The sequence below is a fragment of the Beta vulgaris genome, chromosome 3, assembly GCF_026745355.1.
Source record: "Beta vulgaris subsp. vulgaris cultivar EL10 chromosome 3, EL10.2, whole genome shotgun sequence".
In the NCBI taxonomy this organism is placed as follows: Eukaryota; Viridiplantae; Streptophyta; class Magnoliopsida; order Caryophyllales; family Amaranthaceae; genus Beta; species Beta vulgaris.
Window position 1 is genome coordinate 12,170,655 of NC_079204.1, and position 142,210 is coordinate 12,312,864.

General features: G+C 35.9%; 11 protein-coding genes, 1 long non-coding RNA gene and 1 other non-coding gene across 29 annotated transcripts; 6 read left to right on the forward strand and 7 right to left on the reverse strand.

The window, feature by feature from the left end:
- The first annotated feature begins 15,153 nt into the window (after nucleotides 1-15,153).
- LOC104906627 (leucine-rich repeat receptor-like protein kinase TDR) lies at nucleotides 15,154-19,711 on the forward strand. Its single transcript, XM_010695405.3, has 2 exons — nucleotides 15,154-18,049; nucleotides 19,098-19,711. The coding sequence occupies exons 1-2, from the start codon at nucleotides 15,358-15,360 to the stop codon at nucleotides 19,529-19,531; spliced, it is 3,126 nt and encodes a 1,041-aa protein (XP_010693707.1). The 5' UTR covers nucleotides 15,154-15,357; the 3' UTR covers nucleotides 19,532-19,711.
- A 2,531-nt stretch (nucleotides 19,712-22,242) lies between these two features.
- Nucleotides 22,243-26,846, reverse strand: LOC104906628 (QWRF motif-containing protein 7). Its single transcript, XM_010695406.3, has 5 exons — nucleotides 25,522-26,846; nucleotides 23,669-23,905; nucleotides 23,101-23,190; nucleotides 22,892-22,999; nucleotides 22,243-22,541 (listed from the first exon to the last, which is right to left on the reverse strand). Exons 1-5 carry the CDS (start codon nucleotides 26,437-26,439, stop codon nucleotides 22,398-22,400), a joined length of 1,497 nt encoding a protein of 498 aa, XP_010693708.2. The 5' UTR covers nucleotides 26,440-26,846; the 3' UTR covers nucleotides 22,243-22,397.
- A 107-nt stretch (nucleotides 26,847-26,953) lies between these two features.
- On the reverse strand, nucleotides 26,954-31,806 carry LOC104906629 (proteasome subunit beta type-4). The gene is made up of 6 exons (XM_010695407.4): nucleotides 31,632-31,806; nucleotides 31,276-31,352; nucleotides 28,761-28,890; nucleotides 28,357-28,516; nucleotides 28,043-28,228; nucleotides 26,954-27,293 (listed from the first exon to the last, which is right to left on the reverse strand). Exons 1-6 carry the CDS (start codon nucleotides 31,682-31,684, stop codon nucleotides 27,180-27,182), a joined length of 720 nt encoding a protein of 239 aa, XP_010693709.1. The 5' UTR covers nucleotides 31,685-31,806; the 3' UTR covers nucleotides 26,954-27,179.
- Nucleotides 31,807-33,421: 1,615 nt separating this feature from the next.
- LOC104906631 (protein APEM9) lies at nucleotides 33,422-38,336 on the forward strand. Of its 2 annotated transcripts, XM_010695408.4 has the most exons (6): nucleotides 33,424-33,716; nucleotides 34,642-34,806; nucleotides 34,982-35,059; nucleotides 36,373-36,655; nucleotides 37,357-37,679; nucleotides 37,784-38,336. In XM_010695408.4, the coding sequence occupies exons 1-6, from the start codon at nucleotides 33,634-33,636 to the stop codon at nucleotides 37,911-37,913; spliced, it is 1,062 nt and encodes a 353-aa protein (XP_010693710.1). In that variant the 5' UTR covers nucleotides 33,424-33,633; the 3' UTR covers nucleotides 37,914-38,336. The 2 variants fall into 2 exon arrangements, with proteins under 2 accessions (XP_010693711.1, XP_010693710.1); XM_010695409.4 differs by lacking the exon at nucleotides 34,982-35,059 and having other exon boundaries at nucleotides 33,422-33,716.
- Nucleotides 38,337-47,459: 9,123 nt separating this feature from the next.
- Nucleotides 47,460-47,533, forward strand: TRNAI-AAU (transfer RNA isoleucine (anticodon AAU)). The gene has a single exon. It is a non-coding gene; the product is annotated as a tRNA-Ile (tRNA).
- A 917-nt stretch (nucleotides 47,534-48,450) lies between these two features.
- On the reverse strand, nucleotides 48,451-54,871 carry LOC104906632 (chloroplast envelope membrane protein). The gene is made up of 7 exons (XM_010695412.3): nucleotides 53,943-54,871; nucleotides 53,651-53,736; nucleotides 51,654-51,827; nucleotides 51,095-51,209; nucleotides 49,459-49,556; nucleotides 49,222-49,357; nucleotides 48,451-48,809 (listed from the first exon to the last, which is right to left on the reverse strand). The coding sequence occupies exons 1-7, from the start codon at nucleotides 54,588-54,590 to the stop codon at nucleotides 48,741-48,743; spliced, it is 1,326 nt and encodes a 441-aa protein (XP_010693714.1). The 5' UTR covers nucleotides 54,591-54,871; the 3' UTR covers nucleotides 48,451-48,740.
- A 5,926-nt stretch (nucleotides 54,872-60,797) lies between these two features.
- Nucleotides 60,798-65,564, reverse strand: LOC104906633 (hypothetical protein). Of its 2 annotated transcripts, XM_048641069.2 has the most exons (5): nucleotides 64,921-65,564; nucleotides 62,354-62,600; nucleotides 62,132-62,182; nucleotides 61,416-61,509; nucleotides 60,798-61,227 (listed from the first exon to the last, which is right to left on the reverse strand). In XM_048641069.2, exons 1-5 carry the CDS (start codon nucleotides 65,346-65,348, stop codon nucleotides 60,962-60,964), a joined length of 1,086 nt encoding a protein of 361 aa, XP_048497026.1. In that variant the 5' UTR covers nucleotides 65,349-65,564; the 3' UTR covers nucleotides 60,798-60,961. The 2 variants fall into 2 exon arrangements, with proteins under 2 accessions (XP_048497026.1, XP_010693715.1); XM_010695413.4 differs by lacking the exon at nucleotides 62,132-62,182 and having other exon boundaries at nucleotides 64,921-65,561.
- Nucleotides 65,565-69,795: 4,231 nt separating this feature from the next.
- LOC104906634 (uncharacterized) lies at nucleotides 69,796-78,458 on the forward strand. Of its 4 annotated transcripts, none has more exons than XM_057393587.1 (17): nucleotides 69,796-70,101; nucleotides 70,308-70,344; nucleotides 70,612-70,742; nucleotides 70,891-71,046; nucleotides 71,155-71,236; nucleotides 71,483-71,616; nucleotides 72,438-72,577; nucleotides 73,175-73,225; nucleotides 73,327-73,412; nucleotides 73,501-73,555; nucleotides 73,646-73,760; nucleotides 75,229-75,715; nucleotides 75,807-76,020; nucleotides 76,164-76,234; nucleotides 76,991-77,159; nucleotides 77,414-77,537; nucleotides 77,636-78,458. In XM_057393587.1, the coding sequence occupies exons 1-17, from the start codon at nucleotides 69,942-69,944 to the stop codon at nucleotides 78,295-78,297; spliced, it is 2,874 nt and encodes a 957-aa protein (XP_057249570.1). In that variant the 5' UTR covers nucleotides 69,796-69,941; the 3' UTR covers nucleotides 78,298-78,458. The 4 variants fall into 4 exon arrangements, with proteins under 4 accessions (XP_057249570.1, XP_010693716.1, XP_057249572.1 ...); XM_010695414.4 differs by having other exon boundaries at nucleotides 69,797-70,101; nucleotides 73,330-73,412; XM_057393589.1 differs by having other exon boundaries at nucleotides 69,797-70,101; nucleotides 70,894-71,046.
- Nucleotides 78,459-78,653: 195 nt separating this feature from the next.
- On the reverse strand, nucleotides 78,654-82,713 carry LOC104906635 (uncharacterized). 2 transcript variants are annotated; one of them, XR_008968744.1, is made up of 7 exons: nucleotides 82,460-82,705; nucleotides 82,279-82,340; nucleotides 82,103-82,172; nucleotides 80,943-81,003; nucleotides 80,457-80,542; nucleotides 80,162-80,368; nucleotides 78,688-79,370 (listed from the first exon to the last, which is right to left on the reverse strand). It is a non-coding gene; the product is annotated as an uncharacterized LOC104906635 (long non-coding RNA). The 2 variants fall into 2 exon arrangements; XR_008968745.1 differs by lacking the exon at nucleotides 80,162-80,368 and having other exon boundaries at nucleotides 78,654-79,370; nucleotides 82,460-82,713.
- Nucleotides 82,714-87,481: 4,768 nt separating this feature from the next.
- Nucleotides 87,482-92,189, reverse strand: LOC104906636 (uncharacterized). Of its 5 annotated transcripts, none has more exons than XM_057393590.1 (9): nucleotides 91,905-92,189; nucleotides 91,732-91,793; nucleotides 91,555-91,624; nucleotides 90,496-90,529; nucleotides 89,394-89,608; nucleotides 89,245-89,305; nucleotides 88,897-88,982; nucleotides 88,602-88,808; nucleotides 87,482-87,808 (listed from the first exon to the last, which is right to left on the reverse strand). In XM_057393590.1, the coding sequence occupies exons 1-9, from the start codon at nucleotides 91,938-91,940 to the stop codon at nucleotides 87,659-87,661; spliced, it is 921 nt and encodes a 306-aa protein (XP_057249573.1). In that variant the 5' UTR covers nucleotides 91,941-92,189; the 3' UTR covers nucleotides 87,482-87,658. The 5 variants fall into 5 exon arrangements, with proteins under 5 accessions (XP_057249573.1, XP_057249575.1, XP_057249574.1 ...); XM_057393592.1 differs by having other exon boundaries at nucleotides 91,579-91,624; nucleotides 91,905-92,186; XM_057393591.1 differs by having other exon boundaries at nucleotides 89,394-89,614; nucleotides 91,579-91,624; nucleotides 91,905-92,182.
- A 19,556-nt stretch (nucleotides 92,190-111,745) lies between these two features.
- LOC104906637 (hypothetical protein) lies at nucleotides 111,746-114,885 on the forward strand. Of its 2 annotated transcripts, XM_010695419.4 has the most exons (5): nucleotides 111,746-111,971; nucleotides 112,087-112,164; nucleotides 112,655-112,840; nucleotides 112,972-113,011; nucleotides 114,568-114,885. In XM_010695419.4, exons 2-5 carry the CDS (start codon nucleotides 112,162-112,164, stop codon nucleotides 114,651-114,653), a joined length of 315 nt encoding a protein of 104 aa, XP_010693721.1. In that variant the 5' UTR covers nucleotides 111,746-111,971; nucleotides 112,087-112,161; the 3' UTR covers nucleotides 114,654-114,885. The 2 variants fall into 2 exon arrangements, with proteins under 2 accessions (XP_010693721.1, XP_057249577.1); XM_057393594.1 differs by lacking the exons at nucleotides 111,746-111,971; nucleotides 112,087-112,164 and adding an exon at nucleotides 112,396-112,511.
- A 946-nt stretch (nucleotides 114,886-115,831) lies between these two features.
- Nucleotides 115,832-123,885, forward strand: LOC104906639 (uncharacterized). 6 transcript variants are annotated; one of them, XR_002041306.3, is made up of 4 exons: nucleotides 115,850-116,072; nucleotides 117,099-120,522; nucleotides 123,276-123,349; nucleotides 123,476-123,885. XR_002041306.3 is itself a non-coding variant. In XM_010695420.4 (4 exons), the coding sequence occupies exon 2, from the start codon at nucleotides 117,110-117,112 to the stop codon at nucleotides 120,506-120,508; it is 3,399 nt and encodes a 1,132-aa protein (XP_010693722.1). In that variant the 5' UTR covers nucleotides 115,850-116,072; nucleotides 117,099-117,109; the 3' UTR covers nucleotides 120,509-120,517; nucleotides 123,313-123,349; nucleotides 123,476-123,885. The 6 variants fall into 6 exon arrangements, 2 of the variants coding, with proteins under 2 accessions (XP_010693722.1, XP_048497032.1); XR_791929.4 differs by having other exon boundaries at nucleotides 123,313-123,349; XR_791928.4 differs by having other exon boundaries at nucleotides 117,099-120,517.
- Nucleotides 123,886-124,906: 1,021 nt separating this feature from the next.
- LOC104906640 (uncharacterized) lies at nucleotides 124,907-128,904 on the reverse strand. Its single transcript, XM_010695421.4, has 5 exons — nucleotides 128,546-128,904; nucleotides 127,894-128,035; nucleotides 126,786-127,012; nucleotides 125,971-126,228; nucleotides 124,907-125,373 (listed from the first exon to the last, which is right to left on the reverse strand). Exons 1-5 carry the CDS (start codon nucleotides 128,819-128,821, stop codon nucleotides 125,056-125,058), a joined length of 1,221 nt encoding a protein of 406 aa, XP_010693723.1. The 5' UTR covers nucleotides 128,822-128,904; the 3' UTR covers nucleotides 124,907-125,055.
- Between the last annotated feature and the right edge of the window lie 13,306 nt (nucleotides 128,905-142,210).

The window sequence follows — 142,210 nt, forward strand, 5'->3', positions numbered from 1 at the left end:
CATCCTTGTGGCAGCAGCCATCAATAATGTACCTGCGCTATCTCTGAAGACAGCCCCCAACCCCACTACTCTATTGGGTCCAACATATGCATCCACATTCACCTTGACCCAGCCCACATCCGGCTTGTGCCAACCCACGCTCGATGGAATGCCGGACTGCAGCCGGCCCGGACAGCTTGTGTTCGCAGCATGCTCGCACCAGTCCCTAACCATTTTACAATAACCAGTCGCCACATGTGATGGGGAAGGTGGAGTGAGTTCAAAGATCTCGTGGTTACGGCACGTCCATGCTGCCCACGCTAGAGTAGAGAAAATGCGTAGGTCTTCCTTACTCAGCATAGTTATCATCCATCGAAACAACTCCGCAAACGAATCATGGGGGGCAGCTTGTATCTCATCCCTAAACCGGCTATGTCTCCACATCTCAACCGCATGTTTACAATAGAATAGGGAGTGAATAATAGTTTCTATCCCACCACAAATTTGACACAAGTTATCAGGAGTTATATGTCTGTAGAAAAGACGTTCCTTCACTGCAAGGCTACCTTTGCACGCTCTCCACACAAAATGTTTCAACTTATTCGGGCCCTCAATCGCCCAAACGTGCTTCCAGAGATCCATTTCAATCAACCCCGCCCCCCACTGCCATGCCCGTGTTTTACCCAGCCTGCCCATCCAATAACCTGACTTCACCTCGTATACTCCAGTTTTACTCGGCCACCAAAATTTATCGTCACGAGGCCAGAACTTTGAGAGTGGAATATTGAGTACTCGGTCTGCATCAGCCTCCACCATTTGTTCACGCACCTTCGCCTCATTCCACCACCCCAACTCGTGGTCTATGAGCTCACTCACGAGGATATGCGGCTCAGCAGCAGCCGTGGGTGTGGGCACTTTATTCGCATCATCATCAGCCAGCCACGCCTCATCCCAAACTTTAATACTCACACCATTGCCCACCCGCCATCGTAGCCCTTCTAGCAACAATGATTTCGCACCCCAAATGCTTCTCCATGAGTAACTAGGATCAAAACCTCTATGAGCCGTCAAAAATTCATCATGTTTAAAATAACGAGCTTTAAAAACTTTGTATAATAACGAATGAGGATTCTCAAATAATCTCCAGCATTGTTTTGCAAGCATAGCTTGGTTAAAACATTTAAGATCCCGAAATCCCATTCCTCCCATTGCCTTAGGCAAACATAGTGATTCCCAGTTATGCCAGTGCATTTTCTTTTCAACATCATTAGAGCCCCACCAAAATTTCGCAAACAAAGCATGAATTTCATCAATTAGACCATCAGGGAGACGGAATATACTCATCATGTACGTTGGGATAGCTTGAGCCACAGCTTTGATTAACACTTCTTTCCCGGGCCGGGACAACAACTTTTCCTTCCACCCAGTCAATTTCTTCCATATTCGCTCTTTAAGGCATGCAAAAACCGCTTTTTTAGACCGGCCTATAATTGTCGGCAACCCCAGATATTTTTCATGACGATCAACTTCTCTAACCCCCAATGTATCGACAATCTCTTCCCGTCGCGCCACTGAGACTTTCTTACTAAAAGCCACGTCCGTCTTACTTAAATTTACTTTCTGTCCTGAGGCTCTCTCATATAACTTGATAATATCTGCAATCTGAGAACATTCCCGCAAATTAGCTCGAGCAAATAAAATGCTGTCGTCTGCAAAAAATAGTGAGATATTCTCGGGGCTCCACGACAAATGCGCACTCCATGGATAGCTCGTTCCCTTGCTGCCTTATCAAGTAACATAGAAAAAGCATCTGCACACAGTAGAAATAAGTATGGGGAAATAGGGTCACCCTGCCGTAAACCTCTGCCCGGAACAACATGGCCACACACTGTATTATTAAGTTTGAAAGAAAATGAGACACTTTGCAGGCACCACATTATTTTCTGAATCCATCCAACATCAAAGCCAAATTTTAACATCACCTTCTCCAGAAAACTCCACTCTACCCGATCATAAGCCTTACTCATGTCCAACTTCAAAGCCACCGTACCATCTTTGCCCTCACCCTTCCGTTTCATATAGTGAAATATCTCAAAAGCAATAAGAGCATTATCCGTAATCAAACGCTTAGGGACAAAAGCACTCTGATTAATAGATATCAACGACTCCAGACACTTTTTCAATTTGTTTGCCATGGTTTTCGACACAATTTTATAAATAACATTACACAAACTTATCGGGCGGAATTCCGTCATGTACTTCGGGTTAGCACACTTAGGAATAAGAACAATGCACGTTTGGTTTACCCCAGCTAACTCCAACTCGCCTCGCCACCATTTTTGCACAAAATTTATAACATCAATACCAACCACATGCCAAAATTTCTGAAAAAAAAGCGTGCATACCATCAACTCCAGGGGCCTTGTTTGGATGCATCTCAAATAGTGCAGCTTTAATTTCCTCCCCATTCGGCTCATTTAACAAATCTTGGTTCATCCTCGACGTAACCTTAGGCTCAATTCCCGCCACAGCAGCCTCCATCTCACACGGGTTACCTGCAGCAAATAATTCATCAAAGTATTGAGTGATGATACCCTCTAACTCCTCCTTAGAGGTACGCCACACACCATCCCGATCGAAAAGGCCTTTTATTGAGTTCCTCTTTCTCCGCTGGCTCGCCTTATGGTGGAAGTAAGATGTATTTCTGTCACCATCACGGAGCTCATTAGCCCGAGCTCGCGCATGCCAATACGATTCTTTTAGATTATACAGTTCGTCCAGCTCACTAGCAATAGCACGACATTGTTGTAGAATGAAACCATCTGGTGGTTTAGCTTGAAGGTTATGGAGTCTACGCTCCGCATCTTTTATTCGTTTTTGCACGTCCCCAAAAGTAGTTTTGGCCCAGGTGGCCAACGATCCCGCAACATGTTCTACTCTCGCCATAATATCCTCCGTAACCTGCGCCTTCCACGCCCTCGACACCACCTGCTCGCACTCCACTTTCGAGAGCCAAAGAGACTCAAAGCGGAATAATTTACCCTTCGCATATCTCGTTTTATCCTTCCCAAACTTCAACAATATTGGTGCATGGTCCGACTTAAAAATCGGATAGTGAAGCACCTCCCTATATGGAAACATAGTACACCATTCATTGTTTGCTAGATATCTATCAAGCCGTTCCTTCACAAGGGTGTCCATCGAAATACCACGCTGCCATGTATAAATACTGCCCTTATATCCCAAATCAAGTAACCGACAATCATCGATCGTAGTTCGGAAGGCATCCATTTGTCTCTCTCCACGAACAGCCCCCCAAATTTCTCCGTTAAGCTTACAATCTCGTTGAAATCGCCAAATACAACCGTAGGTGTATGATTACCCACACATATTTGGCGCATCAACTCCCAAGTATAATGTTTATTGGACGCTTCCGGCCATCCATAAATCCCCACAGCACGCCATACCAAAGCATCATTTTCATCGCAAATATCCACTACAAAGTGATGAGCAGAGAAGGAGCGAATGATAGCATTGACATACAGCTTGATTGTGGAGGATAGCTAAAACATCATGATTTTAAAATAAAGAAAAGAAAAAAAAAAAAGACATTACGTTATGAGTGATGGGAATGAGGGAGACAAAGTGATTTCTTCTCTATAATTATTTGTGGCCCCATATCATCTTCATGGCTTTTTGAGAGAGGTCTTCAACAAATTTAACTTACTCACTTCTTCTTCAACAATATTCTTCTTTTTTTAATATTTGGTTCTTATGGACTATAAACTATGTAAAGGATAACATTGTCATTTGTCAAAATATATACTTCCTCCGTTTCTAAATAAGTGCAACATTTGCATAGTGTTTACTATTCACAGTTTAAACTTTAATTAGCTTTGGTGATTTACATTTTAGGAAAAACATAGTCATGTGGGATCTTGTTAGATTCGTCTGAATGTGAATTTTTTTAATATCAACTTTTTATAATTTTTAGTTATTGATAATTGAAGATATTAATGGTTAAAATAATGCATTGGCAAACGTGAAAACAAGAAGTGTTGCACTTATTTAGAAACAGAGGAAGTATAACGAATTTATTTGTAAGAAAATTCAATGTAGGAACATGTATACTACTTTCAATGTTTGTTTTTACTTGTAACGGTTTGACTTTTATACTATTTACAAATTTCACTTAGTTTATTTTTGGTGATTTATAGTTTAGGAAAAACATATTCGTGTGGGATCTTGTCAGATTCGTCCCAATGCGAATTTTTCAAATATCTATTTTTTATAACTCTTTGATTATTGTTAAGTAAAGATATTTATCGTTGAGGTTATGCATTGACAAGTATGAAAACCAAACAATTGCAAATAAAAAGAAACAAATAAAATATTTTTTTTGGATAGGAACATACTAGGGTATAAGTTATTTGGTTAAAAATCGAAAACCGAACCAAACTAAACCAAATTAATAATTTGGTGTGGTTATTTCAAAATTTGGTTTGGTTTGGTTTGGATTGGAAAATTTTCATTTTTTCGGTTTTCGATTTGGTTCAATTTTTATTTTTAAAAAAAGAAAAAACCAAACCACACCGAAGTTTGTCTATCCTATATGAGTTCTGATGTTTTTATCAATTATCTTTAGTTCTCGTACTTCAATTTTAAGCTTTAGTTGTGATTTGAAGTAATTCTTCTATGTTTGATTATTTGAAACTTCATAATTTTCGTTTTATTTGTAAGATTTGGAAAATAATTTTTCGCATCATAAAAGAATTTCGATGTCTTTGGTTTGGTTTGGTTTTACCCCCAAAACCAAACCGAAAATCGAACTTACACCTCTAGAATATACTATGTTTTGAAATACAGGAATAACAAATTAAAGAAAATGAAGGGAGAATTTTCTAAAGGTTACCACATTTTTCACCAATAGTAAATACAAAAAAATATTATCATATGAATTAAGTTTATGCTGTTTATGATTTATTTACAGGATATACGTTTTAAGATATTAATTTTCAAAGTTTTAATAGTATATATCTAGATATATCTTTTTATCAATGCAATACTTTTAAAAATGAAGGTCAGTGAGCGTCAGCTAGGGGTGATAATGAGCCTGACAAACTCGTGAGCAGCTCGGGCTCGGCTCGGTCAAAGCTCGACTCGTTGAACCTCGGCTCGAGACTTAAATGAGCCGAGCCGAGCTGGGCAAAGCTCGGCTCGTAAAGCTCATGAACAGCTCGATTATTATTTTATACTAAAACAAAGATTTTATATTAAAAAATTGTTTATACATTAAAAAAATTATTTATATATATTAAAAAATTTATTAAATATTTCTTTTAAGATGTTAACTAAGGTATTTAATAGAAAAAAGATAAAAATAAAAGGTAAAAACAATTAAAAAGAAAAAGAAAACAAAAAAATTATATTAAGCCTAAACGAGCTCACGAGCCGAGCTTAAACGAGCTCACGAGCCTTGCCTAAACGAGCTCACGAGCCGAGCTCGAGCCGCAAATTCTAATCACGAGCTCGAGGCGAGCTCAACTCCCCCATGCTCGGCGAGCTTGCGAGCCGAGTACTATTCGGGCTCGACTCGCTCGATAAGGCACCATTAGCGTCAGCTATTAACATATCCAAGGAAGTTATGTACTCCTTATTAGAGTATCAAAGTATGTGGTTGGTGTTTTGCCATACTTAACTATGACTCGTCTAGATATTGTTTATGCTATTAATATGGTGTCTTAGTTTATGCATGTTATTCATACTACTCACCTACATGTTGTGAAAAGAATTTTCAGGTATATGCAAGGCACCTTGACTTTTGGTCTCTTTTTGCATAACAGCAGTTCTCCTACTATTGTTATTGCCTATTATGATGCAGATTGGCGGGTTGTCTAGATACTCATCGTTCTACTATGCTGTATTTCTTGGGAAAGAATTTGATTTCCTGGCGCTCGAAAAAGCAACCCTCTGTTTCCAAATCCTCCACTGAAGCTGAATATAAGGTAGTTGCATATACTGCTGCAGAAACTATTTGGGTTCGACAACTTCTTACCGATCTTAGTTACTTCCTTCGAAAACCTATCATATTATATTGTGATAATGTCTCTGCTACATATCTCACTGTTAATCTGGTTCATCATGATCGAAACAAGCACATTGATGTTGACTACCATTTTGTTTGTGAGATGGTTGCAAAAGGAAGTCTTATGATTCGTCATGTTCCTACTCAGCCGCAGGTTGTTGATATCTTTACCAAAGGCCTATGTACTGATTTGTTTACTAACCATAGTTCCAATCTATCTGTTATTTCACCTCGTAAAGATTGAGACGCTGTATTAAAATTATGTTGTATGTAAAAGTAGGGTTGGCAAAAGTTGACCCATTTGATGAAATAAGCGGGGTTAGGGTTTGGATTTTTGACCCATTTAATTAAATGGCTTGACACGATTAACCCATTTAATTAAACGGGTTAGGATTATGTTGACATTTCCGACCTGAAAATAACATGCTTTGACTTGATCAACTTAAACATATAGAAAATTCTCGAAAAATATATTGATAAATCTAAAATTTAGTTAAAATATAGTAAAATATCTCTAAAATATGTCAATATTACTCCAATAAACTCTAAACATACATGCTTTTAGTAGTGAACTTGCTCATTTTGTACTTTAAGAAAATAAATATTTTTCAATACAATGTATTAAATGGGTTAAACGGATTACCTATCCGTTTATTTAATGGCTCGAGCTAGAGTTAAGTTTTTCAACTTGTTTATTAAATGGGTTAAGTTTGGATTGAATGATTTTTGATCCATTATTATCGACTGGAACACGAACCATAAAGGTAAGGATATAGTCAAGTTAACCACATCATCTACTAATCAAGGTCCAAGTGTTATAGATCAACTAAGTTTATTCCTAGCTTTCCAAACTTAGGAATAAACTTAGTTGATCTATAACACTTGGACCTTGATTAGCTAAAGAATTTAGTGCATCTCAGAACCTTAATGTATCAACAACTAGTGTTGCTCATGTGTGTGAAAGTTTTCCCCCCTTATGGGTCCATGTGAATATTGATGCATCCTTTATTGACATTGAAACCAAAATATGCATAGCAGGTGTTATTCGGGATAAACAAGGGCAATGGTGTAGTGAGTTTTATTGGTTGTCATATGCTTCTAATGCTTTACATGCAGAGTTGTTAGCAATTCGCCAGGGTTTACATGTTGCAAGTGAAGAAAATATACACAATTGTCATCTGCACCGATTGCAAGCAAGCGTGGACCTGATTAATAACATTTGGATCATGACGATTTTTATAGTGATATTGTTATGGATTGCAGGGAGCTGTTGCGGTATTTCCACGAGACGAGGTTATTGTTCGTTAGAAGGAAAGATAATCAGGTTGCAGATGCATTATCACATAGATGTAGGAGTGGAGGAAGTGATCTTAATGTAATTCATCATATATCGCCCACCTGACTATTGTATGGAGCTTTTAGACTCGGATTGTAATAGGCTATTTGCCATGACTTCTTAATCTAATGCTATCGCTTGTTCACCAAAAAAAAAAGATTAACTAAGTTCAAGTTTGTCCCCGCTGAATCAAATATCATTGAAACATGAAGTAATGATCTAATATCTACAATGGATGAAGATGTCAAGCTTAGTGACACGACAAGTTCTCTTACGGTCCGTTTGGTAGTTGGTCATAAATGGTGTTAATGGGAATAAATTTGTGTGTAAATTTGTGAAAAATAATTGACATCTCCATCAGGTAATCTAATTTATCCTAAAGTGTCCCTTTCTTTCTTAAATTTTATTCATTCAATCCAAATACTTGTAGGTGGTAATGAGTGGTAATGAAATTTGCTTCCCCTTGGAGACAAAAACAAAAGTTTAGGGGTGAGATTGCTTGCTTATGGAAAAAAAATGCCTCCCCATGGAGATTTTGAGGGTACTTCCCTAATAAAATTACATTTGAAATTCATTTCCATTACCACAATTTATTACTAACTACCAAACGGGCCGTTAATATAAGCATGATCTGATCTGATCTGATCTGATATGATCTGAACTTATTTTTTCCAATCTGATATGATCTGATCTGATCTGATTAGATCTGAAATAAGCAAAAATAAGGTGAACTAAACATAACCATATTCATGGCCAAAAGTTTCATTAAGAAATGACCATCATTGATCATACCACATGTATGATTATCTTAGATTATTTCTTTCTGTTACCATGTCATCTTCTGCAACAAATTAGTAGATATACCAAAATAGTAAGACCATACGCTACTTAGACATGAAGTATAAACTAATTAAAGTACATAACCATGGGATAATGATTGTTTTTGTCTTTACTTAACAACAGCAAGAATACAAACAGGTACGTAAATGGTAATTGCCTATCATGACAAAGTAACCTTTTTACTGAAGTCAAAACATAGAGGAGAAAAAAAAAAAAACAGCATATTCAATTTATGTAAATAATTGTTTACCTAATTACCTCAATAATTATTAATTAGTACACCTTCTTCTAGGGTCATGATCTCAAAGCAATTCACCTGAGAGGTGGGACTTGGGAGGTGCATGGGGGACAAAAAACGCACCTTGTTCATTTCAAATTTCTCGCGCCATTTGATAATCGTGGATTTTTTTATCATTAATGATTAATCCATGTTATACTTCTACACTATAAGCTTAAGATAATTAATGTCTTGAGGTTAGGTAGTGGTATGTCCCTTATAAGTCTAGACTCTAGAGAATGACATGAAAAACCTTTTAGAAGATTGAATTAGACTGATTTAATCATATGGATCAACTTATAAAATCTATTCTATTTAATTATGTGATTTCTTCTTTTTGTTTTTTTCTAAAATGAATTTTTTCTTTCATTTCTGTAATACATATAGATTTAGTATGTCTTCCAAGTTCCAACCTCCAGTCCTACACTTTAGATTGGCCCTATTTTATTCGGCTTATTTTTTTACCTACATAAACTTAGCTAAACTTAAGTTATTTTTTTACCTACATAAACTTAGCTAAACTTAATTAAACTTATTTGACCTTATTTTGCGAGAGTGTCTCAGATCTTATATTTGCTTATTTTTGATAAATAAATTTATCTAAACTTATTAGACCTTATTAGAGCTTATCTAAACTTATCAACTTATTTTTATTTTCAGATAAGAACTGAGAATAAGGTGAATTGAACAGATCTATGATTACTTTTTCTTCTTCTCATATTTCAATTCATAACTCTTGCAGTTGCATGAAGCAACTTTTTTTTGAGGGGAAAAGATCGAATAGTGCATTAAGGTAGGGACATAAAATTCATGAGTACATACGGAGCAACTTCATAGGGAACATGATTCTCCCATCTTTGTTCAACACCAAAAGGCACAAGTCTAGCAAGGTGATGTGCAACACAATTGTCGTCCCTACGCACATGAGACCATTTAACAAAATTAAATATTCTACACAAAGACAAGATATCCTCAAGAATAAAATCAAGGTCGAAAAAGAAGATTGCACCCTTCAAGAGCTTGGAAATAAGAGACTTACAATCCGTCTCAAAAACAACATTCTGATGAGAGTAAGAACGAGCGAACTTGATCGCGAGGCACAATGCTTTTTCCTCCGCGACTTCAATAGGCCACCATGCTCGAACCCTTCTACTAGCCGCCCATAACACTCGCCCTTCTTTGTTCCTTGCCATTACACCCAAACCGACCCACCCATCTTCGCCCTCGGATGCATCCGAATTCACTTTCACCACACCAGCCATGGGAGGCACCCACACCCTTGGAGTGCTGCCCTCAAAAATTACGGCAGCAATACGCTAGGCATAATTCACGTGGTCTGCCAGGGTAGCGAGTTCGACATCCCCTCACTCCCAAACACAACTTGGTTCCTACGAAACCAAACCATCCAAGCCAACACACCTACAACAACGAGCTTCTCGTCACTCACTTCCTTCCAAGCTTCGAAGATTTTCCGCCACTCTCCTCCCCTAAAATCTTGAAGTAATTTAATTTCTTTAAAAAGTAATAATAAGAAGGGTTTCTTCTTTTCAACTTATATACTTCCTCCATTCAATAATAAGTGAAACACTTACTATTTTAGAACATTTCAAAATAAGTGAAACATACCTCAAATGGAAAAAAAAAGTGACAAAATGGCAAGAGTAACCATCATAAACTTGGGTGGTTTGCTTTTCTCTCTCCTCCTTCTGATAATGTAAAGGGTGTTTATGACTTTATAACTTTTGAAAGTGATGTTTATTGAATTTTGTGCCCAATTCTTATGTTTCACTTATTATGGAACGAAGGAAGTATGTTTTCTTTAGAAAAAATAAGATAAGTTCAAAAAGAATTCATGAAAAATAAGTGAAAGTAAATAAAAAGTCACAAGTTCTATATACAGCAAAAAAAGAGGCTAAATACAACACCTAAAATTATGCCTAACTTAATCATGGTTAATTTTATTTTCTTTATTATAATTGGGCTTCAACTATGGAAATTGCTTTAATAAATAATAATAATAACAGCAGTTCGGTGAGTACTCAACTGTTTAATTTCAAATTTATTGTCATATTATTCAAAGTGGTAGGTCACATTTTATATTTTCCGGATTGCGATTATATATACTACAATGGAGAATGGGGTCATTTATCATAGATGACAGGGACGAAGCCACCTTAATCATAGAGGGGTCTATTGACCCCACTTGATTTTAAAATTCTTTGGGTTTTCTCTAACAAAATTTGAGATATTTCATGATTTGTTAGTAATATAAACAAGTTGAACCCACTAGATATACAATATCATTGTGACTTTGACCCCATTAAATATGTTTTTTAGATCCGCCACTTGTCATAGATGACCCTCCAAAGTGGGGTCATTTGTCATAGATGACCCCCCAAAGGGTAAGTTAGTCTTTTAATACATTTTGCTGTATTTAGCCTTTTTTTGCTGTATATAGTACACCCCAATAAAAAAATAGAGAGTGGTTTTGACATCAGGAAAAAAATCCTAAAAAAAAAGACATGTTCAAATTATATTAAAGAAAATTCACCAAATTAAAATTACATAGTTCAGAAAAAAGAAGACGATAAGTTTAGGAAAATAAATTTAAAAATACCAACGGTACATAAGTATGTTTTTTATTAAGCAGGAGGTTTACTCTTACATGTACATTCGCATGTATTTAGAAATATGTTGTTCCTTCTCGAAAGTACTCCATCTAGGTATATATAGTATATTAAGGTGTTTAATATAGATATGTTACCTTTATATTGGGATTTGCTAGAGATTTAATTGTGGAAGGCCATCCTAATTTCACATAAAAACTTGCGACGATTATATTGCAAAACATTGAAAGAGCTATACTACATTATATCTAAAGAGCACTCCTTTTATTTTTGACTATGAACATATAAATTTGCAAAATATTTGAAAACATAGAATAAATGTTGCTGAAGATATTATTCCATAATAAGTTAGCGACAACTTATTTATCCAAAAAGAAAATAAAATTAGTCACTTTATTTACGTTTAACAAACTTCTCTTTTCATTGATTTATGTGTAGGAGTATGTAGCAAACCAAAAGTTGTCTTAGGGCCTGTTCTCTTCGGCATAAAAGAGCTGGACTGAACTGATCTGAACTGAACTGAACTGAAATGAATAGTGATATGTGAGAGTAAAAGTCTTGTCAAGAGCTGAACTGAACTGAACTGAACTGAACTGAATTGAACTGAACTGAAAATAAACTGGGGAGAACAAACCCTTAATTCTTTTTCCTAAATTTTGTTTAATTCTAAATTGAGTGCAAATGACACTTATGGTAATATACTAATCAACAAAACATAAACAAAACATGTCTTAGAACTTTATAATATATGTACTACAATATTTATTCTTTGGGATTAGAGAGGAGGTGATGATGATTTGTCAATGAGATGAGTAAGATTAGGAGATTCCAATTTCCTTAAATAGTAATAATCCCTAAATCCAATGGAGTTATTCCCTAATGTATAGTTCTGACACACCCTGAAGAGATTACTATTTAAATGATGTGGTCCATTTAATTTTCTCTTTTATGTCTATTAATTTCCATCTTAATTAAGGTATATTTTAGTGGAGAAGGAAAAGAATGAAGAAAGAAAAAGAGGAAGATAAATTACTTAAAAGAGAAGTAGAGGAATAATGGGTGGGAACTTGAAATTTGCTTTCTCGGATCCTGCGTGAAACAATTGTCACAATTACATACCCATCAAAATTGATGGCCAAAGATAAAGGAAACCAAGGAATGATGAAAAGAGAAGAGCAAAAGAAAAGGGGGACAGATTGACAAGAAAGAAATAAATCCAATACTCACTGTTGATGCACATCAAACAAAAACTCAATTACTCTCTACAAAGATAGATACAGGTAAGAAGCAAAACCAAAAAGAAAAAAGAAAAATCTATATTAATATATTAAAAGGTATTTCTAAGCAAGAAATCACATTACTTGGCGTTATCCCTTAGAGTTTTTACATAAAGTAAACACGCATACAATAATAAAAAAAATACAAATAAAAAATGCATTTTATAAGATTTGATCCTATAATTTCAAGGTTATATACTAAAATCTTAACCACCAGACCAAGTAAATTTTGGTGTTATATTTTTAAAGTAATTAAAATGTTAATGAATGAAAATTATAATTACCTGGGGGAATCATCCGGGCCTGAAAACTAGTTTTTCCTTAAAATCTGAGTAGGGTATGAGTCTGAATCCTCTATAGTTTTAATAAAACTCCACAAAGTAGAGTTGTATCTAAACTACACATTTAAAATCAAGGGTTCATATTGGTGGGAAGGGAAATAAGGGGGTAAACTTTGATGGTGGGTTTTGGATATATAATATATGAATCATTGATTTTTTTTTTATATTCAATGGTTGACATTTGTTCAAACTCTACCTTGTGGCCTGTGGGGTTCTTTATCAACTCTAGAAGATCCAAACACATAGAGTATCATCTTCTAGGAACTTAATTGCCTGAGAAAAGCTAGATACCTAAATTAGAGATTTAGATCTGCATATTTGTTTACATTTATGCGTTTAAATACAATTTGCTCTACATTACTTAAATTTCAGGAAATTTTTTTGGTTAAGATGGTCATTAACTTACTTCTAGAAATCAATATTTTAGATGACAATACCTTGTCTAGATAAGTTATTTTTGGGCAACTATTCTTTTCTAAAATATCGACATTATAATCGATTTGTACTTTATGACCAATCTAAATACTACTAATTGATATACACAATTGTGAAATATGTACAACCAATGAACAAGGTGTTGTATTGTGTTTTCTTTGAATCACACCCAAAATCAGTGATCCGTCCGCCTATCAGTATGAAAATATATGAATTGATATATACGGTTTATAGTATCAACGATTCTTTGACATATTTTACATACTTAAATTAGTTGGCTAACTCTCCGACTTGTAAGCGAGTCGTTAAAGTTTCTATCTTTTCAAAACTAAAAATAAAAAGTGACATTAATCATGTAAACTAATATTGAAAGATCTTTTGACATCCTTATAGATAACCCACCAAACAAGTAAATTTCTTTTACCACAAGATAATTTTTTCCATGCCAATCAAAAACAGGTAGTGTGTAAACAGTAAATTCATTGTTCACTATTGAGGATAGCTACTGTAACTAGGTAAGTAAGGCTATGTTCAGTTCACCTTATTTTTGCTTATTTCAGATCTAATCAGATCAGATCAGATCAGATCAGATCAGATCAGAAAAAATAAGTTCAGATCAGATCAGATCAGAAAAATAAGTTCAGATCAGATCAGATCAGATCAGATCAGACCAGATCAGATCAGATCAGATCAGATAGTTAGATCATATCATGCTTATATTTAAAAACTTATTATTATTAAATATCTTTCACTACATATTAATAAAAATTATAATAATTGAATATTAATAAAGTACTCATTGAGACGAATCAAACAAGACCCCACATGACTATATTTTTTCATATATTGAGAAAAATCTAAAAAATTATCTCTTATTGTGAATAGTGTCAAGATTCTAAGTGACAAAGATAAAAAAATACAAAGGGGGTATTATTATTTACTAGTACATTTGTTCAAAAGAATTATTATTATTGTTTGTTGTACTTATTAATTATTAATATTGGTAATTATTATTAATCTATTGTTACCATTATAAATGTCATTTGTTATATATATTAAGTTATTTTGTTGTTATTAAATAATAGAAAATTAAAAGCCACGTGTTAAGAACATAAGATTGACGCAAAAATAAGAAATATAAAATATGATATCTCAAATTCATGATAACGAAACTACTATGTTCGGATTACATTTCAAAATAAGCTAAGTGTGAGATACAAATTATAAATTTAGATTCGGTATACCTCTTCCTACCGAATTTCAAATCTCTCAGCTATTTGAAGTTGCACGATATTTTATTTATTTTTTTGCTCAAGTCATAGTTGTTTGTATATCTTGTTATATTTTATACGGAAAAAAAAGAGTTCAGTTTGCCGACATCTCAAGTGTGAAACTTTTTTTTAAGGGAAAGTGTGAAATTGTATAAGTGCTCTTATAAATAATGACTTGAGTTATATAATTATTTTTAGTAATAATAATAATTATGATTAATAATTATTGTTGTTCTTATAATAATGATAATAATAATTATTATTAATAATAAAAGTTGTATAAAAGTTGTAATAGAAATAAAATGATAATAATAGTAACACTATAAAGAATATCTTATAATGTATTGCATAATTATGATTTACAAAGTAATAATATAATAGTAATATATATATTTTAAAAGATAAGATCTTGTTGAAAAAATAAGTTCAGATCAGATCAGATCAGATCAGATCAGATCAGATCAGATCAGATCAGAAAAAATAAGTTCAGATCAGATCAGATCAGAAAAAATAAGTTCAGATCAGATCAGATCAGAAAAAATAAGTTCAGATCAGATCAGATCAGATCAGATAAGTTCAGATCAGAAAATTTCAGGTGAACTGAACATAGCCTAAGTCCTAGAAAGTTGAAGAAGAATAAAATGCAAAAAATTTCCTTCTTTTTGTCAATCTATATCACTCTCTTCAGTCTTCTCTAACCCACAGACCCACTCAAACCAAAAATCATCATGAAACACCCTCTGCACCCAGCACTCCAAAAAAGCATTTCTTCTCATACAACTATTTCTATTTCTCATCATCATCATCATAATCAAATTTTTTCATCCCTTAAATTTACCATCTTTCACATCTCTTCTTCCTCATCCAAATTTCCCATAACCCAAAAACCATGAAACTCTCTTTTTCTCTTCTTCTTCTTCTTCTTCTCCCTTCTTTCAAAAAATCCCCTGTTTTCCTCTGTTTTTTCTTCACCATTTCTCCATTACTTGTTCAAGCATCACCACCTCCATTAATCCCAATTCAAGTTTTCTCTCTCCTCTCTCTAAAATCATCACTAAATGACCCACAAAATTCCCTCCAATCTTGGAATCCTACCCAAATTTTATCCAATTCTTCCCCTCTTTGGTGTTCTTGGTCTGGCATAAAATGTGCCCAAAACACCTCCTTAATCATCTCTCTTGACCTCTCTTCCCGCAATCTCTCCGGTGAAATTCCGCCGGAAATCCGCCATTTATCATCTCTTAAAAACTTAAACTTAAGCAAAAATTCATTTGAGGGTAATTTACCCACCTCCATTTTTGAATTATCTGAGCTCAGAATCCTTGATATTAGTCATAACAATTATAATTCCACTTTCCCAGATGGAATTTCCAAGCTTAAGTTTCTTAGACATCTCAACTGTTATAGTAACAGCTTCATTGGCTCTTTACCATTAGACTTGACCGGAAACCAGAATCTTGAGTACTTAAACCTTGGTGGGAGCTACTTTATTGGCAGTATTCCGGCAGAATATGGCGGTTTTCCGAGGCTTAATTTCCTGTATTTAGCAGGAAATATGCTAAATGGTTCAATTCCATCAGAATTTGGTTTATTGACCCAACTTCAGCATGTTGAGATGGGGTATAACAATTTTGATGGATATATCCCAAAAGAGTTGGGTATGTTGTCCAATCTTGAATATTTGGACATCTCAAATTGTAGCTTATCTGGGATTGTACCCCAAGAAATTGGGAACTTAACAAGCTTAGCTACATTGTTGTTGTTTTCCAATAATATTTCTGGTGTGATTCCTTCTAGTTTTTCTAACTTGAAAGGATTACAAGTTTTTGATTTATCAAATAACAAGCTTTCTGGTTCAATTCCAGAGGGAATTTCAGAGCTAAAGAAGCTGAGTTTTTTGAGTTTGTTATGTAATGAGCTAAGTGGGAATGTTCCAGAAGGTGTTGGTGATCTTCCTTTGCTTGAGTTTCTTCTTCTTTGGAACAATGCACTTAATGGGTCATTGCCTTCTAGGCTTGGAACCAATGGGAGGCTTCAGAAACTCGACGTTTCGTCGAATCGCTTGACGGGTTTTTTGCCTGAACAACTTTGCTCCGGCAACACCTTGGAGAAGCTGATTCTGTTCAATAATGGATTCAGTGGTGAGTTACCAAGATCACTTGTGAATTGCTCTTCATTGCTGAGGGTAAGAATTGAGAATAATATGTTTAATGGGAGTATCCCATTTGGGTTTGGTCAATTGCCTAATCTTACTTTTATGGATGTTAGTAAAAATAATTTTAGTGGGAAGATTCCTAGTGATCTTGGGATTGCACCCAAATTGAGTAATTTGAATGTTTCTGAGAATTTTTTTGGGAGTGAATTGCCTGATGGGATTTGGGGAGGTCCTAGTTTGCAAATATTTTCTGCATCTTTTAGTGGGATTTCTGGGAAAATCCCAGATTTTAAAGGGTGCAAAAGTGTATACCAAATTGAAATGGAAGGGAATTCTTTGAATGGTCCAATACCTTGGGATATAGGACATTGTGAGAAGTTAATTGCATTGAATTTGAAGAAGAATATGTTAACAGGAATTATTCCTTGGGAAATTTCTACTCTTCCTTCTATTAATGTGGTTGATCTCTCTTATAATAATCTTAGTGGTAGTATTCCTTCAAACTTTGATAATTGTGGCACTTTGGAGATTTTTAATGTCTCATTTAACCGTTTGACTGGGGCAATTCCCTCTTCTGGGTCCATATTCCCTAATTTACACCCATCATCATTTATGGGTAATGAGGGTTTGTGTGGTAATATGCTCGGAAAACCGTGTGTGCCGGGTTCTCCGGTGGCCGGAGCAGCGGATGCCTCGGATAAGGAGCCTAGGAAGACAGCAGGGGCCATTGTTTGGATCATGGCTGCAGCATTTGGTGTTGGCCTATTTGTTTTGATTGCTGGTAGTAGGTGCTTCCATGCAAATTATAGCCGTAAGTTTTCAGAGGGAAAGGAAATTGGTCCTTGGAAGTTGACTGCCTTCCAACGGTTGAACTTCACGGCTGATGATGTGTTAGAGTGCTTGGCGATGAGCGACAAGATCATCGGAATGGGGGCCACCGGGACTGTGTATAGGGCGGAGATGCCTAGTGGCGACATCATAGCGATCAAGAAGTTGTGGGGGAAGCAAAAGGAGACGTTGAGGAGGAGAAAAGGGGTGCTTGCGGAGGTGGAAGTGTTGGGCAATGTAAGGCATAGGAATATTGTAAGGTTGTTAGGGTGTTGTAGTAATAAAGAAAGCACATTGTTACTCTATGAATACATGCCTAATGGGAGCTTAGATGATTTGTTGCATGGCAAGAATAAAGGAGAGAATTTGGTAGCAGATTGGCTTACTAGGTACAAGATCGCCTTTGGTGTGGCTCAAGGCATCTCTTACCTACACCACGATTGCGATCCAGTTATTGTTCATCGTGATCTTAAACCTAGTAATATCCTCTTGGATGCCGAAATGGAGGCAAGAGTTGCGGATTTTGGGGTGGCTAAGCTCATAGAAAGCGATGAGTCTATGTCCGTCATTGCTGGATCATACGGTTACATTGCGCCTGGTATATTTTTCCTCCTCCACACTTTAACACAAATTCTGAATTTTTTTTATCGTATATGGATTACATGAACTAAAACTCTCTAGGGAAAGCGCCACGTGGCACAATTTCTTGCTTATGAACGCCTTTTAATATATTTGTATAGATATAATCCTAATAATGATCTGACTACTAAGATTTAGAATCTATTTAACAATATTATTGAACTAATAACATATTTGAAAATGACTTATACCAACATTAATTCTACGTGTATGCATGTGGTCCTGCATATTGTACTATATGTGCTATATTTATTCAAACATTTGGAAGCATGCTTCTTTTGTTCAATCTTTAGTGAAAGACGAAAATTGAAGCTATCCATATAATTGGAATTTTGGAATATACTTCGTGTGTACGTTGAGTCCAAATGATGTTGATTTATGAAACAAGTAAAGGTGTAGTGTGAACATCAAAAATACCTTAGTGTCAGTGAACTCAGTAGCTCAGTAAGAGAGTGTTATTAAGCTTCAGTGGTTCACCCATCTTTTAGTGCCATTCCATATTTAGCAGTACTAGTGTTTCTTTCTACTGTTACGCGTGATGCTACTTTTTCTCCCTTTTTTTGTTTCAAAATCATTTATATTTGGACCCACTAACAAATTTGTCAAACACTTGGTTTGTAATGTTCTTTGGTGCATTATATTCATTGACTCATTTTAAGTACTTTTTTTTCTTTCTTAATAGAAGTATGTTAATGTCATGGTTAAGGTTGAAAAAAGCTGTCTTCTTGTTTGTATTCACTTAGCTAAAGAAACCCCACCTCAACTAAAAGTATTAAGGTGAATTAAATTAACATTAAGTAAAAGTTTTGTTACCCCTTTTTTCTCTCTTTTAAGGATAGTTCGATAATAGTGATATAGATTGTATGATGAATTTGAAATTACTGATATTAATTACGTCTATTTTGAACGTTAGTTGACAACAAATCATATTTTTATATTTAGCTTCTAGTGAAACTAAAGGCAAATCTATAACGAACAAGCTCTTATGTTTAACATTTTGGTTACAGAGTATGCTTATACATTACAAGTCGATGAGAAGAGCGACATCTACAGTTACGGGGTGTTGCTACTAGAGATTTTGTGTGGAAAAAGATCAGTAGACTCAGAATTTGGTGAAGGAAATAGCGTGGTAGATTGGGTGCGCACGAAAATAAAGATGAAGAATGGAATCCATGATATCTTAGACAAAAATGCAGGGTCATCTTGTACATCAGTAAGGGAAGAAATGATGCTAGTGCTTAAAGTGGCATTACTTTGTACTAGTCGCAACCCTGCAGACAGGCCATCCATGAGAGATGTTATAACAATGTTGCAAGAAGCTAAGCCTAAGAGAAAATCTCCTACTTTAGCAAGAGGTGAAAGTGGTGATCATGTTATAGAAATCAATGGTTGTGATGATCATGACAAGAGTGATGTAGCTACTTTAGGAGAAAAAAAGTAGGGAAAATTATGTTAATAGTAGTACTAATCTTTTCTCTATTTGAGATTTTCCTCTTCTTTTTTTTTTCGTGTTTTTGTTTTTTATGATTCAAATTGTGGGGGTGGGTATAGAAATAGTTTTATGAAGTGAAATTTGATGGAAATTAGAAGCAATGATTTCATCACTACTAATTATTAGAAAGTATTGTTTCATGTGGCCAAAAATAATGTGCTTTTTTTTGGAGATGATAATTATATTGCAGAATTTTCAAAAAGCAAGCATGCATCAAATATCAATTCATTGCAACTATAGAATTAGTCAAAAGAAATAATGAGGAGTTAGATAAAAAGGGTATTTCCTTTCGGTTCGAAAGATATGAAATCAAGTGCATGCTAGATATCTAGTCGTCGATAAGTCCGTGACCTTTGTCCTCTGGCTCAAAAGGCCGTGCGCGGAATCTACTACGACACTTGATGAAGGATTCGAGTCTTCGACGGGAGCTATAGCCAAAACTAGCTGGAAGTCATGAGAAATTGAGTAAGAGTTAAGGGTCCCAGCTATCCAAACAACCTTCGAGGGTCATCCAGGGCCTATGAAAGGCACATAGACTGTAAAATATAGGCGAGTAAGCCAAATTTGAAAGTTATAATTCAAGTCACTGTGTCGTTCTCTAGGTTTAGTGCCGGAATCAGACGAGGTTATATGGGAATATGGTTTGAGTTACTAGAGACGGTCTGCCATCATATGTGATATAAGAGTTGGTATAGTGACGTTTGGTGATACTGTTAAGGTACAAATGCTTCATCATGTACTAAAAATAACAATTTATGGAGATACTTTGCATCTAATGTATTAAACACCCGAATGACATTGTAGAGGAATATCAGTCGGCTGCCAAAATGTCCTTTCACAAGAATGGACATTGGATGATGCTGAAGAAAATTGAAAAACAAATGTTTGTTTAGGAGTCGTATCTATTAATTGATAAGTCGGTTTTTAGTTGCATATAGGTAGGTATTAAGTCTCATTTTCATGAAGTTTTTAGTGCATCTTAGATCTAATTGCATGATTTCAGCATTCTTTTGAACCATTGTGTTTTTTTGAGATACTTTCGGCTCTTTTATGTGATTTTTAGGTTCTTGAGGCCGATTGTGACTAAGAGAAGCAAATATGGTTCATAGATGGTCTACTTTTGACGATTTCCGGATGCGGGAAGATTGAGTGCTTTGGGGTTGAAGGAATGATGATATTGAAGAATACTTTATTTGCGGGACCAAGCAGAATTTCACTTGCAGACGCACCAAGGCGCACACCCAAGCAGAATCTCGCTTGGCACGCACCAAGGCGCACGTCCAAGTGAGATTCCGCTTGCCCGTGCACTATTGCAAACTAAAGCATCAAAAACCGTCCATTTTGCGTGCACGCCCAAGCAGAATTATGCTTGCCCGTGTATTGTGTTGCACGCCCGTGCAACTTCTCGCTTGCCCGTGCACACTGCTACCCGACTATTTTCGCGACTTCTAATTACTTCCTCCATTCCAAATTAGATGTTACACTTTCTATTTTAAGAAGTTTCAAATTAGATGTTACACTTTCATTTTGGGTAATAATTTATCTCTATCTCTCTCCTATCACTTGGGAGCCTTTTGTTTTCTTTCTCTATCTCTCTCCTCTCCAAAAATTGTCTAGGAGTCTGTAATTTTAAAAGTGTAACATCTAAAAAGAAACGGAGGAAGTATTTTCTTTTCTAGTTTATGTAAGCAATATTAGGTTTTATCAAACATACTTTTGGGCAGTTTTTCATTATGAAAAAATAGAGTATTACCTTTTATAGAGCTTTTGAGACGAAACTCCATTATTGAACCTTGAATTCTACAAGTTTGATCCATTCAAGTAAAGACTAAGTTTTTCTAATCTCCTCTTTTCCTTTATTATTATTATGTCTTTCAATTTATTTATTAATTGTTTTGTTATTTCAATTATGAGTGAGTAGTTTTATAATCTAGGGTTAAGTTGAACCCTAGTAATGATTAATACATGAATCTCTCCTATAATCCCAATTTGATGTGATTAATTATTCTTGTTTGATTGAATTGTGCTTATTTTCATTATCATACTAGGGATAGATGATTTTGAATTGATTTCTTATGTCTTGTTTTCAATGGGAATTGAATCTAGATGGATTTGTTGATTCAATCAAGAGTATGAATATTTCTATGGGAATAAGTAGATAGGATTACTAGGAATTTATTTGCGATGCCATGTTTAATGTCTCTTTCTTGCATGATTCCATGGGAATAAGTTTGATTGCTTGTTTAGAGTAGCCATAGGTACTCGGGAGAGATCTTTGGTAGTTATACTCCTTTTGAATCATTGATTATGTTTGTTGGGATGAGAATTATTCATGTATTATTCGTGCTAGTGGGGATACTTAATTCTAAATGTATTTATTGATTGGTTATACCTTGTGTGTTCTTAGTAGTTGTCATAATTTAGCATTGTTATTAGTTTAACACCTTTTTCATCATTGTTGTCACTTGTTTAGTTAAATTGAGTCGAAATATATACCTAGTGTTTGATACCGTTTGTCTCTGTGGATTCGACCTTGACTTGCCCTGCTACATAGTTAGGAGGTTAGTTAGGAAATTATTTTTGTTAGGTGCGCGACACGCCTATCAATAATATCACACGATGATAACAAAAAAGGTGTAACATCATAAATCACACTTCATCTGACATTGGTACATATCATTCTTTATAGAAATTGACATCATTCTTCCAAAACTTGGCCTTTCAAGACCCATGATACAAAAAATTTCAGCCTCGCCACTTTGGGGGCTGATGTATGTATATGTAACATGCAAGAGAAGACAACCTCTTGATATAATTAAGAGACGTTCAACATGGGAAACATTAAAGTTGTCTCCTTGTTTTTGAAGAATTTCATAAGATGTTGTTTACAGTTCTTCTGGTCTTCCTCTGGCTCCTTAGTTGCTTGTAAAATATGTACTACCAGGCTTTTCTCATAAGCCTGTACAGAGAAAAATTTGAATTATTGGACGAAATTTTGCACTCTAATTAGAGCATGAAACTAATATATATTTGCTTTTACAATAAAATTCTCAATATTGCAAATAACAGTACATTAATGTTATCATGCCATATAGTTTAAAACTATGTTATTCAAACTCTTCGTTTTAACTCGTGTCCACTTTAATATCACTAAAGACAACTTGACACTTCATGATCATGATACCCACGTCCAACCTGAATACACATATCCGAGTAACATAGGTGCAAAGACAACTGCTAAAAGTTTCAGTGGCTAAATGTGATGTAATTAAAACTGTTACTCCATAATCCAATTTAACTAGACCATACCTCTAGGGACATAACAGTTGAAATCTCCTTATCCAATTCTTGCAAGCATTCCATGTTTTGTTTAACAGTTTGCGTAAGTTCCCTTAGCATTTCACTTGCGCTTTCAGCCTGCAGTCATGCACATATTTAACCAACAAAAAGATATTCAGCCCAAAAAATGATGTGCACATAACAGGAAACTGAGGTGATTAATTTAGATGAAAGTTAACCTGTAATTGGAGATTTATGATGGTTTCCTCGATATTTTCCGTGAGTTCCAAGGCTACTTTCATGGCATTATATACAGGTACTGTATCTGCCTGTATACAAGAAGACAAATGATATGATTTTTTCTAATTGAAAAAGAAATAAACAAAAAATGGTCCTTTATTCGTTCTTGATGGGAAAAAAAGGCTATTTACATAAGGCAAAAGCTAACAAGCACTCTTGGAGCGTTAAATAAGATAACTAAAAATGTAAATATTAAATTAATCTAAACATTAATTATACCGATGGACACGTGATTTTGTATTTCAAGATTTATACTCTGGAATATATTTAGTTCTTATCCAAATGCTCCGAGAAGTCCGTTATTTGTAAAAGTTGGGTCGAACAAATAACAAGTTACTCCTAAATATTTAATTAGAGGTTTAAATTTTGTGAAGTCACATTGTTTTAGAGCTCCAATACATTATTTTGAAAAATATAATTATAAAAAAGATTGTAAAGCTTATTAGGAAAAGTTAATTATAATTGCAACCAAAGGAGATGTAGTTGTTTATATTGATTCAAACTCACCATTGCACCATCAACTAATGGAAGTTTTGTAGAGTAAGCAGAGAGCTTCCTAGTAACTCTACCAACAGCTTCACAATTTTTTTTCTCCAACTTCTCCCACTCATTGAGAAGCTCAATTTGTGGGCTTACAATTTGAAGAAACTTTACTTTTTGCTTTAGCCTTTCCACTTTCATCCTCTTTTCTGCAATTGCATATCTCATTTTGTATAATTTTAACCACACACCAAACACTTTCTCCTGTCAAATGTAACATGAAAAACAACGTAAATATAAATTTTAAATTTTGAACAAAAAAATTAGTTTAGAAAAGTAACAAACGATGATAACACCCTGTTTCTTTCACTATTGAAGTGGTTTTATGATGTAATTTAGATCCCCATCTCATTTGCACCTCATCTTGTGTCTCAAAAAATCTCGTTTTTGCTCAGTATAACATAATTCGCTATATAATTTATTTTTTTCAATTCGTAATTCGTCCAAGATGGGTCAAAAATAGGCGAACATCGACCCTAATTCGCTTTTTACGAATCGCAGTTCGCGAGTAGATTAGGAAATTATGTTACATTGATTTTGCCTCATCACAATGTTTTGAGTCGCTTCGTACTCCCTCTGCTTTTTTTTTTCTACTTAGCTACATTTTTGTTTTCACTAGTTTTTAGAAGATGTTACTTTCAATCTCTTTTGGTGTACCTTTTACCGCTTTATCATCAAATGAGATGGGGAAACATTACTTTTTGAAGGGAAAAGTACAAAGCATAATAAAAAAAGTGATCTCGTGATAAAGAAATTTAAAACGATGTAGCAAGTAAAAAAAACAACTTTAAAGAAAATGTAGCAAGTAAAAAAAAGCTAGGAAGTATTTTGTCAATATATAGGACCTCTTTTTTCAATTCCTTTTTTTGTCTCCAAATTGATTGTCCTTTTCTTTTCTTTGATTCACACTCTTTCCGTCCCTATCCTCTACTGGTCTTTTATTCCGGATTTTGTAAGAAGCGGATTACATTTAAGTCGAAATCAAAGAGCTAAATCCTTAAAAAGAAGTGTAAAATTAACTATCACAAAAAGCTTTATATACCTCTCTGCAGAAAATGGGAAGATATAATTAGTTGAAAACTCCTGTAATGCAGTTACATAAACTTGATTAGTTTGTTAATTTGTATATTCGAGGATCCAAATTTAGACTATATACTATGAATTATATTGTTTTTTGTTTTAATACAAACTAAGACAATATGACCATTATTGTATATAGTTAAGCTAATTTGCTTAAGTTGGTCAAGCTATATCTAGAAAAGAAGATATGTTTTTGTTATCCTTCTTGGATTGGGTTAGTTTGTGGCCCATGTTTGAACTGGTTCAGCAACCATATTGGGTCCGTCGCGAGCCTTATGTTGGTTCAGCAACCATATTGGGTCCATCGCGAGCCTTAAGTTCGTCAAGCTATATCTAGTTAATTTTCTAGTTTTAAAATTTTCACTTAGAAAGATCAAGCTAATCGATTTGGGCCTTATATAGGTTAGTTTCTAAGAAGATAGAAGCGGAAACATCAATTACTATCTTAGTTATAGATGATAAGTCTCTAAGGCCTAAACTAATGGACATTGCTACATCTACCCACCGGGTAGACTACCCGCTACTAATAGATAAAGTCTAGTTGAATTCTACTATCGTAATTACCACAACCTTATATTATGGGGTGGGTAGTCTACCCGGTGGGTTAACCAAGTTTTTCCTAAACTAATACTCTATACCTATTTAAGAAATACGTTCATGCTTAGCCTCCAAGGTGGCCTACATCAAAACCTTCATACATATATAGATGATAATGTAATAGCAAAAAAGAACCAACTGACCTCTGCTTTCCTCTTAACTTTAGCCATAGCAACCTCAGCTTTAGCATTAACAAACCTCCATTGAAGCAACCTATTATGCATAATCTTGTATTGATGAAACTCTTCCTCCTGCACTGTAGATACCTTCTTTTGCTTATTGAAGTACTTCAAAACCCCACTAACACCTTTCACCTTCGGAGAATCTGGTGCCAAGGGTGGAACGGAATATGGGCGGCGGGGTGACCGTGCCCATGCAGACGGTGAACTGATCGATGACCTTCCAACCACCTTCGCCAACGTGTTATGAGAACTCGACCTAATAAGCTTAGTGACACTACTCTGGCTCAAAGTGTGAACATCTTCATTGCTATCTAAGCTTTTTCTCTGCGGACTGCACAATATTTTGGATATGGGGATGTTGTAGCTTTCCTCTTCTTTATCCTCCTTAGAAGTGCTCCTAGACTTGGTTGTTGACCTCGACCGATGAAAAGAGGGTCGAGGGGATGTGGTGGCGGACCTTGAGACACGACTTAACGACTGTTGAGGAGAGGTGGATACAAGAGAACGGATTTCTTGAAGAGAAACAGATGAGACCCGACTAGAAGAACGATGAGGGGATATCCCACGAGACTCTGAGAGAGAACTGGTTGATGTACCACTACTACTACGACTCAAGCGCGGCGAGCGAGGGATGGCAGCAGATTGAGGACGACGAGCTTTGGAGTTAGTAGTGATGGGAGTGCTGGTATCCATCTTGAGGTGTCTCTGGAGATTATTAAGATGTTTTGTAGAACATGAAGCCTTTATATGATATGCAATGACACCAAAAAACCATAGTGGTAGGAGTGTTGCATGCAAAAGAGGAGTTGCGAACACGTTCAGGCAACAATTAAACGAGACGGCAGAGTCCATAAGCTTCAAAACTGTCACTTTCATCATTTGTGTCAAGGTTACCACTACGACAGAATTGTCAATTTATACTTCAAGTACAACTGGCAGTTAACCTGTCACACTTCACCAGCAAGATGACTACTTCCTTCGAAAGACCAGGAAATTTTTTTCAAGAGGAAAGACAAAACTATTAAGAAAGTACTCAGAAGTTAATTTGACAAAGGCCTAAGACCAACCAACAAATACACTCAGTTTACGTTGATTTTCACATACAGACACAGTTAACTTTCACAGTCTATAAGACACTTTAGAGCATCATATGGACTATGGAGTATTCATCAATGTATTGCTAAAAATTGTAAAATTGAGATTTTGAAAACAAAGATGAATCTTGCAAAATCTCACTTGTTAAATTTTACCTGAAAACTCATCTGTGTAAATTAATGCAGGACAGAGGAAGTGACATCTAAACAAAGACTTGTCAAGCAATCGACCAACTCGCTTCCATACAGGTGCTAAATCAGTATTGCATACCCACCTGGCTTAGATTATAGATGAGAGATGAAGTGAAAACTAGGTTCTTAATATCCAAACTCAACATGGGCAAATTACAATGTTACTGCAATTACTTAAAAACAGTATCTTTTATAGCTTCTGCAGGGGGCTAACAACAAAGATAAAATCTACTTCCCATGCAACATTTGCAAATGAAAGAAGCTGAAAATACAAACAAAAGCTCAAGTCATGTTTTACTGCATCCAACTTCTAATCACTACAAGGCAAATCATCTACCACGAACCCTGAGCACCAGCAGTAGGATTTTTGAAAGCAGCAAACTCCCAGTATGTCTTCAACGAGTAGGGTGGGGAGATTGCCACACCACTTTCAGTGATCTTCGCAATCTGATAATCACAAATAAGAATTAGATAACGGACATACTCTGCAAAGGGTTAGAAACAGAAAATTTCAATTATGCAGCGTTTAGAAACAGTTCCTTTAGGAGGACGACAAAGATAAGGTATAACCAGGTCTGTTGCAATCATATATATAAACCGTCACACATTGCTCACCATGATATCACACACATAAAGAGCACAATCCAACTCTTTTAAATCCTATTACTTCAGATCTCTGATCATCCATATATTTTCCAAAGCTTTCATTGACTTATATATCTTATATATTTTACTCGAAACCGTAAGGCTAGGTGAAAGACTTCAAGAAAAACCGCTCTCCTCAAACAAGGAAAGCGATTATCTCACCCACAAAATAGGCCTCATAAAAAAGATTTGAATTTCATATATCAGGGATCCTGAAGGATCTCATTAGTCTGCAGCACAGAGTTCTCATGTCACTAATACTAAGTGAACATGGAGCAGTTAGCTCCAGCACCTTCCAGGCGTAATGCAACAATGAGGCACCAGCAAAGACAATCAAACAAAACGTGCTCAGTTTGTTCCCAAAATAATAAAGAACCTTAAGAGAGCACGGTGTAGATAATGAACCTTTAACCACCCACAAGATTATCCTAAGCTAGTAAAAGGAAGTACATTCCCAGACTTCAGCTGCTCATGAAATAGAAGAGCAGATTTTGTACATGCTAAAGAAGGAATTACTCATCAAGTTAAATCATGACAGAGATAAAAGAGACCTGAAGTTTATTGACTGCAGAACGATCACGGTACAGAAGGACGCGCATGCACTTCTCTAGTAGCTTAACACCCTCTTCAAAGCTCATGTCCTCCCTCCATTCATCTCGAAGAATTGGCACCGCAAGGTGATTCCCAAATCCTGTAGCAACATGGTTGTCTTGGTAATGTACACCAATCATATTAACCTACACAACGCGCATACTTAACATCACGCTCTTCCAAAAATTCATATCAAGAAAAAGAAACTTATGTCCAACCAAAACTATTCTAACAGCAATTCAGTGTGCATGTAACTAAAGATAGAAGGACTCACCGTTCCAAGGTATTTCTGTCCATTTTTAACTCCACCAAGGACAAGAGAGTTCCACAGTGGGTTGAACTTGTTACGTCTATTATACATCACACGAGTTAGGTAGTTATGTACCTCCTTAGGGCCAAAGGAATTTCCATCATCCCACATGTTGTCATAAAGACTGCAAACATCAAGGACAAAGAAAAAGTAAGCAAATAGGAAAGAATAAAGCAAGTACAGTGCATCAACAACAGAAGAAACAAAAAGAGATTGGAGCAGACTTTTCGTCCAGCAAATCCTCATACACCTCTATCTTTGTCAATATCATAGTGTACGATTGTTAGCTTAAGGTATCAAATTGAGAGTGAATTTGGCTATCACTACTTGCTGGTGGAAAATTTCCGCACTTAGTTAAATATACTTACATGAGATCATCTAGGTAACGAAGAAGCTCCTGGAAGTCGCTCATTTCTCCACTAGCACCAATAAGAGAGTGCTTACCAATCCCCTTCAATCTTTCCACACTCTTGTAGCGCAGAGTGGAGCCATAGGAACCTTCATACACATCAATACTTTTATTATATAACTGCGGAATGCGAAATCATTTTTCACAAATAACAAAGCCCTTAAACTTTGTGCAATATGTAAAATGTTATTGAACAATAATCTAACAAGACAAAATCTGGATATTACGCCAATGCTAAGTTCACACCCATGAGTTTAATGAACATGGAAAATTTTGCTTGATACTCTTGCCCCATATAACCATTTACAATTCAAAAAGCTGTAACACATTGATAAGAACACTTTGCTGAAAAACTGGTGGTATAAACTCGGATATGAATTCCAAATATAGGCAAGAATACTGAAATCAACAGGATAAAATGATAATACGAGAATTCATGAAGGTCAAAAGATATAAAACTGAGGAAGAAGAGATGTCTGCCCTCTTTTCCAAAATATTTACAGACTTCCAAAGATGGCAAGAACAGCCCTTCATGACAAAACAGATAGTATAATCCAGTGGAAATGAAAAGACATCTAAAAGACAGTAAAATACAGACAAAGCCTAGATTCTATACTTCAATACTCCATTTGTACACTTTAACCTAGGAACATCTTCAGACTGTTACTTGGCACTGTTTTTTTCAGATCCATACTAAGCCTTGCACAACCATCATTGTGAAAAGAATTTCATGCATTTCAACAATAAGAAAAACCACAACCAACAAGTTCTGTACAATCCACTTCTCACTGACAAGTCGATAACTTGACCAATTCGACTTTCCAGCCTCCAATGTCACAGATGATCCAGATAAACACGCTTGTGAAGACTGCCAGCGGTTTCTAATTTCCACTCAGCAAAACATAGAGTGCCACAACATTGACAATAACTATCGCTAAGATGGACCAGAGATGGATCAGACATACAATAACACTCACCACCAAAATAACTCCTTAAAACTGCTTTATTGGCACAATCTTGGGATTCACGAATATAAAGTAACTTAGGTGTCTTTGATTAAAGAAAATATTTGTTGATCAGGAATAAAAGAAGTGCTACAAGAAAAAAAAATCCAAATCCTCTCAAAAATATGGAAAAAATGGATGGGGGTTTCAAAGAAACAACAGATAAGAGCTACAGAAAGAAGCCAGAAGATCAATCAGGAAAGATTCTTAGACAGCCATGAAAGAAGCAGACACTATAAAGTGCCAGCAACAAGATCTTTTGACATCAAGGTACTAATTATGATTTGATATTCTCTAATAACTAAAAGGGGGAGTGGAAGCATGAGATAGTAAGACTTTAAAATCTAAATTCACACATGATAACATGAAATGCCAAAAACTCTTTAACCACTTCTTACTTTCAAAGCACTGTATGCTCAAGTAACAACTTCAGTAGAGTTCATAGACAGTCAAATTGATGTAAAAGATATTGTAAGCTATACTCAATCAATAGCACTTTACTGAGAAGACCTATAGAGCAAGTGAAACTCTATGAATCACACATCGGGAAAATGCACAGAACAAATAAATCTAATAGCTAATTATTGGACAAGATAATATAGATGGCCATATATGTCCTCAGGATGGGTTATCTATGATCGAATAGCTATAGCCAATAGGTAGATATTTACAGTTCAATGACACAGCATAAGATTGGATTACTATCTGTTCAAACTACAAAAGGGTGCAATAAAAGAAGAAACAAATATATATTACTTCCCTCTCATTCAAACTGCATCACAAGACAAAAGAAGTGAGTGACATCTTAAGTGGTTGGCGGTTGCAGCTTATAATGGGTTCACTTCTTGATATCCTTAGGGAAGAGGGGGAACTCTAAAGGTTACACAAAAATAGTTCTTTTTACTTTCTTTTGTGTGTGATGCTCTCAAGGACCGGAAAAGATAGCTTGAAAATCATATACATTTTTCTAATATGTTATTAGTCAAATTCACTATACAGAGCATAGTCGATAGCCTTTGCTTTCATTCTTAGTTGAGCAACCAGAGGATAGTGTTCTCCCAACTTTAAAAAATGAGACAATATCCATCCATGCTATTTACGCAAACAGATGGTCCAAGAAACATAGTCTTATATAGTTATATGTATGTATGTAAGCTAAAACATATTCTAAGGGGTTAGACCAACTTCCTCCAAGAGAAACATTTCCGCACCAACCACCAAACATATATCCTACTATATGTAAGATATGTGGAGGCTTACATGTAATAGCCTTACTCCTGACAAGTCACAAAATATAGCGTGACACGCTTCACACTCGACGAATTACAACCAAATAGAGCCTACATCTAATGACGCAAGAAAAACAATCTAACTTCCATTGAACAACACAATCTTTGCAAACATTATTACTAAAATAAACAACTAAAAAAAGGGGCAATAACAACAGCAGAAATACATATAAATTCAGACCTCCCATATCAGCAGCAATGAGAATTCCATCCTTATACTTGATACCAATAACAGATGTACCAGTCACATAAGGATACCTGTTTCATACCCATCATTTCATTCAATTAATGTACTATCAAAATGTGCTTCAAATTACAGTCTAAAAAATTAAGCATTAGCTCAACATAATCAACAATTATTCAAAAGTAAAAAAAAGAACATTTATTTCCTTAACCCTTATCAACCAAATCTCAAAAAACAAAATGAATCGAAAAAATAAACAGATCCTTTGATTATTACCTAAATTATTGATAAAATTGAGTGAACTGAACCCTAAGCATAAAATGATAATGGAAGAAAGAGAGGAGAAAAATTACTGAGTATGTTGAATGTCGTCGACGACTAGACTGCTGCTGCTCTTGGAATCCATGGAGTAAAGGCGATCTCTTTTGTTTTGTGTTGTGTGTTTTGTTCTTGTGTTGTGTGTGTATTTATCGATCTTCCTTTCTCAGGTTTCTTGCGAATTCGTTTTCCTCAAGAAACCAGCCATGAGGGTAGTCTATTTTATATTGGGACCAAAAGTAATACTTTTATTTTTCTATTTATTTTCTTTCCCTTTTTAGTTTTTTCCTTTTTGCAAAGGGCTTTGAACTTTAAAAAAAAATGGATTGGATTTACAATAACTTATAATATTTAAGAAATCATTTAATATTAGTTAATTTTTACTTGATATAATCAGCTTTTGTATGATATAATCAGCTTTTATGTAGTCAGCTTTTGTATGATTTTTCTAATATAATCAGTTTTTGTGTGAGAAAGTCAGTTTGGATGGACAATAAATTATTGTGAACTCGGCCCACCAAAGACATTTTGCTCACTAAACTTAATCGATGTGATTACATTTGTAAAAAAAATATAAAAGTGATATATTAATGACAGACTACAACCTACGAATAAATTGACTTGAAATCAAAGTGTCCACTTTCTTTACAATTTACGAAGTACTGTACTTAATTCAAAAATTAACTAAAAAATTATAATATTAGAAATCATAAATAAATTCAATAAATTTCTATTTTGTTCATAGAATTTAACTTTGAAAAGTTAAAAAAAAAAAACAAAAAAAATGGTGAGAGACTTAAGTGACAGAAAAACCAATCAAATTTTACAACTAAAAACAATTATACTTTGTTTGTCTAATGTTCAAACTTTGAATCTTATGTCGAAGAAAATTGAGTTTCTGTTTTGAAAAAAATTCAAACACGCATCGCGTGCAAAAAAGTCTAGTATTGATATATGTCAAAATGATATAGTGTACCTATGTATAATATAGTATATCTATTTTTGATATAGTGTATCTATTTTTGATATAGTCTATGTTTCTGTAATGCGTTTAAGTAAATATTTTCCTATAGGATATAGTGTACCTAGTTATGATATAGTGTTCCTATAGGATATAGTGTACCTAGTTACTCCCTCCGTTTCCTAAAGATCTTCCCTCTTTCCGTTTAAGGGTGTTTCCAAAAGATCTTCCCTCTTTTGCTTTATACCTTATTTGGCAAAACAAATTTCCCTATTTACCCTCTCATGTCACTATCATATGGTCCACCATTACATTATTAATTCAATTTTACTCCCTTTCTCTCTCCTACCTTAACCCCTTTTTATTTGTTTATTTATCTTAACCCCTTTCTCTCTCCTACTTTACTCACACCATGCCTCACACAACTTGATTTTCCTTGGTATCTGTAGGAACAGTAAGTGGGAAGATCTTTAGGAAACGGAGGGAGTATGATATAGTGTACCTAGTTATGATATAGTGTACGTAGTTATGATATAGTGTATCTAATTTTGATATAGTGTACCTATGTATCATATAGTGTATCTATTTTTTATATAGTGTATCTATTTTTGATATAGTGTATAAGTGAGTACTTTTTAACCGGTCACATGCCTGAGACTGGTCCACACTAATTTTAGTGTGAACCGGGTCCATACAAGACGGATCGTGTAATCTTATAAGATTTGATCCCATAACCACAAGATTATACACTCAAATCTTAACCATCACTAAATCAAATAACGTTGGGCATTATATTTATAAAGTAAAATGTTAATTAATGAATATTATAATTATCTAGTTATCTTAATCAGGCTACGTTCTTCTTCCTAAGTTTCTCACCAGGCTAATCCACTTTCCCATTTTGCACATATCAAGTCAATATCGGAAAACTTTGTATAATGAGTAACCTACCGCTTTGTACTACAAGTTGAATGCCCAAATAAAACAATCAGATGATGATATGTGATACAATTTGAGTATTCTCAATCTCTCAGTTTTCTTTGCAAGAGAGGAAAAAGCTTTAATTCTGTACTGTTATGGAAGAGGTAATACACAGCAAAATGACACCTTCTTCTGCATTAGATTCCGTGACATGGGAAGAAATTGACCTTGCTGAAAGGTAATACTTTCAACTCAATTTTCATCAGCATCAGTTTCATTTTCTTTTCACTGTTTTAGGGCTTTCTTTAACCAACATAATTAGACACAAATTCATTTTGTTAACATAACATATACATTTGTATAGAAATTTTGACAAAATTGCAAAAAATTCAAGCTACTCCACTAAAGATTGCTACTTCTTCAAGCAATAAGATACAATTTAGCTAATAATGAAAGATCCTGATTAATTTATATGCTCTTGCTTTGGTATCTGCTTGACATGGTTTTATATGGGTTGAATCTTCACCCCTCTTACAATTTAGCTATTGAGGTGTTAGTTTAATTAGATAGTATCTTACTTTTGTTGTGGAATTGGTGTTTAGTTGAGGAAAATGGGTGTATAATGGAACCAATTCAGGATTAGTCCTTGATCTCATGTTTTCTAGGTCCTGATGGAAAGGGTGAAGTGCTAAGAATAAATAGAGGTTCAAATTGGCAATTTTATGCTCTTCTTTAGTTGAAGTGGTATTTTTCAGGTTCCATTGAGTTTTTGTTCCGTGTATAGACCACAGAAGGTAGTTGAAACTTGACAATCGGCCTCAAGAGCAATAGGCACGATCACACCAGGTGCTCGACTGCTCGGTGGGTTCAATATAAGTTGCTAAGGATACTATTTTAACCTTTGTTCTTGTGTCCTCACTATTTGAATCAATGCTATGATATCGGGAAATTTTGATGGGTTCGTTTATGTCCTTTTGCTTGATTAGCAGGATCTTCATATGAGAATCTTTGGTGATGTCAATATAAGAATTTTTTTGAAGGGAAAGTGTTCTTCTCTCGCCCTTCTCCCCCAGGGTCTTATCTTGTTTCTTGTGTAGTGAGAAAAATGTTTTAGAATTTACAACTAAAGTAAATCATATATTTGAATTTGTTGTGGTATGCAGCTATCTTGTTAGTGGTATGTTTGAGGAGGCAGCGGCTTTGGCCTCTTCTATTTCCACACGTTTATGTGATTATAGACACACATACAGCGAGGATGAGATCCTATGGCACAACATGATGGAATCGTCTGTGATGGTGCTAGTCCAGGCTTGGAGAGAAACTGGAAGGTATATACAATTATAGCTTTTCTTGAATGTTCATTGCTCTTGAATATCGAGGATTTAGAGCATTTGAGATATAAGTATTTTGGAAACTTTAAGAAGTATATATGTATGTTTGAACTTTCTGTTTATCAATACATGTCGATCCAAACTATGATGCTAATTGGAATTTCCATTGCAGGACATCAGATATATTGAATGAGCTCAAGTCTTATTTTGGATCAGTGACTGAAATTCCAGTTCATGTTGTTCTTACAGGGTATTTTCTTATGTCCTGTTTGCTATGTTTTAGGATCTTAATGGAATGCCTTTATAACTCTCTGATAATGCACCTGGAATGAGTATTAAAATATCTGTGGTAAAGATAATGGTGTTGAAGAACCGGATAAGAACACGAGGATATAACATTGAATAGAACTTCCACCATTTGTGTCTTCTTGTGCAACTTTTGTCTCATCCTATCAGAAAACCTTTGGAGTTTGCTTCTGTGCTATTCTTATTCTAGAATACATTGGATACCTTCAACTGAAGAGTGCAAAGTGCAAACCTTGCGTGAAGGTGTGGAGCTAAGAACTTCCCATGACTCTTTTGGAAAACTCTTTATTTTTCTCTTCAAAACCGCAATTGATCAGCCATTCTTAAATGCCGAGGCCATTGCTTCTCTTTTTTGATCTTACTACCTTCTTGCTATAATAGAATAGTATCTATAATTATGAACTTATGATAGGAGTACAAGTGACTGTATTTAAAGAACATTCAAACTGTTGGAGTCAGATATTTACTTGAGTAATTCAGGCATACAGCCACGAGCCCCATAATTATGTGAAGAAGCTCTTTCATTTGATTAGCTCTTGTTATTAAGAATGTGCTGGAATATTAGTATTACATGTTTAGGGTGCGTTCTCTTCACCTAAATAAATTAAGTTTTAGGACATATAAGTTCAGATAGGTTCCTTTTCAAGGTTGTTATTACTAGGAGACTTCTACTCTTTGCTTATGGAGTAGATACTCTTCCTAGCCTCTGTCGTCTCCTGTCAGTGTAGCACTTCAAAATCTTATAGTGCTTGGCCTGTGTTTTAAAGTTACTGCTGCAAGTAAAGTATAATCAGTTTATACTCCCTCCGTCTCAGAATACATTGCCTATTTGTCTCAATATATTTATCCAAATTCTTTTTTTGGTTTGGACTACAATTCAATTCACTCCTACTTTTCTCTTTCCTCAATATAACGATACCCATTTCTCCAATCATCCACTTTTTTAATCCCAAGATCTTGAATTGCAGCTTATATTCCCTCAATCTATGTGCCAAAAGCAACATGAATTGCAGCTTATATTCCCTCTATCTATGTGTCAAAAGCAATTAGGTAATGTGTTTTGAAACCGAGGGAGTATATTGTAAGCTGAATAAGATATCCTTTTTGCTAAAGCCTGCTAGCAGGAGGAAGGCAGGTTGGGAAATTAGTTTTCATAGAGTTTATTTCCACCTTTTTCTTCATCTAAGGTCTTAATGTTTTCTTTTGAAACTGACAGGTAAAAAAGTTCTAATTTCTGCCTTTCATGTTTTCTTCCAGCGCATGTGTGCAGCTCTCAGGTGGGCATCCCTCTAGAGTTCGTGATTTTCTAGAGGATTTTCTTGCAAGATGGCAGTTCAATAACGAGAAAGACCATGTTTCTGTGCGTCCAAATGTGCGAAAAAATGATGTGGTACTATCTGCTAAGCGGTCCACATTAGAAGTGGACCAATATCTCAAAGTCGTTGAATTTTATGCAACACTTCTGGGAATGGTTCTAAATGATGTTGACCATGCTCTTTCATGGGTTGAGCAAGCCCAGTTACCAGAGGAAGCAAGGCAGGTATGCACATCACTGCAATATTCTTTACTATTCGCTGATCGCAATCATTTCAAGATCACAATGTCACTAAAAGCTTACTCCCTGTGGAATGATCACAGGCTAACAGACATATAAACCTAACTCAATCAGGGAGAATCAAAAGGTAGACTTAAAATGGGAAGACCACGCAAAGGTTGACTTATTTAAAACAATTTTTCCTAATTGATATAGTCAGTCATACATTAGACTTTAGAGGTCTTCTATAGTTCTATGACAGTAGATTTGCTTGTAATATGTACTTTCTCTATCCCAAATTAGTTGGAATACTTGTAGGGCAAAAAGTTTTAGGAGATAAATTGTTAATTGTTTTTTTTTTTGTAGAGAAAAATAGATGTGATAGGAGAGAAAAATAGATGTGAATTGAAATAATGGGTTCAAAAGAAAAGGTAAGATATAATAACAAAAATGGTTGGACCATGCAAAAAAGGGAATATGTTGAGAGTATTTTGGGATGAAGGGACTAGTAGACAGTAGTCTACAAAGTTTCTCCATTAATTTCATCTAAAAGCAATTTTCACCCCTTTACCTGTGGCAAATATTAATTGCATGTTTAATTTTCCATTTATAAACTAGTTGCTTTACCTGCTGACATTGTAGTTCCCAGTTCCCACATCCTGAAAACTATCTTCTTTTCCTGCTGCTGAATTCGTTTTCTTCTGTAGGATCTCTTGAGGAGACTCGTCTCTCTGAATTCTCTTAAATCATCTAGCTCACTTGGTGCAGTTTCAGTATCAATGGATGAGGAACCTGAATGTCACCCTTTATCTTTGAAAGAAGTTAAACAATCAGACAAGACCATGACAGTCCTAAGTACCCAATGTCACAATAGCGTTGTTGATACAAAACACTCGATCTGGATATCTTTGCAGAACATGACCCAGAAAACTTGCCATTCTGTTATTGCATCTAAAGGGAAGATCTTCATTGGTTGTTTGATCTTTTTGATCTGCTATTTCATCCGGAAGAAACGAGAAACCATAAAAAGGCAAGTCAACTTCACCTTTCTGAAAATGTTTCTTCTGGCAATGCATAAAACCAAATGCTATTATTGTGATATTTATTTCTGAATTATGGTTTTTTCCCTCCCAGGGTTGTTTTAAGGCGAGTGTTATCAATGAAACAAGCTTTGACGGACCTCTGGAAGCTTGCATTTTCATACCAAGTGAACCCATTGGCTGCCGTTCAGCCCCTTCCTACCTCAGCAAACCGGAGCAGGTGATTGTGCATGGATGGACGATAGTGCCTTGATCTTGATATCGCAAAATTCACCATAAGCTCAAATCTGATTTTGTTTTCTTCTTCTGAAAGAACATTTATCTGATGGTGCTTATTGTGGTGCTATGGTGATGAGTGCAAATTGCTGCAATCAGTCAGGAGTTCATTGTGGTAGGTCCCCTTATGGGAGGGGAAATGCCTCAGTTTGAGGTGTGGTTGAACCATCTGTAAAGAACAAGAAATGTGCAAGACAAAATATTCAGTTCATATTGACTCTGTATGTGTATGGATCAAAAGTGGTTGATTCATGCTCAATCCTTGATATGTCATATTTATATATAGTTTTTAGATGCATTTTGATTGCATTTAGAACTCCTTTTAGAGCATTTAGGTGTATAATGGAATGAATTACGTAAGTTGTGCTCTACTACTCTCCGTTTGCGTGTTTTGATCATTTTCAGGTTACTTTGATGCAAATTGATTATGATTACCTAAGATCAAGCCTATTAATCATTGAAGATGAAGATATCTTACACAAGGATCACAATGCATCATTTCGGGACAATTTCGAGTTAGAATGAAGCAAAGAGTTGTTGAAAGAAGTGTCAAAACTGACACCTGTTCACTATTTTGATCATAACTTTTGATAGAAAATTGATAATTAAGAAATTCCAGTTGGGTTGGAAATTAGACTTCAAGGGCTTTCCAATGATAGGTCACACGCCCAAATCCGACTTCTGATTTGAGAGATACAGCCTTCGCAAGTTGACGCAAAATCGCAGTTTCTTCGCCCGGTCGACCGGGCGAAATCAAAATTTCACTACGATGCAAGGCAAATTAGCCCGGTCAACCGGGCGAGAAAAGATCCAAAATCGCTTGCGCGCCCGATCGGGCGGGTTCGCCCGGTCGACCGGGCGGATTTGCTTTTTTGTCGTAATTTGCTGATCACCGTCGCCCGACCGGGCGGATTTCGCCCGGTCGCTCGGGCGGTTTCTCGGGACGCGTTTTTTCGGGTTTTTTTAGCCGGTTTTGTATTTAGTATAAATAGGTTTTAGTATTTTTCGTGGAACCTATCTTATTTTCTACGTTTTTTTAGAGCAAAACACTTAGTTTATTCTCTCTAGTTTTGTTGAACCTTTACATTTGAAGATTATATAGATCGTCGATTTCCTCTTTCATCGTTCTTCAATCATTTGGTATTCTTCTCTACTTAGTTTGATTTCATGAATTCTTTTACTTTGATTATGTTTATTGCTTTTAATATCATCATGAGTGAGTAGTCTATTTCTAGGGTTTAGAGAGGGATGTCATGTTTATACTTTTTTTATTGTGGTTTGATGTTCTTCAATAATTGGATTGAATTAGAATAATTCCTATTGATTTGTTATACTTGTTTAATTCATGTAATTGCGCAATATCATGAGTTATGTTTAGCTAATAAGAATTAGAATCGAAAGATCATATTCATTAGAGGCTTGTTACAATAGGTAGATTTGATTATGTTGAGCGACCGTACTGGCATATGTTAATCTAGGAGTTGTTAATGCCTAACCAAGGATTAGCGAAATATTTCATTTATTCGAACCTCAATCCAAGTGTTGTTGAACTATATTATATTGATTAAACTGGTATAAGCATGGTGGACCGATCGATTGCCCTAGGCTTTTAATTATTTGATAAATTCCCATTTTTCTGCGTTCTAGTTCATTCTAGCCTAGTTATTAATTCCTCAATTATTTTCCTTTCTGGAAGTAGTTAGATAATTGATATAAATATGTAGAACTCCTCTCCCTGTGGATCGACCCGTATTTGCCAGTTTCTGCTAAACAGACACCGTGCACTTGCGGTATATTTTAAAACCCATCAATCCTTCCGATCGAGTCTAGTCTGATCGCTATCGTTATCGTTAGTGTACATTGGGCCTTTTGTTCTTTTGACGTTCTTAAGTTGTCACGCTTGGTGCATTGCTTGTGTAGTTAATTATTAGTTCATCTTTATTTGTATTATTCCAATCCTTCATGGTCTCTGATCTACACCTATGATCATAATTGAAAATTGTTATGTTTACTGTAAGGTTATGCTCTGAATATGTATATATGTGTTCAAAAGGACTTGGACGAGATTGTCTCATTCTAGCAAATGACTGAGACGGCCTCCAAAACAAGATTGACACCGACGTTACAACATTCAACCAACTTCTCGCTCCTCATCTTCTTCAACTTCATCTTTATCCTATTCCCTCACATCGCCGTATACGACGTTCATCTTCACCGATGTGGTATACCAAACATGGTATACATCATCACCGATGTCTGCAGAAAACACCGATGTCTGCAACACCGATGACTGCAACATATTTGACATACAGTGATTTTAAAAGAGAGAGGAGAACAGGAAGAAGAAGAGGTGAAGGTATCTATATATAGAGCTGGCAAAATATTACCCAACCCGCCAACCCGACCCGAACCCAACCCATTAATAATGGGTTGGGTCAAAATTTTGAACCCGTTTAATTAAATGGACGACCTGACCCAACCCGTTTAATTAAATGGGTTGGGTCAGGTTGAGAATTCCAACCTGATTTTGACCCACCTAACTCATTTATGAAAAAACAAGCTAAAAAACCCCTAAAAGAATTTGGAGTACTCTACTGCTCTTACTTAATCATTACACTTAAGGTTAAATAACTACTTACGAAGTTGTAATGATGTTAATTTTGAACATTTGTGTTGATTTTGAACAAAAGTTATGTTGATTTTGAACAATATTATCATATGGTTATATAATGAATTAATTTTAATTTGGTGCCTACTGTTATTTGCAAATAAATTATGTTGTTTTTATTTTTTTTCTAGAAAAAACACGAAAAAAAATTTAAATGGGTCAACCTGAAGATTGACCCGTTTATCATAAGGTTGGGTTGGGTTGTAAATTTCAACCCGTTTAAGTTAACAGGTCAGGTTGGGTCAAGGGATTCTCAACCCGCCAACCCACCAACCCAACCTGATCTTGACCCAACCCGACCCATTACCAGCCCTATATATATATATATATATATATATATATAGGGGTAGGATCCGCTGAAAACAGCTCTTAATCTGAAAACTGAAAACAAGGTAACTTTTAAGCCCTTTGGGGTAACTTTTAACACTTTTAGGGTAACTTTTGTCAGTTTTAGGGTAACTTTATTATATTTGTAGTTCTATATATTTCAAGGGTAACTTTATTTATTATAAGAGTAACTATTACCACTTTTAGGGTAACTTTTACCATTTTTAGGACAACTTTTTAGATTTTAAGGGTAACTTATTTTAATTTTGATTATAGTTAAACCTATGAAGGATTCGAACCTACATCGTTGTGTCTTACACAATGTTTTGCCAATTGAGCTAATAGGTTGTATGAATTTCGCCAAATATATGTTAGTGAGAGGGGGTAACAAAGAGCTTTAATACAGCAACTAATAACAATTTTTGGAAACTAATAAAAACAGAGTATGCTACACCATAATGAACAAGATAAAAATAACAGAGAAGAACACCAAAAGTAAAAAGTAGACAATACCACATGAAACGAAAGATTAGGAAAATTAAAATTATCAGTTTTACATCAGAGAAAGCAACAACATCCAAGTAATGTAACCATAAGATTTCATAAACACGCAATATAAAGTTACCCTAAAAGTGCATAAAGTTACCCTTGAAATATATATGAAATTACCCTAAAATTGCTAAAAGTTAGCCTAAAAACGGTAAAAATTATCCTAAAAGTGGTAATATTTAGTCTTATAATAAATAAAGTTATCCTTCAAATATATACAACTACCCTTAATATAATAAAGTTACCCCAAAATTGGCAAAAGTTATCCTAAAAGTGTTAAAAGTTACCCTAAAGGGGTTAAAAGTTACCCTTGTTTTCAGTTTTCAGCCTAAAGATAGTTTTCACGAGATCTCATTCCTATATATATATATATATATATATATATATAAAACAAGGTTCATTTTGCTTATGTGTCAAGCTAGCATTATTCAATGTTCACTTCGCCTACGTGTCACGCTACTACTACATTTGCCACGTGTCATCGCCAAATTCGACACTCTATTATATAAAGTGTTCACATCAAAATTCTGATGTCACATGGCGTGATAATTTCCTTCCAAAAAAAACTACCTTGAAATCAAACAATGATATTAGTGTGGGAAGTTTTAAACAACTGCCTATATTATAGCTGCCAATCAAATATAATTGAATGTTTTTTATTTAAAATTCAAAATTCACCCACCAAGAATTGTTATTATAGTTGCGGAAAAATAAAGGTAAAAAATGTTATTATATAAGATGTTCATGTAATCACACCCTAATATAAACTGATTGTCCAGAAAATTAGAATGTGCATTAATCCTAATTTCAATCTCAATTCTAAATTTTCTAAATGACAGTTAATATTCTAATATATTAAATAAATTTTCACTAACTGTTAAAACTTAGAATCTTGATTTTTTCAATATATTTCTCACTCACTAACTGTAATAAATTAGAATATTTTTATAGATTGGCATATTCACTATTTCATTTCAACCTCATGTTATTGTTTCAAATAATTTGAATCTTGATTCTTCTCACTCACTGTTATCAATTATAAATTATATGACTCATTTTAGTATTATAATTATAAGATATATATAATTGCTAAAAACTACATGCAAACATAAAATCATGGAAATTTCATCATAATCAGTCAAAAATCATTTTTTTAAAATAAACTTACCAAATAATTCCAACCTACATTGACCCATTTAGAAAATTTCTTCGAACTCCATTGAATCCAACTCCTTCATAGATTTGCGATTTTGCATGCGGTCTTTAAGTCATTTTCACTTTGTAGATCGAATGATGTACACCTTGGTTGCATTAAGGGATTATAGTAACCATGCTTCAAATGCAAAAAACATAAAGATAATCAAAGGCTTAATTTCTTCACAAAACCCACATGCGTGAGTTTTATAATTGTTGTTGTTGCAAAAATCGATGACTTGAGAAGATAACAATTCAAGATGTTGGAGTATAATTTTGATCGATAATTTGTGGCTTTAAAGTATAAAAATGTAGCTACTTATAAATGAGAGATTGTAATTGATTTGCTTGAAGTCTCTAGATTTTAGAAGATGAGTAGGCGTATTTTTTGGACTTAATTTTTGGAGGGTTTTGATGGAAAATCGAAGAGGAAGAAGAATGGCGGTTGGTAATGGATAATTGTTCATAAAGAAGTTTAATATATGGTACATCAATATAAGGAAGATGAAGAAAGAATCATCTCATTTAAGTTCCCTGAATAATCTGAATACAAACATTGTATAAGTTTGCTATAAAGTGTAACAACTTATAAAGTATTGTATATAAAGCTTGATATAAAGAGTTGAAAATAAAGTCTGATATCTTATTGTATAAGTTGATATTAAGGTATATAAAAAAATACAATTTTTAAACATATTATATGGTTTTATTTTTTGATGTATACATAACTAATTATCAGGTCAAAAAATTGGTTTTTCTTTTTGATGCATAATGTACGTACTTGATATATGATGTATGCTTTTGATATAGTTGAAGAATATTTTTGTGGACTGTGCACATAACAATAAGAAAAAAAATTATATTGTTAACTCATAAGAGCCCTTTATTGGATATATCTAACAGTACGACCAATCATAATTTCAGTATAAAATATATAGCGAGTTATTGACTTGGTGCTCGAAATCTAGATCTCAATTTCATAAGGACTCTTAATGAAAGATATATATAATGAAATATATTGTCTATTTGATAAATTAACTCACATGTTTTTTTTTAAAATGATGGAAAACGTAATCACTATTTACTTTGATTAAATAATATTTAATACATAGGCTTAATTATAATATTTCGGTAAATATTTATGAACTTTACAACATATTTTTGGCGAAACTATCATAAAATCTTAAATTTATCATTCCCATGTAATTTGCAGGGGTCAAAAACCTATACTAAAATTTTCGATCAAATTTATTAGTAGCATAAATTATGTCCATCACACATGAGAACCATGGTATTAGGGGGCTATACTTTGTTTTTGTGTGTAAAGAAATTGATATAGACATTTAAATTGACTATAAGGAACAATGGCATAAAATTACTTGAGTTTAAAGTATCTATGAGACAAGTTTTACCGTAAAAAGTTAGTTAAAGTTAAATAAATGACCTAAGCAGGTCCATTTTTTATAAGGCCCGTTCTAAGAAAATAAGAACAATCATACTACTATTATAGATAATTACAAGTCATAATCTTGCAGCACAAGGTCGTAAGCCAGTTTTAAACTATTTTAATTACAAGTTTCTAAATTTTTAATCACAAGGCCATAATAAATATTTCAACCTAAAATTACGAGATAAACCTCATTCACGAGTATGTTGGAATGTAAATATAGAAGTTTGAAATTGTTCTACAATACAATTCTAAAAATCGAAAAGAATATGAAAAAGAACAGGTCATATGGTGATTAAGAAATAAAAGGCAAATCAAGACAAAAATATGCCATATTTGTATAATTTTTTTGAGTGATTTTCTATTTAAATTAATTTTTTCACTTAGAAATTTAGAGATAACCCCATTCATTTGATGAAAATCATGCTATATAAACTTTGAGATTGTTTTTTAATACAATTTGGATAATCATATCATTAAAAAAAATAAAATTTGTAATAAGATAGTTTAATAAGAGAGATGAGTTGAGTGGGATGCAGAAAGCAAGGAGTATGAAAGTTGTTGCATGATTGAGTGACAGTAGTGCTACACATTGTGTTTTTATATGAGCCTTTGTATAAAACGATAGGCAGAACAAAAGCTTCTTCATTTCAACTTTTTTTGTTTAAGAATATTTTTTGCAAAGCAAGTAATTATATTAATTAGAGCAACCAGTTACAACCTAAAACGAACCAAGAGAAAGTAAACTTTTGCTTAGCAAAAAAAAAAAGTTGGTCGTTCACATGTTTTATCATGACATTAGCTACATCAATCACTGAACATACGGGTCATACGTCATTTATTTTTAATACACGATATGATTATGAAAACTTGAAATCAATCAGCTACTATTCAAATCATGATTTTAGGAGAAACATCCTAAAATCTTAAATTTATAAACAAAGTATTTCCCCCACATTTTAATGTGTTTTTTTTGTTTATTTACGTAATTATAAATGTATATATCACGATTACAATATTTTTAAAGGTTAAAATATTTAACAAAGGATTAATATATATTAAATATAATTTTACATTGTATATTCTTTTAATCTTAAATACATGGATTCTAATAATCACGGATTCAATATATTTCGAATAAAAACAACTACTTAATATACAAAATGATGTTGTCGCACATTATACACGGCTCCAAACCATTTCTACATAAAACCTCCCGTGCATTTTTGCACGGGTGGAAAGCTAGTAGAACTGATAAAAGAATATACATAAACTGATAATATGTGACTTAATCGTACAAATAATATTCATGAACTTATAAAAGAATATACATAAACTAATGATATGCGGCTTAAACTAATTATATAGCTGCAGTCGGTCTTATAGGAGATCGTTTACTTTTTATTTATGATTAGGCAATGGCTCAAGCTCGATATAAGAAGAGAATGTAATCACATTGTTTAATCCATCTAGTGACTAGTTTAATCCATTCGATGAGATTGACGGGTCAATTTCAAAATTGTTTGTTGTAGTTTGAGATTCAAAAGGAAACAAAAAAAGGAAAAAAAACAAGGGACGACTAGGTTGGTGTGAGATGTCTAGAGATAGTGTTGGGTTAGGGTAAGATGAAATGGGTTTGATTGGAGAATGTAGACTTGATTTCGTCTAATTTTAATGTAAAATTAGACTGCCTATTCTAATAATTTGTGTATAGTTTAAACTGATACAAAAGTGCCTTAAACTGATTAAATAAAAGTCATATTCGAACCCGTGTTAGCCAAGATGCTTTGATATATGTGTAAATATAATAGGATTCAACAGAAAAATAATCTATTACATTATATTAAAATAAAAACAAAAAAGACACATGTGAGTATGTGACACTCTTATTAATTTGTTTATTGCCTAAATTATATAATGGAAAATCTCAGGGCCTGTTCTCTTCGGCATAAAACAACTGAACTGAACTGAACTTATTGGAGCTAAACTGAACTTAACTTATCAGAGCTGAACTGAACTGAACTGAATTGAATTGAATTGAAATAAACTGAATGTAATAAATATATAAATAATATTTTAAACAAGAATAATATGAATATTAAATAATAATTATAAAGATAAGTAATAATTGAATAATAATAATAATAATAATAATAATAGTATTTTGGATATTTTTAAATGATAGTTATATATAAATAATATTAATAATCATAAATTAATAATAATAATAATTAATGATAATAATGATAATTAATAATAATTATTTTATATTATTTGTATTAATATATTAATACTTGATGATGATATATAATAACAATAATATCTAAGAAGTAAATTAATATTACTATTTTAATAATTAGATTTAATAATATAAAAATATTTAGTAAACCGTCTTGACGCGATTTGATTGGTTTATGGGATAAAAAAAGTGGGTTTATTTGTGCTTTGACCTAAATCATGTTCCTCCTAATAATAATAGTAATAATAATGAGTAAAGCTGTAATAAACAAAATGATATATAGAAACAACAACAACAACAACAACAACAATAATAATAATAATAGTACTTAATAGTAATGATATATATTTAAATAATAATAATAATAATAATAAGAGTAATTAGTAAATTAAATTATACCAACATAATAATAATATTTAACAAAATAATAATAAAAGAATGGAGCTGAACTGAACTTATTGGAGCAGAACTGAACTGAAAATAAGTTGGGGAGAACAGACCCTCAGTCTTCTTAAATTATAGTTTTAATAAGCTAATTTTGTTAGATTTTTGAATAGATAAGTGGAAATTTTAAATTAAGTCGTTCAAATTTTATCCATGAAAAAATATTCTTTTACGGATAATGTGTCAAGCTAAGTTTATGTTATATAATATATAAGAGGAATCCTTTAAAAAAACGATTAAGAGGAACTTTTGGAAATTATAAGGAGCCCAAAGAAATATTAACAAAATAGTACTACCTTCGTGACTTTTTCATGGTTACACTTTGAATTTTGACACAACTTACAAGTTTATATTTGACTATCATTTATGATTGATGAATAAGGAAAAATAAGATCATATCAAATCTTATTTAATTCGTTTTGATATATATACATTTAGAATATCAACTTTTTATAATTTTTACAAAATGTTCAAATATTTATATTGGTAAAAATGAAAAGGTAAAGTATAACCATTTAAAAGGAAGCGGAGGGAATATGATATGGTCCAAGACTCCAAGTTCACTTTCACCTTCAAATACAACGGAACAAGACGAATTCACTCAAGGGGAGAAACATATAACATCCGGCCCATTAGCTCAGTTGGTTAGAGCGTCGTGCTAATAACGCGAAGGTCGCAGGTTCGAGACCTGCATGGGCCAAATTGCTAGATTTTTTTTTTGGCGTAATTTAGAGAGCCAACTTTTGTTGTGTCTTATGGATATGTCAATCCTACTCAGTTGTACCTAATACTCTTATGGGAAACAGAAGCATAAATTATCCTCCATGGTATAGTTCTTTCATTGTAAATCATGTAATCATATGTTAAACGCACAACAACATCAGATAGACAACTAAAATTTAGAATAGCCCTCATGATCCGTGCACACATAATTACTTGTATTCACGCAACTTTCACTTAGGCGAGTTGGAAAGGTTCAAATGTACGCAACCTTATCCAGTTATCCCTATGACGATTATGACTCGATACACAGTGATTGTTTGTGACTCGATACACAGTGATTGTTTGTGACTTCACAATCAATAAATAGTGTTGGCTCTATAACCACTCATAGGAACAAAAGACAATGGGAGTAGGCATAACACAATAATCCTCGTCCATCATGCTTGGCCATGTTTGGTAAATGGTTTTTTCATTGGCTTTTAGCATTTCAATTTGGTCAAACAGTCAAAAAAGTGTTTGGCTATTGTCTTTTTGGTTGGCTGAAAAGTTGGCTTTTAAGCCAGAATGAAAAAGCTGTCTGGAGCAGCTTTTTGGATTGACTTTTGGCTTATTGGCCCACAAACTCTCTAATAAACAGCCAACAGCCACAATTAATTTTGTCAAACACTTTTGCAAACAGCTGGCTTAAACAGGCAACTTAAAAAGCCGATATATACCACCAATGCTTTCAGTCAGTCAAACAATCCAACTAAACCAGCCAAAAGCCAAAAGCCAAAAGCCAAAAGCCAAAAGCCAAAAGCCAACAGCCAACAGCCAACAGCCAACAGCCAACAGCCAACAGCCAACAGCCAACAGCCAACAGCCAACAACCGTTGTGTAATATGATGCAACCAATAACCGCTGAAAGCTTGTATGTTTCTTTTTTCTCTAATGATTTCAATCGATCATATCATGGTCGCCCTCCACCAAAAAATTGAGTTCGACAATCTCGTAACAAAATGAAAAGTAAATTGTGAACTTTACAACAATAGGAATCATACTGTACATCTCAGTAAGCCTGAATGTATATCTCCAATGTAATCGTCTCTGACAGATGCCTCTGAATAAAGAGGGCCAAAGAATTTGAAGGGCAAAAAATGCTCGTGCTTCCTTTATTCTGTATGTTATTGGTGGAAAATATATCTTCAATGACGTTTCATTTCTTGGAAGATATTAGATACTTTCGGGGACAATCTCGGCAGGAACTTGAACAGCTGCAAATTCAGCATTGATTCATTAGATTTACAAGAAAAGAAACAAGGAAAAACACACCATACTCCACAAAGGAGCTGTATGCTATTACTTAGAAGCTCCAGTTTAAGAGCTCCAGATCAAGAAAAGGTGGTATATTACAGTAATAGAAATTAGCAGCAAAGAGACTTGGTTATCTGCAAGTTAGCAACAAATGTTTTATTGCGAGTCCTGGTAAATTAGACATTTCTCGAGGCAAATGAGGCATTCAGGTGACTTGAGGCTCGAGCCCTGATAATAAATTGTTTTCCACAGCTTTACAAGGCCATTTAACAGCAACATCATGAAATTTTACTAAGACAATGATTAGATCTATTATACAAGCAGAATAGATCCACTGTAAGGAATTCCTATGTTAACATAAGTTGAACATACCCAAAGCTTCACACAGGCGTCCATAATAACTGGAACCAGGCATATAAATATTGTAACGGTAGACTGATCAACCTCTAGGCCATAATGCTCAACAATGACTTCACATACAGTCTGCCAACCTGATTCAGAATGATACCTGCATGACAAATGCAAATATATCAGTCAATAAATTATTTCAAAAGAATTCTGCATAATGTGATCATATTTTTGGAAATTAAGTCCTCATATTAAGATTACCCAAGAAAAATGTCAGTGATGAGAATAATGAGAAATGCTTTTCCAGTGTCTGAAATGTTGCTGATAATTTTATATCCCGTGAATTTCAGTAAAGCAACCTGCAAATTTCAAAAAATAATAAATAAGGTTCTACAGGCAGAAGATCACAGATGGAAGCGACAAGCTTTCAGTCACCTGGATAGGAAATCAGATCTCACATTATATATTACCAACAAAACCTTCTTCTTTCCCCATTTTCCCCAACCCACAAGCTCGTGAGTGACTCCAGCAATAAAATTAATAATTGCTACTCAGAGTATTATTTTCAAGCTCCCCTAGATATTATCTGAGAATAATTTTCATTTTCTTTCTTATCTGCAGTCAATGAACCAATACTGCAGTAAACACAGTCTAGGTGCATCTTTAACCACTGCAGATCTGAGCACTTCATAAACATAAATCAAGTTCCGCAAACAAGCTAATTAGTTGGTTGCAGACGAGGAGAGGGGAGAAAAAAGGGAAAAAACAACAACAGGAAGTTCGGCAAGGAAAGCAAGTGACCAAGAATCCTCTTCATACAACAATCCATAGCTGAAGCTTGGAATAAGCATCCACAACTTCAGATTCCATTTATTATAGCAATGTAATTTTTTTTCTAAATTGAGCAGTCTCTCCTTGGATAAGTTTCTGACAGCTACTCAAGTTCTTCAGTGTCCTTCAGCCCAGAAAACCAGTAAAAAAAAATCTACTTAAATTCTTCAATGGAGATGAAACCTACATTTCTGTCAACTATTAGCATACCTCTAGTTGAGATTTAAAAAAGTCTAGCGTGCTTCAGCCCAGAGGACAAATGAAAATATAAGAAAGACGACAAAGCAGTACCAAGAACTCCCAATGAACATGGAACCTACGTTTCCGTCAACACTGAGCAATCCTTTGTGTCATTAGGAAACAATTATTGGTTTATGAGATAAGTCAATGATAGAGCTACTCAGTAACACTTTGTTTAATTTTCTACTTTGTGTTGAAAATACAGCAAGCATGAAAACATCATAATGAAAAAGGACTATCAGAAAAGAGTCTAGTAAACCCTAGACCCGCTAGTACTATCATTAATCACTATTATCACCATTACCCAACTGCCTCAATTGGGGATCCAATCTAAGCACGGTAAGGGGAAATGAGGAGAATTAGTCCACTATATCCTCGATTTGAAAGCATTTACACGTTGCATATTAGCACGAGTTTGTTAAGGACTTAAATCCTTTTGTTAAAGTCCAGTATAACCCAATGCACAAAAAGTAATCAACGAGTCAACAACTTTAATCGATGAGTCGACAACTGGACAGATTAGGTAACAACATAACTTAGTTACCGCATTTCAAATCATTTGCAATCAAATTGAAACTTAAATTGAACAGATACTGCTAAGCAGAACAAGAGTGTGCTGGTCAAGGTTCCGACATGATTCAGAACCTTGACCATCTTTGCTCGTGAGGTAAAACAAATAATAATTAAGGAGATGCACAAGGCTCCCAGTCACAGACTTCCAAGTGTTTAGTATGAAACCAATCATGACTGAACTGGCATGAGGACTGCAAAAAAAAAACCGTACATATACAAAGACAAATGTTAGCAAAAGAGCTAGACATCCTACTTTACTCTGGTTGAAGTACAACAGGAGGAACAATGATATCCCAAAGACCATATCAGACCAAATGTTGGCAAATGCTATCCGATTAGTTAACCTCCATTCATCTCGCAACTCTAACCTGTCAGAATGACCAAAACAAACACATGTTAACAGAAGATGACAATTGCTTTTGTGTATTCAAGGGAAAGAGAAAAAGAATGCTAATACAATTGCTAGCTTACAGACACTTAAATCTGACTAGGCAAGCAGTTACAGTCTTACAGAAATAAGGACTTCTCGTATCAGCATACTAAGTCTACTTCCTAACAAAGGAATAATAGGCAATGTGATCTCAATCCATCATAGCTCACAACAAGTCACATGAGGCCATGACACTAGATTGAATATTCCAGACCAGCAGCACAGAGAAGAAAAATCTCCAAAGGATGGCCTAAACCAAAGGTGCTGACAGCATCTTCAGCAAAGCTCTTGCTATAAGTTACAAAATTATGCCTATATGAAACCGTGCTAAAAAAACTACCTGAAATAGAGGTAAATAAATATGCAATGCAGTAAAACTTACGCTTTATGCCGCAATTCCCACCATGTCTCCTCCTCAGAAAGTGGAGGAGCTTTGCCTATCTCAGCTTCAAACCGAAGCCTTGCTTTCTCAGAATTTAATTCCTTCACCATTTCAAGCTTTTGACCTCTACGCACATCAAGCAACTCCGCAGCAAGTGGTACAGTGTTGACATATCTGCTCACAGAAGAACACATCTTACAATTCCCATATCAACCACATTCTGATTATTTTATTAAATTCCACATATCGTGGACCCAATGACATTACATGACCTTTTCTTGAAACTAAGAAAAGGCTCCTATGAAGGATAAAATTCTTGTATCCGGACATTATGTGGCTCATGTCGCCCAAAGATTGCCAAACCCACAAATCGCTGCCAAAGCCTAAGAATTGGCTGATAGATAGAGTTGGAGTTAAGGTGCTGCTATTGAAATTGGTAGTCCTTGGGATAACATACCAAAGGGCTCCAGGATGACAACAAGGCAGATTACGTCTCACCTTGAGCAGCTAAATCGAAACAACGGCCAAACACAGATAGACTCAAAACAACTTTCAATAAGTTGATTAATACATATATTTTGTAGGTCTGTCAGCCATCTAGAACTTTGTTCCCTAATGTTTGTGTTATGAGTTTCAAGAATGTTGAATCTGGATTTCATTTCTTTCTTCGATTGAGGTGGCTGGTGTTATACAATTATACCTTTTGGTTTAGAAGGAGAGTCATGGTTGTGCACTTTCTTTGTTGGGTCACATGCAAAAGAGTAAATATGTATTGAGAAGAGCAATCAACAGGAGCTGCTTTGGAGATGTGCCTTCAGTGTGGTGGTTTCTAGGAGCACATTGTGCGTATTTTCTGTAACAGAGTGTGGAGGCATTCCGGGATAATTTGGTGTTTCTAGCCTCTTTTGGGCTGTGGTATCTGAAGCTTACCTACCTATTTGCTTTTGTATTGTCTTTGCCATCACCGTATCCTCTAGTTGTACCATATTTGGGATCGTCACAGTTCATTGAAATACTCTGCTCAGTTAACCAAAAGGATAGAAAATACTTCCAGTTTAAGGCGTTCCCACAAATGTATGACGTAAATTGAAAAGTAAGAAGAAGTTTATTTTTCCCAGCTAGCAGTAGAAATAATTTTCTAAGGCCAGCCAGCCTGCATTCATGAAATAAATAAATTTATCGTTTTAGTCCATGGTCAAATATACATACATCTTCATCCAATAATTAGAAACAATCTACTATACTGTCAAAGGTGATGCTCCCTATAGTGATAATTTGAGGAAGTAACCAAGATCACCGTGGCATGGCCCCTTCCAAGAACACATCAAATTGTGGCTTAAGCCACTCTAGGACATAGGTTTAAGTGTTTAAGGCCCCGTTCTTAAGAACTGAGAGAAACTGAACGGAAGTGAACATGAGAGAGTTTCTGAATTGAACTGAACTAAATGAACAGGGCCTAAGAGGATCAGATCGTAATAAACTATTACCCCTTGCCCAGTAAGATACTGAGTCCAAATTCAATATGCAACCTATTTTGCAATTGATATGGCAGTGGTTAATGCATCTAACACATAAGCAGTACTTAATATATGCCCAATCAACTGCATACATTTACTCTCTATATTACAGTCTTTATAACCTGAGATTTATTAGGATTAGAAAAATGCTCAGGGATCCCAAAATATGATGTTCATCTTCATCCACGTTGAACAGATACAAGTACAATTATTTTTCTGGTAAATTCACATTATGACTAACATAGTTATCAATGTACAAGAAGCCATACCAACCCTTCTTTCCCATAGGGCAATAGAGGTATAGAACTGCCTCAACAATATGTTCGCTTACCCTATTGCATACTGACTTTTTCTTCAATTCCTATAATTTCCCCCAAACCAATCCACCCCAACTTATCCTCCCATTCCAGCAACAAAAAACAAGGACAGTTTGAGATGTCGAAGTGATATGCAAGCTAAAAGCAGTGAACTAACATTTACCTATCTAAAAAAGGCAGAAGCACGTAGTCATGAACAAGAAAATCCAATGCCCAAGGAACAACTACCAAAACAGCCAAAAATTTAGCCTGCAAGACAGAAAATGCAGTTTATAAGACTAAAGCCATGCACTTTTCTAGCAAGTGTTATGAGGTATTAGTAGCTGTATATAACAGCAAGAAAAACAACAGTTATAAGTTAGACTATCCTAACAACATACACAATCACATAACCCAATTCAGCATAGCAAAAATCAAGATAAACCACAACACCAAAAGAAGAACAAATGTAATACCGAATTCCGCCAAGCAAATTGAAAAATGCGGTCTTCGTACAACAAATCATCATCCTCTTTTCCAAGAATCAAATTCTCAAGTGTCTTAACCAAACCCCTCTCAGGCCTCATCTCATCAAGATCACCTTTAATATCTTCTTCCTTTAATTCACTGACTTCATCATCATCATCATCATAATCCCATTCTTTCCTAACCACACCATTTCCCCCATCAGAAACTAGCCAATCCTCCCAATTCCTACTCTCCTCATTCCTAATCCCCTCTTGAACCTCTCTCAACTCAATTAGCGCCTCCGCCCGATTCCTCCACGCCTCGAATCTCTCCTCCTCTGATATCCCCTCTCTCTCATCAGAGCCCTCAACTTCATATTCTCTCTCCTCCTCCCCTTCCAAATCTTCCTCCCTTAAACCAAGCCAATTCCCATCTTCCTCAAAGAAAAACCTCTCCCACCAGCTCTTCTTCCTCGAATTAAGCCCCTTTTTCTTCGCATTTGGAACTACTAACCCTAAAATCCGATTATTTCTTCTACCAAAATCTTCCCTAACCCTGAAATTGGGCAACAAATTGCTGTTTTTCCTGTGAATTGAAGTGCATAAGCTAGGTTTAAAGACCATAAAATTGTCAATTAACACTATGGAAGTGCTCATAACCACAACAACACATTGTCAGGCTAAGATTCCCAACTTAAAATTATTTCTTTATCTTGCTTTTGTTCTCAATTTGAGCTGTTGAAGCTTTGCTCAGTGGAGAGAGAATAATATCTCACATTCTTCGGAAAGTGTGTTAAAACCCTAGAATGACGAAAATGGGGGAATTCTGTAATTGATTGAGGAATTAGGGAGAGAATTAGTAAAGCTAAAGAGGGTTTAGCAGGAGAGAAGAAGAAAGATGAAGTGGATAAAACGGTCTGCATATTTATTGTTAAGATTGAGATAAAACCCCGGGAAGTTTTCTCATTTTTCTCTTCTTTCCACTCTTTGATGACATGGACACCTATTGTTCCACAAGTAATACTTTACAATTTATTTATTACTCGTATTAATTTTTGAAAAGGTACCACCCAATTTTTTAAAATGTATAAGAAAATCTTTATTAGATATTTAGAGTAGATGTTAATGTCCTACATTAGCGTAGTATCATCCTGAATTTCAGGGTGTTACCCATGATTCGAATCCTCATCCCAACATATGTTGGAGTATTTACTATTTGGCTATTTAGCCTTGTATTCAATCTTGAAGCTAGTGTGTCCTATATGTTAGTAGCCTTGTGACCAAGTTTAGAATTTTGTCGATGTTTTAGTTAGCTTCCTCGAATAAATACATGAAATAAACTGATGTGAAAGAGAAGATAATCTACATGCATGATGCAACTAGGGCGGTTCAGAGTGTGGTCTGGACTGCACCAAACCGCAATCCAAACTGTTTTTTCGCGGTTTGGGTTGGTTTCCGGTTTTAAAATTGCGGTTTGGGTTATGATTTCAAGCAAACGACAGTTTGTGGTTTGGGTTGGGTTTTAATTTTAGTAAACCAAAACCGCACCGCAAACCGCAATTTTATATGTTTTTTAAAAAAAATTAAATACACTTGACAAGGTGGCATGCAAATATAAAACTGAGAAAAGAAGTTTGAGGTAAAGAACTTTAACACTTTTGATAAATCATTATATATGAAGTCAACTTCATAATTATTTGGACTCTTATTAACAATTTTTTTTTTTACTCTTAGATTACAAAATTAATGTCGTGGAGGAAAAAATGATTAAACCGCAAACCAAACCGCACTAAACCGTTTTACGCGGTTCGGTTTGGGTTAGTTTAGGAAAAAGTGCGGTGCGATTTGGATTGAAAAAATGTCAAACCGTATACTTGCGGTTTGGGATGAGTTACATCCCAAACCGCACCAACCCAAACTGCAAACACCCCTACATACGACTATGAGTTGAATGCACAATGAGCAATACTCAAAGGATGTTTACGTCCACTAGATAAGAGATCATCGACATGTCCATGACAAGAGAACAAATGTCATCACAAAGAGATCATCGACTATTATCCATGAAATTTGGCAAATACATATTGAGGGTTTGGCGCGCAATGTATAGTTTGGTAAGGAAAATGGATGTGGTCCGCAATCGTCTCAAATCTTGGTGCTTGGATAAACGGCTTTTTTGGGGTGTTAATTGGCGGACTATGTTTAACGAATTTCAACATCAAGGAAACCAAATTCAGTCCATACATCAAGGCGCTTCGCTGGTGCTGCGCCATCGTACATTATTAAGTGAAGCTTCTTTAGCAGTGACTTATTGGCAACAACGTATTAAAGATCGGCATCTTCGACTTGGGGACATCCCATCAAAAAATTTATTCAATAGACTCAGGCAAAAGAAACAACAAAATTTCGTTTATATGCTTCGTACTTCGAATGGCGATTGGGTGGAAATCCATACGACATAACCCAGATAATCCAAACGTATTACAGAGACATCTATAGGGTCGTTGATGAACCTCGCTGGAGAATACAAAACATGGCTCGGAGATTGACCCAGTGCTCCGAGAACTTCACCTTCCGCGGCTATCGGAGACGGATTCACAGGAGCTCATGGCTCCTATTACAGGGCATGAAATTCGAGATGCCATCTTTAAAATTGCAAACGATAAATCCCCTGGATTAGATGGTATTCCGTCGAAATTTTTTAAGCTTCATTGGGATCTCCTCGAGCCCTCTGTAATAAAAGCGATCCAACGTTTCTTTTCTACTGGCCATATTTTGAAAGACTGGAACAAAACTATCCTGATTCTACTTCCAAAGACTACACCGTCGGAGGAGGTAAGCCATTTTCGACCAATAGGTTTATGTAACGTCATTTACAAGTGTATTGCAAAATGTATGGTCCACAGGATGAAGTACCTACTACCAAGGTTAAAATGCGTTCGTTCCGGGGGGTCATATGGACGATAATATCCTGATTTCTTATGAGTTGACCCACATTATTAATAAACAAAGAACGGGAGTTCGATATCTTACAGCGCTGAAATTGGATATGAATAAAGCATATGACAGAGTTAGCTGGTTGTTCATATTAAAGAGTTTGACAACATACGGGTTTCCTACTTATTGGATACGATTAATTCAACAATACATTTCGACAGTGTCCTATAGAGTTCTAGTCAATGGGTCGGCAACCCCTACATTTGTGCCGAAATGTGGTTTACGACAGGGCGACCCTTTATCTTCGTATCTCTTTTTATTCTGTATGGATATCCTATCTCGAATGACTATGTTGGCTACGGACATACGACTGTTCCAAGGTATTAAGATCGGTAAACAGGGACCTACTATTTCGCACCTATTTTTCGCCGATGATGCTCTCTTCTTCTTTCGCGCCTCGAAGGCGGCGTGTCAGGCTATTAACACAACCGTAAAAAGATTTTGCAATATTTCGGGCCAAATGATCAATCTACAAAAATCTTTTGTGAAGTTCAGTCCAAATATCACACCTGAACACCGCCAAAGCTACAAACACATACTCAAAATGGAAGTCAAACCCTCGCTAGGTACATATTTGGGATCATCCATTGACATTCAAGGTCCAAAGGTTCAACATTTTTCACCACTACTGGATATCATATCGAACAAGATTGCTAGGTGGAATCATGGCTTACTTTCACAGTCGACAAAGCTAGTAATCATTAACTCAATTCTGGTGGCTACTATTATGAATCAGCTTTCCATTTTCCCGATTCCAACAACTATTTTCCACAAACTGAATGCCATGATTGCTCGTTTCTTCTGGAAATCTCCTTCGGAGAGGGGTATTCATTGGAAAGCAAAAAAGGTCATGCACCAGCCACAAGGACAGGGAGGGCTTGGCATCCACAATATTGGAGATTTTAATAAAGCTCTGCTTATGAAAAAGGTGTGGCATATTATCCAAAACCCACAATTATTGATTTCAAAGGTGTTTCACAACTACTCTTAGCACCTCATGGATTCGATCTACACTGCACAATATCTCATGGGGTAGGAAGGGCCTCCTTATGGCCAGTCATACCCTCAAAGCAGCATGCGCCTGGAAAGTGGAAAATGGTACTTCCATCTGGGCTGGGACTCACGCTTGGGTGCAAGGGAGGACCCTAATTTTTCGGGACTGTGTAACATTACGAGATGCTAATGCCACCTATGTCGCTGATCTTATTCTTCCACATAACCAAGGTTGGCATATGAGGCGCATTAATGATTTTTTTGTCCCGTCTGACACTCGTCTCATTAAGAGTATATAACTTCCATATCACTCTGAGGAGCCAGATCAGCCATACTGGCCTTTTACCAGGTCCGGAGATTACTCTACAAAATCAGGGTACGACTTTATTCTTTAACAACGACAAAATGAAATTTATAGCATGACAGCTCCAGTGACTATGCTATATATATATAGAGAGAGAGAGTTGGGTTCTAATGAGAACCCTCTTATGTAGGGGTGTTCATAAAAAACCGAAACCGAAATACCGAAAATCCGGTCTAAATGGGTGGTTACCGTACCGACAAAAAATTTTTTGAACGGTACGGTTACCGAACCGAAAAAATTAGCGGTTAAACGGTACGGTTACGGTTATGATTTTTGAGTAAACGGTTAACCGAAATACCGAAATCTTTTTTTCTCTATTTAATTGTTGTGAAACATTTTCAAACAATTACATTAATTCTAATATTTGTTGCTAAGTTACAATAATTAGAGGAAGTATGTAATTATTTAGAAACTCTAGTACTAATATAAACATTGTAATTAGGAAATGAAGTGAATTCTTAGTGTTAGTTATGTACTCCAATTGATTTATTATCCACTTTATAATACATTTTATATTAGAGTATATATAATATTAAAATATACGCACAAAAAAATTGAAAATATATATTTACATTAAGTAAAACATAATAGTATAACTTAAACAACGGTTAATGGTTAACCGAAAAACCGTACCGAAAAAACGGTTAACCGCTTAGGCGGTAACCAGATTAAACGGTTACGGTTACGGTTCGCAAAAAGAGCGTACCGAAACTTCCGGTTACCGAACCGAAATATTTTTTCGGGACGGTTAACCACCCATGAACACCCCTACTCTTATGGTGAGAACCACTTAAAATGAGCAAAAACTTCCTAAAATGAGCATAAAAAAGTTGAATGAGGAAAAATATAAAATGAGCAAAGCGTAAAATGAGCAAAAACGTTGATAAATGAGCATAAAATTGTTAAATGAGCAAAACCATAAAATAAGTGAAACAAAAAATGAGAAAAAAATTATGAAATGATCAAAATCTTCGTAAAATGAGGAAAAATGAGTGGTTCTTACGGTTCTCATCATAAGGGTGGTTCTCATATGAACTTAAACCTATATATATATATATCCTCCAATGAAAGAATTCAGGCAAGATGAATATAACAGCTATCAATTATCATAAAGAACCAAAAAAAAGGAAATAACCAAGTTATCGTAGTATTAGTTATGATAAAAATCCTATGTATTTTGCTATTTGTCACCCTAAATTGTTTTTACTAACGCCGCCCTATATACAATATTTTAATACTGTATATTTATACCTCCATTTCTTTTCACTTTTCATTTCTTTTCTCTTTTTATCCCTTTCCTTACCACCACCACCATCGGAGCCACCAACACCATCGCCACCACCACCAACAATATGCAAAGAAATGGAGAATTAATAAATATAATTTTCGTTTTTTATTTAAATAAAAAGAGAGGCGTCTACCAAGGACGCCCCACCACTGACGTAGGCGTCCATGGATGGTATGGGTGTTCATTTCGGATTATCCAATTTGTAACTTCATATCGGGAAAATGTGATCTTTCGAATATCCGAAAACTGAAACGTGAACTTTCAAAGAAAAAGTTCATAACATAAGTTTCGGAGTGAATCGGATATATCAGATATTTAGTATTGAAAACGAATATTACGGATTAGATATCCGAAACTATCTAGAAAAATTACAATGTTTCAGATACTTCAGAGGGGATGTACGAAAAAATCGAATGTTCTGGATATCTTTGAATATCCGATACGAAAAAATTTGTAAAACGAAAAATTGGAACAAATTTCAATTTTTCGAACCGGATCAATCAGATCGATATTTATGAATACCCCTAATGACAGGCGTATGTTCCCTATGGTGCAGCGCCTGCCGTAGACGCTTACGCTGGTGGTGGGGCGTCCATGACAGACGCCTCCCTCTTGTTATTTTCATTAAAAAAAATCTTTTAGGAGGTGCATGCAACAAGTGGAAGGTGGTGATGGGACGTGAGGATGGTGGCGGTGATGGGGCGTGAAGGTGGTGGTGGAGCGCGAACTCCAAATGCGTTTCTCCAAAGTGTGGTGATGGTGGGGTGTGATGGTGGTGGTACGGCGGCTGCGTCGCCAGTAGTGGTGTGGCCGTGTGGAAGAAGGAGAGAGGAAGTGAGAGAAGGGGAGAAAGTGAGAAAAGAAATGAAAAATATACAAATACAGTATTGTATACCTATTTAGTGCTAAAAAATTCCAAGGCGGTACGGTGTTTAGCAACTCAGAAATTCTACATTAGAACGCTGCATTGAATACAATCACGATTGTGGAAAACACAGCCACATGAGCGAGAGTTTGGCTGTGTATAAAAAAAACCCCGAACTATGTGGTTTCTTCCTGGATCTAGGCACATGTATTCATTCCTAGGTTCCCTCTTTAAGAGCTTCGCTACCTTAACTGGAAAAAAAAAAAAAAAAAAAAAAAAGGCAATGCAGCTACACTAGCACTCAAAAGCTGTGTAGCTCATGTTCGACATCAAGTCATCAACAAAGAGACCATGCAATGAGATGTGAAAACTAACATTTGTATGTAAGGTTTCATGCTGAACACATTCAAAACCCAGGACCAAATACACTTGGTCTTATCCATGAAGTTGAAGCTTAAGATAAGAAGAGTAGAAGACAATTAAAGCAAATTTAGTACTGTCGGCAAATTACGAGTGATTACTCAAGCCTTGTGTCCACGAGCAACAACCACGATCAATAAAACGACAACGGTAAGCAAGAATGTTGACTTGAGCTTATCTGAGAAAGCATATGATTCTTCTTCTTTATCACCATCAAGGGGTTTGAGTATATCACCCACAAACTGTGAGATATTTCCCAAGACTTCCGAAAACTTCACCTTCATATTCACAAACATCCATTTGAGTATACTTAAATTTGTAGATGGGTCAGGTTTTTCAACAGGGCTTGACGGCAAACATTCAGCAGCTGCACATATACCACAAAAAAAATGACTGCAAAAATCTAACAGTACAGAATGGCTAAAATTTAGTTCAGAACTTTCAAATTTTTGTTGTGCACATTCAACGAAATCATATAAACGCCATGTATAACATGAATGTAGAAGTGTAGTTGCCTGAAATTAATTGTGAAAGAGCAGAGAAGCATATACTAACCATTGCGGTAAGAATCCCTAATCTCCCGTACAGCATCGTTGTTCAAGACAGCATCCCACACAGCTTTATCAGATGACAATGATACCACCATTTTCTGTGAAGTAGACAACTCTTTCACAGTAGCAAAAGAATCACGTAGAGTCGTAGACTGAGACCAAACTAATATTATACTGTCTTGATCATTATGTGGAATCGATATATTGTACAGTCCCTCTGTGTCATAATACTTGTCTTAGTTCCTAATTTGGTCATTTTCTAATCGAATGTCCTTGACGTTCATTATTCTCAAATCTCAGGTACCTCCTCTAATATATACTTCAGTACTAAATGTATCCTTCATAACTTTCTTTCCTATGTGGTTTTAATTCAACAAAGACAACTATTATCGACCACAGGTGAGTACAAAGCTGGAAACAACTCGATTTCAAAACTCATTACCGTCCCTTAGTTCCTATTTGTTCTTCATATTGTTTTTTCACAATCCAAAGCAAATTTTAACCATGAATATCTTGAAGTTCGTATTCTTAAAAGTATGCAAAGTTGATATATTAAATACATATTTAAACAAGTCTAACAAGAATTACATATACATTGGTGAGAATTTATAGTGACTTAATCACTTTGGCTTTGTAATCACACTCCATTAAAGAAAACAAAAAGGAATAAAGTAACTGCCACTCATACATCATTAATATAAAAAAAAAAATTAGAAGTACCCATTTTTGCTTCAAATATACAAAGGCCAAATACACTGCATGTCTCATCATCTGTAAACCATATTACATGTGAATCTTCAGATATGCAGTAGAGTTGGCTAGGTTATGACTAAAACCATTTTCATATCTCAGTACAGAAGGAGGAAAAGGTGGTATTACTTAGTCTTATTAAAAGGGCTTCTAATTTCATCTATTTAACACAAGAACTATACTAAAGATTACCTGAACAGTGGGCTCAGTCTGCAAGAGATGAAAAGCATCATAGACCCTCTCCCATCCAGGAGATTGTGTCACTAATTTCGCATCATACGGATGCATCGATGGCTCTATCCAATCATACTCGGAACCCTTTGAGGATGTGCTTTGCACTGTATATGTGGCTCTAGTTGTTTGATCATCCATGTCATCCTCAACGTCGGAAAGTATCTCTTTGCTGGTGAATTGAGGGGATGAGTGTGGAGGAAGGACTCTACAGCCACAGGTAAAGAACACAGGAAACTCATAAGGCGGAAGAACAATAAGCTAGAAGCTAAGCCAATATAAAGGAGTAAAAATATGTCTTACACACACAGTGCAAGCACCTTAATCCTCAAAAAACTTACCGACACTCTCATTTTCAACACAAGCATATTAAAAATTAAAGTTCATGATTACTAGCTTATGGGATTTGTCATTAGCTTTCCTTGTTCAATTTTGCTCTTGTTCTTCTTGTATCCTATATTACTTGTTACTTCCACACTTCATTTTGGGCCGAAGTCGTGAGATTTTTGCAAATCAACAACCAAAGTCACTCTGTATTTTTTTTTTACATATATAACAAATCGTAAGCTATGAAAAGCTCAAATAACCAAAGATGCTCCAATCATCCTAAGGTCCTACAAATCATTAGCTATCTGAAGGAATTAAGAACAACAATGAATGCCAATGGTCAAGCAACATATCCATTTCTAGTAAATAAAACCTTGTTTGGTCAACAAGGTGATCGCGACAACTTCTTAAGGTAAATGTAAAACCATGAAAAGCAAGCTTACATGTTGCATTCAGTTAGCAACCTCTGAAAGTTATTCGGTTGGTTCATAGATGAAAGTGACTTGATACAATTAAATGACTTCCTAAGAAGTATTTGTTAGATGACAACATTAACTCCATACACAACGATGTTGATGTTTGTTGCGTAATTAATGTGGGTGAGCTTGATATGTTCCACTTATTTAACCCCCTGGCGTGAAACAGGTCTTCCTCATGATTCACAGCAATTCAAAGGAATTTGCATTCCAACTCTTGTTACTTATAAACTAAACAACAAAATTTGGCGATGTTTAGGATCACTATTAATTTCCAATATTGTCTTTTTTTTTTATCCATATGAGCCACGAATGCAGTACAAAGAAGGGGAGGGGGGATTCGAACCTGTTGTCAAAGGACCAACTCAACCAAAAGCTTAAGCTGATGGTTGAGGCCCCAGGAATATATCTATACTCTATCACCTGTCACAGCACCTCAATTTTAAACATTAGGCCAAAACATCTTTTGTAGTTTCCAGTATTCTCTTTTAAGGTACTAAAAAATCATATGATATATGTGTGCGTATAATGAACTTGAGTGAATTACTCATACCACTCATGTTCATTACAAATATAAAGAGATTAATTTCTATTTGGTATTTTTCTTTTTCTCCTATTCTCCAAAAGGCCTATTTATAACTCTTCTATCTCTTTTATTCACCAAAAAAATTTAATCTTTATCATTTATTTTAACACAGGGGTCGTAACTCCTAATGGCCCCTAATTTGATGAGACGGCTCTGCTATCTAGATGTACTAAACTGTACCTAATTCTTTATATGCAAAACTAAAATGAGGGTACCATTGAACTGCCTGGTTCATAAATCATACCTGTGTACCAAGTACCAACTTTTATCATCCCATATATTAGCTGTGTTACAGTCTGGTTGAATATAGGAAGTAATATGTCCTACAAAATTATTTTTCCCTCGAACTTCCAAATCGTAAAAAGTGACAAAAGTTGTTTAGTTGTTCATGAGAAAGTAAAATTTTCTACAAGAAATTCTACTTACAATTTTCTATGAGAAGTTCTACTTACCCAGATCCCCACAGCTCAATAAAACAACCAAACACCTTCACCACATTTAACTCATTTAAGAGTATTAATATAAGATGACTGACATTCTGATTTAAGTATACAACATTTATATGAGTAATACAGTATGTAACATTTTCTATTGATAGTATATCGCACATGAATTGGGCAAATAAAAAAACCAAAAAGAATAAAAAAAAACATGAACATGAAAGTGATACTAAAATATTAATATCAAATACAAGTAATAAACTAAAAAAATATATACTTTTTCCGTTTCGTTTTAAATGCGACAAATAAATAAGGTGTTGTTTGGTTGGAAGTTAGTTCCCTTGGAAATACAAATTCCTAGGAAATACATTATGAGTGTTGTGTTTGGTTGGAGGGAAATGAGAAAAGCATAGGAAATACAAATTCCAAGGGAAATAGAATTTCCCATGAAACATGGGAAATAACTCACCAAGCCCCCCCTTGGTGAGTAATTTCCTAGGAAATGCAATTTCCTATGGTATCAACCAAACAATTTTGTCTAGTTCCTAGGAAATTAACAAGGGAAAGAATTTCCCATGAAATATAAATTTCCATGGGAAATTACATGTGAACCAAACGATGCCTAAGTATTTTATATCTCACAAATAATAGCCCATTTGGTGCATTTAAAACGAAACGGGAAAGAATAAGTATACTCACTGTTGAAGAGATAAGAGGGCATGTTGAACTTCACGGGTAGAAGGAAGAACCCCAAATATAGGATCATAATAATTCTCCAAACACTCCCATTCATTATTCTCATTCGCAACTTCATTATAATTATATTCTTCCTCATTATTAGTAATAAAGTAATTAGGAAGAGAAAGACCATTAATACTATTATTATTACTATTACTAGTGCATGGTGATGGAACTGGGGAGGAGAGAGATAGGGCGTGTTTGGATGTGGTGTTATCTTTTGTTGACGAAGAACATATTTTAGTGGGTGAAGAAGAAGAATTATTATTGGATGAAGGAAGAGATTCTTGAAAATGATTAAGTTTAGTTCTTCTATTAACTTTTCCTGCACTTCTTAACATTTGTCCGCCATTTCCGCCACTGTAACTTCCACCTAAGGATTTTCTCATCTCTTTCTTTCTCTCACTTGTTTCTCAAGAAAGATGGATATGATATATGGATGGTTTTTATTCTTCTTCCTTTTTTAAAAAAAGGGAAAAATAAAGGGGGAAATTGATAGAAGGAGAATATGTCAATGGAGTTTCAATAGGCAGCTGGATTCGATTTCGCTCTACTCGTCCCACGTGTAGCTTCTACTGACGCTATTTTACTGATTTTCCTCCTTCACTGGTTTTTTAGGCTCGAGTATATTTTTCATCTATTTTTATTTTTTTGACATGGGATAAAAACAAATGTAATAGGATAGTTACAAGCTTAACTAAATTGATCCAACCTTTTCAAATACTCTCTCCGATCTTTATTAGTTTACCCATTTCTTTTATAAAAAGTTTTAGAAAAAACAATATTACGAGATAGAGAAGGAAAGAAAAACTATTATTTTATGTTAAAGTTAAATGTATGTGTGATGGAAAGTTAGTGGTCTCATTTCAAAAATAAAAATAAAATAAACAGGTAAACTAATAAAGGGTATCTCAAAAAGGAATACAGATAAACTAATAAAGACCGAAGGTATTGAAAAAGAACCAAGTTAAAAAAAAATCAATGGCCAAGCCTCTACCAACCTAATTGAAATCCTCCTTACTCGATGTTATGAAATTGTTTAGCAATTGGTTGTTGATCGTTGGCGGTTGTCTTCTAGCTGATTTAGTTGGCTTGTTTGGTTGGATGGAAGCATTGGCTTTATTTAATGGTTTTTGAGTTGGTTGTTCAAGGCAGGTGTTTGCAAAAATGTTTGGTAATTTTAATTGTGATGATTGGTTGTTTATTAGAGAGTTTGTGGGCCAACAAGCCAAAAATCAATCCAAAAAGTTACTCTAGATAGTTTTTTCATTTTGGCTTAAAAGCCAGCTTTTCAACCAACCAAAAAGCCACCAATCAAACACTTTTTTTGACAATTTGACCAAAATGAAAAGCCAAAAGCCAACGAAATTAATACAAACATGGCCTATATGTCAATGTTTGTAGCTTTGGAAGTACAAGTAAATTTTGAAAAATATAACTTCCTCCATTCTTTTTCTATTGCAACAATGAGATTTTTGCATTATTCACTCACCATCCTTTACTACTTAAAAAAATATAGTTATTTGGGGTTTTGTTCAGTTCGTCTTGATATATACCTTCAAAATATAAAATTTGCATAATTTTCACTAAACAGTAATTAAATGCATTAATAAATGAAGTTGTGCATTGCTAAGCGTGAAAATCAATTGTTAGAATAGAAAAAATCCTGAGGAAGTAGTATATAATAAAACCAATGCATTTTTTTTTTGAAAGAGAAATTTCATTAATTGAAGGCCAAACGACATCTACAATAGGTATTAAAGTAAAACAAGATACAATTAAACAAGACTAAATCAAATTCGTCTTCAAAGAAACTACAATGAACCAGATCGAACAATACAGCACAACCCTCTTGTATTTGCTGAATCAAGCAGCTATTGATGAGGAAGTCTATCATTCTGATATAGTTTGGGAAGAACATTCTTGATCGAGTCAGGTTGACCGCATCCGAGATTCCAATACCTTCATGTTGAGTCTCGTACTTCAACCAATGAGAATAATTTCTCATACCTAAAAACAAAAAAACCATACTCACAACTCCCATACGGGAGTGAGATTTCCAAAACAGAAACTAAAAACCCCATAACAGGGTTTGAGAAACTCTCATAAAGAGAGACTAATTTATTGAACAAAACAAGAAAATGAATTAAAAACTGGAAATAAAAGGTGAAAAGGGGCTTACCATGGATGAAAACATCTATGGCAGCCCCTAATGGATGAAGAAAGGGTAGGGGAGGCTAGGGTTTGAGAGAGAAAAAAAAAGAGGGGAGGCTAAAAAAAATTAAAACCAATGCATAATACAAGTGATTCGGTGGATTTTGACAAGTACTAGTATAAACTTCCTGCATTTCAAAATATTTGACACTGCTTGACGTACACTATTGCACATTCTCCCTTAATCTCATTTTCAAAATTGAGGATTGGGCTTCATCAAAGCTATATGACCCCGGTCTAGATCTAGTGCATTATCATGGACAGACGTACATAATTATAAATACATAGTGTTGGGATACAATGAGAAGGACGAGAAGGTTCTAAACACAATATTATAGCTTTTGCTACATAATTAGCAATATTATACTTTTTTTACCATCAAGAGTGTTTGAAATATGTTTCGAAATAAGTTCTAAACACAATATAATTTTAAAACTTATGAAAATATATTTATTTAGATAAGCAATAATATATTATTTATTAATTATTTTAAATACATATAAAATTAACTATAAAAATAGCGTATTATATGTAACAAAGCAATAATTATGCTTTTCAAAATCATACTTTTAAAAATTGAGTTATATAAAGATAAAAAATACAAATATATAGTTTTGAACCTATAGCATACCATGATGACATTACATGAAAAATCAAATGAAAATTTGTCAACGATATTGCATAGGTATTATGCATTTGATTAATTATTTTGTTCCTTGAATATTTGTTGTATAAATAATTATTTATGTTTTTATTTTTCATATATCTATATGTCAGATCTTATTCTTTTCTCAATGAACTTAACTACTAAGGGCTTGTTCCCTTCGGCATAAAACAGCTGAACTGAACTGAACTGAATTGAACTGAACTGAACTGAATTGAACTGAACTGATCTGAACTGAACTTAACTGAACTGAAATGAATAGTGATATGTGAGTGTAAAAAGTATTGTCAAGAGCTGAACTGAACTGGTCTGAACTGAACTGATCTGAATTGAATTGAATTGAACTGAACTGAACTGAAAATAAGCTGGGGAGAACAGGCCCTAAGGGTATGTCCTCTTCGACATAAAACAACTGAACTGATCTGATCTGAATTGAACTGAACTGAACTTAACTGAATTGAACTGAACTTAACTGAATTGAACTGAACTGAACTGAAATGAATAGTGATATGTGAGAGTAAAAGTATTGTCAAGAGCTGAACTGAACTGAACTGAAATGAATTGATCTGAACTGAACTGATATGAACAGAAGTGGATTGAACTGAACTGAATTAAACTGAACTGAACTGAAAATAAGCTGGGGGAGAACATGCCCTAAAACTAGCTGGGAAATCAAGGTTCGAATTTCTAGACTATTTGAGGTCGCAAATCATATAAAAAGGAAAAGTTTGATAAGTCTTGATATGGTCATGATGGATTTATATATTCTTTCACTTAAATAGGATTTTTGATTATTAATAGAGGTTAGTTTTATATTTAATTTAATTTATTCATGATACCATCATTATGATATTATTCTTTGCTTTCCCATCTTCTATCCTATATACGTTAGTGTTTATGTGCTAATAATTAAAGGTTGAATTTGTGGCAGACACTCATATATTTTTTTTATACTATTTCTGTTCTGCATCTATTAAATTTGTAACCTCTACTTTCTTAAAGTATCATTCGAGTATTTTTCATGTTAAAAATGTATTAGCTATTGTTAGTCATACCAATAATTGGCATACTATATAATAATAGACTTAATTATAATATTCAACTGAACATTAAAAATATAAAATTTATATATCACAATAACAAATCTAGAAATTAAAGTATAACGACAAATACTTTTTCAGTCTTCTTCTAGTACAACAATGAGTTTTGGCATGGTTTGTAAGAAAATAAAAAAGTGTAGTTTAGCATAGAGGGTTAAACAAGAATAGGGGATAAGTAAATCCTTAATAAAATAAACACAACTTTATGAGGCAATTTGAGTAATTAATGATGGTTTTATTAACATAAAGTAAAGACGATGTTGTCAGCTATAGTTGCTTTTTTTTCCCCAAAAGTGAAGTGATTCGAATAGATGAAACTATTCAAAGTGGTAATTATTGCAACAGAAAAAGAATGGAGAAATTATATAACAATTGTGTTGAAAAATCTCATTTCACATCAATAAAAAATCAACAATGTTAACAAAAAATTTGCAAAAAAAAAATAAACAATAACCCGTGCAACGCACGGGCTTCAAAACTAGTAATGATATGTTTAATAATCTTAACTAGCATGGGGCATCCCGCGTGCCAATATATTACTTAAGAGTTAGAAAATGCATTGAAAATTGTACTCAAATAATGTAGCAATTAAAAAGAAACCGAGAAAGTAAAGCATGACGATTCCATATCCCACAAAGAAGTACATCTGAATTTGACCCAAGTCGCACACATGACTTTGGTGGATGAGACGATGAGTCTCCCAACAAGAGTTTTTATATATAATAAGGCTCAAACTTAAGACATTCCTTAAGCGATATCAAGTTGTAAGCAACTTGAGACAACTCTTGTTGGTACACGAATAAGTACATAACCCAAGTAAAAGTATCCCCAAAAAATCCAAGATGACCCGACCCGCCCCGACCAACACAAACAGAAGAAGGCGAATTAATCTCTGGTTACTCCAATAAGCCCTGAGCTTAAACCCTCTACTTTCTGCAACAAGTAACAACACCTCCGGCTCCATTCTCTCTCCTCCAATAACTCAAAAACACAAAAGATTTGAGATGGGGAAGAACAAGAAATTAAAAGAAGGTCAACAAAGCGAACACTGCCCTGCTACAGTATTCGTCTCCAATTTTCCCTTCTCTTTCACCACTTCCCAGCTCGAGGAAACCTTCAGCGATGTGGGTCCCATACGTCGCTGTTTCATGGTCACTAACAAAGGTTACTTTAGTTTTTTCATAATACAATCCAATAAAGTTTTGTGTTAAATTTGATATGGGTTTATCATAATTTAATTTGGGCATTTGAGGGTTTATGTAAAGTTGAGATTTTTTTTGGAGTTTTTCCTTCAACTATAAGGGTTTAAATTTGCTTCTTAATGTGTTTATTTTTCATTTTTTTGTGCTTTTTTGGGTTTATTATTGCAGGTTCAACTGAACATCGAGGCTTTGGATATGTTCAATTGTAAGTTCTATTCACAAACTGGGATTGTGTGCCATTTTTTACTGTTTTACCAGATTATAATTTGTGTTTAAGTAGAATAAAATTCCCAACTTATGGACTTTGTTTCACATAAATGCATAATCATGGCATTTTTGTTCAGCTTTAGGACACTAAATTGAAAATTTCGACCTTAGCAAATTCATTTAGTATATACTCGATTTTTTTTTTTTTGGGGTTGAGCTTAATTTGGTGTTTCTTGTCACTTATGTGCTAATATCTGATTCACAGTGCTACTGCCGAGGATGCGGCTCGTGCTATTGAAATGAAGAATGGTTCATCTAGAGATGGAAGGAGAATTGTGGTGAAACTTGCTTCACATCGTGCTACCTTGGAGCAACGCCGATCTAAAACTAACCTAGGTTGGTATATTCACTATTGTATCTGTTTTGGTTGAATTGATATCTTTTTCACATAGGATGATAGGAGTACTTTTGGTTTAGTGTTAACTGGTCATGTATTTTTTAGTTTCTTTCATGTCACACTAAAGTTCTTACTTATCTACTTAAGCAGCTGAATCAAAAGACACTGATAAGACAACAAATGAGAAGGATAATGCTACACATGGTGCTGAAAAGCTTGAGAAGCTCGAAAAGAAGATTAAAAAGGTCGAACAGCTAGGAAAGGTCGAGAAGCTTGAAAAGCCTCCAAGTAAACAAGAAATAGGTAGGGTATTTATTCATACATTTATTTATAATGCTCGTTTATGTCTCCTTAGTCCTATCTATGTAAGATCACCTATTTGTCAATGTGACATGCATGGACATTTAATAGGTAAATCGCTTCAGCCAGCAAGGAAAGCAAAGAAACTCTCTGTTGGTCCAGCTGATGTAGGCAAGTCTTCAGAGACACAAAGGTATTCACTTGAAAGAATATTTTGTTCATGATTCACTAATGGTTGCATCTATGCCTATGAGACTAGTACATTAATTGGCAAAGTAACTTGACAATATGGTTTCTACATCATAGGTGTGTTTATGCAGACATAAGGCTTTCCGTAGGGCATATGATGACATCCATATCTGATTATATAGTTATTCATGCTTCTTTACTTATAAGAATCAGAAATTCTTTATAGATTTTTTATTTGAAATGTATGAAGGGTGGCAAGAACCGTCATATTCGGAGGCCTTGTAAATGGAGATATGGCAGATGAGGTCCTGCGTCGCGCCAGGGAGCTTGATGGAGTGTGTTCTGTCACATACCCACTTCCAAAAGAAGAGCTACAACACCATGGTAACTGAAATATACATTCATCCCTCAGGGTCCCTTCCCTTTGGTTATGTAGCTCATGTAAATCTGGATCGAGAGAACCCACAGAATAGTACTGAAAAGTAGTGGCATAATCTCCCCCATCACTTTTTCCTGGTTACGGCTAGGTTTCAATATACAATGTAGTAAAAGTAGGTCTCTTGCAGTTCTATTTTGGTTCAGGGATTTTGCATCATGTACCCATGATTTTTCAAAGACTGCATGAGCTAATACTGTGTTCACAGACGGGTTTGCAAAAATTCCAGTACATAACCTTATTGATTAGCGGCCTAAACCCCATTAAATAAACAGCCCCAAGTCAGTGAATCTAACATAGGAAAATGTACACCTGAGATTTTGAAGAATGCACGACGTACCACATGTTTATTGAACGGAGGTCATGTCCGTTAGTCATTCATGGTATGTTGTGGATGTTTCGCAAACATTAAGGGTATTCAATGCAAGTTTCAGACTGTGGTGGTACCCGTGCATTCCGTGGAACCTCAGGTACTTGGTGTAAAATCCGTTTTTCTTATTTCAATATCTTTCGGGAGGGTGGGGGTGAGCTATTCTTTATTCCTTGGAGCCTAATCTGGGTTGAGCCAAAAACATATTGAGATTTCTTACCTTATCCCCCCACCTACCAACCAAAAAAGGAAAAGAAGAAGCAAAGCTTGTCTCTTGAGGTCTGCCAAATTAGTTTGTTAGCTTTTGCTTTCATGAGTAGTAGAGTGCGCCTGTACCTCCTGTGCTATTAGTTTGTGCCTCATAAATATTTGGATTCTAACAGTGAGACATTGTTTTAGGGCTTGCTCAAGATGGATGTAAAATGGAAGCTGCATCAGTACTTTATGCAAGTATTAGAAATGCACGTGCTTCTGTTGCAGCCTTACACCAAAAGGAAGTTAATGGAGGCCTAGTGTGGGCACGCCAGCTCGGTGGAGAGGTAGCTCATATTAAATAATTTACAACCTGTTTGTGAATCATGTTTCCGCTGTTATGATGGCTCAATATTGTTTAATTATGTCGCATGTTGAGTTAAGAGTGAAAGTAATGATTGCTGAAAAACTGTATGTTCGTTGGCTGGGTGCCTAAATGGCTGTGGACTTTCTCATGGGGTTGTGATGTAGTATTCTTTGGACGTTTAACATGTTAAGTTCCAAAATTCCAATGCTCATGGTGTTCACTTATTTGGCACAGAGTGATATCCTTAGTAGTCTGAATTACCAGTGGGTGTTTTGACATATATGATCAAAGTCGGTATGACAATTATCATATAATAAAATTAGTTACGATCATTTAGTGTGGAGCCGCCAACAGAGCCAAGGAGTATGTGATTGTAGACTAGGTGACTTTCAGGAGGGGAAGGCCTTGATTGAGGAGGATGACTTATATGTTGCATTAGTGCATTTTAATTTTTTCCTTGCACTGGACATGATAGTACAGTGTTCTATTGTTCATTTGGCCCTGATTTGTGTCATATCAGTGCTTTTGACAAGTACTGACAGACGACATTTCTAATTGTTTTGCATGTCTGCTTCAGGGGTCCAAGGCTCAGAAGTGGAAAGTCATTGTCCGTAACCTTCCTTTTAAGGTTAATGATTTGTATTGTATTTTTTTCTGTAGTCTTCATTGTCTGTTGTCAAATTTAGATCAATTTAATAATTCAATCTAAACCCAATTATTGCACTGAAGCAGGCAAAAGTCAAGGATATTAAAGAAAAATTCTTAGCTGCAGGATTTGTTTGGGATGCATTTATCCCGCAGAATTCTGAGACTAGGTATTGTTTCATTGTGCATATGCTGCATTACTAGGATAATTCTATGTTATCCTTTTTGTTTGTATGAATGACTGTATTTCCTATTCAGGTTGTCCAAGGGGTTTGGATTTGTAAAATTCACTTGCAAGCAAGATGCTGAAAATGTATGTAAAATATATAGTTTTTAAATCTCTTTACGCTTGGTATTTTTGGGAAGTTTCTTGTATTTATGTGTTCTTTTATCTCTCTTCTAGGCTATCCTGAAGTTCAATGGACAGAAATTTGGTAGTCGAACCATTGCTGTTGACTGGGCTGTACCAAAGAAACTTTATACAGCTGGTGCCGGTTCTGCAGTTTCTTCAGAAGATGGTAATCTTTCTTATAAATTGTTTGGGTTAATGATCGCCATAAATCTAAAAATGTTGCAGTGAATTGAGAAAATGCTTTTTCTTTTTCCCACATTGCTTCTTCTGTTTCTTTAATAAAATAATTATTCGAAAGGGAGGCATATCAAGAGCTTGAGTGATGAGGAAGGAAGCTTTAGTATAAACAACATGGTGGATGAATTATTTAGCAGCAGCAAGTGATTCTGTTAGCTAGGAAAATGTTATGAATTTAACATGTTGGGTATTCTCCTTGCCTTTCGCTTATCTTTTAGGGGCCATTCGGTTGAGAGAGGGGAAAGGAAAAGGAATCAAGAAAGGGTTAGGTAAGGAAAGGAACCCACAATCCCCCAGTTCCCTATGTGTTTGGTTAGGCAAGGGAAAGGATAAAAATATTTTAGCCCTCTTGCTCCCTCCCCTCCCTTCTCGTTTTTCTCTTTCACGATGGTTTGAGGTTTCAGCCATTTCTTTCTCTATCTCAACTGGAAAGTGCCGGCAGTTGTGGCAGGCGTGCCTCTCTCACTGGCGGATCAGAGTGTTGATGGCGGGTGTGCTTCTCTCTCTCTGAACGGCGGTGAGGCAGGCATTTTTATTCTTTCAGAGCGGTGGCTTCTCTCTCAGCAACGGTGACTGGCGACTTCTCTGTTTCTCTCTTTCATACAGATGGCGGGAGTCGTGTTGTGGTGATGATGGTGGCGGGTGCGCGGCTCCACTTTCTCTTTCTCCAGATCTGGTGGGTGCTGTTGGGATAGGCTTGGGTCAATGGAGGTGGGATGGTGATGGTGGGTCAACGCTAGGGCTGGTGGGGTCAATGGTGGAGGTGGTGTGCTTGGTCAAGGTGTTTTTGGTGTAGGAATTTAAAACCTTGGGGAGGAGGGGGTGTTGGGATTTGGGAATCATTTTAGAGGGAAAGTGGGTAAACCTAACTGGAAAATGGGTAAAGGGTATAAAAATACGTCAACCAAACAACTGATAAGGGAATGGAGAGTTTTGCTTTCCCCTCCTTTTCTTGAAACCCCCCATCCAAACACCCCCTTATTATTTTGGGCCTGTGAAGAGAAGGCCGCAGTCCACCAGCAAACGAACATTAAAAATGTTAGACTTATCTGAATGACATTTATAAAGGATTTTGGAATTACAAACGTCAAACTATGGAGGTTCACTAGCTTTGTCTGGACTCTGGAGTGCTGTAGGTGTATGAGGTCAAGTGTCAGGGTGAGGATTCCAGATTGGGGACTTCATTGCTTAGCTGGTTGTGGTTAATCTTTGTTGAGGCATATTGATGAGGGGAACGCAGAGTTATGGGCTTACATTTCTCACCAACTTTTCTTACAGGGGCAGCTAGCAGTAGGTGGCTTGGTGACTTCTGGGAATTAATTGCTAACTGCTTTTGCATAGTTGTATGCTGATATGGGATCAAATATTTCTCAAATATGGATTTTTTTATTTAATAGGAGAATCTGCTGATGAAGATGTTGACAGTGATGATGGTGCATCGGAAAATGATGATTTGGAATATGCACCAAGGGCTGAAGCCTCAGATGTAGCTCACTCTGATTCAGATATCACTCACGTGGAGGAAAAGGAATCTGCAGTTAACTTTGAAGAAGAAGCAGAATTAGCACGGAAGGTCCTTCAAAATGTTATTACATCTGCTGTGAAAGAAGGTCCTCCTTCAAACAATGGGTCCATTGATGTAGATCCTGCTAAAGCGAGCTTCGGCAAGACTGTTGAACCTGAACTAACAGTCCAGTCAAAAGATGGAAAAGCAAGAAACGGCAAACAGACTGAATCTAAATCTGTAAATATTGATGATGATCTTCCAAGAACAATCTTTATAAACAATCTTCCTTTTGATCTTGATCCTGAAGAACTAAAACAACGATTCTCCAGTTTTGGGAAAATCCAATCATTCTTTCCTGTTGTTCACCCGGTGACTAAGTATGGACTTATAACAGTTATCCTGCTTCTTGTTCTCTCTATCAGGTTATGTAGAGGTGTTGCTTAAAACTTTCTTTCTGAATGTGGGCAGGCGACCAAGAGGAACTGGATTCCTTAAGTTTACAACGACTGATGCTGCTGATGCAGCAGTTGCTGCTGCAAATCCTGCACCTGGTCTGGGAATCTTTCTAAAAGGAAGACAATTGAAGGTATTAAAGGCGTTGGACAAGAAATCAGCTGATGACAAAGCACTGGAGAACTCCAAAAAGGAGACTGAAGACCAGCGCAACCTGTACCTGGCAAAGGTTTATCTTCTTGCTGCCATTTCTTCTCGCCTAGTGTTTGAGGGATATATGAGGGGTTTATCTTTGTTATTAATGGGTTATATATTTCTAAAAGACTTTTCTTTAAAGTCTTAACGGATATATTTGTTATGTCTCTTGCACAGGAGGGTCTGATTGTTGAGGGAACTGCGGCTGCGCAAGGGGTTTCATCTGATGATTTAGAAAGACGCCAAATGTAAATTTTAATGCTTTATTAAGTGTGAGAACCAAATAGGATCTTTGAATTTCTATGTTTATTTCATCATAACAGGAATTGCATATCTTCAGCTTGGGTCATGCATATATAGGGCTTCCTGTCCTGTTGATTATTTAGTTCTTTAAACGGATAAGAAAACACAATTCCTGTACTATCAGCAAATCTCTAAATTTGAGATTCTAAGGCTACTTTTTATCTGCATTCTCTTGCAGGGCTTCTTTTTTTTTTTTTCTGAAAGGACTTTTGCAGGGCTGCTTTAATATGCTGTAGGATGCTACCTATGAATTTTTAATCTGCTTGGAAGATGTGATTTTTAACTGCGGAGAGCTATCTTCAAAATATCAATGTTTGATAGGTTATGAAGATGTGGGGGAGGGTACAAGCAGGTGTAAAACCTAGGATTTGTGCCTTTTCAGTTATTATATGTACAAGTCAAAGATGTATTGGAGATCTGAAGTTGAAACATCCACCCTTGCGTAATACCTAGGATCTACAAATTCTCAATCTAATTCTTCTTAAGAGAATATATATTTGTAACATGTTTTTTTTTTTCTTTTTAATGAATGTCATGTTTTGGGACAGTACGAGTAGTTTCTTTAGTGCAATTTTGTAAAGATGGTGTAATTATTAGCAGGACTAGAGGAGGATATGTAGGCGCTATTGTTTTGTTTTCTTCTACTTTGCTTAACATTGCAATCCTTCCATTGTATATTCATGGTGATTGGATCTGTGCAGGTTGCATCAGAAAAAAATGACTAAACTTCAATCTCCAAATTTCCATGTCTCCAAAACAAGAATTGTCATATACAATTTACCGAAGTCAATGACTGCAAAACAACTGAGAAAGCTCTGTACTGATGCAGTTACTTCGAAAGCTTCCAAGCAGACGCCTGTAATACAACAGGTTTGTGTGCTTATTCTTGTTGTGGGGATATCTTTTATATAGGAATAAGTCTTCTCAACTGAATGTTATGTGCATGACAGTAGTGGAATTTACTGAATTGCCCTTACTCTTTTGATTGTAGTATAGTTGGTACTGATGTGTACCTTCTGTCTTTCTACATGAACCTAAATGTTAGGAGTAAAGAGTTAAGAGCAATGCTTTATCTTGTTTATTTAACTTCGACTTTTTTGCACTCTAAATTTGGTCATATGCAGATAAAGTTTCTTAGTGATGTTAAGAAAGGGGTGGTGAAAAACCATTCTCGTGGAGTTGCTTTCGTGGAGTTTGCGGAGCATCAACATGCTATCGTGGCATTGAGAGTGCTCAACAACAATCCTGGTAATTTCTTCAGCAGTTGTGTTTTATTTTCAAAAAGTTCATTTTTTTTCTTCTGATAAATCAATCTTATTTCACAATTTGCCATATTTCACTTACAGAACTATTTGGCCCTCTGCATCGTCCTATCGTGGAGTTTGCTGTTGATAATGTTCAGACATTACGGAAGAGGAGTTTGAAAATCAATGATCAACTGCAGAAAGTTGGTGATGATCATACCGGTGTGCGTCAAAATGATCGCATTCTAAATTCATCCGTGAATTCAAATAAAGAAAATCCCAAGAAAAGAAAATCACGTGATGATAAGAAATCAAGAGAAGATCAAGAAACTAGCAGAAAAACCGTGGAAGGAATTAGGGCGCCTGATAGGGATGCCACTGAAGAGAACAGAATAAACAAGAAGAAACAGCGAATCCAAGCAAGAGAAGATAAAAACCACCAAGAAAGAAAGCAATATCGTAATGGATCAGTTCAGCGCAAAACTGGAACTGCGGATGTTCTCAATCCGATTTCATCCGAGCAGAATGATGAGCTTTCAAAAAGAAGGAAGATAAAGGGTCCCAAAGAAGAGGGTCCTGAGGGGAAGACTCCGAAGAAGAGAAAGAGGACCAATAAGAAAGATGCTTTAGGGCACGATGCAGTAGATAAGCTAGACGTGCTGATTGAACAATACAGATCCAAGTTTTCACAGAAGAGTTCTGACAAATCAGATGGTGAAATGCAAGGTTCCAGACAGCAGATGAGAAGATGGTTTCAGACATAGAATTTTTTCATATTTAAGCTGCTTACTTGACTTCTGAAAGTAGTCATGTGTTTGAATGTTGTATATTACCGAAATTTTGACAGCTTTAAGTAAACACTATTGGGAGAACTGATGCAGCACACTAATACATATTTCAGAAAGAAAATTTGTTTTTTCTGCAATGCTAAATTTTCGTTGCCAACTGGATATTGCTATGATCATGGAGTTACGCGAAAAGCTTTAAGGAGTCTTTTAGAAATTACAACCATGTTATTAGTCTTTTATGTTCTTTTAATTTTTCTTATAAGTTCATCATGGTATTAGAGCAATTTTGAAGTAAAAATAATAAAGCAAAGAGTTTGAGAGATAGAGAAAACTCCATGAAAACTACTGCATCTTTTTCATTAAATGAATACAAACCAACTTTTTTTTATAATAACCTAAGCTACATCCATAAGGAAATAAATCTTCCACTAATAACTCAACTAAATATCCCATGATTCACTAACTTAACCGGCATATTAGAAACTAATATTCCTTCCTTCAAAAAAAACATATATACCTAAAATTACTCCAACTAAATAAACCAACAACGCATACAAATAGGTACTATCGTATTGTATTATTCACCTTTAAGGAATTAGGAATTGAAAGATTTATGTTAAATCTAAAACGGTACTTCGAATGTGATTCTTTTTTTAACAGAAAAGCCAAAAACTATATTATGTAGATGTTATGTATACACATATTGCATCAGTAATGCTAAAATGACAAAATCAATATTTTCAGTTTTTGAACAATCGAAAATAATTTGATGCTTGAAGTTTTGAATTAGTAAGGAACCTGCACTCCTTCCTTAGTCCTACATACTTACAAAATTACAAGATGTACTCTATAGTCTATATGTTGCTGTTCTTCATAGGCATCAGATGCTTTTCTGTCTAGCCGAGGTCTTTCTCCTTATCCAAGATGTCGTCTACGTCAGGGGTTATGATCATTCGTTTATCAAGGTCCCCAACAGATACGAATTCCTTCTTTTCAGTATTGACTGCCACTACTTCTTGGACATCAGAAATAGTTGATCCAGGCGAAACCTACAAGATATTCGATTTCTGATTATTCTCCATTTCAAAGAAATATAGTGCAGATCACATTGAATCACAGAGACTATCCGAACAACTTGACATAAGTGTGGAATGGTATTTCCTTTCTCCTCTCTTGTTTGGGATGAAACAGTTTGGTGGTTTAGCATACACTTAATCTATTTGTTCGGTGCATTTGCTTCCACAAGCAAAGGCTATGGCAATTAAATCAAATATGCAACAGTCTAACCATGTACAATATTGATGCAAAGTAGTTCTCATGCGCAAGCAAACATTATGTTTGAGTGATAATTATGCAAATTGCAAAAACAGGCATTATGGAAAATCATTTTAATATATGGAATTTAAACCATAATCCATAATATCTGTATGATCTTTGTATTATAAGTTGCTTATCATCAGCTATATGTATTTCCATCCCCGCAACATAAAATCTTCAGGGGCAGGAAGAAACACTATCAAATATATATCGGAATCCATATTGAGGTCGTCTAATCGTCGGGATAAGGTCATAGTGCTCCATGGATCCAGGCACTCAAGCTCATGATTACTGGACTAATCTATGCCACACAGCTTCCTATCTGCTTCTCCAAAAAACTTAATGACTCTAATCTAAAGGTATTCTGTCACTACATTCAAGTGTACAAGGCCATATAGCAGAAGATATTAACTATCATGTAAAGCAGAAGGATATCATGAAGCAAGCTAAAGAGAGGAGATGCCATGATAAAGATACGAATTATCCTGTTTAGAATCAAGCAAAAGTTTTTCGAAATGCTTACATCATATTGGGTTTCTCCTAGTTTAAGTTTGACAGCTCCACTATTGTAAACACGCATCTTCCCCATGTATCCTGGAGGCAAATCATTCAAACTATAGCCTTGTTCTATTTGTTCCCCCTCAGCAGTAGCAGACCGATTAATTGAAGGGAGAGAATTAGGAAGTTGAAGAAACATCAGCCTGGTTTCCTCACTTGTGTCATCTGGGTTCTGTGGAGTATCACAATTCATTATAGCATATAAATAAAACACACATGTAGCAAAATGGTTGCTATTTTTTACATTCAATTTTACCCACCAGCAATCCAAGTTCAGAGGCAGGATTTATTGCGTTCTCATCATATTCCGTTGCGGCTTCCCCAAATTCGGCCTCGTCAAGAATGTCTATAAGGAGAAGTGAAAAACATGTCAACCTTACAACAAAAAAATTCTTTTTAAAATACAATCAGAGATTCTAGGTACCAGTGTTACCTAATTCGCTATCTAATTCGCCTTTTGAATTCGCCAATTCGCCCAAAATGAGCTAAAAATGAACCAAAACCGACCATAATTCGCTTTTCTCAAATTCGAGATTCGCGGGGGAATTAGGGAATTAGGTAACACTGCTAGGTACGTTGCAACTTTGCGCTTGCAGAGCGAGAGATATTTTTCACTTTTGAATACTAATAAATTCCACACCATGCGGACTTCCAAATATCTAACTTTTCTTGTTGACAGATGATTTGCTTCAGTGTGGAAAGTTAGGAAATTTTTGATTGATAAGAGTTCAAAGGCCAAAGTATACCTGGATCACCAGAGTTTGGTTTCCTCCAAGGAAGTGTGACGGGATAATATGTATCAGTGCTCTGCAGTTGAACAGAGACTCTACTGTCAGTCTGTCAGCATAAGTGTAATAAGTGAAGATAAAGAGAGAAATTGTCAAGGCTTTTATACCCAAGGATGTTTGTATTCTATAAAGGGGGAAATTTGTAATTTACCCAACCTTTTAAAGTTTGAGCTAATTATATTACCCATCTTTTTAAACAAAACATAAACATTCGTAGACCATCATCAATTACATAAGTCAGATTCCTTTTGTATAGCCAATTTGCAATATTTTTCATTCAATCTATTAACCCAAAAATTAAGACTAGCTTTTTTTCTTGGAATCTTCCATATATTTTTTCAACCAATATTTACGGCAAATAAAGAAACAATAATATCCATCAAGCTCTAATATGATTAGATAAGATAAAATAAGATAAAACAAAATTTGTTGAATCAAACGGACCGAAAATACTTACTAACTCAATCCCATATTGTAAGTAATTGAAGGTTTAAGCACATGTATTAAAGATTTGTTAGTCATTGCGCTGATATTAAAAAATATAGTATTTTAATACATTAAGGTGGTAAATACCGTAAATTTAGCCTATGCAACATCTTAGTAATATTGTCTATTTGTCTTTTTCGAGCTCTTTTTTCTTCATCAAACCATGTGACATCACACATAACAACGTGACATCCTCCTATAGCCTCCCCAAGAGCCCAACAATAATGCGAACCCCTCAACTCAAAAACCCAAATCGATGCACAATCAAAATAAAGAGAGGAAAAACAAGCCAATAGCAATAAACAAAGAATTTTGCTTAGGATTTACTAAACTCCTCGCATAGAACAAAATTAGGAGATCATACCAAAATTACACGTCGATCAATATTACCATATAAACCTTACTTGATGTAAAATCTTTCTTCTTTTACTTTCATATACGTCATTTTCCCATTTGAATATTATTCCCTCAGCACTTTCTTTAAATAACAAAATGGACTTTTCTGCCAACCATTGATATAATAATATTAATCGTATTAGTTATCATATAAACACATGACATGCTGATACTTCCTCAAATAGTTTAGTAATCTTAAACTTAATCACTTTTAAAAATTGGAAAGAGAAATTTACAAGTTCATTAAAACGCTGTAACACTTGTTGTCGCTGGACTTCGGAATCATCATTATCATCAGCCATTTCTCTGCAAAATCAAATAATTCATAAAAAAATTGATCAAGAATTCATAAATTTTAGAAAAAAGAAAAATCAAATCAAGAAATTAAAAAATTAGGTTGAACTTCTTTTACGTTTTAGACGCAGTAGCTGCTTTAGTCTTTCGTTGTGATCGAGGTTTTGGAGCAAATCTAAACTGCAAGAAAAAATTTATATAAAAAAAATTAAAAGCAAAGACATGAAATTAACTTAAATTTAAATTTGAAGGAAATGAAATTGAAAATTATACAAAGATCAAGAAGATTGAAAACAGACCTTTCGACCGGTGGAAGAGGGTTTATCTGAATCCATGACGAATGCGAAAAGTTAGGAAGAACAGACGAAGAATTTTACCGGCGTGAAGAAAACTCCGGTATGATTTGATCGGAAGAACTGATAATTAGGGTTCCGATGATGAAGAGGGAAAAAAAGAAGGGGAAAAGAATCGAACGTGAGACCTCCGCAAAACGCACAACGCTTGTTTCACCACTGAACTACGGACAATGTTTTGTAAGTTGTAACAACGAAATTTATTTGTTAATACATCTTCAGAGTCCACAACTATGTTGCCTTTTATAGTCAATTTTTTTTTTTCCTAAAAACAACCTTTTATATTTAACCTTAAATAAAAAAAATTTGAGAGAAACCTTTTCTATTTTATCGTCATTGGTAGTTATGTGGTTTTTTTTTTAATTTATTGAAACTGTTATATGTGTTTATATGTTTCTGTGATATAAATTATAATTGAAACTGTTCAGTAATTATAATTCAAACAATTGGATAGCATTTGTATCTTTGTATATACATTAAGTTTGTTAAGTTCAGATATATAGATGCTAGAGAATATTTATAGTACACCTGGGTGTACTATGCTCATGGTACACCTAAAACTATTTTCTCCAAATGAGCAAAATGAGCAAAATGAGCGAATGAACAAAATGAACAAATGAGCAAACATTTCTACCCATTTAAGAAAATGAGCAAATACTTTTATTACAAAATGAGCAAATGAGTAAATGAGCAAAATGCCCATATGAGCAAATTTGGTGTCAAATGAGCACCTGAAGTTCTAATTTATTACAAAAATACCCATGGGTGTACCATGCTCATGGTACACCATTGTTGTGCATGTGATTGCATTGGACTTTTTATATACAATACATTGAGGAGAATTATATATATTACATGAAATCTAATGTATTAATTACTTGAAAAGATATTGTATTATGGAGTGTAATGTGTAGATCTAATTATATATTTCAATTATAAAATAACAAGTTTGTATCGAGAGAGGGAGATGTGGGTCATTGCATACCTAAAGCACGTGTTTGGGCAGGAATGAAAACAACCCAAAGAGTGGAGAACATGAATTGTTTCTTCGATGGGTATGTCAACAAGCATACACATTATTTAATTTGAGTTTGCATACCGGTGTTGTGAAGCAATGAAAGTGCGGGCCAATGATGAGAAGCTAGCAGATGCCAATTCTACTAGATATGTATGGCAATTGATGGCTGATTTTGCTGTTGAGGGAGTTTTCTAGCGCATCTATATAGATTCCAAATTCAAAGAGGTTCAAAGGGAGTGCACACGAACAACTTATTTGATGTTTAGCGAGAAGAATGTTATATATGATAACGTTATAGAGCACTTTGTGGAAGATAGAGTTTGGATACGTTGTCGGGAAACAAAACGGACATTCCATCAAAGAAGAAACGAACGTACAAGGTTATGTATGACTCAATATATTTCTAAGGAAGTGAGTTGTTCATGCAAATATTTCGAGTGCCATGGGATTATTTGCAGGCACACCATTAAAGTCTACAAGCTGCACGATTAGATGGAGGTCTCCGATAAGTATATTCTTAGGCGATGGAAGAAAGACGTGCAAAGGAAGCACAGTAGAGTGAAGCTAAGGTTGCATACCACGATCCTTCGAAAACAGAAGAGGTACGTCGATTTGACTTTATGATGGAAAAGTTTGGTCCTATAAGTGAGAATGCAGTAGTGTATGATCAGGAAAGTGTAGATGTTCTTGTGGAGTCGCTTCAGTTGCTTGCTATTAGGGTTGAGCAGACGAAGGCTATGGTGGTACGCGAATGAAAAGGGAGGAAGAAATTAATCCTTCTTCTGGCGAAAAAACCAAACATACTACTGTCAGATGCAATAGTGGCGGGAAGGGAAAAGAGAAGGTAAATGTGAAGGATCCCTCGTGTCGAATGTTGTTCCACAGAACGCGTGATGTTCGTTACTATTCGACTGTTGAAGAAGCGACGAAGAAGAAAGGCCCGAAAGGGAAGGCGACGAAGAAGAAAGGTAACACAGGAACGAAAAAAAGGTAGTTGCATCGCTGGACATGCAGCTGAGTACAAGTGGTTTGAATGAGGCATCAGTGTTGAACCCTTCGCGACAAAGGTAGTTTCCTTTGTTTCCTGTAGTAAATTAACATGGTAATAATTAATGTATGTAGAAAAGAAAGGGGTAACTATGTGTGGTAATGTTTGTAGACATGCACTGGAATGTGACGGGAGCATGACAGTCAGTGGATATTTTGTCCTCACTTCAACACCAAGTGCTGGTGGTGGATCACTGCAGGTAATGACATTAGTTTGGCTATTATATAGTACTCCCTCCGTTTCCTAAAGATCTTCCTTGTTACTGTTCCTACATATACCAAGGAGGATCCATTTGTGGAGGGTATGGGGTAGGTAAAGTAGGAGAGAGAAAGGGGTTAAGATAAATAAACAAATAAAAAAGGGTTAAAGTAGTAGAGAGAAAGGGAGTAAAATTGAATTAATAATGTAATGTGGACCATATGATAGGGACATGAGAGGGTAAAAAGGGGAAAAAAATTTCCAAATAAAGAATAAAGTAAAAGAGGGAAGATTTTTTGGAAACGCACTTAAATAGAAAGAGGGAAGATCTTTAGGAAACGGAGGGAGTAAATTCCATTATGTCAAAAAAAATTATATTGATTGGAATATGATTTGTTTAAATGATAATTATTATACACAGTGTGGAGCATCCCACTCCCACAACGGAATTCCAATGGTAGATGGAGATGGGTCAATAGGGTATTTTACCCGGTTACTAAGTAGAGGAGTTAATAATAGCGAGAGACAATCGACAAAATTTTGAAGTGCAGCCTCTAATGTTTTGTTGTAGGCGGAAGTTGTTTAAGTGTTGACTGAAATGGATACGTTGGTAAAATTGGTATGGTGGTTAGAATATATTGTTGTAGTAGTTGGGCTACAATGCATTGAAAAGCTTATGTTTTGATGAAACTAGAAAGTGAAGTTGTACATGAATTTGAAGATGTGAGTACATTTTGTTGTAAAAGAAAACATGGGTTAATGAGAAAATGGACCCATTTCATTGCATTGGCATTGAACTTGAAAAAAGTTACAAAAACAAAAAATGGGTTAATGAATTTGAAGATTGTTTTTTTTAAAAAAATAATAATTTTGATAGCAATAGCAAAGTCAAATTCTAATAAATTAAAGGATTTTTTAACAAGAGTAATGCAAATTTTTGATCGTTCTCTTGAAGTAATACAAAATTTTGATTATTATGCAATAATACAAACTTTAAATCAAAATTCCCGTAAGGCAATACCGGTTGTTAACTTGTTGTAAGAGGTAAACAAGTTGACGTGGCACTCTCTAAGACACGTGCTGCTTTTTTATTGGTTGATTTTTAGATTTTTATTTAAATTTGAAAACACAAAAAAAAAGAAATTTTTCTTTCTCGCACACCCACCTCAAAACCTAACTAACCCTCAACCCTAATCCTAAACCCTAACACTAACCCTCAACCCTAAACTTAAACTAATAGAAAAATCTAACCCTAAAATTAAATCCCACTAGCCCCTACCCATCCCCAGCACACCACCCATAGTCCACCGCCCCATCCTCAGCCCACAACCCACCATCCCTAACCCACTCTAACCCTAACCAGTGCCACCACCTGACCCCCACCAGCCCCTCCCCTCCTTCTCTTCTGCAGCCACGCCTCCCCCTCTCCACCCCCAGCATGCTGCACCTTCCCCTCCTAACCATGCCAGCCTGCCGCGCCTTCCCCTTCCCACCACCCCCATCTTGCATCCCCCTCCCACATCTCCCTTCCCTTTTAAAAAATAGAGATCGGCGAAACAGAGGACCGGCGAAACAGATGACCGGCGAAACAGAGGAGAGAGAGCGAGCGTGGGGGTGCATTTTTCCGGCGAAAAACAGAGGAGAGAGAGACCATGCGTTTTTCGGCAAAAAACAGAGGAGAGAGAGGCGAGACCGTGCATAGGGGATGCGGGAGAGGGGGACGGGTCTACGGGGGAAGGGGGGTGGTAGGGGGTCAGGTGGTGGCGCTGGTTAGGGTTAGGGTAGGTATGGGGGGTGGTGGGCTGTGGGTTGGGGGTCGATGGTGGGCTATGGGTGGTGGGATGGGGTGGGTAGCGGCTAGTGGGTTTTCAGGATTAGGTTTTTTGGTTAGTTAGGTTTAGGGTTAAGTATTAGTGTTGGGATTTAGGGTAGTTAATTAGGATTAAATGGGAAATTATTAGGGTTTAATGACTAACAGAAGTATAACACCGTTAGTCAAAAGGGTAGTTTGATGTATTTTTTGAAAAGTGAAGGGTATATGGTGAATTTCAAAAGCCGAAAGGATCTATGGTACAAAAAAAATTTGTCAGGGGTATATGGTGAAAAAACTGTCTTTATAACTTCTATAAATTTAACTATAGTATTTTTTTATCTAGTTTTTATAGATTATACATCATAAAGTTATTATTATATTATTAATAATAATTTTTGTGATGCATTTGGGCCTTTTTAAAAATTAGAAAACTGACCACATATATGTACATACCTCATTATCTCGTTAATAGAGTCATTATACTTGAATTCGACTAACAAAGTAATTGCAACAAGTAAAAGATAGAGTATCTCATGCTAATGTAAATATAGGGTATCTCATCCTAGTAAAAGTGGTTACAGTAAATGTGATACCCCCAAACATACTGATTACACAAGGTCTCCCGTGCTAAAGTCCACATTTGTTCGCGTCTCATCAACAGTGACTACCTCAACAAAAACAGGGGCAAGACTCTCAAACTTGCTAACATTACGATTTTGGTTTAGAAGTTATAATAATGGTTGTTTGAATGAGATACGTAAACCAAGTCAAATCTCTTAAGGAATTAGGAATTGAACTGTACTTCGAATGTGATTCTTTTTTTAACAGAAAAGCCAAAAACTATATTATGTAGATGTTATGTACACACATATTGCATCAGTAATGCTAAAATGACAAAATCAATATTTTCAGTTTTTGAACAATCGAAAACTAATTTGATGCTTGAAGTTTTAAATTAGTCAAGGAACCTGCACTCCTTCCTTAGTCCCTACATACTTACAAAATTACAAGATGTACTCTATAGTCTATACTGTTGCTGTTCTTCATAGGCATCAGATGCTTTTCTGTCTAGCCGAGGTCCTCATTATCCAAGATGTCGTCTACGTCAGGGGTTATGATCATTCGTTTATCAAGGTCCCCAAGAGATAAGAATTCCTTCTTTTCAGCATTGACTGCCACTACTTCTTCGGCATCAGAAATAGTTGTTCCAGGTGAAACCTACAAGATATTCGATTTCTGATTATTCTCCATTTCAAAGAAATATAGTGCAGATCACATTGAATCACAGAGACTATCCGAACAACTTGACATAAGTGTGGAATGGTATTTCCTTTCTCTTCTCTTGTTTGGGAAGAAACAGTTTGGTGGTTTAGCATACACTTAATCTATTTTGTTCGGTGCATTTGCTTCCACAAGCAAAGGCTATGGCAATTAAATCAAATATGCAACAGTCTAACCATGTACAATGTTGATGCAAAGTAGTTCTCATGCGCAAGCAAACATTATGTTTTGAGTGATAATTATGCAAATTGCAAAAACAGGCATTATGGAAAATCATTTTAATATATGGAATTTAAACCATAATCCATAATATCTGTATGATCTTTGTATTATAAGTTGCTAATCATCAGCTATATGTATTTCCATCCCCACAACATAAAATCTTCAGGGGCAGGAAGAAACACTATCAAATGTATATCGGAATCCATATTGAGGTCGTCTAATCGTCGGGATAAGGTCATAGTGCTCCATGAATCCAGGCACCCAAGCTCATGATTACTGGACTAATCTATGCCACACAGCTTCCTATCTGTTTCTCCAAAAAACTTAATGACTCTAATCTAAAGGTATTCTGTCACTACATTCAAGTGTACAAGGCCATATAGCAGAAGATATTAACTATCATGTAAAGCAGAAGGATATCATGAAGCAAGCTAAAGAGAGGAGATGCCATGATAAAGATACGAATTATCCTGTTTAGAATCAAGCAAAAGTTTTTCAAAATGCTTACATCAAATTGGGTTTCTCCTAGTTTAAGTTTGACAGCTCCACTCTTGTAAACACACATCTTCCCCATGTGTCCTGGAGGCAAATCTTTCAAACTATAGCCTTGTTGTATTTGTTCCCCCTCAGCAGTAGCAGACCGCTTAATTGAAGGGAGAGATTTAGGAAGTTTAAGAAGCAGCAGCCTGATTTTCTCACTTGTGTCATCTGGGTTCTGTGGAGTATCACAATTCATTATAGCATATAAATAAAACACACATGTAGCAAAATGGTTGCTATTTTTTCCATTCAATTTTACCCACCAGCAATCCAAGTTCAGAGGCAGGATTTATTGCGTTCTCATCATATTTCGTTGCGGCTTCCCCAAATTCGGCCTCGTCAAGAATGTCTATAAGGAGAAGTGAAAAACATGTCAACCTTACAACAAAAAAATTCTTTTTAAAATACAACCAGAGATTCTAGGTACGTTGCAACTTTGCGCTTGCAGAGCGAGAGATATTTTTCACTTTTGAATACTAATAAATTCCACATCATGCGGACTTCCAAATATCTAACTTTTCTTTTTCTCTTTTCTTGTTGACAGATGATTTGCTTCAGTGTGGAAAGTTAGGAAATTTTTGATTGATAAGAGTTCAAAGGCCAAAGCATACCTGGATCACCAGAGTTTGGTCTCCTCCAAGGAAGTATGGTGGGATGATATGTATCAGTCCTCTGCAGTTGAACAGAGACTCTACTGTCATTCTGTCAGCATAAGTGTAATAAGTGAAGATAAAGAGAGAAATTGTCAAGGCTTCTATACCCGAGGTTTTCCGTACTCCTTTGAATCATCTTCTGAACTCTTATTTGCCAAACTTGGTCCAGCTGCAGATATTGAAGAATCTTTAGATGGCTCAGTACTGTCATCCAAGTCCATCAAATCTGATTCTCTGTTATGCTCGAGACCTACATCTTGAGGGCAATCAGATCCTCTGATGCTAACAGTTTGCTCTCCTCCATGAATGAATGTGGCTTGAACTGGAACTACAAGAAACAAATCCAAATGTAACTCCCTGATCATCCTTCAATTTGACCTTGTATGAGTAGCTACACAAGTATTTACTAGTTTTCGTTATGAAAGATGCAAAAATAATATTTCATTAAACTCCCTTGTATTTCAAAATGACAAATTTAAGAATTTGCAACCCATCCCAGAGCACTGTGTCATGAAGCATTTATCAATATCATATGCGAAATGTTTTCAGAAAGGAGATAAATTCTTGTATTTTCAATGATAAAACAAAAAAATCTATCTAATTGCTGCCACAAGCAATCACCTCAAGCAACCTATAAGTAGCAAGGACAATGTGGCACATCCCATCCAAAAGCAGTATTTTCAACTCGCATATATGGGAAATTATTTTGAGAATGTAGACTAATTATGAAGCTTTTTGTGAAGTTAAAAAAATCTCGCACCTCACGCGTGTAATTCGCGTGTTTTCACCTCACGTGTGTAGTTCGCGTGTTTTCACCTCCCGCCTTGGCAGTAGAAAATCCTTTACACCTTAGATCTATGGCAAACTTTGTAACAAGTTTAATACAAAAGTGGTCTACCTTGATTATTCTATGGGCTGAAATGCCAAAACATTATACATTTTACTATGAGATAGTGGCAATTTCATTTAAGTCACCATGAGAACCATTAAGCTTTTAAGCATTTACTCCACTGGACATTGGAATGAAAAAAAGCCCTCTACTTTTAGACGTACACCAAAATACCTACTGAGGGGTTTTGAGGCGAGAAACATAAGTTCAATGCGACCAACTTGTGAGACACTGACTAGGTGCAACATTATAGAACATATACATTATATACACATCAGTTACATTACATCACAGTCATACTGATCATATGAAAAACTAACCTTTATCCACAACTTTAGACCGTCGATGTTTGCCCTGAAACATGCAAAGGGGGAAATTTGTAATTTACCCAACCTTTTTAAGTTTGAGCTAATTATATTACCCATCTTTTTAAACGAAACATAAACATTCGTAGACCATCATCAATTACATTAGTCACATTCCTTTTGTATAGCCAATTTGCAATATTTGTCATTCAATCTATTAACCCAACAATTAAGACTAGCTTTTTTTCTTGAAATCTTCCATATATTTGTTCAACCAATATTTACGGCAAATAAAAAGTTCTAATATGATTAGATAACATAAGATAAGATAAGATAAAAATCAAATAAGATAAGACAAAATTTATTGAATCAAACGGACCCAAAGTACTTATAAACTCAATCCCATATTGTAAGTAATTGAAGGTTTAAGCACATATATTAGAGATTTGTTAGTCATTGCGCTGATATTGAAAAAATATAGTATTTTAATACATTAAAGTGGTAAATACTATCAATTTAGCCTATGCAACATCTTAGTAATATTGTCTATTGTCTTTTCCGCGCTCTTTTTTCTTCATCAAACCATGTGACATCACACATAACCACGTGACATCCTCCTATAGCCTTCCCAAGAGCCCAACAACAATGCGAACCCCCTCAACTCAAAAACCCAAATCGATGCACAATCAAAATAAAGAGAGGAAAAACAAGCCAATAGCAATAAACAAAGAATTTTGCTTAGGACTTAATTCCTCGCATAGAACAAAATTAGGAGATCACACCAAAATTACACGTCGATCAATATTACCATATAAACCTTACTTGATGTAAAATCTTTCTTCTTTTACTTTCATATATGTCATTTTCCAATTTGAATATTATTCCCTCAGCACTTTCTTTAAATAACAAAAGGGATTTTTCTGCCAACCATTGATATAATAATATAAACCTTACACATGACATGCTGATACTTCCTCAAATTAGTAATCTAGTGAGTAATAATCTATATATAGTAATCAAATAGTTTAGTAATCTTAAACTTAATCACTTATAAATTCGAAAGAGAAAATTTACAAGTTCATTAAAATGCTGCAACACCTGTTGTCGCTGGACTTCGGAATCATCATTATCATCAGCCATTTCTCTGCAAAATCAAATAATTCATAGAAAAATAATCAAGAATTCATAAATTTTAGAAAAAAGAAAAAAATCGAATCAAGAAATTAAAAAATTAGGTTGAACTTCTTTTACGTTTTAGACGCAGTAGCGGCTTTAGTCTTTCCTCGTGATCGAGGTTTTGGATTAAATCTATGCTGCAAGAAAAAATTTATATAAAAAATTAAAAGCAAAGACATGAAATTAAATTAACTTTAAAGGAAATGAAATTGAAAATTATACAAAGATGAAGGAGATTGAAATCAGACCTTTCGACCGGTGGAAGAGGGTTTATCTGAATCCATGACGAATGCGAAAAGTTGAAGATGTTAAGAAGAACAGACGAAGGAAGCTTTACCGGCGTGAAGAAAACTCCGGTATAATTTGATCGGAAGACCTGATAATTAGGGTTCCGATGATGAAGAGGGAAAAAAAGAAGGGGAAAAGAATCGAACGTGAGACCTCCGCAAAACGCACAACTGTTGTTTCACCACTGAGCTACCGATAATGTTTTGTTGGTTATAACAATGAAAGTTATTTGTTATTACATTTCCACAAATATGTTACCTATTATAGTCTTTTTTTTTTTTTTTTTTTTTGTTGCTAAAAACAACCTTTTACATTTAATCTTAATTAAAAAAAATTGAGAGAAACCTTTTCTATTTTATCGTCATTGGTAGTTATGTTTTTTTTTTTGTTAATTTATTGAAACTGTTTTATGTGTTTATATGTTTCAGTGATATAAATTATAATTGAAATTGTTCATTAATTATAATTCAAATAATTGGATAGGATTTGTATCTTTGTATATACATTAAGTTTGTTAAGTTTGGATATATAGATGCATTGTTGTTCATGTGATTGCATTGGACTTTTTATATATAATACATTAAGGAGAATTATATATATTATATGAAATCTAATGTATTAATTACTTGAAAAAGTATTGTATTATGGAGTGTAATCAGCAGGACTACTTATATATTTCAATTATAAAATAATAGGTTTGTGTCGAGAGAGGGAGTTGTGGGTCACTGCATAAGTACATGTTTTGGGAAGGAATGAAAACAACCCGAAGAGTGGAGAGCATGAATAGTTTCCTCGATGGGTATGTCAACAAGCATACACGGTCATTTGAGTTTGCGGTGTGGTGTTGTGAAGCAATAAAAGTGCGGGCCAATGAGAAGCTAGCAGATGCCAATTATGCTAGATATGTATGGCAACTGATGGCTGATTTTGCTGTTGAGGGAGTTTTCCAGCATATCTATACAGATTCCAAATTCAAAAAGGTTCAAAGTAAGGGAGTGCACACGAACAGTTTATTTGATGTTTAGCGAAAAGAATGTAATATATGATAACGTTGTAGAGCACTTTGTGGAAGATAACGTTTGGATACGTTGTCGGAAAACAAAGGACATTCCATCGAAGAAGAAACAGACGTACAAGGTTAAGTATGACTCAATTTCTAAGGATGTGAGTTGTTCATGCAAATATTTTGAGTGCCATGGGATTATTTGTAGGCACGCCATTAAAGTCTACAAGCTGCACGATTAGATGGAGGTCCCCGATAAGTATGTTCTTAGGCGATGAAAGAAAGACGTTCAAAGGAAGCACAGTAGAGTGAAGCGGCTAAGGTTGCATATCACGATCCTTCGAAAACAGAAGAGGTACGTCGATTTGACTTCATTATGGAAATGTTTGGTCCTATATGTGAGAATGCAGCAGTATATGAGGAAAGTGTAGATGTTGTTGTGGAGTCGCTTCAGTTGCTTGCTATTAGGGTTGAGAAGACGAAGGCTATGGTGATATGCGAATGAATGGGGAGGAAGAAATTAATCCTTCTTCTGGCGAAAAAACCAAACACACTACTGAGTCAGTTGCAAAAGTGGTGGAGAATGGAAAAAGAGAAGGTAAATGTGAAGGATCCCTCGTGTCAAATGTTGTTCCATAGAACGTGTGATGTCCGTTACTATTCGACTATTGAAGAAGCGATGAAGAAGAAAGGCCCGAAAGGGAAGGCGATGAAGAAGAAAGGCCCGAAAGACAAGGCAACGAAGAAGAAAGGTAACACATGAACGAAAAAAAGGTAGTTGCATCGCTGGACATGCAACTGAGTACAAGTGGTTTGAATGAGGCACCAGTGTTGAACCCTTCGTAGCGAAGGTAGTTTCCTTTGTTTCCTGTAGTACATTAACATGGTAATTTTTAATGTATGTAGAAAAGAAAGGTAACTATGTAACACCTCCGTCGTCCCGAACCCTTCTTCATTTAGTAAAACTCGAGATTTAGGGGAAAATAAATCCACGAGGGTTCGATTCGACGGATGGCGCTACCGCCACACTTATCTTCTTGGAAATAAATAAAAGGCTAAAATTAAAAGCAAACTAAACTTAAATTAATTAATCCTTACAACCAAGTGAATCGTTCATTAAACATTACCAATTGATTAAGTGTTTCAGAGTTCCAGCAGAAGCTAATCATATGCTAAGTGGATGACAATTCTAAATGATCTCTCTTTTGTTCTCCCGATTGATCACGCACCTGCACAAATACATTGAAAAGAGACAAGAGAGACAAGCTCCCAAAAATCAGAAAAACTGAGAAATTCCAACTCCATCCCGTAAAATACATAAGTTGAAAATACTTTGTAAAGTAGTAAGTTAATAGTTTTGGAAGTCATAGCACATATACACATATATATATACACTGAATAATCATATCATTAATTCAATTAATCCAGTTATTCAAGGAGAGGAAAGAAAACGCCAGTAAGCCAGGGTCAATCCCATGTAACGACTTACTTCAACATTGTAGGCTGGGGCGAACCCCTGTAACCACCTACTTGTAGGCCGGGGTAAACCATAGTAACCACCTACAAATATCATAATGGCCATAATAACGGAGTCCCTAGTGTGCACATTCCTTCTACTTGGATCACAACAAGATAGAAGAAAGCCAGTAACAGAATAATCAGCATAGTAACCAAAGAACCTGTAGGGACCGCTGAACCACTCATACAGGACAACCTGTTCATCATTTTTCTCCGATATTTCACTTTACGTGATTAATATCTTTTAATTCAAGTAATCACATAAATCACGTATACATTTACGTCATCTTGCTCAATCCAGTGTGAACATAATCAATCCATCATAATCTCAATCCATTCATAGCGGTTTCAATAACTCATTTCATAAACACAACCGTCACTTGAGTTCATTTATCACTTTAGGTTCATAATCATTTCATTATCACAAGTTCTTACCAATTCCAACTTTCACAATTTTCCATAATAATAATAATAATAATAATAATAATAATAATAATAATAATAATAATAATAATAATAATAATAATAATAATAAATAATAATAATAATAATAATAATAATAATAATAATAATAATAATAATAATATATAATATAATATAATAATAATAATATAATAATATAATAATAATAATAATAATAATAATAATAATAATAATAATAATAATAATAATAATAATAATAATAATAATAATAATAATAATAATAATAATATTAATAATAATAATAACCATAACCATAATATTACTAAATGACATTAAACGATTTTAATAACGTTATAATAACCATCTTTGTCATATCGTACATCGTCTATAGTCATGATCCATGATCAAAATCCATAGTCGTTGTCCATTTTGTCATTATTCGTATTCATGATCCGCATTAAGTCGATAAGTCATAATTATAATCCATACTTATAAATTTTATAAGCACATAATAATCACATAATCGATTCGTTTTACACTAACGGGATCTATGTTTAGATGGACATTAGAGATTCCTCGTGACGCATGCCCAAAGTTAAGTTCACGAACGTATTAACACTCTTTATATTCCCCGTCTACGCAATCGGAGTCTACAATAGATGTTAACGAGATCTAAGTTAGTTCCTAAATAACCCCTTTTTTATTTATAAACAATTTGAATAATTCAAATAAATTCTTTATCATTTTAAGAGAGTTTATGAATCAAAGTTATAGTTTTTAAATCATTTATGAAATCATTTTAACTACTCACAAGTTATTTCAACTTAACTTTAATTATCTTTAGCAACTATTTTAAACATGAAAAACTAACTTTATTATACTCCTTATTTTATTTTAGAAATTTTAAGAAACATTTAAGTTATAAAAGATTAAGTGAAACTAAAACATACTAACTTAATTAACGTAAGCTAATTTAGGAAGTTTATGGATTTTAGTTTTAAAAATAAAAATAAAAATAAAAATAAACAAACAAAACTAATTAAAACTCAATATAAACAGAAAGGAAGGAGGAAAGGAAATTTTAAAGGAAACCACTCAGTTTCTGAAACTGAGAAACGAAGCAGGGGAAAACGAGAGGAGGAAGGTGACAAAGGGCGAAACAGGGGAGGCGAAGGAGGAGTTTGCGGTGGCGGTTTTGGGCGAATCCCGGTGGTGGTTTGGTGGCTGGGCGTGAGTCGAAAAGATGCGGCAGAGGTGCGATTGCAGGGCTGCGATGGGTTTTGGGGCTGGTAGTGTTGCGGTCGACTTTGGTGGTCGAGTGATTTTCGGTGGTGCGGTGGTTTAAGGAAGCAGAGGAGGGGTTGAAATTTTCATTTCTAACTTTCAAAATAAAAAATCAGGAATTAAGGAGGAAAGAAATGAATTGAAGCAAACCTTTTGGGATTGTTTGCTTGAGTAATTTGGTGAGTAAAGTTCAGTATTTATAGGGGAGTTTTGGTCAAAAAAGCTAATGGTGGATGTGTGAGGTGTGAGGGCTATGGTTTAAGTTTTGAAAAATTTACCCCTAATATCTAAAATGTGGATTGAAATTCAATTATTTACTGACAAAGCTGAAATTTTGTGTTGAAAATCTTGGTTCTTGTGTGTTGTGAATCACACGAAGAGGAAGGGAGGAGAGGAAGATGGTGAAAACAATTTCCACCCTTTTTTTTCCTTCTTCTTTTTGGCTAAAAAGGCATATGGGTTATGGGCTCGATATTTGGGCCTTGGATTGCTAAAAATGGATGGACACATGTACAAAGATACCCACAACCAAATGTAAAGAGTTTAATTAATTAGAAATAATAAAATGAATAATAAATGAAATCATTATTTTAATAAACATAGTTATCAAATAAAATAAATAAATTTTGAATGGAAATAATATTAAACCTTAATAAATAATAAAATAACTTCTGAAAATTCGGGGTATTATATTACATCTACTCCTCCTTAAAAACAAAGTTCGTCCTCGAACTTTAAAGTTAGATGTTTATTATTAACAAAAACAATGGCTTTGCGCTTTGTTAGTATTACATTCGGCCCCCCTTAAGGAGTTTTGTCCCCGAAACTCGATAATCGTACCTCAGAAAAGAGTTAACGATAACACTTACTCATGTCGTCTTCTGTTTCCCATGTTGCTTCCTTGGTTTGGTGATTAGACCATAAAACATTAACTAACTTTATTGCCTTGTTTCGAGTGTTTCTCGTTTTGGAATCAAGGATTTTATCAGGACGTTCTTCAAAAGTGAGGGTCCCCTCTAGTTCAATGGTTTCAGGTTGGATAACATGGGAGGGGTCAGAGATGTATTTACGAAGTTGGGACACATGAATAACATTATGAACTTTGGCTAATTCTGTAGGTACCTATAAGCCACTTGTCCAATTCTCTCCAATACCTCATAAGGTCCAATATAACGAGGGTTTAGTTTTCCTTTCCTACCGAACCTCATTACTCCCTTGGTTGGTGAAACTTTCAGCAACACTTTCTCTCCGACTGCAAATTCCAAATCTCGTCTCCTTTGATCAGCATACAATTTTTATCGATCTTGAACTGCTTTCATGCGCTCTTGAATCAACTTCACCTTGTTGGTAGTCTCTTTTATCATTTTTGGTCCTGCCAGAAGGTAAAAATACAACAAATGCCTGGACATCTCATCAGGACACCAATATGTCATCGATGAATACTATCACGAACTTATCCAAGTATGGCTGGAAAGTCCTGTTCATGAGGTCCATGAAAGTTGCTGGCTCATTAGTGAGTCCAAAAGGCATAATTGTGAACTCATAATGGTCATATCTCGCACGAAAGGCTGTTTTCGGAATGTCCTCTTCATCAACTCGTAATTGGTGATAACCCGATCTCAAATCGATCCTGGAGAACACTGTTGCACCTTGAAGTTGATCGAACAAATCCTCGATTCTCGGGAGCGGATATTTATTCTTCACCGTGGCATTATTCAACTCCTTATAATCGATACACAACCTCAAAGATCCGTCTTTCTTCCGGACAAACAATATTGGGGCTCCCCAAGGCGAAACACTAGGTCGAATGTACCCTTTTTCCAATAATTCCTCCAACTGTACCTTCGATTCTTGCATTAATGCGGGTGCTATTCGATACGGAGCCTTAGAGATAGGTGCTGTTCCCAGGGCTAAGTCGATCTTAAAGTTCACTTTTCTGACTGGCGGCATTTCAGGTAACTCTTCGAGAAATACCTCCGAAAATTCCTTTACTACCGGAATTTGAGTCAACTCCTCGTTTTCCACGCTTACGTCCCTTACTTGCATAGGTAGACTGTGTAGCCTTTTTAAAGATAGGTTTGAAGGTTCAGGGCAGAGATTATTTTTACGTCATGCTGGAAGATTATGCCTTTATAAGATATCCTATTTTCCTTTGGTCCTCTAAGAGATATTTTCTGGTTATGACAATCGATTTTGGCCGTATACTTAGCTAACCAATCCATTCCCAAAATAACGTCAAAGTATTTTAGGTCAAAAAGGATAAGATCGGCCAGTAATTCAGTACCAGCTATGACTACAAGGATACTTTGGAAAAGAGATTTACAAGAAACAGTTTCACCTGTGGGAATGGCTATATTGGCTCGACGAAACTGGGTAGACTTGAGGGGATATTTATTAACAAAAGTGCTAGAAATAAAAGAATGAGATGCTCCCGAATCAAAGAGTACATAAGCAGGATTTGAGTTCACGAGAAAAGTATCAGTCACAACGTTAGCATCGGTGTTAGCTTCCATTCAGCTCATGACATTAATTCTTCCATTGGTGTAGCCTCCATTCCCATTCTTTCCATAGTTTCCATTTCCACTTCCAAAAGAGCGGATGTTATTGTCCCCATTCTGTGTAGCATTTCCTCCACTAGGGCGGTTGTTATTGAAGTTCTGAATTCTGTTTCCACCTCCATTGTTACGATTGTTCGTATTTAGTCCATTTTGGGCTTGCTTCTTCGGACAGTTGAACGATTTGTGACCTACTTCTCCACACTCGAAACATTTGATTCTTTCACCATGACAAGTGAATTCTGGGTGGCTTTTGGTACACTTCTTGCAAACAAAGTTCCTTTGGATCCTATTTCCTTGTTAGGCATGTTGTCCATAATTCTGATTATTGCGGTTGTTGTAGCGTCCACCATTGTTGTTGTTTCCACCATTGTTGTTGTTGTTGGGCCTTTTGTCGTACCCTTGAATGTTGCTGTTGCTGGCAAGTTCCTTTCTTTTATGCCTACTTAGCACCCCTCTCTCACATTGTAGAATTCTCTCCATGTTCGAGGCCTTAGCATAGGCCTCCGCGAAAGTAGTTGAGGTACTACCTCCCGTTCGAGTCTGAAGATCAAACTTAAGTCCGTCTTCAAACTTCTGAGCCTTAGTTCCCTCACGTGTTTTAAATCTATTATCTCGTAATAATCCGTCCTATCCCGACCTAATCCAATTAACCTAATTATATTAAGCCAAATTATAAAATTAAAATTATATATATGGAAAAAGTTAACGTACTTGAAATGACGTATTCCCGAGCTGGATCTAGCCGGGACTTAGCCTACCTACATAACTTAGTGTGCCATCATGTCTCCGATTTTTCAATCAATTTGCCTATAAGTCATAAATCATCCTATTCACTAACCTCTACCTCTACTCTCTTAGTATTCAGAATTGTTATTTCCCTAGGAACACTACAAGAGGGGGGGTGAATTGTAGGTGTAGAAATAAACGTAACTTTTTGCGGAAATTAAAACTTAAACGAATAAACAAGCTAAAGGAACACAAGGGATTTTTACGAGGAAAAACTTCTTGGGCCCAACAAGAAGAAACAACCTCGACCACTAGGGATTTTAAACTCAACACTTTCACTAATTAGGCCAAACAACTCTGTTACAACCTAATTCTAACTCGAGCCCTACCTTGAGTTCCTAAACTCAAGTTCCTGAACCACTGTTCCCTTAACAGCAGTTCCTCTCAACTTCACTCGAAGTTTTCTCACACATACAAGCTTCACTCAAAGCCTTTCTCTTACAGAACTTCACTCAAAGTTCCCTTACCCCAAAAACCAAAATACAATTGATCGAAATAAGCTTAGTGGAATTAGAGTAAGAAGGCAAAGAACAAATGGCTATTATGAGAGAATGAAGGCACTGACACTTAATAAGTTAAACTCACTTAATTACTTAGTCAGACACAATTTGGAACTTATCTAGACTTCTATATTTATAGTGTAATCATGAAGAACGTGGGATAATGTTAGAGTACACGTTTTAATCCATTTACCCATGATGTTCCTTCCCCTAAGGAACACGTTTTCATCATGTCCCATGATCCCATGAACTATAAATGAACGTGGATAAAATGCAGCCATTACTCCTAAATAATAGGAGTTCCTTCAACATTATCCGAAAATCAGTTTTTATAAACTCTTTTTATCTTTAAATCTGAATTTCTAATCTTTAAGAAAATAATATCTTTGAAATAAAATCTTTCTAACAACCGGATATTTATTTTCTTATTTTCCGAAAAAATAATCTTTTCCAAAAAGATTTTCTTTTTATAAAACTGATTTTATCATTTGAAATTAGAAATAACTAATTTCCTATAATCTAGGCATGACTTACTCCATTATCTTTTAACCGTTACACTAAGTACAGCCTAAGTCTAGTTCCTTATATTAGTTCAGTTCCTTTAACATATTTACTAAGTGCCACTGAGTTTGTTCCTTACAGAGGAACAAACGCTTCATTCTCAAATATTCTGCCACAGTTCCTTACCATTCTTTCTTTGTTCCTTTACATTGGAACTAGAAAATAAAACGCCTAGCTTCTATTATTCTTGATCCAATGCTTGCTCCAGTATCAACATAGAAACTTCTTTACTTAGCCTTTGAAATCCTCTCTTGACTTCTTCATTGACTTGTATTCTCCCAGTTCCTTGCATTGATACCTTAGACACCATACACTTAAATAATTCATTAGTTCACTACTTAGTTTGTTCCTTTGTTTCTTTGTCATTATCAAAACTAGGGTTCAACAATTTCCCCCTTTTTGATGATGACAACAAAGGTACAAACTAAGGAAAATAACAAATAATATAAGTGAATGAAAATAAAAACATAAAGAAGAAAATAAAAACACAATTATATGAGTAACTGAAGTTTGATTTTTCATTTACCTTAACCTATTTTTGATTTTTCATTTACCTTAATTTTTTTAATTTTTTTTAATTTTTTCAACTTTCATATTTAAAGTACAGTTTGTTCCTTAAATCCTTTTCCCCCTTTGTCATCCTCAAAAAGAATAGACTCGATGAATTGATGAATTGATTTAACACCTTAAGACCAATATGCAAGCACCATTAGTGGTTAAGTTAGAAAATCAAAGAGTAAACTTGCTCAAACATCAATCACATAATACTAGCCATTCCAAGGAAGAAATTATGCAAAGCATTTAGAAACATAGACAATATAGCAAAAGTCATTATTATATAGCACTTGTTCCATAACAAAACAAAGAAAGAAAAGAAAAAGAAGAAACAAAAGTTGTGTTCCTTGATGAAAGAAACAGGAACAACAAAACAACAATAAAAGAAACTAAGAAAGGGAAGGGGAATGGTGTTCCTCTACAACTTCTTCTTCAACCACATCCTCCAACTTTTTCATCACCACCCCATGATGTAGTTCAACCTGTTCCTTCAGCTCCTCCAAGTACGAGCCATAGTGTCCATCTTCTTTTGCTGCGCAACCACGGTATCACTCAATTTCTTCATAAGACTTACATAGTATCAGTTTTGGCATCCAAAGTCCAATGAAGATGATTGTAAAATTTTATCATATGTTGTGCAGGAAGGCAGACTTCATTAACCCAGTTAGTGTCATCCGGATTTTCCTGTTCCTTACCCTTGGAACTAGAGGCAGATGGGGGATGTTGTGAAGGAACTGGGGAGGTTTGAGTGGAAGGCTCATCTGTTCCAGGAATGGAAACAGAAGGTGAAGGGTGATAAATGGGAGGAAGAAATGGTGGTGTGGGTGGAAGAGTTGTGGAGGTGGAAGCAAAAGGATTTGGTCCTTTTATTTCATCCTTCAACTGCTCAAAACTGAAGGAACAGAGAAGGACGAAGGTGAAATGGAGGGTATTTTTGTGAAGGAACAGAGAGTTTGGGAGATGGTGGAGGTAGTGGTTCCTTGAGAGTGAGGGTACCTGTTCCTCATTATCCGAAAGGACTAAAGGAGAGTCCTCATTGGAAGGAACAGGAACAGGAGCAATTTTTCGACGAGTGCTCTTTCTCACTCTCAAAGGAACAGAGGGTTTAGGCTTAGTGGCAATGTGTTTGCGCCTCTTAGGTTTGTGTTCCGCTGGTGTAGGAACAGGGTTATCCAAATTACATCATTTCCTTCTAAATCAGTTGGGGCAGTTTTCTTTTTCCTGAGGAACTGGAACCATTTTCCTTGAATGAGAACACCTTCTTGGACAGACAAGCCAAGTCCATTTAGGGTCTTCTCATTCAAGATGTTCCCTTGTTTATCCTATGGTGGTCCAACCCGTAAGTCTTACTTCAAAGATGAAGTAAAGAAGTTATAAGGCACCGTACCAATCACACAATGTTCTCAATACAGTGAGTTAAATGTTGAATGAAGAGGGAAGGGAATTGATTTGTATGTGGTGGTCAAGCAAAACATGTAACACATATCCAAGAGACCCACTTCATTCCTCTTTTCAGTTCGAGGAATGAGTGCTCTCCAAACCAAGTTAAACAATACTTTGTGAAGGGGAGAGAGTAGGTTATGGTTAATTTGTTTTGGCCAGCTGTTCCTCCAAAATATTCTAAGATTTTGTCTTGAGGAAAATTCGGAAAGGAAACAGTTCCTTTCCTTTTAAAATACAAATCAGTTCCTTTGCAAGGAACTTCCCATACTTTGCTTAAAGTTGCTTGATTAAACCTTATTTTCTTGCCTCTAACTTCAGTTGTGCAAGTTCCATTAGTATTAACAAAATTTGCACAAAACTCGTCCATAGCTAGAGGAACAAGAGCATTATTAAAGGCGAATTCAAACAAGAATTCCATGCCTTGTTCCTTTAGAATGGATGTTAATTCTAGAAATTCAATTTTATTTGCCCATTCTAAATCGACGCAAAAGCCCAAGACATACCTAGATTCACTTCGTTCGACCCTTTTCTTGGAAGACGAAGAAACAGTTCCTTTGGAAGGAACAGGTGCAGTTTCTTCTTCTTCCCCTGAGATTGTTCCGGGGTTTCTTCTTCATCATCTTCCCCAATCAATTTTCTTCTTCTCATGCTCCTTCTAGGAGATTCTAATTGCTGTTCCTCTATGGGGTTTTCTTGAATTATGTCGGTTTCAAGGGTTTTAGTTGGAGATGAAGAAATTTCCATTTTTGAAGTGTCGGTTGTTTTTGGTGTTGGAAAAGGTGAGTTTCTTGAAGTTTTTGCCATGATTTATGAAGGTTTGGAGGTTTTTATGGAGTATCAAAGGGTGTGATGAGGTTTCGGATTTGGTGAAGATGAAGCGTTTGAGAGGAACACGGTTTCTTAGATGAATTGAAGAAGGAAGTTTTGCATGTAATAGTAATTATGACACGCGGGAAAAGAAATAGCAAAAAAATAAAAAGAAAGAAAACGAAAAGATAAAAAGAACCAAGATTTAATTAAACTGGTTCCCCTTAATTTTTGGGATTTTACGGATTTTTCGGATTTTTATGAATTTTAATTTTTGAAAGAAAATAAATGCTAAGGAACTTGTGCTATAGGAACAACTAATGCTACATTTCAATATCCTTCATACTATGCATGTTTCTTGACCTTAGGAACAGTAAGGGGAGTATTATGTGACATTTGTGAGTTGTTTAGTTTCTTTGACTTCATGGTTATGTTTTCAACATTCCAATTTGCAATGGTCTTAGGCAATTAAACACAATTATTTTTAGCACACAAAGTCACTCAAATTGATTCAAACATGGGGGAATTGACATAGGAACAATCACTTAATTTTTATTAAGCCTAACTCAAGCCTTAATTTCTCATATCTATCTCTTTGCAAAGGCTTAGTTAGGATATCAGCAATCTGATAATCAGTTTGACAAAACTCAAGTTTGATCAAACCTTTTTCGACATTTTCTCTTAAAAAGTGATGTCTAATATGTATATGCTTTACTCTAGAATGATGCACTGGATCTTTAGATATACTTATAGCACTTGTATTGTCACAATAAATAGGAACACATTCAAAGTTTATTCCATAGTCACTAAGTTGTTGTTTTATCCAAAGCATTTGAGAGCAACATGCAGCAGCAGCTACATATTCTGCTTCAGCAGTGGATAAAGCAACTGTGTTTTGTTTCTTGGTACTCCAAGAAACTAAACTATGACCAAGGAATTGTGCCATACCTGAGGTGCTTTTCCTATTAACAAGATCTCCAGCATAATCTGCATCTGCATATCCTTTTAGTTCGAATGTATCACTTCTTGGATAGTAGAGTCCAAGATCATCTGTTCCTTTAAGGTATCTAAGAATTCTCTTCACAGCAGTGAGGTGAGACTCCTTTGGATTTGCTTGAAATCTAGCACACAAACCAACACTGAAAGCTATGTCTGGACGACTAGCAGTTAGATAAAAAAGTGAACCAATCATTCCTCTATATTTTGTTTGATCAACACTTGTTCCTATGGAGTCTTCATCTTACTAGTTGAAGTTCCCATAGGAGTGTGATTTTCTTTGAATTTTCGAGGCCATATTTCTTTAATAGTTCCTTTATGTATTTTTGTTGGTGAACAATTATACCTTTTTCAGTTTGTTTGATTTGTAGTCCAAGAAAGAAATTTAACTCTCCCATCATACTCATTTCAAATTCATTGCTCATGAGATTTGAGAATTCTTTGCACAATGTTTCATTAGTAGCTCCGAATATGATGTCATCAACATATATTTGAACAAGCAAAATATCAGTTCCTTTAGATTTTAGGAACAAGGTTTTATCAACCTTTCCTCTTTTAAAGTTATTTTCTAAAAGGAACTTAGATAATCTCTCATACCATGATCTAGGTGCTTGTTTTAACCCATAAAGAGCTTTATCAAGCTTGTAGACATGATTTGGGAGATTGTTATTTTCGAAACCAGGGGGTTGTTCAACATATACATCTTCGTTTAGATAGCCATTTAAAAATGCACACTTAACATCCATTTGATATAATTTAATCCCATGTAAGCAGCAAATGCAATTAAGATTCTAATGGCTTCTAATCTAGCTACAGGAGCAAAGGTTTCTTCATAATCAATTCCTTCTTGTTGGTTATAACCTTTTACTACAAGTCTAGCTTTGTTTCTTACAATGGTTCCATATTCATCTAGTTTGTTTCTAAACACCCATTTTAAGCCAATTACTTTTTGTTGTTTAGATGAAGGAACTAGATGCCATACCTTGTTTCTTTCAAACTCATTTAATTCAGCTTGCATTGCAATAATCCAATCAGAGTCAGTTAAGGCTTCTTCATGATTTCTTGGTTCCATCATTGATAGGAACGCATGAAATGCACAAAAGTTCCTTAACTGAGATCTAGTTTGCGTTACCTTTGATATGTCACTGATATGAGTTCCACAGGATGTGACTTTTGTAATCTCCAAGGTTTTGGTTGAAACTCTCTTATAGGAACATGTTGTTCCTCATGAGTTCCTTGAGTGGATGAGGAACTCTGCTCAGTTGTTCCTCTGTTAGCCTCGGTGGACTCAGTTCCTTCATTTAGAGGAACAGGAGACATCTTCTCCTCCTTGAGGAACAGGAATATCTTGATCTCATTATTTTCGAATTCCTCGTTCCTTTCCTCTTTCACTTCTTCTTCTTCTTGTGAATCTGTGTTCCTTGACTAGGTTGTGCTAACCCTATCTCATAGTCATCAACCTGTATGCTTGGATTATGTTTGTCAGATTCATCAAAGATTACATGAATCTTTCTTCAACACACATAGTTCTCTTGTTATATACTCTATAAGCTTTACTATGTGAGGAGTATCCTAAAAATGTTGCTTCATCACTCCTTGCATCAAATTTTCCAAGATTATCTTTTCCATTATTATGCACATAACATTTGCATCCAAATGTTCTAAATAGGTGATTTTGGTTTCTTTCCAAAGTAAAGTTCATAAGGAGTTTTATTAATGATAGGTCTCATCATGGCACGATTAATTATGTGACAAGCAGTATTAACAGCTTCAGCCCAAAAGTTCCTTGGAAGTTCACTAGCAATTAACATGGTTCTAGACATTTCCTCCAAAGTTCTATTTTTCCTTTCTACAACACCATTTTGTTGTGGTGTTCTAGGGGCAGAAAAATTATGATCTAGGCCATTATCTCTGCTTAGGTCATCAAATTTATAATTTTCGAATTCCTTGCCATGATCTGATCTAATGTGCATTATTTTATGTCCACTTAGGTTTTGAACTCTTTTAGCAAAGACAAGGAACTCATCATAAGTTTCATCTTTACTAGAGAGAAAAATAACCCAAGTGTACCTAGAGTAGTCATCTACAATCACAAGTACATACCTCTTTCCACTTCTGCTTTGAATTCTCATGGGTCCACATAAGTCCATATGAATTAACTCTAATGGTTTAGTGGTACTTACAATCGTTTTAGATTTGAAAGAGGATCTTACTTGTTTACCTCGTGCACATGCATCACAAACTTGATCAATATGAAATTTTATGATGGTAATCCTAAAACAAGGTCTTTTGATCTAAGTTTCTCAAGTAATGAAAAGCTAGCATGTCCTAGACGCTTGTGCCATAGAAGTGAATCATCTTCAATAACACTAAGACAAGTTAAATTGATTTGAGGAACAAGGTCTAGATCCACAATGTATGTGTTCCCTTTCCTTGTTCCTTCCAAATAACCTTCTTAGTTTTAATGTTGATGATTAAGCATTTTTCTTATCAAATTTTACAGTATTTCCTTTGTCACAGAATTGAGAAATGCTTAATAGATTATGTTTTAGACCTTCAACTAAAAATACATTTTCAATGGAGTGTAATGGTGACTTACCGACCTTACCCATAGCAACAATGTTACCTTTCTTATTATCACCAAATGTTACACTGCCACCTTCATAGGTTGTGAGTGAGAGAAACTTCGTTTTGTCTCCTGTCATGTGCTTGGAACAACCACTATCGAGATACCAAGTGTTGTTCCCCCTCACTCCAACCTGCAAAAATCAACTAGTTGTTAGTTGAAGGAACCCCATCTTTCGTGGGTTCCTGTTCTTGACTAGGATTTGTTTTGACAACCCATTTTTTCTTACTTATTGTCACATTTTTCCCAATCATCTCAGATTTTAGTTGACATTGATTTATGTAATGACCTACCTTGCCACAATACATACAGAACTTATCACTAGGTAGATCAACATATTTCTTTGTCTTGTTCCTTTTCTTGTAGTTTTCAAAACCAAGACCTTCCTTCCTTTTGGTCTGTGGTTTCTCAATCCACTTAGGAACTTTCATGATTTTGCCTCTGTTCCTTGCGACAACCAGTTCCTTTTTAAGATTACAGATCTGTTCCTTTAAAAATTTTTCTCTTTATTTATTTTTTCAATCTCAGATCTGTATCCTTTCAAAGGGGTTGATCTTATATCAAAGGAACTCAGAACAGGGACAAATTCCTTCAAGTGTGAAATCTCTAAATTAATTAGATAATTTTCATTTTTCAAACTCTCATAACATTCTTTGATTTTTAAGTTTTTATCAAACAAATCAAAAAATCTAGTTTCGACATCAGTTCTCATTTTCTTAAGCCATTCTATGTGTTCCTTGCAAACCTTTAAGGCTTGTTCCGTTTGTTCACGTTTTTCACGTTCATCTCTACATTCAAGAATTGCATCATAAAGAAGATCATATATTTCAGTCCTAGTTTTACCATCTAGTTCTGACTCAAGTCCATGTTGACTTACCTCAATTTTTCTTCATCTTCTTTTTCGTCGATGTTTGCCATGAGGCAAAGGTTTGCTGTTTCTTCAGTTGGTTGTTCCTCTTCTTCTTCCGTCTCTGAATCTCCCCAAGCAGCTATCATAGCTTTGCGCACATTTGCCTTAGAGAAAGGTGCTTTTGATTCTTTGTTCCTTTCAGCAAAGCGTTCCTTGTTCCTTTCTTTGGTTTTGTCGTTTTCCCAAAGAGGACATTCTTTGATGAAGTGATCTGTACTTCCACATTTATGACAAGCAGCTTTGTTAGAAAATTTCTTAGTTTTACCTTTGAAGTTTCCATTCTTCATGTTCCTGTACATCTTTCGAAATTTTCGAACCATGAGGGCTGCTTCTTCTTCTTCAGAGTCCGAATCATCTTCATCATCTGCTTTGAGAGCAATTGATTTTGATTTGGAGCTTTCACCATATTCAGTATCAAGGTGAAGCTCATGAGTCATAAGTGACCCTGCCAGCTGTTCTAAGTTGAACTTAGTGAAGTCTTTTGTTTCTTGAAGAGCCGTGACTTTAGCCATCCATCTGTCCTTAGGAAGACTCCTAAGAACTTTCGAACCTGTTCCTCAGATGAAATAAACTTTCCAAGAGAAGCCAACTCATTTATAATGTTAGTAAAACGAGTAAACATGTCTCGGATGCTTTCTTTGGATTTCATGCAGAACAGTTCATATTGATTCATAAGTAAATCAATTTTCGATCTTTTAACTTCATTAGTTCCTTCGTGGGTTACTTCTAGTAAATCCCATATTTGCTTTGCGGATTTGCATCCCATGATCCTATTATGTTCATGGGGTCCAAGTCCACAATGCAATAGTTTAATAGCCATGGCATTTACTTCCATTTTTTCAAAATCAGATTTTCATAATCAGAGAGGGGTTTAAGAGTTACCTCATTTTTGTCATTTGTAGTTGTGACTTCGAAATCACCAACTTCAATGACTCTCCATACCTGATAGTTTTCAGCCTTGATGAATATCTCCATGCGGTTCTTCCAATAGTTGTAGTACTTCCCATTGAACATAGGAGGCCTTTGAGTGGAATAACCTTCTTCAAGTTTCTCGGTGGTATTCATTGTTCCTTGGATCTTTTCCTCAATAGGGTTTCCTATCTTACGTGAGTTCTGCTCTGATACCAATTGTTATTTCCCTAGGAACACTACAAGAGGGGGGGTGAATTGTAGGTGTAGAAATAAACGTAACTTTTTGCGGAAATTAAAACTTAAACGAATAAACAAGCTAAAGGAACACAAGGGATTTTTACGAGGAAAAACTTCTTGGGCCCAACAAGAAGAAACAACCTCGACCACTAGGGATTTTAAACTCAACACTTTCACTAATTAGGCCAAACAACTCTGTTACAACCTAATTCTAACTCGAGCCCTACCTTGAGTTCCTAAACTCAAGTTCCTGAACCACTGTTCCCTTAACAGCAGTTCCTCTCAACTTCACTCGAAGTTTTCTCACACATACAAGCTTCACTCAAAGCCTTTCTCTTACAGAACTTCACTCAAAGTTCCCTTACCCCAAAAACCAAAATACAATTGATCGAAATAAGCTTAGTGGAATTAGAGTAAGAAGGCAAAGAACAAATGGCTATTATGAGAGAATGAAGGCACTGACACTTAATAAGTTAAACTCACTTAATTACTTAGTCAGACACAATTTGGAACTTATCTAGACTTCTATATTTATAGTGTTAATCATGAAGAACGTGGGATTAATGTTAGAGTACACGTTTTAATCCATTTACCCATGATGTTCCTTCCCCTAAGGAACACGTTTTACATCATGTCCCATGATCCCATGAACTATAAATGAACGTGGATAAAATGCAGCCATTACTCCTAAATAATAGGAGTTCCTTCAACATTATCCGAAAATCAGTTTTTATAAACTCTTTTTATCTTTAAATCTGAATTTCTAATCTTTAAGAAAATAATATCTTTGAAATAAAATCTTTCTAACAACCGGATATTTATTTTCTTATTTTCCGAAAAATAAATCTTTTCCAAAACAGATTTTCTTTTTATAAACTGATTTTATCATTTGAAATTAGAAATAACTAATTTCCTATAATCTAGGCATGACTTACTCCATTATCTTTTAACCGTTACACTAAGTACACGCCTAAGTCTAGTTCCTTATATTAGTTCAGTTCCTTTAACATATTTACTAAGTGCCACTGAGTTTGTTCCTTACAGAGGAACAAACGCTTCATTCTCAAATATTCGCCACAGTTCCTTACCATTCTTTCTTTGTTCCTTTACATTGGAACTAGAAAATAAAACGCCTAGCTTCTATTATTCTTGATCCAATGCTTGCTCCAGTATCAACATAGAAACTTCTTTACTTAGCCTTTGAAATCCTCTCTTGACTTCTTCATTGACTTCGTATTCTCCCAGTTCCTTGCATTGATACCTTAGACACCATACACTTAAATAATTCATTAGTTCACTACTTAGTTTGTTCCTTTGTTTCTTTGTCATTATCAAAACTAGGGTTCAACAAGAATCAATTGGACTGCATATATCACTTTGACTATCGTTTATATTTACACATAACACTTTAACTATCGTTAGCATTCACACATAACATCTTGACTATCATTAGTATTCTTACACAAGAAAAAACATAATAATGTGAAAGTTTGTTAAATTTACCTTAATATATATATATCAACTTTTTACAAATTAGGCTTTTAATATTAAAAATACAAATCGACTTGTGTGGACCTGATTCACATTAAAATTAGTGTGCACCAAGCTTACGCACGTGAATCGGGACACACAATGCTATTACTATATCACAAACAGATACACTATATAAGATGGAAATACATACACTACTTTATATCACAAACACATACACTATAACACAAAAAGACACTATAACTCTTGCCAAATAAAACACTATAGCACAGAGATTTACACTATACCACATACAAATAGGGGTCCAAGTTCTTTACCTCAAACTTTTTTTTTCAATGGTATATTCAATGGTATACTTGTATGCCACTTGTCAAGTGTATTTTTAAAAAAATCAAAACAGATAAAAAAAAGTTTCTAAAAAAATCATATTAAATTGCGGTTTACAGTACGGTTTCTGTATACAAAAATTAAAACCCAACCCAAATCGCAAATCGCAGTTTGCTTGAAATAATAACCCAAATCGCAAACCAACCCACACCGCGAAAAAACGGTTTGGTGCGGTCCAACCCGCACTCTGAACAACCCTACATACAAACACACTATATCGAAACTGACAATATTATCTTAATATTCTATAACAAGTTCAATTGTACAATCAACTATATCATGAAACAGATACACTATATCAGAAAGAAATACATTATATCACAGACTATAACACAAAGAAACAATATCACAAATAAGCATTCTATAGCACAAAGAAACACACTATACCACACACAAACACTCTATATCAAAACGAACAATATAATCTTAATCTTCAACAACATGTTCAATTGTACAATCAACTATATCATGAAAATTGAAAAATAGAGTAAAAACTTGAAGAGGGAGAAAATGAAGCAGATATGAGAGAGAAACTAAAAAGACAAGGAAATTTGAGGAGAGAAAGACAAAACATCAAAAGTTGTAATCATTATAACTTATATAACATCTACTGGGTAATGTGCACCGGGTTCATACGAATTTTTTTTTATTAAAAATCAAAATATTATTATTAGGCAATATCAAACGTGAAAGTCAAACTCTAAAGATGGAAACGAAGCAAAGGTAATGTACAACCTAGAGGATTACTTAGTCTTTTTACTTCCAAAATTGGACAGTAACATAAGAACATTAGCCCCGACATAAGCTGGTTGATGCATGGCTTTAGTTTCCCGCCCCAACCTGATCTTCTAACCCGCCCAAACTCACCTGGCCCGCCCTACAATCGGAAGGACCCGTTGATCGATTCATAAATCTTAACCCACCTCAAAAAAAAAAAAAAAAAAAAAGAGAGAAAAAAACCCAATACTCCATTAAAGAAGAAGTGAAGACATAGGAAGAAGAAGAAAAGTATAATCTTAAAGTCTTTTAGGTAAAGTTTTTTTTTGCAATTAACCCATTAAATCTACATCTTTAATCATATTTTTCTCGTTTTTGTTATTATTATTTCACTATTTAATTTAATTTAATGTTTTTGGGATCTTTAGAAAGTGAAAGCTACAATCTTTCCTTCCTGGGTTTGTGGCTTTTGTGGTTGCTCGTAGCTTGCCCTCCCTTAGAGAATGGTAAGCAATTTGTGCTGCAATTTACCCTTTTTTTTTTTTTGTTTATCAAGTTCATTTTTTTCTTTGTTATATTGTCAAATTTGGTTGATTTCATGCGAATTATCTCATTCATTGCTTAATTTGTTTATTTAAACTAAGTGTTGATATTATGAGATAATATGGGAGGTGGGATTTTGGTTTTTGTGTTTGTTTTCTGTTCTTTTGAGCTCAAAGTCTAATTTTTGATAGGTAATTTGAATTTTTTGGTAGGTAATTAAGCTAATTTGGTGTTAATTTGGATTATGATTGTAATTTTGAGATCTATGAGGATATTTGTTGGTGATGTGTCGTTGTGCATTCACTTACTTGTGAACATACTATTTAATTTGCATTTGATATGGGAGTTAATGTTAAAGATAGCGAGTTTTGGAGAATGTACATAGTATTTATGACATGATTTAGTTGAGTGATTGAAGCTGTACTGATTCAGAAATTTGGATATTCTATTCAGGCCATGTATATTCGTGTTAAGCGTAGCAAGACAACCTACTTCATTCAGTGTGATCCTACTGAAAAAATTCTGGAGTTAAAGCAGAAGTTGCATAGTCTTATTGACGAACCTGTTGATCACCAGCGGTTGATTCTCGTAGAAACTGGGGAAGTGTTAGAGGATTCCAAGACTTTGGCAGACCAGAAGGTAGGTAAAAAGGTTAATTGATGAGATATCAATTTGGTTTTGCTGTCAATATATATTCCACCATGTTTGATGTAAAGAGCCAATTGTTAGTGCTGAAGTTTTGAATAACCTTTCTTGTGTTTACTTTGTAGGTGGAGAATGATGCTGTGGTGGCATTGACCTTGAAAAAAGGTGCTCTTTGGTCTTTACTGAGCTCCTTGTGCTTCTACATGTTTCATTATTATCGACTTGAAAGTTTGTTGGCACCTTTCAGCGTACAAGCTAATCTATTTATACACATTACTTTTGTCATTTGTCAATGCGTGGATTTGCCTTTTGCAGCTGCTTTGAAAGAATTTTATTTAGCAACTTAATTAATTCTCATGAGACTTATGCAAAGTGATGAAAGAAACCCTGGGAGGCAGGTAATGTCAATGTAGTTTTTCACAGGATAGGCTTTCACAGCTTGCTGGAAGCAATAGTTGGGTTAACGTAACCATGTATCTAAGTAGCCTAGAATAGTAGGTATGGTGTTTTAGAAACATTATATCGGTGAATTGAAGCGATCTCCTTCTCCGCATTACATTGGCTTTTAGTATAGACATTATTGGTACTGGAGACACCAGCCCACTTAGGACTTGGGGATACATTTTGTTCGTCCAGTAAGATCATTTTAATATAATGTTAGGAAGCAATCTTGAGTACAAGGGAATTATGAAGTATTTCATTTTGGTTGATGTTGCAGTCTCTCATATTATCAATAGGTTAGGGATGAGGCCTTAAAAGGCCAATGATGGTGCATAAGGTTTGAATCAGAGCAGGTTTTGGATAAAGGTGTTAAATGTACACAACAGCTGGAACATTTTCGTTCACTGATGCTCAGAATAGGAGGAACAAACAAGATGGCACTAGAAATCATCTGGGGGCAAGATTTAAGGGCGGTGGTGGAGGATGCGGGTTGAGGTTGTTAGAACTTGGCAGAGAACCTATTACCCTCATCTCGGGGGGAGTGAATTATTATCCTAGCAGGGGATAGGGTACCTATTACCCTAATTTAGGAGTACTCTATTTCCTTCTCTATCTATTCTCTATGATATTTTACCTCCAACACTAGCTTCAACAATTTATATCACCCCCTTATAAATAATTCTCCTTATTCCAAGTATTTCTCTAGTTATTTGTTTTTTTTTTTTTTTTCTCAAGGTAAGGTCTATAGCTGTATTCTGAGTTTATTGTGGCAGCTTTCATGCTAGATAACTTCCATCTTTCTTGGTGAGGACAAGAGTTGGTTAAATGGTAGTTTGTTTATACAACTTTATTTGCGCTGTTGGACATTCTGATTGTAGGTGGAACGTGAAGCAACTATTTTAGCTATATGCATGGCTATAAAACTATGTGCAGCTGACCCCATTTTAATGGGATCAAGGCTCTGATGATGTTCCTGGTGTGACCATAACCTCATTGGTTTACTTGAGTGAACACTAAACAAGTGTATACAGATGTTTAAACTTGGGTTGTTGTGACTTCTGAGCAATTATGGCTTTCTTTATGTTCGAGCTAAATTGCTATATATTAGTTCTAACAGTGGATGCTATTTAAAGTCTGATTTGTGCTAATCAACATTGGCGCAAAAAAAGGTATTAGAGCAAAGTTAGAACATCAACCATCTTATCATTATTACAAATTTTCTATGTTAATGTTAGCTGTTGGTTTGTAAGATCTTTTTTGTTTGTTTCTGTTGCATCCAGATGATAATGAATTTGAAGATGTCAACATCGTAAAGCCAACTGATTTCTATCAATCTCGGGATTCAGATGGCGGTTCCAATTGGTAATGAAAAGCTCAAGTCCAGCTTATAGCTTGTTATGGCAATCGGCATGCAATATGGGTGGAAGATCATCGTGTTTGGGTTCTAAATATGGGTTAACAAATTCCTGTATGGCTGAAGTGCCTAGAGTTTAGCTGTGCTGGACTACTAGTTCTTTTTGAAGCAAGACTCTTTGCATTGCTGTTAAATGTTAATTATCATATGAAGGAAAATGCAATTTATAATTTTGATGCTTGCACTCCCGTCTTTCTGTAACTTCATTTATGTTATATTTGTTTGCAATCCATAATAATATCATCAACTCCAACATCAAGCTGCAAATGCAAGGAAAGTTGCAATACATAAGGTACGCAAGGACTTGATGACTATTGTCAAAGAAGTAAATGGCCTAACATATCGTTGGAATGCGGATTCGGGCCCTGAAATTCGGGGTGGTACTCTACTGAGCTACCACCTCGTCCTCTAATAAATAGTCTTTTATTATTTCCAACACTTAAAATTTTCATAATAATTTGAGTTTTTTGCGGGGATATACTAGGGTAATAGATAATTTTGTAGGGATATACCTCACAATTTTTTTTTAGGGATATACCAACCTAAATTTGAGTTTTGCTAAAATGTACCAAAAACACTATTTTTGGCGAGAAAGTCAAATTTCCAGCCTTTGAATTGCTTAATTAATCTTGGGTAATGTTATATGTAGCCCTTAGAGCTACATACATATAAACATTAAATACATGTCTTAAAATGGAAACAATTTATAAATTGATGACAAAATTTCACATCATTTGAGGTAATAAATGCTTGATTCAAATTTTTATTTCTATTTAAAGCTTCTTATACATAGCCCTAAGGGCTATGTATATCATTTTCCATTAATTTTTTTATAGTACGTGATATTCAATTGCTGCTATTACATTCATTTTCTTCCAACTTACACACTGCCACTTTACAGCTCACTCGGAACTTTCTACCAAGTCAAAGGATAGAAATTTGACTTTCTTACCAAAAATAATATTTTTGATATATTCTAACAAAATTTAAATTTAAGTTGATATATCTCCACAAAAAAAATTTAATAAAATATATCTCCACAAAAAGTCTTATACCATGATATATCTCCGCAAAAAACTCTAAATAATTTTCCTAATAGAGATGCTCAAGTTAAAAAATGGTCAAAACGATAAATGCTAAAGTGTTACATTATGAAGTTCATATACTCCTTGTATTATCGATTAACGAGACATTTGCAATCTCCCTCATTCTTCTTACTCATGCGCGTCACCTAGGGCACCTTCTTTCTCCTTTTGTTTGATGTGCTGCTGCTGCTGCTGCCTGCTGGTTCCACCGCCAAACCAACCCCACCACCTTCGCTGCTGCTCCTCCACTCGCCCTACACCACCTTATTCCTCCACCTCTTCCTAGGTTAGTTAACAAATTAAATTAAAGTTCGTAACTTTTTGTTCCAATTTCAAATTTGAAGATTTCAAGTTTATAATTAATTGTAGTTTTATGATTGATTGTTATAATTATTAGTGTATTTATTCGTTAGTTTAAACTATTTTAGCCGAGCCCAAATCATGAACTAGGGCTTTGTTGTTGTTATAGTACTTATGAATTAGTTTAGTTGCTCAATTAGCTTTTATTATTTATTCGTATGTGAATGTCATTCTTGGACAATTTTGGTTTTCTAAGCTTAAATTCATTGATTTCCCACTTTTAGTTGATAATTCATATGCTAATATATACGTAATGTTAACTTTTTCATGAATACTTGTGCATCGCATACGCTTCAACTTCATTGTTGTAGGCTTGTAGCTATTGACACACTTTAGAGATCGCTTTCCTTAGTAGATATTGGTATGTTACCACTCATATTTAACTTTCTTTCATAATAAATTGTTTTATGTATGCATTATGTATATTTTTATCATTGAATTCAAATTAGATATAAAAATGTCTTGTTGTGTAAAAACCTATTTATATATATATATATATATATATATATCATGTCATATGCTTAGATACCCATTCAAGACTTACTCAATAGGATTAAGTCTTGAATAGTCTCTGGTTTAGGATTGTTCTTAGATGTTTAATCTGATTTAGGAGGTGAATGCATGTTTTTATTTCGATTCTAAAGGAAAATCTTGGCTCATCATTTCCCTAATTTTGTTCTCTGAGTACATATGTAGATAAGTAACTATTTACATTGTGTACTTGGAGAACTGTAAGGAAATGTTGTCGGATTTTCCGTAGAATCGAAAAAAAGACATGCATTCACTAGTGAGATCAGATATCTAAGGATGTGTTACGTTGAAGTGATAAGGACCCATGGAAAGCATGTTTAATTCATTTGATATTAGATCGTGTATAAACTCTCATAATGTGTGTGTATATAAAGAATTTTGTAATTGATATATGGTATTTGCTTCTTGTGTTTGATTAAAGGTTTGGTTGAAATGAATCGTGCATGGATGTATGGTAGTCGTGAAACGTCTGAATTCGTGGATGGAGTCTTTGAATTTTGCAATGCTGCATTAGCTTATCGGGCTGCTACTGGAACCGATGAGTTTTATTGTCCTTGTGTCGATTGTACTAATGTGAGCAAGGTTACTAGCATAGAGTCGCTTAGGGAGCATATCTTTCGTCGTGGGTTTAGGCCCAACTACCACGTATGGGTTTGGCATGGTGAAGAAGGGGTATATGATGGTGGAAATGCCAGTATTAACGTTGTGCATGAAAGAGGTAAGTTTGATGTCATTGAGAAAGACAATAACGTCGAGAACGTATATGAGGATACTGAAGAAGGGGATGATAATTATGAAAGGGACCATATCAAGGAGATGATGGATGAGGTGGATGATCCTTCTAGCAAACAAACTCGTATTTTTGAGTGCATGATTGAGGCATCTCAAAAACCGTTGTATCCCGGTTGTACAAAGTACACTAAGTTGTCGGCCGTGATAACACTGTTTAATATCAAGACAAAATCCGGCATAAGTGACTCTACTTTCACTTCCTTATTGCAAGCATTTGGTGATATGTTGCCGGACGATCATGAACTACCTAAATCGAACGACCATGCCAAAGAATTGATGTGTCCCTTTGGTTTAGAGTACCAGAAGATACATGCTTGTCCAAATGATTGTGTGCTATATCGAAATGAATATGAAAATCTGGATGAGTGTCCTCGATGTGGGAAGTCGCGTTACAGGTGCGAAGGGGTTCGTGATAAGAAAGGGCCTCCAACAAAGGTGTTGTGGTATCTTCCGATTATACCAAGATTCAAGTGCATGTTTTCAATGAAAAAAGATGCTAAGAACTTGAGGTGGCATGCAGACCGTAGAAAAAAAGACGGTTTTCTCAAACATCCGGCTGATTCTTCTCAGTGGAAAGCTATCCATTTCGTGCATAAGACATTTGGTGCCGATGAGAGAAATCTGAGACTCGGTCTATGCATGGATGGGATGAAGCCATGTGACACTCTTAGTTCTCAACATAGTATGTGGCCTGTATTTCTAGTTGTTTATAACTTGCCTCCTTGGTTGTGCATGAAACGCAAGTATATTATGTTGTCGCTTCTTATTTCGGGGCCGAAACAACCTGGAAACAACATTGATGTATACTTGCAACCACTTATTGATGATTTGAAGAAAATGTGGTATGAAGGAGTTTCTGTGTATGACGCACATGCTGATGAGATATTCACATTGCGTGCCATGCTTTTGTACACTCTTAGTGATTTTCCTACTTATGGCAACTTATCCGGGTATAAGAACGAAGGGAAAAATGCATGTCCGATTTGTCTCGATGACATGGAATCTAAATACCTTCCTACTTGTCACAAACATGTTTATATGCGGACCCGGAGGCTCCTTCGACGCGACCATCCTTATCGTAATAATAAGAAGGCATTCGATGGGCAAGTTGAGGAAGGGGTTGCTCGTCGACCATTGACTGCTATTGAGGTGTATGATCGAGTTAAGAGGAGTGATAGGGCTGAAGGAGTTTGGGAAAAAGAGTCTATCTTTTGGAGTCTTCCATATTGGAAAACTTTACAGGTTAGACATTGTCTCGACGTAATGCACATAGAGAAAAATATTTGTGAAGCCATTCTCGGGACACTAATGAATATTTCAGGGAAAACTACGGATAGCAAAGGGGTTCGACTGTACTTGGAAAGTCAAGGGCTTCGACCAGAATTATGGGCTCAAAAGAGGAACACTAAGAAAAGAAAGACAACAGAGAAAGGGTCTGACAAAGGAAAAAGAAATGGAAAGGTAAAAGAAAAGGAAAAGGAAGAGGAAGAAGGGTTGTTTAAAGGAATTCAAGGAAAAGGAAAGGAAAAGGTGAATGATGAAGATAAGAACTATTTGCCTCCGGCTTGCTACACTCTATCTAGAGCTGAGAAACGACTTTTTTGCGAGTCTTTATACGGCATTAAGGTTCCATCGGGGTACCCATCGAACATGAAAAGGTTTGTTACCTTAGACGGTGAGTTGAAGTTGTCGAGTATGGATTCTCAAGATTGTCATGAAATGATGCAAATATTCTTACCGATTGCAATTCGAGGGATATTGCCGAAACATGTGAGACATACCATAACAGAGTTGTGTTCGTTTTTTAATACTATATGTAGCAAAGTGTTACATCCGTCACAGCTCGACGTTCTCCAGGTTCGTGTGGTAGAGACTTTGTGCAAGTTTGAAGTGTATTTTCCTCCTACCTTCTTTGACATTATGGTCCATTTGATTGTACATCTAGTTCGAGAAATTAAACTATGTGGTCCGGTGTTTTTGAGATGGTGCCATCCTTTTCAGAGATATATGAGCTCTTTGGAAGATAAAGTAAGGAATCCGACGCAACAAGAAGAAGATATAATTCAGGGGATTGTGAGTGAAGAGGTTGATAATTTTGTGGCTGAAGCTAATGTTGATCATATTGGACTTCATATTTCTCGAAACGAAGGCAGACTTGAAGGCAAGGGTACGATTGGCTTCAAAATGATCTCACCTCCCGTTAAAAAGCTCATAGAGGCACACTTATTTGTATTGCATCATATGGTCCAGGTCCATCCTTACTTGGATGAGCATATGATGGAGTTGCATGACCAAAATCCAGGTAAAGGGACTAGGATATTGATGCAGTTGCATAATAAGACTTTTATTGACTGGTTCAAAAACCGAGTAATACGTGAAATGAATTCTACTGATTCTGAAACTCTGAAGTGGCTAGCATCTGGTCCTCGAGAAGTTGTGCATTCCTATGAGGGTTATGATGTCAACGGATATACATTTTGGACAGATGAACAAAGTCAAAAGTCCTTGTCTGTAGAGAATAGTGGTGTTTCAATAGAGGCGTCATCTTCACACTATGCAAGTGCTAAAGACAAGTCTCCTATTGATGCTAAATTGTTATACTATGGGCGAGTTCAAGATATATGGGAGCTTGACTACTCTGGTTTTACGGTCTGTTTATTTCAATGCAAGTGGGTTGATAATAACGAGCGCTACATAAGAAAAGATGGCCCCTGTGGATTTACTCTTGTAGACTTGGGTCAATTGCGTGATAGTAAGGAGTCATTCGTGCTTGCATCACAAGTGAAACAAGTATTCTACGTAACTGATCCTGCTGATAAAAAGTGGTCAATTGTTGTCCCGGGAAAAAGAAGTATACTTGGAGTTGGTGATGTTGAGGATGAGGAGGAGTATGATGCGTTTAAAGACACCTCGCCTTTCACCATTCCCAACTTCCATCTCACTGATGTTGTGGAGTTAGAGACAAGGTGTATGCGTGCTGATCATGGGGAAGGTATAATGGTTGAAACATCAAAGGAGGCTTGCAAAAGTCAACAATAAGCTGGACTTGTGAGGTTCCAATCCCTCCTCTTTCAAAGTTGTTTATGGTTTTAATTATTACTTAGCTCCTCTTATCATTTTTTACTACCATTTTAGGCACGATTTAGGAGAAACATAGTTGAAGTGTGCTCGACTTAGGAGTAATATAAGAATTAGGGTCAACTAAAGTCTTGTCATGCATTGAAACCCATTTTGGGTAAATGAATGTCATTTTGGATCGATTTTGACTTTTTTGGCTCAATTTCTTTACTTTTCAGCTTTTAGCCTCGTGTTAGGTCATGTATAGTTCTAATAAGTACATATATAAGTATTAGAATCAACTAATTTCCAATAACATGCTTTGAAACCTGTATTGGGTAAATAAATGTCATTGTGTGGCGATTTTGGCTTTTAAGGCTCAATTTTCGTAATTTCTCGCATTTGGCCACATCTTAGGGTATGTAGAATTCTAGTAAGTAATAAATGCATATTGGGGATATCAGGGAGGGCAGTGGTAAAGCTACAGTGATGAGGGCCCTATACAAATTCTCAAAATTGGGTCCTTAATTCATTTTTCTTAAAAACACTATTTTTATCAACTTAAAAAACTTAAAAAGTTATTAAAGAAATGTCGATAATAAAGAACGAAATTTTAACCCATTACTTTTGAAGCAAATTTAACGCAGCAAAAATAGATAAGTACGATAAGGGAGAAAAGCTAAGATACCACCAAGAATCCAATATATACAACTATATATAAACAATCTAATTTCAATCATTCATAAATCAAATTAATCAACAAAAATTATGTAAGCAAAAGAAAACAGGAAAAAAATGACAAATTACCATACAAGATTTGATGGTGTTTTTACCAACCTTCTTGTTGCATTGATTCTCTCAGACGTGAGATTACGATTTTGGATTATAAATTAGCCCAAAAGTAGAAGATTTGCAATTCTAATTATTCTAAAGGTTGAAGTTTTAGTTTTTTCTGAAATTTTGAAAAGCTCGTGAAAACTTTGGTTTGTAGAAAGTAGAAAAAGCCATCTCTCAAACTTATCTTTATATGACCCAATGCTTTAACCACTACGCTAGATCTTTCTCTTTGAGATTTAATAACTAAATAAAATATAGGGGCCCCTTTTATTTGGGAGCCCTATGCGGTCGACCACCCCGCATAGGGGAAGAACCTCCCCTGAGGGGGGGGGGGGAGGGGGTTCGCAAGGGATGGGGCCGTGGGGGTGCTTTGAATATTCAAAAATAACGGTAAAGGGGGGGGGGGGGAGGGGGTGAGGGGGTGCAAGTGGTGCTGTGCAAGGGGAGGCTCACAGGGGTGTTGGGGGGGGGGGACTGTGCAGGGGGTGTAAGAGGGGGTGAGAGGGGCGATGTGCAAGGTGGAGGAGGCTGGCGGAGGGATGTGTGTGGGGACAGTGGAGGGGGGAGTGGGGACCTAGGTTGCACATAGACGGGTGCGAGGATTCGGGTATGGGGACAGAAAACGACACGACTTTGAAATTTTAGGAAAGGGTACGTACACCCATACAGGATACATATCGTGTGCGGGTATGAGTACATTACCTAGAAGAGGTACCCATGCTACATAGGTGGGGACTGCAAGAAGGGGTTGTGTGCCTGTGTGGGGGGGGGGGGGGAGGTGGAGTGGGGTTGCTCGCTGGCCTCTGGGGGTGTGCAGGGGTGTGCAGGGGAAGTTGCTGGGCAGAGGGGAATTGTTAGGGAAGTTGACCGGATCTGTTGATGTTTTTTCCACTTGTGGTTAGATCAATTTAAATGCATCATTTCTCGATCATATACATAATCTGTAGGGGTTGGACAATTGCAAAGATGATGCAAATGATATGAGGTTAATCTTGTCATTAGAGAGTTATTGGATAGTCCTAAATTCAATGATGCTACTTCTAAGTTTCTCTCGAAAATGGCTATGCATCCAATCCTTTGCTACATGCCTACATCCTTATTCTTTCATTCGTATGACCTTATTGCAATGTAACCTTGAATAGACAAGGAACATGAGAAGACGGGCAGCTATTTGAACAACCTGACAATATCTTCCAAACTCTCCACCCCGTTGTCCTACGCATGATTCAGGCTTTCAAGATGTTGAAAATTCTCCACGAGTAGCAAGCTAAGCAACCTTAGGCAGCAATGTTATCTAATTTCTTACGCTTTAGCTTCTTAGAAACTTAATCTAGCTTGATTGGTAAAAACGTGACGATGTTAGATAAGCACCATAAGCATACCATAACGCAGCTTACTCATGAGAACCGCCTATATATAGAGGCTTAAAACAGGTTTGATCATCAATCCTCACGCTATGATTGAGGAGGACTTTCTATTTGTATGAAATTAAAGGAGCATTAAGAAAACTCATTGACGATCAGATATATACCAGTCCTTAACAGACAACTCTAGAAATAATGTATTTTCTCTTTTATTTAAAGTGAACCAAATTAACCTGCTCTTAGACTCATGATGCCAGAACTGACAATAGTCTTCAGGCTTCCTTCCCTGCAGCCGGGATAATAAGAGGTGCCATCCATCTCACTGGAAAGAAACAACGTAGCTCAAATGAAACAATTAACTAGATAGCTAGTTGTATCTTTTACAAGTATGGGCTATAAAACAAACAAGGCAAGACAGGAAAACAAGAGCGAAATGCAATCAACAAGATTTATCATGTTTGATTAAATTTAGCCTATTTAGGTGTTAAATAAACGCATAAACTCACTTTGGCTTAACTTCACTACGTTACAAAATCTTCTGACTGCAGAGCTGTTTCTGATGGAATGTCTGGTGTGTTTGTCCAGTCTCGCCCGCTTGGTGTGATGAAAATGGACGAAGCTTGTAAGTTATAATTTCACTGGAACAGTTTACTGAATCTCCTTTTTATTAAATTATGTCTCGCTTGTAATCTTGGTGCTTTGGTGATCGTCTATCAAAAGCTTGAACCTTTCTATATTTGCTGTGTAGATATTATGCAGATCCTTCTGGTACATTTTGGCAGTGCAGGCAAAGGCTATTGGTTCTGGTTCTGAACGTGCAGATAGCTCTTTGCAGGAGCAATTCAAAAAGATACATCCTCTTCTGTAGGGAAGATAGAACTTGGTAACATAGTATTAGACTTTCACATGTTATGATACTATTTCCCACAATTAACGGGAAAACGTGAATGTAATATCAACAAAAAATGTAATAGTACAAGTCAGCAATATCTTCGATATTAATATGGTCACTTAAAAGGGTCTGAAGCATGTGCCTGAAGCAAAGCAAAAGAGTCAATCTCACAAGGGAACCATGATATATAGCGCATAATTTGCATGTATTTCACATCACAACAATTTGGCAACTTGTGAACAAGGAAGCATTTTCCAATTTTCATATTTTGTGGAGGATCTGTGGTAATATGAACTTTGGAAAGTTTTCATCTAGGTACCAGTAGACCAGCATGTGGCATACTCCTATACTCTGTATATTGAGAAATCCACTTATAGAAGTTGATGAAATTTATATAGGAAGATATCAGCTAAGGCCTAAAGGGGTAGTAACTAGTAAAGAAATGTACTAAAACAGATAGTAACTGTAGACCTAAAGCTTACTGTATCTGCAAATCTATAAGATGCACTGTGCATTAATCTGATCGAACAAATCACCTATTTCTGCAACCTTTGCAGCAGCTTTGTGCAAAGGTGACGGGTAATTGCTCATTGATTCATGTGCTGTGGCGCCATATCGAAGCAAGAGCTCTATAGACAAGCAAATAATAATGGTTGTAATATTCTGAAACATGTATATTTAAGTACAGATAATGGCAATTGCAATGTAATTGAACTGCTTTGCGCATTTGCCAAAAGACCCAAAACATAGACCATTGCGCATTTGCCAAAAGACCCAAAACATAGACTACTACAAAAGGGTAAAGTTGTTGAAGTTAAAAGCCTTATAATTTTGTTTCAAATTAAAAAATGTTTTGAGTGTAAACATTGAAAAAGAACCTCAATTTCTAACACATAGCATTCGATGAAAGTAAATTTTATCGAGAAAAAATTATAAGTAAATAGGCTAATAGCATGTGGAAGTATTGTCCCAAAGGTGGACTCATGATTAGCGCAGAAGTGGACTGTGTCAGGATGTGTGAGTACAGTTGTAACAGCTTCCTTAAGCTCATCTCTTGGATAATCTCCTTTATCAAAGCAATCCATAATAAGATCATCAACTACTGTAAAATCTACATTACCACGATACTGGAACCAAAGGCAGACATCTTTGATCTTAAGCTTAGAAGCGGAACTAGAACTAGAACTAGAAGAAGAGTTCATCAACTCCAACCCTGTCTCTGTAGGCAAATAACTAATCTTACACCGAAATTCAGACTTATGTTTCTCATAGTCTAATTTGGCCACATTACCTGAGAATGCTTGAACGATAAAAACATAGAAAAGAAAATATCCTTATAAATACATCGCACTCGTTGCACAATCTCAAAAATGTCCTAATACATCCCACATCACAAACAACTGAAAAGCATACAATTTTCTAAATACCAAGGCATGTCAAAGTGAAGCATCTGGTATCAGCACAACGGATCCAGTCGTCTGACGATTCTCAAGTGCTGTATGAGCCTCAGCTGCCTGTGACAGCAGAAACTTGTGATTAACACGGACACGGAGAACACCTGAAGCAACGTTTGCAAATAACTCTCCAGCCGTTTCTAGAAGCTCATCACGTGTTATGGTGTAATGCATAAGGGTGGGTCTTGTTAAAAAGAGGGACTTTGCTGCTATTGCTGACAATGGAACAGGGTCTGGAGCACCTGATGACTGACCAAATAGAACCATATATCCCCGTAGTTTCAAGCAATCTAGTGATCCCTGAAAACATAAAATTGTCAGGTTAAGAGCATTTTCATGTGGATGTTTTTATCCCCGTGATTGAGCAAAACTAAAACAATGTCAAGCTTAACCATACCATCAGTACATCACCATGAAACCACTTTCTAGGAAGAATAAAAGAGCACTCATTAAATCATGTAGGAACATATGCTATAGATGTTCAAAACAGACTCAAAATGCAAATAGAACTCTAAAGTTGCCTCACTCTTTAGCAAGTTGTAATTGACCTAACAAAAAAAACTTGGAAAGCTAATATGATTAAGTTCTAGGAAACAAAACTACTACAGAAGGCTTGAAAATCAGAAGAAAGGCAGAAAACCACCCTTGATTTAAACTTGACAAACAATACAAACCAAATTATTATGGATACGAGTTCATTGTTATTGAATATGGTGAGACACAATATGATGCAGATAATACCCCAACTTGGGGGACGTGTTGGGGGATTGGGGGGGGGTATATAACTATAATTGGGAGTTCCTTATCTCAGGCAGAATGGTGAAGATAGATACATAAATTTGAGATTAGGGCACCAAAAATATAATATAATGAATGACATGAAGAGTAATTAGTTACCTGAAAAGTGTCTTTTCCAACAGAATCATATACAACTTCTACCCCTTTGCCCGCTGTTATCTCTTTAACACGAGACACAAAATCTTCTTCCTTGTAGATAATTACATGGTGGCAACCATCCTCTTTAGCTTGAATTGCTTTCTCTTTTGTTGAGACAGTTCCAATGACTGTAGCCCCAAGGGCATTTGCCCATTGGCATAACAGAGAACCTACTCCTCCAGCAGCGGCATGAACAAGAACAGTATGACCAGGTTCAACCTTGATTACATAAGTTGGAAGAGAAGACAATATTACAGATTATAATAATTTTCTTTCGAGTATTCTCAAATTTTAACTTACATAAATGCTGCAGATACCAAGAAAACCTCTAAATAAGAAAACTTGAGGGACTGCTTTCTCAAGAAATAATTGAATTAACTAAAAGAACTAAATTGACAAGAACAGTCCCAACTATGGGCGTTCCGCCAATTTCATTCCCAACTTTTCCAAAAGAAAATCTGGAGCAATATTGGCGGAATGCCTACAGTTAGGACAGTTCTTGTTAATTTTTTCAAAAGAAAATCTGGAGTATAGCCAACAAAAATTGATGTGCGCCAAGAACTGTGGTCAGCATACATGTTGAACAGCATGCTTAGATATATCAGCCTATGCAATTGTTTGGGAGCAAATGTTCATTTACAAGTAAGCAATAGAGAGAAGGGAAGACGATGACATCCAAGTCTGAGTTTAGATAAGATGTAGAATTCTTTTGCAATTCTTATGTCCCTTGTTAAGCTAAACCTACTAATGACAACATAGATGAGAGATCAGCGAACCTTGAAGCTCCGACGGACTAGATATTGGGCTGTCATTCCTTTGAGCATGATAGATGCGGCAGTGATAGGATCAACCGAAGGTGGAACAGGGACAACTCTGTCAGCGGGAAGGATCTGCTCCTCCGCATATGAACCCATTGGACTACCAGCATAAGCAACAAAATCTCCCACTTGTCTGCCAGTTAGTCCAGGACCTACAGCTACCACTTCTCCAACTGCTTCCATTCCTGGTATCTCCCCCGCCCCAGGAGGAAAAAGAAAATATTGAAACATAGGAGGCAATTCAAACACAAGGATGTTTCTCATAGACACATGTTACTGAAGTCTTATATTTCTAAATTGCTTATTAAAGAGCAAAAATCATTTAATACAATCCCTAATCACTGATATACTTGAATATTTACACGCACACTAACACATAATCGATAACAGAATTTCTAGCTAAAAAAACAATAGAAGTCGGAATTACTTGTCTCCCCACCAACCCACCCCACCCCCTCTCCCGAAAAAAGAACAACCCATATGGCCATATGTAAAAACATCAGTCGAGAAGCAACAGGAATGTTGAATGATCATATTTAAGACCGGGAATCTGCACAACCTATACATAATATACTACCTCTATTTTTTTAGATGCAACATTTGATTATTTTAATCCACCCACCAAAAAGGCAAATGTTGCATCTAAAAAGAAACACAGGAAGTATATATTGAGCCTTGAGGTGTGCTTGGTTGTTCATGTTGGGTAGTAATTAAGCATGATGTGAGACCTAAATGACTCTCTTCTTCATCATGCTTCTTCTTGAACATTCAAAAGGGACCTTGTTATAAACAAAAGTCTCAGATAGAAAGCCACTGTCAACATAGAAAATTGATGTTCGCATGTTTATTTACTTGCAACATTGAAGACCACAAAGATGCTGCTCTTATCAAGGCATACACCAGTTGACTGAAGAAGTGAAATATAAAATAGAACGATATAAACAACAAGACCAAGCCACTGAAATTGCACCAGTTTAGGGGAGTCCAAATGTACACGATCCTGAACACTAGTAGAAGGGTCTCACAGATTGAAATTACACATAAATTTATAAAGTCATAAGCGAACCTGGAGTGAAGGGCATCATTGGAGCCTTATACACTCCCTTGCGGAAGTAAACATCAATAAAATTAAGCCCAATTGCTTTGTTTCTCACACGAATCTCACCCTCCTTCGGTTCTCCTACTTCTACATCCTCCCATTTCAGTGCCTTTGATCATCATCATCAAGCTCACTCAATCAATTCCGGAATCAAGTATTCATAAATCAGGACAAGACAAATGCAATAAACTAAACTGTAGCGAAATAGAATTGAAATTCACAATCACCATTTCGAACCCAACAAAATGATTTCACAAATGCATATGAGAACATGATCATCCACAAAGGTAGAAAATTTCAGTGATCATCCTCTGACCCACATGAACAATCCCTCAAATGATCATAAGAACAAGTTCACATAACACTAATTTCCAGTAATCACCCACTATCCCGCATGATAACATGAACAATCCCTCAATCTCATATGAAAAAAATTACAGCCATAATAAAAATGCAAACTTTCAGAAAATAATTCACTGACCCGCATGCAGAAATGCGAAATTTCATCAGGCAAAACTCAAAAGTAGCATCATGGGTTGTTGTTGATGATAAGCTTAGTTGCGCATAATGACAAACAGGTAGAGTGCATAAACATAAGAATAAGAGAAGTGAAAACAACCTCTGGACCTCCAAGTTGATGAATCCTGATTGCTTTCACCATTGTTGTTGGTGTGAGTGGCGTTGTTGCGGGTGATTCTGAATATTTATGTACTCTCACTACAAATTTAGCTGAATTAGTAGCAGAAACTGATGGAGAAAATGAGAATTTGTTTGAAGAAAACACAAATTTGGAAAGGGTTACGGGTAATATGGATGTTGATAATGATGGGTTTGTTCCTGGTAATTGATGTAATAGATGATGATGATGTATTGATCCAACTGCAAATAACACCATTTATTGGTTGGATTTTATGTTAATGACACTTTTTACGGTTCTTAATGGACCACACTCATCACTCATCCTAGCTTTGCTTACTGAGCCACTCTTTGGCCTTGGCATTATTTTATTACTACTCCTTCCGTTTCATAATAGTGCTTATTACTTTTTTTTATATATAAAAAAATAAAACATAAATAGAGTAGTAAGATTTTAGGAAAAAAAATTATTAAATAAAAATATTTTTACTTTTGAAATTACTCTATTTTATTTTTCCTTTAAATAAAACTCAAAAAATGTAATAAATATTCCTTTTCGAATAGTGCAAACTGCAAAGTAATACTTCGAAGCACAAAGGAATGAATATTTTGAAAAGTTTGAGTAGAAATTGAGATAATTTAGTCCACACAAATTGATAAAAAAAAATGAAGTATGCACAATATTTTGGAACACCTAGAATGAAATGTGGGTATTGTATTATGAGACGGACGGAGTATTTGGCAAAACAAAAGTTGCTCCAGTTTGTGCTCCAATGGTTTTAGCTAAGCATTTATAGCTTACTAAATGAACAATAAATAAAGAAGTAGCTTTTATAATACACCTAGGTGTATAATATAAATTGCACTATTTGGTGAATAAGATTATTTGACATATAAATTGGTAGGTTAAGGTTCAATTAAAAATTCAAAAGATTATTTTAAATTTTGATTTAAAAAAAACAATCAATGAGTAATGAAGTGATAGATAAATATCAATCTATCATACTTGAGGTTGTGTATTCAGAACTTCACATTGACAGTGATGACCATGACATGGATAAAATGTTAACCAAATGTTATGTTACTAATGACATGAGGTCATGTCAATGCTCGAGAACGGGGGTGGCACGTGGCATGTAATACTCCGTATTTTTAATACTAATTTCGTACTAATTAAGAAAATATAAAAGAATTAATAAAAAGGTATTTTAATTTATTTACAAGTTAATAGGAATAAATTATTAGTAATATGAAATTGTTAGGAATTTCCGGAATTTTAAAAGAGTAACCTAATCGACCTAGGGTTACTACCTTTTGGAAGGGAGTATAAAAAGAAAAGGAGAGGGAATTTCAGAAAACCCTAAACCCTTCTTTCTCCCTCTCCTCAGCCGACATTTTCTTTCTTCTCTCTCTCCTCAGCCGACTTCCTTTGCCTTCTCTCTGTCTCTCGAATTTTTCAGCCTCTCTCCCTCAGATTTTCTTTCTTCCTCTCTCGGATTCCCTCTCAGTCGGTGTTTGAGGGTCGCGCGGGCGTGGTCTCGAGTGGTGCGAACTCGCGCTGCGAGCGACGAGGGTGTGCCGAGGTTGCGAGCGACGAGGGTGTGCCGAGGTTGTGGTTCGAGGTTTTGGTACGAAAGGCGTGCGGGTGTGCCGAGGTTGTTGTTCGAGAGTTTGGTGCGAAGAGTTGTGCGGTGTTCGAGGGTTGTGCGAAAAGTGGGTCGAAGGTTTTGTTGCGAGCAGTGGTGTTGGCTCGTGTGTGTGGTTCGAGTATTGCGACGAAGGTCGCGGTGTTCGAGGGAGTCGTGCGTGTGTTGTTGTGCGTAGGTCGAGAGCGAGCGAAGGGTGCGTCGCTGCTGTGCGCGCCAGCGAACCGAAGAAGGCTCGAGTGGGGCTGTGTGGCGAGCGAAGGCCACCGGAGTTCCGTCGCCGGAATTTTGTGCCGGCGAAAGTCAGTGGTATAATTTTGTACTTAACTTAGTATGTCAGTTTATTAATTATTCTTATATTTACTGTTTTCGTAGTTAAGAAAGGTTTGTAAATTATAATTAATAATTAGAGTGTTTAGTAATTTATTAGATTGTTAACTAGTTAAGTTATTGTTCTGTTTTAAGTATAAATTCTGGTTAGGTTTGTAATTGGAATAAGTTGGAAGTAGGAAAATTGTGTCTTATTATTAGTTACAGTTATTATTGTTTCATGAGTAATCTGTTTCATGAAATCTGACTTTGGACATGGAACTTACCTTTGGACATGGAACTTACCTTTTGGACATGGAATTACTTGGACATATGACTTACTTTGGACATATGACTTACCTTGGACATATGACTTGACTTTTGGACATAAGACAGGCTGGACTTATGACATTTTGGATTGGTAAAATAGTGGACTAATGTTACTAATAACTTAGTTACTCACTAATTCTGACTTCTAAAAGACGTTAAATTCACTAGATTAGAATTATAACGAAAGTTCTGGAATAAGGTTTTAACTATTGCGTAATTCGAATCGTAGATCGTTATGGTCTTAGTACGTAGTAGTTGTTAGTGTTATCAAGGACGTAACACTAAAGCTTTGTTTTAACGATTTAGGTCCCAATTTCATAAGCGGCTCGTTCTATTAAGTCAGCGAAAATTCTCCGTACAAGGTACGTACGCGTACCAGTTTACTTTCAAAGCTTAGTATCATGTTTAGGTTGCAGTTCATGTTATTGGAACCTAGTACCATGATAGGGAACATTTGATTGTGATTGTTTGGTTAGACGTTTATAACGTGAAATCAATATGATGCATTGAAATATGTTGCATTGAAATGCGAAGTTCTATCGTAGTGTAACATCAGCATTATTAATCTGATCTATAGAGTAACAAGAGTGTTACTAGGGATAAGATTGAGTTTGGTAATTAAGAGAGTATGTAAATGACTCCTTAAAGTTATAAAAGAATGATTGGTAATAAAAGAAGATTATGGCGATACTTGTAGTTGGACTCCCTACAAGTATAGAACAATGGGGGGAGTGTAGGACTTGTCCTACACTCCTACGCAGGCCTACTGTGACGACAGTAGTGTCCTTATATTTTGATAACTCAAGTAGGCGGAAGGTTCCGTTCGATCTTGGGGGTATGCATACTAAGGTGATGGGTGTGAGACGGAACAAAACCGTATTTGCATTTCATCTAATAGACCAAGTTGTCTATTAAGGATTCAGTAGCCCGTATGATTCTAGTAAGATGACGGTGCCCGTTCGATGCCAAATAATGAAAGATTAAAGGATGTGAGATAACGTAGGTTCATATAACAGTTGTAATGTATGCATCATTTATGTTCATATAGTTTCAATACGTACTCAGCATAGCTGACCCTGTGTTATTATGTGTTTGTTGTCCTGTGATGAACTATTGATACTTCAATGGGGAGCAGACTAGGTGAGCTGGTGCTGCTGCATGACATCAAGCATATGGGGGCTAGACTGTAGTTTGAAGTTAACTTTTGGTTTGATCATTAATGAATTTTATAGAACATTGTTACATGGTTTGAGTTTGAATAAAGAGGGGTCATCTATGATTCCCGAGTTGTAATTACATTTTCTATTCCGCTGCAATTTGGTTTTGAGACAATGAATTTGAGTTACCGTATTTCTAATTATGCCTTGCGTTCCATCGCGGCGGTAACACTCCCAAAGTCGATGCGACGTAGCATTAGACGTGTATGGATTTTGGGGGTGTTACAAAACTGGATTCAGAGCCAGAAGCTCCTATTTTCAAAGACGTTTTCGAAACGATTTCAAAACGGGTAGTATGGGCTAGGAGCATATAGATCATGTCATTGCATTAAGTCATAGGCATGTTATCATTGTACTTTGTTTGTATCTCGAACTTGTATGTGCTCTCTGTGTAATTGAAATGGTGAAAGATTCTTGAAATCTTCAAATGTGACTAGATTAAGAGAGTGTACAAAGATAGGTCTAAATTGATTAGACTCAAAACTTATTTAAGTATAAAAACTATTTTATTGATCGAATGAGCTTGATTTCACTTGTGGATTTCAAAGTTAAAATGAGCATTTACCTCTTTACAAAAACTTAGACTATTCTATTTTGTTTTTACTTTCACAGATGGTTCACGACATAGGCTGTAGGGACTTTTTGATGAAACAAGTAGGGGAAGACTGGGATATGTGGTTCTTTAAAATGAAGTCTGCTATGGATTACAGAATTATGCAAGGGGAACAGTGGTTACGATCTGAGGGCTCTAGGATACACTTCATGCTTCGTTATGTTCCAGATATAGAGCCATATAGATTTGTTCATCGTAGGTATGGGGATATGTGGACCCAGAAGGGTATTTCAATAGGAATAAGCATACCTACGGATACCAGAACCTCCTTCCGAAAAGCACTTCCTCACTGACCTTAAATACTGCGAGAATGAGTGGAGGGTTCGTGAGACCAGGGGTCAAAACCCTTCTACTTCATCTGAAGGGAAAGTTCGAGCAATAGGGCCTAGATGGGAATCCTGAGAACCCAGGGGTCATACCTGAACCGCCATCAGCACCTGTGGCAAAGAGGCCAAGATACCAGCCATTTGAGGATGAGTTATTGGCCGATGACTTTCAGAATCTTAGGACAGTCACTTACGTCTCTGATGATGAAAGGAACAATAGGACCTTCATTATAGTGTTGGGTGGGGTCCAGGTTGTACCAGGGTTACATGGGGAGGATGATGATGATGAGCCACCTCCACTAGAGGATATACCAGTTGAGGGAGAGGACCCTGCTGAGAATGAAGACCCTGTTGAGGATGAGAATCCTGTTCAGGGAGAGGATCCCATTGAGGAGGAGGATCCCATTGAGGAGGAGGATCCCATTGAGGAGGAGGATCCCATTGAGGAGGAGGATCCCATTGAGGAAGAAGACCCCGAGGAAGACCAGGACCCATACTAGAGGATATATTCTTTGAGGACGGCGAGCCTGAGGCAGATGAGATTGACCTTGATGGAGGGATGGAGGATTCTGGATCAGAGGATGAAGCTCACCGTCTTGGCCCATAGTTCTTTTGAACATATATGTAGGATTAGGATTTTTGTTTTATTTTGATCGTTTTTGTTCATTTGTTATGTTAGGGATAATAAGGCTTGCATGCCGATTAGGGAGTAACATTATTTGATTTATATATATATATATATAGTATTTCTTTACAAATATTACATTCCCATTTTCAATAATAGTGCATAGTATTACTTTTATTGTTAATTATGGCATCTTATTTTGGATGATTGTAATGCAAGTCAGTACAGACTTAAAGGTGTTCGCAATATATTTATATGTTAAATGTGTATTCGTTGAATAAGTTAAAACAAAAAATTATGTGTAAGTCACTGAAATAGCTACTATGTTAATTTCAGCGCAGAATGGTTCGATCGGGAGGCGCCCCTGACACCTCTCTTAACATCGAGCAATCGATACGTGACCTAGTACAGATTACAGCCAACTTAGCCCAAGGTCACAGCCGGGATGGGAACCTATCTGAAAAAGTGGCCCGTAGGAACCCACCTATACTAAATGGAAAAGGGGGACCTGAAGAGTTGGAAAACTGGGTTGGGGAATTTGATAAGCTTTTCTTCACCCTAACCTGTCCTGACGAGAAAACAGTGCCCTTAGCTAGTTACTATCTGCAGGGGGATGCCCATTTCTGGTGGACCCAGGCTAAGGACAACCTTCTCAGCCAACCGGGTTTCGGGTGGGAAACTTTTAAAAAGGCCCTAAGAGACAAGTACTACCCTCCGTATCTTAAGAAACAAAAAGCCCAAGAGTTCATGATGCTGGAACAAGGGACCATGTCGGTAGAGGAATATTACCGAAAATTTATTGAACTGATGAGGTTTGCCCCAGAGATTGCCCCTACTGAGGAGGCTAAAGCCTCACGTTTTGAATTGGGACTTACCCTTGACCTGCAGGGTAGACTGGGGGGAGATACATTCACCTCTCTGGACCATGTGTTTGGCAAAGCTGCCCACCTTTATGCTATCAGGAAAAGGGAGGAAGGGGGTAAGCTGGGCGAGAAACGTAAGGATAACCCAAACCCTGAGGGTCAAAAGTTTGAGAAAAAGCACAACGGGAACCAGAATAATCAAAACCCTCAGAGAAATTTTGGTAAGGGACCCAACAATAACCCTAATCCCAACAACAACAACAACAACAACCGCAACAATAACACCAATAACCGCAGACCTGAGCGTGTATATCGGTGTAGAAAGTGCCCGAACAACCATCCTGGTAAGGATTGTGAGGGTAACAAGGTTGAATGCCGGGAATGTGGGAAGATGGGGCATAGAGCCTATGAATGCTATTCGAAAAACAAGCTAAACCCCAATGGCCAAAGGAAGGGGAACTATGGGGACAAGCCCCGAAACGGAAATGGTAACGGGAATGGTAACGGGGGAGGTAATTACAATGGGAATTCTAACTATTCCAAGCCCGCTACCAATACCAGCAACCAAGTCTCTAATGCTAACAATGCAACTAGTTCCCAAGATAAGGGCAAAGGGAAGCTGTACATGATGACGGCTAGTGAAGAAGAGGCTCGTAGAGACGTTGTCACGGGTACATTTTCTATCAACTCCACTCCTGTTAAAGTTTTATTTGATTCTGGAGCATCCTTGTCATTTATTGCCCATGCAACTGTTAGAAATTTAACATTGGTCGAGTCTGAGTCGATTTCTATGCCTATAGTCATTCCATCTGGGGAGACTGTTAATTGTTCTAAAAGATTCCTAAAAGTGCCATTAAAGATAGGTGAGGGATACTTTCCCTCTGATCTGATAGAGTTTAACTTATCAAACCTAGATATCATTCTGGGGATGGATTGGCTTGGGAAGTACAGGGCTAAGATAGATTGCGATGCGCAAAAAGTGGAACTAAAGGACCCTTCGGGGAAAAGAGTGTCATATAGGAGGATACCTCGAGAACCAGGAATTAAAGTTATCAATGCGTTACAACTTAAGAACTACGTAGACAAGGGTTGGCCCCTATTTATGTGTTCAGTGAGAAGAGTGGAGGATGATCCGTTAAGGCCTGAAGATGTGCCCATAGTCCAGAATTCCAGGATGTCTTTCCTGAGGAAATACCTGGTATGCCTCCAAGGAGAGATGTAGAGTTCACCGTTGACCTAGTACCTGGGACTGGACCCATTTCGAAAGCCCCGTATCGGATGGCTCCGGCAGAAATGAATGAGTTAAAGAACCAGTTAGAGGAACTTCTAGAAAAAGGGTATATTAGACCTAGCATGTCGCCATGGGGAGCACCCGTCCTATTTGTGAAAAAGAAGGATGGTAGCTTGAGGTTATGTATAGACTACCGGGAGTTGAACAATGTCACTGTGAAAAACAAGTATCCATTACCTAGGATTGATGATTTGTTCGACCAACTTCAGGGTGCGGGGATGTTCTCCAAAATTGACTTAAGGTCTGGTTACCATCAGTTGAGGATTGTTGATCATGATATACCTAAGACTGCCTTTCGAACCAGATATGGCCACTATGAGTTTACGGTTATGCCTTTTGGGTTAACAAATGCACCTGCAGTTTTCATGGACCTTATGAATAGAATTTTCCGACCCTACCTAGACAAATTCGTCGTAGTATTCATAGACGATATCCTGATCTATTCTAAGAACAAGGAGGAACATGAGATCATTTGAGGGTCATTTTGCAGACACTTAGGGACAACCAACTATATGCAAAGTTTTCGAAATGTGAATTTTGGTTGGAAAGAGTGTCATTTTTGGGTCATTTTATCTCTAAGGAGGGTGTATCAGTCGATCCTGCGAAAATCAAAGCCGTGAGTGAATGGCCTACTCCAAAGAATGTCACGGATATACGAAGTTTCTTGGGTTTAGCCGGTTACTATAGGAGATTTGTGAAAGACTTCTCCAAAATAGCAAAACCTATGACAAACCTGATGAAGAAGGATTGTAGGTTTACCTGGAATGAGGACAGTGAGAAGGCCTTCCAAACACTCAAAGAGAGTTAACCTCAGCCCCTGTCCTAACCTTGCCTAATGGGAACGAAGGATATGATGTGTATAGTGATGCATCCAAAAATGGGTTGGGTTGTGTTCTGATGCAAAACGGGAAAGTTATAGCTTATGCGTCCCGACAGTTGAAGCCATATGAAGTCAATTACCCAACACATGACCTAGAATTGGCCGCCATAGTATTTGCACTCAAAATCTGGAGACACTACCTCTATGGAGTAACCTGCCGTATCTTCACCGATCACAAAAGCCTTAAATATATCTTCACCCAGAAAGACCTCAACATGAGGCAGCGCAGATGGTTAGAGCTCATCAAGGACTATGACTTAGACATCCAATACCATGAGGGTAAAGCCAACGTTGTTGCTGATGCGTTAAGTCGCAAGTCTAGCCATAGCCTGAATACATTAGTCGTTGCCGACAAACTTTGTGAGGAATTCTCTAGACTTCAGATAGAAGTTGTTCATGAAGGGGAGGTAGAAAGTTGCTGAGTGCCCTAACCATCGAACCAACTTCCTAGAAGAGATAAGGGCGAGTCAACCTGGGGATGTGAAACTTGAGCGAGTCAAGGCAAAGCTTAAGGAGGGCAAAGCAGAGGGGTTTGCGATCCATGAGGATGGAGCATACGATATAAGGGTAGGTGGTGCGTGCCACAAAAGTGTGAAGAGCTGAAACAAAAGATAATGAGCGAGGGTCATAACACGACGTATTCTGTCCACCCAGGGGGAGATAAGTTGTATAAGGACCTCAAGAAGATGTTTTGGTGGCCTGGTATGAAGAGAGCAGTAGCTGAGTTTGTTTCCAAATGCTTAACATGCCAGAAAGTCAAAAGTGAACACAAGAGACCTCAGGGAAAGATTCAACCCTTAGACATTCCGACGTGGAAATGGGACTCGATATCCATGGACTTCGTTGTCGCCTTACCTAGGAGTCGGGGAGGCAATAATACCATTTGGGTGATAGTGGATAGACTAACCAAGACAGCAAGGTTCATACCTATGAAAGATACGTGGAGTATGGAAGCCTTAGCCAAGGCTTATGTGAAAAATGTCATTCGATTGCATGGAGTACCCACAAGTATAGTATCAGATCGAGACTCTCGATTCCTGTCGAATTTCTGGAAAAAGGTCCAGGAAGCATTTGGTAGTGAGCTATTAATGAGTACAGCCTTTCACCCAGCTACCGATGGTCAAACAGAACGAACTATTCAGACCTTAGAGGACATGTTGCGAGCATGTGCTTTAGAATACCAAGGGTCATGGGAAGACCATTTGGACCTCATAGAATTCTCATACAACAACAGCTACCATGCTAGTATTAAGATGGCACCATTTGAAGCGTTGTACGGGAGAAAGTGTCGTAGCCCTTTGTGTTGGAACGACATCAGTGAGACAGTAGTGTTAGGACCTGATATGATTCAAGAGACGATGGATCAAGTGCGAGTCATTCAAGAAAAGATTAAGACTGCACAGGACAGGCAAAAATCCTATGCGGACCAGAAGCGAAGGGACGAAAATTTCGAAGTTGGGGAAAAAGTGTTGCTTAAGGTGTCCCCAATGAAAGGAGTGATGCGATTCGGGAAAAAGGGGAAGCTAAGCCCTAAGTTCATAGGACCCTATGAGATACTGGCGAGGGTAGGGAAAGTTGCTTATCGCTTGGATTTACCCAACGACCTAGAAAGGGTCCATAACGTGTTTCACGTATCCCAACTCCGGAGGTACGTACCTGATGCGTCACATGTCCTTGAACCTGAAAACGTAGAGATAGACGAAACTTTGTCCTATGAGGAGAAACCTGTCCAGATCCTAGACCGCAAAGTGCGAAGTACGAGGAATAAGGACGTCAGAATTGTCAAGGTGTTGTGGAGAAATCAAACTACCGAGGAAGCCACATGGGAAGCCGAAGATGCAATGCGTCTGAAGTACCCTGAGCTTTTCCAAGAGGTACGTGAGTTACGGGGACGTAACTTTTCTTTTAAGGGGGGAAGAATGCGATAGAATTTCGCGCTTTCACCCTAAAGTATGTTAATTATGTTGATTATGTTAGTTATATGCTAGTTATGTGTGAAAATTGCTTATCTATTGTGTGAACGTTAGAAAACGCTTGTGAAATTTGGGACTTAGAAGTGCAAAAGATCGTCGTTAAGACGGGCTACCTCAAAGTTTCGGGACGAAACTTCTTTTAAGGGGGGAAGCCTGTAATACTCCGTATTTTTAATACTAATTTCGTACTAATTAAGAAAATATAAAAAGATATAATAAAAAGGTATTTTAATTTATTACAAATTAATAGGAATAAATTATTAGTAATATGAAATTGTTAGGAATTTCCGGAATTTTAAAAGAGTAACCTAATCGACCTAGGGTTACTACCTTTTGGAAGGGAGTATAAAAAGAAAAGGAGAGGGATTTCAGAAAACCCTAAACCCTTCTTTCTCCCTCTCCTCAGCCGACATTTTCTTTCTTCTCTCTCTCCTCAGCCGACTTCCTTTGCCTTCTCTCTGTCTCTCGAATTTTTCAGCCTCTTCCCTCAGATTTCTTTCTTCCTCTCTCGGATTCCCTCTCAGTCGGTGTTTGAGGGTCGCGCGGCGTCGCTGGTCTCGAGTGGTGCGAACTCGCGCTGCGAGCGACGAGGGTGTGCCGAGGTTGCGAGCGACGGGGTGTGCGAGGTTGTGGTTCGAGGTTTTGGTACGAAAAGGCGTGCGGTGTGCCGAGGTTGTTGTTCGAGAGTTTGGTGCGAAGATGTTGTGCGGTGTTCGAGGGTTGTGCGAAAAGTGGTCGAAGGTTTTGTTGCGAGCAGGGTGTTGGCTCGTGGGTGGTTCGAGTATTTGCGACGAAGGTCGCGGTGTTCGAGGGAGTCGTGCGTGTGTGTTGATGCGTAGGTCGAGAGCGAGCGAAGGTGCGTCGCTGCTGTGCGCGCCAGCGAACCGAAGAAGGCTCGAGTGGGGCTGTGTGGCGACGAAGGCCACCGGGTTCCGTCGCCGGAATTTGTGCCGGCGAAAGTCAGTGGTATAATTTTGTACTTAACTTAGTATGTCAGTTTATTAATTATTCTTATATTCACTGTTTTCATAGTTAAGAAAGGTTTGTAAATTATAATTAATAATTAGAGTGTTTAGTAATTTATTAGATTGTTAACTAGTTAAGTTATTGTTCTGTTTTAAGTATAAATTCTGGTTAGGTTTGTAATTGGAATAATGGAAGTAGGAAAATTGTGTCTTATTATTAGTTACAGTATTATGTTTCATGAGTAATCTGTTTCATGAAATCTGACTTTGGACATGGAACTTACCTTTGGACATGGACTTACCTTTTGGACATGGAACTTACTCTTGGACATATGACTTACTTTGGACATATGACTTACTTGGACATATGACTTGACTTTTGGACATAAGACAGGCTGGACTTATGACATTTTGGATGTGTAAAACAGTGGACTAATGTTACTAATTAACTTAGTTACTCACTAACTCTGACTTCTAAAAGACGTTAAATTCACTAGATTAGAATTATAACGAAAGTTCTGGAATAAGGTTTTAACTATTGCGTAATTCGAATCGATAGGTCGTTATGGTCTTAGTACGTAGTAGTTGTTAGTGTTATCAAGGACGTAACACTAAAGCTTTGTTTTAACGATTTAGGTCCCAATTTCATAAGCGGCTCGTTCTATTAAGTCAGCGAAAATTCTCCGTTACAAGGTACGTACGCGTACCAGTTTACTTTCAAAGCTTAGTATCATGTTTAGGTTGCAGTTCATGTTATTGGAACCTAGTACCATGATAGGAACATTTGATTGTGATTGTTTGGTTCGACGTTTATAACGTGAAATCAATATGATGCATTGAAATATGTGCATTGAAATGCGAAGTTCTATCGTAGTGTAACATCAGCATTATTAATCTGATCTATAGAGTAACAAGAGTGTTACTAGGGATAAGATTGAGTTGGTAATTAAGAGAGTATGTAAATGACTCCTTAAAGTTATAAAAGAATGATTGGTAATAAAAGAAGATTATGGCATACTTGTAGTTGGACTCCCTACAAGTATGAACAATGGGGGAGTGTAGGACTTGTCCTACACTCCTACGCAGGCCTACTGTGACGACAGTAGTGTCCTTATTTTGATAACTCAAGTAGGCGGAAGGTTCCGTTCGATCTTGGGGGTATGCATACTAAGGTGGGTGTGAGACGGAACAAAACCGTATTTGCATTTCATCTAATAGACCAAGTTGTCTATTAAGGATTCAGTAGCCCGTATGATTCTAGTAAGATGACGGTGCCCGTTCGATGCCAAATAATGAAAGATTAAAGGATGTGAGATAACGTAGGTTCATATAACAGTTGTAATGTATGCATCATTTATGTTCATATAGTTTCAATACGTACTCAGCATAGCTGACCCTGTGTGTTATTATGTGTTTGTTGTCCTGTGATGAACTATTGATACTTCAATGGGGAGCAGACTAGGTGAGCTGGTGCTGCTGCATGACATCAAGCATATGGGGGCTAGACTGTAGTTGAAGTTAACTTTTGGTTTGATCCATTAATAAATTTTATAGAACATTGTTACATGGTTTGAGTTTGAGTAAAGGGGTCATCTATGATTCCCGAGTTGTAATTACATTTCTATTCCGCTGCAGTTTGGTTTTGAGTCAATGAATTTGAGTTACTGTATTTCTAATTATGCCTTGCGTTCCATCGCGGCGGTAACACTCCCAAAGTCGATGCGACGTAGCATTAGACGTGTATGGATTTTGGGGGTGTTACATGGCATGTGTCACGCAACATGCTACAATTCTTGCCCATATATTTAGAAAATTTTTTTATATGCATATAAGCCATGAAGGCAGTCCAACACATTTAATATTATACATATTGATTATAATTTATTTATGACAAACTCCTCGTGAACCCTGAACTACCTAAAGGATACCATACTCTCGCCAATCCTCACTTGTAAAGGGGGTTGCTAAATGCAACTTTCATTTACCATGTACAGCCCATCTAAATTCCAAAATTACCCTTATTCACTCACAACTCATTTCTCCCTCTTCCTCTCCTCTCTCATCACCCTCTTCCTCTTCGAAGATTTCTGGTTCACGAAATTTCACAAATTCGTCCACCATTATACCCCAAATTTTTCCAAGCTCTTCAATCTTTTCGAAAATGTTGGAAAATTGATAAATTACTAGATCTTATACACATTTCGGGTTTCAACATCAGCGAATAAGTTTTTGAATTTCGTCCAACTTTCTTTCAGAATTTCGAAGGGAATATCGGTATTTCGTGCAAGGTCCACGAAACGGATCCAATTGTTTCGTGCAGATTGCACGAAACAGAATCATCTGTTTCGTGTAGTCCACACGAAACAGAATCATTGTTTCGTGTAATCTACACGAAACGGAATCATCTGTTTCGTGTAGTCTACACGAAACAAACATTTTGAAAAAAAAAATTACAACTTGAATCTGCGAAAAAAAATTCACAGCATCATAATTACGAAAAAAAATTCACAACTTACATCAAATTGAAATTCGATTGGGTCAAAATTATGGTCCATTGAATATCAAATTAAAATTTGTAGATCTTCGATGAAGTTTTTTATCTAACAGTTA

Coding starts and splice junctions, on each gene's coding strand:
- LOC104906634 (XM_057393587.1), top strand. CDS start 69,942: ATGGGGAAGAACAAGAAATTAAAAGAAGGTCAACAAAGCGAACACTGC. Junction 70,743..70,890: donor CCGATCTAAAACTAACCTAG/GTTGGTATATTC, acceptor TATCTACTTAAG/CAGCTGAATCAAAAGACACT. Junction 72,578..73,174: donor CACGCCAGCTCGGTGGAGAG/GTAGCTCATATT, acceptor TGTCTGCTTCAG/GGGTCCAAGGCTCAGAAGTG.
- LOC104906640 (XM_010695421.4), bottom strand. CDS start 128,821: ATGGTGTTATTTGCAGTTGGATCAATACATCATCATCATCTATTACAT. Junction 128,036..128,545: donor ATCAACTTGGAGGTCCAGAG/GTTGTTTTCACT, acceptor TGATGATCAAAG/GCACTGAAATGGGAGGATGT. Junction 125,374..125,970: donor TTGGAAAAGACACTTTTCAG/GTAACTAATTAC, acceptor TTATGTTTTCAG/GGATCACTAGATTGCTTGAA.
- LOC104906627 (XM_010695405.3), top strand. CDS start 15,358: ATGAAACTCTCTTTTTCTCTTCTTCTTCTTCTTCTTCTCCCTTCTTTC. Junction 18,050..19,097: donor ATACGGTTACATTGCGCCTG/GTATATTTTTCC, acceptor TTTTGGTTACAG/AGTATGCTTATACATTACAA.
- LOC104906636 (XM_010695417.4), bottom strand. CDS start 91,940: ATGGATTCAGATAAACCCTCTTCCACCGGTCGAAAG. Junction 91,625..91,731: donor GCCGCTACTGCGTCTAAAAC/GTAAAAGAAGTT, acceptor TTGATTTTGCAG/AGAAATGGCTGATGATAATG. Junction 89,615..90,495: donor GTCTAAAGTTGTGGATAAAG/GTTAGTTTTTCA, acceptor TGTTTCTTGTAG/TTCCAGTTCAAGCCACATTC.
- LOC104906633 (XM_048641069.2), bottom strand. CDS start 65,348: ATGAGAAAATCCTTAGGTGGAAGTTACAGTGGCGGAAATGGCGGACAA. Junction 62,183..62,353: donor AGACTGAGCCCACTGTTCAG/GTAATCTTTAGT, acceptor TATGGTTTACAG/ATGATGAGACATGCAGTGTA. Junction 61,228..61,415: donor TAGGGATTCTTACCGCAATG/GTTAGTATATGC, acceptor GTATATGTGCAG/CTGCTGAATGTTTGCCGTCA.
- LOC104906639 (XM_010695420.4), top strand. CDS start 117,110: ATGAATCGTGCATGGATGTATGGTAGTCGTGAAACGTCTGAATTCGTG.
- LOC104906629 (XM_010695407.4), bottom strand. CDS start 31,684: ATGGATTCCAAGAGCAGCAGCAGTCTAGTCGTCGACGACATTCAACAT. Junction 31,353..31,631: donor GACGACATTCAACATACTCA/GTAATTTTTCTC, acceptor GGTATGAAACAG/GTATCCTTATGTGACTGGTA. Junction 28,517..28,760: donor CGTTACCTAGATGATCTCAT/GTAAGTATATTT, acceptor TGATGTTTGCAG/TCTTTATGACAACATGTGGG.
- LOC104906632 (XM_010695412.3), bottom strand. CDS start 54,590: ATGAGCACTTCCATAGTGTTAATTGACAATTTTATGGTCTTTAAACCT. Junction 49,557..51,094: donor TGTACTTCAACCAGAGTAAA/GTAGGATGTCTA, acceptor TGAAATTTGCAG/GTTGCTTTACTGAAATTCAC. Junction 49,358..49,458: donor ATCACTGACATTTTTCTTGG/GTAATCTTAATA, acceptor TTTGTCATGCAG/GTATCATTCTGAATCAGGTT.
- LOC104906637 (XM_057393594.1), top strand. CDS start 112,446: ATGATTGTAATTTTGAGATCTATGAGGATATTTGTTGGTGATGTGTCG. Junction 112,841..112,971: donor AGACTTTGGCAGACCAGAAG/GTAGGTAAAAAG, acceptor TTTACTTTGTAG/GTGGAGAATGATGCTGTGGT. Junction 113,012..114,567: donor GGCATTGACCTTGAAAAAAG/GTGCTCTTTGGT, acceptor TGTTGCATCCAG/ATGATAATGAATTTGAAGAT.
- LOC104906631 (XM_010695408.4), top strand. CDS start 33,634: ATGGAAGAGGTAATACACAGCAAAATGACACCTTCTTCTGCATTAGAT. Junction 33,717..34,641: donor GAAATTGACCTTGCTGAAAG/GTAATACTTTCA, acceptor TGTGGTATGCAG/CTATCTTGTTAGTGGTATGT. Junction 35,060..36,372: donor GTTCATGTTGTTCTTACAGG/GTATTTTCTTAT, acceptor GTTTTCTTCCAG/CGCATGTGTGCAGCTCTCAG.
- LOC104906628 (XM_010695406.3), bottom strand. CDS start 26,439: ATGATGAAAGTGACAGTTTTGAAGCTTATGGACTCTGCCGTCTCGTTT. Junction 23,191..23,668: donor CATTAGTTGATGGTGCAATG/GTGAGTTTGAAT, acceptor TCTTGTATACAG/GCAGATACAGTACCTGTATA. Junction 22,542..22,891: donor CAACTGTTATGTCCCTAGAG/GTATGGTCTAGT, acceptor TTCTCTGTACAG/GCTTATGAGAAAAGCCTGGT.